This window comes from Cupressus sempervirens, chromosome 3 (assembly GCF_028749045.1).
Source record: "Cupressus sempervirens isolate cs-2001-9-10 chromosome 3, ASM2874904v1, whole genome shotgun sequence".
Taxonomy (NCBI): Eukaryota; Viridiplantae; Streptophyta; class Pinopsida; order Cupressales; family Cupressaceae; genus Cupressus; species Cupressus sempervirens.
This window is the reverse complement of record NC_143120.1, coordinates 343,216,478-343,360,656: the sequence shown is the minus strand read 5'-3', so window position 1 is coordinate 343,360,656 and position 144,179 is coordinate 343,216,478. Positions and strand designations below refer to the sequence as shown.

Below are 144,179 nucleotides of genomic sequence, written 5' to 3'. Positions count from 1 at the left end.
CATTCTTGAGAGAACTCAATAGATAATGGAGATGGATGCAATAAGAAAATCTAAGAATGCAATACTAACATGAGTATGGAAAACAATGCATGAAGTAAACAAACTACCAAAGGGTTAGTAGCAAATATACAAGTCACAAAATCACTAAAGACTCTAACAACACATCAACATGATAACAATGCAAATGAAAGAGATTAAAAATGCTTAAGACAAGGGATTTATTTATAGGCTTGAGAGAGGCCTTGGGGAGGTGGCATCTATGTGGCATCCACATAGGTGCTACAAGGGAGACATGGATACAAGTCATGCAAAGGTCAACATTCAAAGTTTGCTCACACATGTGTGAGAAAACTTGAAGGAAGGAGTGGGGGACAAAGGTGTAAGAAGTGCAGAAGGTGTGAGAGGTGTGAGAAGTGTGAAGGGTTCCTCATACATGTGTGAGCACACACTTAGGAACTAAAAAGGGTTTAGCAAGGTGTTTAGATAAATAAGTGGGATTAAGTAATGGGTAGGCTTAGAAGGATGAAAGTGATGGGTGTAGACTAGGTTTAAGACTAAATTAAAAAGGATTTAATTTAATCATAGGTTTAGATAATTTAATGGAATGAAAAGAATTAAATAAATAAGATTTATTTAAAAGGGGATTTATGGAGCATCATGCATTAAATACATTAGGGAGGGAAGTATTTAAATTAAATTTAAATATATTAGGAAAGTGAACCTATTTAATTAAATAAGTAAAAGAATATGATGAATATAATTAATTAGTAAATAATTAACTATAATCTGAAAGGAAATATTAAATGAATTAATATAGTGTTTAAGACAATTTTAAGTGTCTACATGTTGCAACACCTGTTAATGTAAGTAAGAGAGGACAACATTGTTGAGAGGATGCAGTTTGTAATGCTTGACTTACTACACCAATCAAATATCGCTTCCCTGTTCATGTTGTCCCTTGAATTATCATGCGGAAGGGTGATGCATCTTGACATGTATAATAGTGTAACATTATAATGTTAATTGTTTTACTTTATTTTTCAATGAGTTTTTCATATTCCACACATTGTGGCATCTCATCTAGTATAAGAAAACCTTCACTTCTCATCAAGCTAATGAAATTTATAGCTTCATTTGTGTATTTTTCACTTTGAAATTCTTGAGACCAATTTTTTTGTCAATCAATATCTCTTCTCCCCAACATATCTATCTCTAAAACTTGCATAATTTGAGCACAGTGAAGTCTAGATAAAATCTCTCATTCATTCTTTGAAGTAGTGCCTTAGGCATTGTCATTTTCTTTAGATTTTGAATTAGACTAATTTTCATTATTATCTGAATCTTTTCTTCTTTTGAGGTGCCATGGATTATATCTAAAGTTGTCCCATGTTGCAACTATAGAATCATCATTGTTACCAATATCTATGTAAATGTTATGAAAAGGTTTATAAAGCAATAGTTTTGAATAGCAAAAATCAATCCATTTTTCTAAGTGACATGTAGGAATTGAGTAAAATCTAGGAAAGACTATTACAATAGCTTTTTTCTTCCTTGGACTCCATTTATCATCACCTCTCTTTTTCTTGTTATATATCCATGATTTGGAAACATCAATAAGACACAAAGCTTCCATAAAGTGTGGCCTATTTTTGTAAGCATCGATGAAAGATATGGTGTATTCCTCATTTTCTTCATCAACATTTAGGTCTACACATTTGAATACTTCCTTTGAAACATTTTAAGTTCACAAATACTTGACTACTCTACACCAATGGAAGCTCTAGTAGCATATGACTTGTTTCTTGTGTCTCATACCCCTTTCTATCAATGTTTCAGTGAGAAGTCACTTATAAGCTTTTGATACTAAATCATTAGGGTTTTCTACATTTACCAGTCAAAATAACATTTGATATAATGTCTTTGAACTTCTTTCAGCTTTGGCTACATACTTTGCAATATACTTAATCACTGCATGTTTAGACATAATAGGTTGCCAATCAATATTTTCTCTCCAAAGTTGTTGTATGTAACATTTATATGAGTTAACTCTATCATCATTTTTGAATGGCTCAAATTATGTAATGGTTATATGAGTTAACTCTATCATAATTTTTGAATAGCTAAAATATTTTTTCACCAGTTTCTAAATCTTTCTTTAGTCTAGATCCTTCTAAATTCAATGGCCATGGTGCATTATACCTATATTTTATAAACATAGCATTTTGATAAATATGATGATATAGAAACAAAAAATACTATTAACAATTGAAATAAATTGAATCAATTAGGAAGCACACTTACTTGGGTAAGTGCACCAAGTTGTGGTGCCAAAAGGGGGTATAAGTGGACACCTTTTTTCAAAAATCAACAATTTCTGAACTTCAACAAGAATTTGAAGATAGTTACGCTCAAAATTTTAAGATATGACAAAAAAAAGTAGTAGTCCTTTGAATCTAGTTTCTAAACTACTATTTTTTTTCAAAATGGTTTAGTTTTAGGTTCTCAAAAAATGGGGCCACAGAAAGTGGTACTGTTTCTTCCAAAAAAACATAACATAGTACAAAGTGTGGCACCCCTAAAATTTTAACTTTTTTTTTGAAATTCTTTAATCACTCTAGTTAAAGTTACTTAACACTATGTAGTTTATTCCAATTTTTTTGTGTAATTTTATAATGTGTAATTTTTTTTAATGAATTTTTTAACTAGACACATCCCAAAAACATGAAATATCTGTGTGCTCCCCCTCGAAATGATTGAAAACTAATTTAAAATCAAAACTTCTTTTTTTCAAAGTGTGTAGAATGGAGTCTAGTTTCTAAAAAACTAAGTTGTTGCAAAAGTTGATGAACGAGCTAAAATCTACAGCCCAATTAGTACATGTTGGTTTTTGAAAAGAATGGACATACATTCAAAATAAATTATAGATGAAAGGCTTGAAATAGTTCAAATAAAAAATAAATTATATGGTTATATAGCTAACACAGAGACCTACAATGTCATTTAAGCTAATCTTATCAATGCTCAACCACAAGGAATCTTGAAGGAGAGCACACAAGAAAAATCAATCATAATTTTTATGTTTGCAGCAAAACATGTCTTAGACCAGTTTATAGACTCCAAACCTTTTGGTTGGATCCCCAAGGCAAAACTAAGCCTTAGGCTTGGTAGAATGAAAAGGTTTGAATAGTGCATATGCCTTATAGTGCATGCACACTATAGCGCACACACACTATTTAAAGCTTTTGAAATTTGGGTCTCAATAGTGTGTGTGCACTATAATGCACACACACTATTGAGACCTAAATAGTGCATAGAGAGGGAAGAAGAGAGGCAAAGAAAGAATGAGAGAGAGAGAGAGGGGGGGATGGGTGTGTGTGTGTGTGTGTGTGTGAGAGAGAGAGAGAGAGAGAGAGAGAGAGAGAGAGAGAGAGAGAGAGAGTAGGGGATGGGGGAGAGAGGAAGTGAGAGAGAGTAGGGGTGGCAAAGAGAGTATAGGATGGGAGAGAGAGGAAGTGTAAGAGAGAGTAGGGGTGACAAAGAAAGACTATAGGATGTGTGAGAGAGAGAGAGGTTGAGAGTAGGGGATGGGAGAGAGAGGAAGTGTGAGAGAGTGAGTAGGGGTGGAAAAGAGAGTACAAGATGGGAGAGAGAGATTGAGAGTAGGAGATGGCAGAAATAATAGGCAATGGGAGAGAGAGCGAGAGAGGGAGAGAGAGAGAGGAGGATGGGAGTGTGTGTGAGAGAGAGTATGGCATGGGAGAGTGTGAGAGAGAGTAGGGGTGGCAAAGATAGAAAGTATGGGATGGGAGAGGGGAGAGAGAGAGTAAGGGATGAATGAGAGAGAGTAAAGAGGGAGGTAGTGAGAGAGAGAGAGAGAGAGTAGGAAGTGGGAGAGGGAGTGAGAGAGGGAGAGAGGGGGGATGGGAATGTGTGTGAGAGATCTAGAGAGTAGGGGATGGGAGAGGAGAGAGAGGGTATATGGGAGTGTGTGGGCATGTGAAAGAGAGAGAGTAGGGGATGGGAGAGGGGAGAGAGAGAGAGTGGGGGATGGGAGACAAAGAATAGGTAGTGGGAGAGGGAGAGAGAGGGTGGAATGAGAATGTGTATAAGAGAGAGAGTAGGGGATGGGAGAGAGAGGAAGTGTGAGAGAGAGTAGGGGTGGAAGAGAGAGAGTATAGGATGGGAGAGAGAGATTGATAGTAGGGGATGGGGGAGAGAGACAAAGTAGGCAGTGGGAGACAGAGTGGGAAAGGGAGAGCAAGAGAGATAGAGAGAGGATGAGAGTGCATGTGTGTGAAAGAGAGAGAGTAGGGAATGGGAGAGGGGGGAGAGAGAGAGTAGGGGATGGGAGAGAGAGTAGGGGGTAGCAGAGAGAGAGTAGAGAGGGAGAGAGTGAGAGTGAGAGAGAGAGAGTGAAAATGAGAGTGAGACAAAGAGTATGCAATGGGAGAGGGAGTGGGAGAGGGAAAGTGAGTGAGAGATAGAGTAGGGGATGTGAGAGGAGAGAGAGAGAGAGAGATGGGGGATGGGTGTGTGTGTGTGAAAGAGAGAGAGTAGGGGATGGGAGAGGGGAGAGAGATAAAGAGAGAGTAGGGGATGGGAGAGAGAGAGAGAGTAGGTGGTGGGAGAGGGAGTGGGAGAGGGAAAGATGGGGATGGGAGTGTGTGTAAGAGAGAGAGTAGGGAATGGGAGAGAGTGTGAGAATGTGTGAGAGAGTAGGGGTGGCAGAGAGAGTAGGGGATGGGAGAGAGAGAGTGAGAGTAGGGAATGGGAAAGAGAGAGTAGAGAGGGAGAGAGTGAGAGAGAGATAGTAGGCAATGAGAGAGGGAGTGGGAGAGGGAAAGAGAGGGAGCAATGGGAGTGTGTGTGAGAGATCTAGAGAGTAGGGGATGGGAGAGGAGAGAGAGGGGGGATGGGAATGTGTGGGTGTGTGAAAGAGAGAGAGTAGGGGATGGGGGAGAGAGAGTAGGTGGTGGGAGAGGGAGTGAGAGGGGGGGGGGAATGGGAATGTGTGTAAGAGAGAGAGAGAGAGAGTAGGGGATGGGAGAGAGTGTGAGAGTGTGAGAGAGTAGGGGGTGGCACAGAGAGAGTACAGGATGGGAGAGAGAGAGAGTGAGCGTAGAGGATGGAAGAGAGTTGGGGATGGGAGAGAGAGAGTGAGAGAGAGATAGTAGGCGGTTGGAGAGGGAGTGGAAGAGGGAGAGAGAGAGGGGGGATGGGAGTGTGTGTGTGAGATCTAGAGAGTAGGGGATGGGAGAGGAGAGGGAGGGGAGATGGGAGTGTGTGCATATGAAAGAGAGAGCGTAGGGGATGGGGGAGAGAGAGTAGGTAGTGGGAGAGGGAGTGGGAGAGAGAGAGAATAGGGAATGGGAGAGAGTGTGAGAGTTTGAGAGAGAGTAGGGGTGGCAGAGAGGGAGTATGGGATGGGAGAGAGAGAGTGAGATTAGGGGATGGGAGAAAATGTGAGAGAGAGTAGGGTATGGGAGAGAGAGAGAGTGAGAGTAGGGGATGGGAGAGAGAAAGTAGAGAGGGAGAGAGAGTGAGAGAGAGATAGTAGGTGGTGGGGGAGGGAGAGAGAGAGGGGGGATGGGAGTGTGTGTGAGAGATCTAGAGAGTATGGGATGGGAGAGGAGAAAGAGGGGGGATGGGAGTGTGTGTTTGTGAAAGAGAGAGAGTAGGGGATGGGAGAGGGGAGAGAGAGTAGCAAGAGACAGAGAGAGAGAGTAGTGGATGGGAGAGAAAGAGTAGCTGGTGGGAGAGGAAGAGAGAGTATATGGTGGGAGAGCGAGTAGGAGAGGGAGAGAGGGGGATGGAAGTGTGTGTAAGAGAGAGAGTAGAAGATGGGAGAGTGTGAGAGAGTGAGAGAGAGAGTAGGGGGTGGTAGAGAGAGAACGGGATGCGAGAGAGAGCAGGGGATGGGAGAGAGTGTGAGAGAGAGTAGGGGATAGGAGAGAGAGAGTGATAGTAGGGGATGTGAGCGAGAGAGTAGAGAGGGAGAGAGAGAGAGAGTGGGAGAGGGAGAGGGAGAGAGAGGGGGGATGGGAGTGTGTGTGAGAGATCTAAAGAGTAGGGGATGGGAGAGTAGAGAGGGTGATAGAGAGTAGGGGATTGGAGACCTAAGAGAAAGTGAGAGAGATTAGGGGATGGGAGACCTAAGAGAGTGAGAGAGAGTACGGGATGTGAGAAAGAGTGAGAGAGAGAGAGTAGGTAGTGGGAGAGGGAGTAGGAGAGGGAGAGTGAGAGAGAGAGTAGGGGATGGGAGAGAGAGTAGGGGATGGGATAGAGAATAGGGTATGAGAGAGAGAATAGGTAGTGGGAGATGGAGAGAGGGGGGATGGGAGTGTGAGAGAGAGAGTAGGGGATGGGAGAGGAGAGAGGGTGACAGAGAGTAGGGGATGGGAGAGAGAGAGTAGGTAGTGGGAGAGGGAGAGCAAGAGAGAGTAGGGGATGGGAGAGGGGAGAGAGAGAGTAGCTTGAGAGAGAGGGGGGGGATGGGAGTGTGTGAGATAGATAGAGTAGGGGATGGGAGAGAAGAGAGGGTGAGAGAGAGTAGGTAGTGGGAGAGGGAGACGAGAGAGAGTAGCAGATGGGAGAGGAGAGAGAGAGTGAGAGAGAGTAGGGGATGGGAGAGGATAGAGAGCGAGAGAGTAGGGGATGGGAGAGAAAGAGTGAGAGAGAGTAGGTGATGGTAGAGGGAGAGTGAGAGAGTGAGTAGGGGATAGGAGAGGAGAGAGAGAGTAGGGGATGGGGGATGTGGGATAGGGAGAGATGTGTTTTTCCATAGTGCATACACATTATAGTGCATATGCACTTTATAGTGCGTACATGCTATAATGCATACACACTATGTGAAATCACAAAAAAATGGTGACAAAGCAAGTTTGAGTCCCTTTTGATCCATATTATGCTTTTTGTTTGTTGTGCATTCCGTTGTTCTGATAGAAAACATGAGTTTCAAGTTGTTGGAAGTTAGCAAACACTATTTGAAGACTTATGAAGCTAGCAAACACCAAATTCAATTATTGGATCAGCTTTTTGAATATTCTTTCTATAGAAAAGGTTAGTGTAGTCCTTTTTAAATATTGTTTGTTGATATATGGAGACAAATTTGATTATAATTTGACATGTTGTTTAATATATAGTGAATTCATTAAAATTTGTATGTTTGAATGAATTGTTATTTGGAAATGGTTAGAAATTTGGCAAGTTGTTTGATATATATTATGTATTCATTCAAATAATTGTAATTTTTATAAGTATTTGAATGATTTGTAATTTACAAATTATAAGTAATTTAGATGTTTGAATAATTTGACATGTATAAATTATCATCATGCCAAGGAAGAAACCAAAAACTCAAACAAATGAAGACAGCGAGAGAGATTTGGTAGTTAAAGGAGATAAAATGAAACTACTATGTGAACAAAGAAAATTGCAAAGCAATAATGAAGAATTGACTTTTGAAGAGGATCAAGAACCATCGATACAAAGAAACAAAAAGGAAGAATTGGAAAGACAAAGAGAATAAATGAGACTGTTACACTCAAGAAGACAATTGAATTGTGAAGCTACACCATCTTCCAATGTTGGAGTCATATCATCCTCTCATGTTGAATAGACACTAATTTGTAGATCCGATGATGTACACACTCCATCATGTCATGTTGAAGGCACAAAATCAACATATCAAGTAGGTGATATTCCATCTTTTGCATCTTATTGCCAAGGCACATCATCTTTGGTTCAAGGTATGCAAAACACTCAACTTTATGTTGATGTTCAAAATGTCGAGGGAATGGAAGAGATTATAACACTTTCTAGAATTCAATTTAGAAGACCAAAATATTTGATTGATATTGATGCTAACATTTTGAAATCAATGCCTGACAAGATTAGCAAGCATACTTGTCAAAGAAAAGTTAATTGTACGTGGAGATTATTCTTTGAAGAATTTAATATTATAGGTCATTGCAAATTATTTGTTGAAATGATGAGAAATTTGAAATTTAGGCCTATCACAAAGATTCTTGGGCTAAGAACGATGGACAATTCAAATGAAAAAAGCATTATAAAGAATCTAACGAGTGCTTATGAAAAAGTGAGTTCTAAATCATGCACCATAGATAGTAATATCACAAGACGAGTACTTACATCGATAATAGTAAGTACCCAAATGAAGAAATCTTGACTCATGAGAAAGATAATCAAAATATTAAAAATTGGTAGAGGTACTCTAAGGACAGCCATGCTTAGGAGTGAGAAATTGGAAGATCCAACAAAAAATGAGTTATGGACATTTAGTGGTAGACTACCACAAAAGGATAAAGAAATTAGTGAACCTTTGAAATCATTGATCGAATATTTTTGAAAAAATAACATGTGTTTCCCATAATCAAAGAGATGTTGTAAGAAGGAGGATTGGTAGCCAAAATTGTGACCCACATGCAAAACATTTTTTGGACTCAACTCGGACAGAATTTTTTGCAAAATATATTGGTATGTATCCTCAAATTTGAATAAGTCAAGGATTTTTTGAGATGGGTAAACTCTTTTATGGAAAGATAAATCACACATGCACAACTTGTTGTTGTAGGATACATATTGAATTTTCTAACCATTTTGATATTTTTAGGCATATATGTGTGTTTTTGCATTCTAAGTTTGTTTTGCAGGATTGTGACATGAATGAGCTACCAAGATCTTCAAGAGAATTCATATTCAACATTTTATGTGAAATAAGGGATGTCCAAAAATTTTACAAGACATCATGCTTGGATGGTACATGCTTATTTTGTGGTTCTTTACAACTTTTATCAACTTGTGAACATATGGATAGTACACATGCAATTGGAAATGAAATAGTAGATTACAAAAATTTAAGAAAGTGACATATGCTCTAAAAGATAGGAAATAGGGTAAAAGATGTGATTTAGTCATTGAAAAGATTCCAGTGTATGAGTTCATGAAGATTTTTTGTGAAAAGATTATTTACGAGTATGCAAGGCATATACATAGAGCTCGATAGTTAGATTTGCAATTTAAGTTGTGCAAGGATACGTTTCCACTAGATACCATTGTTTTACTTGTAGATTTCATAGAGAACTACACACTACAACCAAAAAATGAGGTGCAAGCAAAGTATTATACTTCTCAACAGGTTTCCATATTTGTTCACATAATATTCATGCATTCACCTACAAGTACAAAGGATGATAGGAAGATTTTGAGGGAGTACCATTTTTACATTAGCGATGATAGATCACATTCTACAGAGTTTGTAAATGGTTGTTTTCAACTATTTTATGGAGATTTGGCTAACAAGGGCATAACATATCATCAGCACATTATTTGTTTAGACAATTGCACATCTCAATTCAAGAATGCACAAGTTGTGTAGAATTCAATATATGTGGAATTTCATAGAGGTTAGTCATGGAAAAGGAGAGCACAATGGTGTAGGCCCATGCATCAAAAGAGCCTTAGCTCATGAAGAACTAAAGTACAAAGATGGAGCAATATTGATAGATGAAAAATCAATCATTCAATGGTGTAATGCTATAATGGCTCTAGGTAAGGAAGGTGAATCTACAGTTCATAGATTTATTTGGTTGATAGATAATATTAACATTGCACCATATGATGATTTTTGTACACCAAAAAGATCCAATGAGTTGCACTCTTTTAGAAGCTCTAATGTAGGTTCATGGAATATCCACTCATGAAAAATGACATGCTATTGTCCATCATGTGTAGAGGAAGATTGGGTTGACTATGAGTCAACTAAATGGGTGGACAAATGGGATATATGGGTTTTGGATCCAATTGACACCTATCGTCCCCCACAAGCACCAGAAATGGTAGAGATGGATTCATCTATTAAATTTGACCACTTGTCTAATCTAGTGCAACCTGGTAATATATATATATATATATATATATATATATATATATATATATATATATATATATATATATATATATATATATATATATATATATCTTTGTAATTTTAATATGTAAATTTATAACTTTTACTTAAGTATTTTCTGAATTAATGATTGCATTTTGTACATTTGTCATTGCTGACCATGTTTTTTTTGTTATTACACTTGAAGAAAATGAAGAAGGGACATATTATTATTTGTGTCCTTGTGTCCAAGCCAAATAAAAATGGATCACTCAATTACAGATGGTGAAGTTTTAGAGTACCATATCAGTGTGGTGGTTGTAACTGGCACATGGCTTAAATGATATTCTATGAAGAACCCTAACTTGTGGTTATTCGATGATTGGCAAAAAAAGAGGAAGATTCTTCATTATTCAAACCTTGTTGTCACATAAAATGTCCACTTGATAAAATATGTTGGAAAACCACATAATAAGATTCTTTGGAAAGTTCATAGGTTAGAGCACGAGGCAATACTTGAGACATTAAAATGTAGAGCAGATTTAGTTGGTTCATTAGATTGAATAGGGAGAGAGGGACAGAGAGAAATAGTGATCAATTGGATCCAAATACAATGTTGCAACCTCTCCCTCAAGACTTTTCACACAAAAAGGTGGGTATTTTTATTATGTGTAAGTGATTAGATAAGTTTAAATCACATATTCTATGTTTTGATTTGTTTAGAATCTAGATACATTATTTGAATTTATATTAGATTCTTTAATAGGACCCATTTTTAGATTAGTCATTTGAATAAGTGAAAATTTAGAATTTTTTGTCTAGATCAAAAAGTAATGAAAGAACATGAAAATTTTTAGAACGTGAATTCTTTGTGATGTAAAGTCATGATTGTGTGCACGTAACCAGAAACGTGAAATTGGCGAAAGAAAGGATATAATGGGAGAAGTTTTCAAGACTCATCAAGCCATTCAGTAAGCCACTTAATCATTGCTAGAAGCTCAAACAAATAATTCTTTGCATTCAAAACATTGTTACCAATAATGATATTATGACTAACATGTTTTTATCTTTTATTTGTTTTGTCATCTGTAATTATTTTATATAAACTCCAATTTTTAACAAATTTATTTTCAAATCATAAACATATAAAACCCATCTTATAAATTTTTTAGATGTCTATTTGGAAGTGTTAAGACCAACATGTATGATCTTTGGTTCACTCCCAGTCACAAGATTCAAGTTTTTAGCATATGTATGGGTTTGGGGATCAAATCCTTTAAGGATAACCATAGGTTGTTATGTTTGTTTGCTCTTAGTCTAAAGATTGTAAGGTTGTGATTGTGTGGAAGAATCCATACCCTTAAGGATAATCATAGGTGGTTCGTCAATGTTTGATTTGTAGCCTTCCTTTTTCCCTTTAGACCTAATCATGTTTATTTTCCCACAAATTGGCTCAATCATATGTAGTTGATCTTTGCATTGTATTTTCTTCCTAGAACTTTCTTCTTGTTCATGCTTGGGTACATGGGTTCATTGAAAACCTTATGATCAGTATTAGTCATGAGTCCATCCACCCCAACTTTCTTATCATCAATGAGATCTTGAATGAGGTATTTAAGTTTCATATAATTTGATGCATAGTGCAACAATGGAAGCACAACCTTAAGACCCAACCCCAAAACCAACACTGAAGATGTTCACAGGATTGAAAAATTGGTTTGTTTCACTTCAACAAGTGTATACCTCTGCAAGGAGCCACTATGAGAGTTTTAAGACTCACCATACACAAGTATGACACAAAGCACTTTGACCCAAATCAAGCCTTTAAGGAAAAGTTCCCTTAATTTGGGTAAAATAGGGATTTTATGGTTCTAGGCCTCACAACTTCCAAAAAAGGCTAGAAACTACTTAGTCACAACCCAACCAAGAAAAATCCACCACTGGTTGCACTCCTAATAACCCACAACATAAATTACAAGGAAGGACCTAGAATCCTATTAGGTCTCCAATCCCTGATTTTTACCACTAACTTCAAAACTTTCCAAAAGACTTAAGGAAAAAATCACACTTTCAGATACCCTTTTTCAAGTTCTCTCAAACCCCAAAGTTCAAGATATTGAATCCACTCTAGCATATCATAACCTTGACTAAGTCCATAGGCCTAATTAGCTAGGTTAGGCTTGGGTTTCAAAGCAAGAGGTTAGGAATGGGTGAATAGAACAAAAAATCCATTCCAAGGTGTTCTACTAACTCAAAAAAGAACAATTTTTTTGATCACCAAGTCTTCAAAGTCTCTCCACCTCTTTATCTAATCTAGTCTCCTTAAAACTGGTCAAATACATGGTGATATTTGACCTGGGGCTTGCTCCCAAAATTCAATGCCTTAAATTGCTATTCCAAAACTTTAAAAATCTTATAGTACACATCTCTAACTTTCTTCATACAAGTGGAGAGGAAATTCCACTAGTGGGTCAACAAGTTAGGGCCATTTGAATGCCAAAACCTTGAAATTGAGGGTTTCTCAGACCATCAAGCTTATAAATTCGTTTACTTTTGAAAGAAAAAGGATAAAAACTTCAAACTGCTACCAAAAGCCTTCAGAAACTTAGCATCAACTTTTAGATTAGAAAGGTCATTGTCCACTCCTTATTCTTCCGTACTATACTTGCAAAATATCAAGAAATTGCACTGAAATAGGTATATTTTATTGATTTGAAAGCAAGTTTACAATTGGATCTTCCCTCTTTATCCATTTTTGAATGTCTCAAGCCTAAATAGGTTGTTTCCAACCATTCCACTCAACCATCAAATGGTTTGAGCCATTGGGACTAATAAACTAAAAAGTTGCTTAGCAAATTGTAAAAGTTGCTAACAACTTTTAAGCAACTTTTGTCACTATAGAAAGAAATGTTGCATTTAAACTTGATTAAAGCATAGAAACCTTGTTAGGCTTCCAAAAACCTAAAAAACACCTAGAATAACATGAAATGACTAACATATCATCCATTAGGACCAAATTATGCCCAAGGTTTATAAACACACCAAGGGGTCTTGTGTCCTTAACAAAATGGATGGGTCATAGGGAGATCATGAGATATATCCCCTGACCTTATTACAAACATATTGATGAATGAAAGTTAGATGCTCTGAACCATAATTTTTAGTCTTATGACCTCTATTCCTATCATAGATGCAATAGTGATTGTCATTCCAAAATTTAGGCTTAACCTTGGGTTCATAAGGTTTATAGTTATATGGTAGTGTAATGATCTTATTCGATATCAAAGTATTCAACACCAATTCAAGTGAGTCCCCTAGAGGTGTACAGGTGTGCTTAGATTTGGAAACCCATGATGATTTACCTCTACTAGAGTTATTTGATTTGTTTGAGTTAATATTCTTGGAGAACTATATTGTTTTGTAGTTTGAATATCATTGGTCAAGATGATCATATTAGGCTCCTTAGGTTTGGGTGTGTCCACTATACCATCATTTACCACATTATTTTTCTTATTCCATGAGTATGATTTACCCTTTACATTATTGTTGTTTTGATCATTATTGTTCCATTTTTTTCCTTTATCAATTGAGTTCACCCTTTTTAACTGAAACATCCTCAATTTGTAAGGAATTGGAAAATAGTTGTTTCCTAAGTTCATGCTGCAATTAAGGCACAAGGTTGTTGATAAATATATCAATCTTTTCAGCTTCAGGGATTTGCCTCAAGGATATCATGAATAAAGCTTCCTCCATCATTAAAGAAAGGAAATAGAATATTTTTCTTGGTGTTGTTTGTTGTTTCATAAGTCTAGCATAGTGATTGCATATTGAATACTATAGGAATAATGTTAGAAATACATTTTTCCATTTTATCAAATGACATAAGTGGAGGACAGAATTTTGTGAACCATTCCATACCTTGCCCACTAATACTTCTATAAATAAAGGCTTATGAGATAAGTGAGTTCATGTAATAATTTCATACTAAGTGCACAAAAATCCCTAATGTGATCATGAGGATATCCACTACGATCATATTTTTCATACTTAAAAAATTCAACCTTTGGGGTGAAAGTGAACAATGTCTAAAAATTTAATTGGTAAATCCTTGAGAAAATTGTCATGCTTCTTCCATATAGGCTTTTTTTCCTCATTCTGTACATTGTGAACATTTGTCTACCATCCTAAATAAGAGTTTGTCAATCCTCTTTTCATGCTCCTCCCTAGATAATGTCAATGAGACACTATTTTCAAATCTAGGTAAAGAGAGTGTATACTCACTAAAGGTAGTAGAAAATGGATTAAAACTCAAATTTTTTATCTCTCTTCTAGGTGATATGTCAAAGATAGCCTTAAGTCACTTTCTTTGGCAAATCTTATATGTAGTTGTAACTGGCATGAAAGAAGATATAATAATACAATAGGATAACTAGAATAGACTTAATTTTCAAACTAGATTAGTAATATTTCCACTTTTCCAAAGTGATGATGTAAAAAGAGAAAAAATAACTTGTCCAAAGGTGTTTAAGTCATGGGTAAATGCCCTATGTACAAAACTCATGAAGCAAGCAAAAATAAGATTAAAAGAGTAATAAAAGCTATGCTAAGAAAGATGCACAAGTGAACACCCCACTAACTTACTAGTATAGACCAACAATTAGAAACACCAAGTATAGGTTTCCCTAACCAACCAAGAACAAGTTTAAAGTTTTAGAGGCTTGGAACAACTGTCATTTGATGATAGTTACACTATGGGCCACTTTTTAGGCATTAAATGTTGTCCTCTTGCATTTTTCTCCATATTTTTTCATAAAATCAAGAAAATAAATTGTAGATTAGGATACCCATTTGGCTTCTATAAAATATAGCAAAAGATGAGGTATGGTTGTTTTGGACCAAGTCTCTGTTGTTACACTATGGGCCACTTTTTAGGCATAAAAACTCCTCCATTTACAAAGGAACTATATGGAATAATTATCCTCCAATTGTACAACTTGGTAAACTATCTTAATATGATCCTAAAGTGAGGATTATTCAATTGGATTGAATCTGTCAACTCTCTAGATGTGGTTTTTATGAAATCCTCACCAAACAAGGCAAAAAATTAGGGCCTCTTCAAATCTAACTAAGAAATCTTTTTCAGGACCTATTAGTTGATCCTACACCATGTTTATGATGATTAATTTGATTTTTTTACATAAAACCATGTCTGCTTTAGGTAGATCTCTTGCTGCTATACCTTTGGCATCAAATTTAATGCATTTTCATGCACCCAAGCACTCCAAACAAGTCCAGTTGGATGATCATTGGTACAGGGCACTAAGGAAAATATATATATGTCATCCTAGTTGTGAATTAGGAACAAGGTTGCAAAATTATGTAATAAGACCCAAGATGTAAGGTCAATTGGACTCTAGGTGCCATTATAAGCTAGAGTGTCAAATTGAACCAAGGTGTCAAAAATGAGCAATGTAGGTGATTTTTCAAGGAAAAAAGAATTTTTATGTTTCTTATAAGGTTATAAAGGTCCTTAGGGTCATTGGGTTAAGTTTTAAGAGTATAGGAGTTAAGATGTCAAAAATTGCAAAAAATTGCAAAAGTTGTCAAAGCAAAATTGCAAAAATGCTGATAACTTTGCAATTGTGTTCACAAACCAAGTGTACGTTACAACCACCATTTTAAATGTGGTTATAAATATTGGAATAGAAGCATATATGTATGAGATGACTGTGTAGGCCTCAATGGGTGATGGTTGTACGGATTTGATGTCTTTTGAAGCAATTAAAACCTAATTTTCTACCATTTTCCCTATTTTTTATTGTTGTATAGATATGTACAGATTGAAACATGTGAAAATTTGATATGGTTGGATATTTATTTGAAGTATCTTTCATTTTCATTTGGTTTTAGGTTTTGATCTATTCATTTGTGTAAGATATTGCCATTTTACTGAGGGTTGCCTAAGTAAGCATGTAAATTGACTAGATTGCACTTATGGCTCTCTAACTTGCAATCCAATAGTGGGGCTTTGATGCCATTTTGTGGGAAGTGAATTAAGGGTGTATTCTTAGATATGGAAAATTTTTAGGGGCAAAAAAGTTTGTTTACTATTTTTTCTTACAGGCCCTAGGCTAAACATCATCATGTGTTCAGCCCAGTTTTGAAGAGAAATTGGCGCAAAACTCTCAAACTTGTTGTAATGAACTAGGTGAAGGGTGAAATTTATTTTTTGCATGGTGAAGAAGAGTCCCAAGTGGTTGTGCTGATTTTAGAGGGCATTAATACACAGATTAGAAGAAGTTTCAAAGAAAGAAATTCAATTTTTGAATCATTTTGACTGTTATTTTCATGTTGCATGAAATGTATGAAATTTTAGACTAGATGTGATAGCTTTTTGAGATATATCTTTGAATTAGATTTCTTTTTCTTCTAGTCTCATCATTCTACATATTTTCTAACTCAATTTATTGCATTTTTAGTGAAACTAGGTTTTTAGGACAACATTTTGGTGCACATAGCAAAAGTGGGCCTCTAATTGCAATTTACTTGGTTGAAATTTCATGCCCACTTGGGAAATGGTAGTTAGTAGGGTCCTTTTTAAGATTCCATGGTTTCAAGACTGGAGGATGTGTTTTGTGATTTTTCCAATCAAGCCCTAGATCAAATACCAGGAAGGATTTGACCTTTTGTAGTGTGTTGATTTGTGAATGGTAGGAGTTTAGGAATTGGTGAAGGGCTAAGCATTTTGAAATAAGTTATTTTAGTATTGCCTAACCTTTTCCAAGTTGTAGAAGTGGAATAAAGTGGAAAATATAAAAATTGCACTTTTTGTGCAAAGTTGCATTGTTGAAAGTTGTAATAGTTGCTCAAATTTGCAACTTAGTGGAAAAAGAGTCATGGGATTGAACTGTCTATTCCATTAGCTCTTGGTGGCCAAGTAAACCCTAGCCCCAAGCTCATCCTATCTTGTTGACTACTTGAATGTTCTCGATCACGCCAAACCAAAATGTCCATGAGGGTCACTAAATGCCATAGGGCAACGATATTTGGCAGGACATATCTCAGAGCTCGTATGAGATATGGATGTGATTCTAGGTCTTATAAGACCATGTTATAGAGACCTACAATAACCTCTCTCAATTTTTGGAGATCTTACTCTATTTTGATTTTGTGATGCCATCTCGAGTGATGTTGAAACTTGTAGTGTTGGCCAGTACAAAGTTGCCAACTACCAAATCTCCCTCACAGTTCATGGGATTGAACTGTTTGTTCTGTTAGCTCTGGGTGGCTGGGTAAACCCAAGCCTCAATCTCATCCTATCCCATTGAGCACTTGAATGTTCTTGGGCATGCCAAACTGAAATGTCCCTAAGGGTTACTAAATGCCATAGGGCAACAATATTTGATGAGGCATATCTTGGAGCTCGTGCAAGGTATGGATGTGATTTTAGGTCCTATAAGACCGTGTTACAGAGACCTACAATAACCTCTCTTACCTTTTGGAGATCTTACTCTATTTTTATTTTGTGACACCAACTTAGGTGATGCTAAAACTTGTAGTGTTGGCTAGTACGAAGTTGCCAATTGCCAAATCTCCCTCACCATTCGTCATGAGATTAAACTTTCCATTCCATTAGCTCTGAATGACCAAGTAAACCCTAGCCCCAAGCTTGTCTCATTCTTTTGAGTGGTTGAACATTCTCGGATATGCCAAACCGAAATGTCCCTAAGGGTCACCAAATTTCATAGGGCAATGATCTTTGACATGGCATATCTTGGAGCTTGTGTGAGGTATGGTTGCAATTCTAGGTCCTATAAGACTGTTGCAGAGACTTACAATAAATTCTCTCTCTTTTTGGAGATCTTACTCCATTTTGATTTTGCGATGCCATCTCAGGTGATGCTAAAACTTGTAGTGTTGGCTAGTACAAAGTTGCCAACTATCAAATCTCCCTCATCATTCATTGTGGGATCAAACTGTCTATTCTATTAGCTCTAGGTGGCTGGGTAAACCCTAGCCCCAAGCTTCTCCCATGCCATTGAGCACCTGAACATTCTCGAGCCTGTTGAATTGAAATGTCCCTAAGGGTCACTAAATGCCATAGGACAATGATCTTTGATGGGGCATATCTCGAAGCTTGTGCAAGGTATGGATGCAATTCTAGGTCTTATAGGACCATGTTGCAAAGACCTACAATAACCTCTCTCACTTTTTGGACATCTTACTCTTTTTTGATTTTGTGATGCCATCTCGAGTGATGTTGAAACTTGTAGTGTTGGCCAGTACAAAGTTGTCAACTGCCAAATGTCCCTTACCATTCATTGTGGGATAAAACTGTCTATTCTATTAGCTCTGAGTGGCTAGGTAAACCCTAGCCCCAAGTTCATCCTATCTCGTTGAGCGCTTGAACATTCTCAGGCACACCAAACTGAAACGTCCCTAGGGGTCACTAAATACCATAGGGCAGGGACATTTGACGAGACATATCTCAGAGCTTGTGTGAGATATGGATGCAATTCTAGGTGCTATAGGACCGTGTTGTGGAGACCTACAATAATCTCTCTCACTTCTTGGAGATCTTACTCTATTTTGATTTTACAATGTCATCTCGGGTGATATTGAAACTTGTAGTGTTGGCTAGTACAAAGTTACCAACTGCCAAATCTGTCTCACTGTTCATTTTGGGATCAAACTATCTATTCTGTTAACTTTGGGTGGCTGGGTAAACCTTAGCCCCAAGCTCATCCCATCTCGTTGAGTGCTCAAACATTCTCGGGCACGCCGAACCAAAATGTCCCTAAGGGTCACTAAATGCCATAGGGCAATGATCTTTGATAGGGCATATCTTAGAGCTTGTGTGAGGTATGGATGCAATTCTAGGTCCTATAGGACTTTGTTATGGGGACTTACAATAACCTCTCTAACTTTTTGGAGATCTTACTATGTTTTGATTTTGCGACGCTATCTCGGGTGATGCTGAAACTTATAGTGTTGGCCAGTACAATTTTTCCATCTGCCAAATCTCCCTCACCATTCATCATGGGATAAAACTATCTATTCTATTAGCTCTAGGTGGCCAGGTAAACCCTAGCTTAGGCGTGTCCCATTCTTTTGAGCGCTCAAAAATTCTCGGGCATGCCAAATTGAAACATCCCTAAGGGTCACTAAATGCCATAGGGTAGCAATCTTTGTCTGGGTATATCTTGGAGCTCATGTGAGGTATGGATGTGATTCTAGGTCCTATAGGACCATGTTGCAAATACCTACAATAACCTCTCTCTCTTTTTAGAGATCTTACTCCATTTTAATTTCGTGACACCATCTCAGGTGATGCTAAAACTTGTAGTGTTGGCCAGTACAAAGTTGCCAACTACCAAATCTCTCTCACCTTTTGTTGTGAGATTGAACTATCTATTCCATTAGCTCCACATGATGGGGTAAACCCTATCTCCAAGCTCATCCCATCCCATTGAGTGCTAAAGAATTCTAGGGCACATCGAACTAAAATGTCCATAAAGGTCACTAAATGCCATAGGGCAATGATCTTTGATGAGGCATATCTCAGAGCTCATGTAAGGTATGGATGTGATTCTAGGTCCTATAGGACTATGTTGTAGATACTTACAATAACCTCTCTCACTTTTTGGATATCTTACTCCATTTTGATTTTGTGACACCATCTTGGGTGATGCTGAAACTTGTAGTGTTGGCCAGTACAAAGTTGCCAACTGCCAAATCTCTCTTACCTTTCATCATGGCATCGAATTGTCTATTCCGTTAGCTTTGGGTGGTTGAGTAAAATCTATCCCCAAGCTTATTCCATCCTATTGGGCACTTGAATGTTCTCAAGCACGCTGAACTGAAATGTCCCTAAGGGTCACTAAATGCCATAGGGTAACGATCTTTGATAAAGTATATCTCAGAGCTCGTGTGAGGTATTTATGTGATTCTAGGTCCTATAGGACCATGTTGTGGAGACCTACAATAAACTCTCTTACTTTTTGGAGATCTTACTCCGTTTTGATTTTGCGATGCCATCTTGGGTGATGTTGAAACTTGTAGTATTGGCCAGTACAAAGTTGCCAACTGTCAAATCTCTCTCACCTTTCATCGTGGGATCAAACTGTCTATTATGTTAGCTTTAGGTGGCTAGTTAAACCCTATCCCCAGGCTTGTCCCATCCCATTGAGTGATCAAAAATTCTTGGGCATGCCAAACCGAAATGTCTCTAAGGGTTACTAAATGCCATAGGGCAGCAATCTTTGACGGGGCATATCTCGGAGCTTGTGCAAGGTATGAATGTGACTATAGGTCCTATAGAACCATGTTGTGGAGACCTAAAATAACCTCTCTCACTTTTTGGAGATCTTACTTCATTTTGATTTTTCAATGCCATTTCGGGTGATGTTGAAACTCATAGTGTTGACTAGTACAAAGTTAGAAAATGTTTTGTAAATCATTTTCCTCTTAGTTTCATTATTTGACTCAATTCACACCTCCTCTAAAGGTTATGGAAACTTTTAGAGATTTTTAATTTGTTTCTTGCCAATAGTGATTTTTTTAGTACCTTCTAACAAATGCATGAATTTACAGGTTCCAAAATTTGAAATGTGAGAAGAGCAAGCAAGGAAGTTGTTATTATCAAGGGCATGTGAATAGTGCATGGACAATTGTTTTTGTTTACATTTATCTTTGATTTTGAAATCTGATGGAGCCTCATTTTTCAAGGTCATGACAGGAAACTTCTCCTCTCAATTGGTGAGTAAAAATCTTGTATGAATGGCTTCCTTATTTACACTTGTAAATAAATAATTTTGTAAACATGATATAAAAAAATTTCTAGGTCTTCAAATCTTGAAGATACAGAAATCGCAAATTGAAAACATCTTGAATTTTGGTTGCTTTTGTGTTTGTAAGATTTAGTTTTCTTCATCTTTCCATTACTGTTGCTAGGATTCGAAAATGCTCTGATTTTCTTGTGCTTGAAATTTTTTTACTGTGTGTGCTCTATTTCTAGAGTTTACAATTTGATTGCATCTCATTATGATTATTTGCTTATTTTACAAAGAAATCTAAAAAAGGAAAATATTTGAGAAATTAATGATTTTTTTTTATTTCGCAAAGAAAAATTTCTTTTGAGTAGATCTAATACAACAATTAGAGTTGAGATAGTGACTTTAGGGGAAAGATTTTTCCCATGTAAAATTTAAGTTTTCCAAGTAGTAGGGTGGGTGTTGACTGGGTTTCCTTCAAAGGAGATTGTCTACTTTTTGCTTTTCTCCTAGACCCTATAAGGTTTGGTGAGAAGTTAAGGTCTTGTAATTATTGAAATATAGAAGCAGGGATACCTTCCCTTTTTTGAGATCTACTATATTTTCTAGAGAATACAAACTCCAATTTTTCCAACAACAACTCATAGACTAAGATATTTGGGATTCTTGTTTTCTAGAGGTTATTCAGTTTTGTCTTTGTCTTTGTTGTTGTAGTTGTCTAAGAACATCATCTATATCTTCTTCCTTCCTGAGAACTCTAATAGCTCTATGCTAATCTTCTCGAGTTCTCCTAGACTGCCAAGCAAGAATATTTAACTGACTAAGAATATCTTTTATCCTATCATGAAAACCAATATTGGGTTCCAACATAGGTATAATATTTTCATGTACTTTGTAAAGAAGCTTTAAAAAAGCCTTAAAACCTATATCTAACTCGATGAGAAACCTATTTATTCTTGGAGGAACCCTAATAAAGGGTTGGCAACTCATTTCTTGTATGAATCCATACTTTTGGAATGTATGCCATAGACTGTGACTATTTTAGCATAGATTTATTGGTTTTTAATCTTGTTTGGAGGAAAATCACGTGGCTATTATCATTTTGTTGCATGATGTAGTTTTCTTATTGTTTTTTTTCCATTTTCTATGCATTAGTTGTAGTTTGTGACCAAGTTTTGAAAGGTTTTATAAATTTCTTCAAAGATACTTGTCTACTACCACTTTTGGAGTTGTTTATCATGAAAGGGGTGTAAGTCTTGTCTCCAACATGGAAATTCCATGGTCTCCTAGATTTCAAGGCTACAAACCCTAATCTATTATATTATGCAAGCAAGGGCCCTTAAAGTGAGTTCAAATAATTCTTTGACCAAGCCCTAGGCGAGCTAGGCAATGCTTGGCTAGGGACTATTAGCAAAGAAAGAGCTCTCAAAAGAAAAGCTTGAAGAATGAAGACTTTCTCGTCTAAGGGATTGAAGAGGGGTATGAGTAGGTTATAACTTGTGGAGGAGGATTCTTTATGAAGTGTGGAAGGTGTATCAAAAGTGGGGATAGCAGGTAGCCAAGAAAACCCTACCAAACCCTCAATTTTGCTATTTTTGTTGTACATCCTATACACACCCTGAGACCCTAAAAATACTTGAGCATGGGTCCTATGTATCAATTTTTCTTAAGGCTAGACATGTTAAAACTACTAGACAAAGGAGCTATTGGCCCTAGAAATCCAAGTGGAAGCCTAATTAGGGGCTCTCCTTGTAGCCCTTTTGTGGAGAAATCTTGAAATCAGGTACAAACCCATTGTTGTTATCCATTCAAGCATAGTACAAGTGTTCCAATAAAACCTTAGAAAATCATGGAAACCTTGGTTGGACTAGGGAGTGCTATGGTATCCTAGTAGACGTATAAAACCTTTGGAGGGATATTGTTCCTAGAAGAGTAAGGGAGTGATGTTGTGAGTTTGGATCAGTTAACCTAGTGAGGAGGTCGAGCAATGTCAGGAGATGTTATAAGTAGTAAGAGATCTTATAGACCACATAGATGTGTAGAAAAAACCAAGATCCACATATAATATACAAGGTTGCATGGGGATGGGGGTACTTGGGGTACTTCAGGTACAAGTATGGGTATGGGTACAACTATTTTTTATAATAGGGGAGGGGGGTACTTGGGTATGTCAAACTTTATTTTTAATTATACTTTTATATTTATAGAAAACTTGAATTTATGAGTCATGACAATGATTTTTCAAATCAAGAATGGTGATAAAGATTGTAAATGTAATGTATTGTTTTCAGTTTCAAATTTGTTATATGTTTGTAATAATAATTTATGATAAATGTTTAGATGCATAACATAGAAGGTAGGTTTAAACATTAATGAGAAGATTATAAATCATATGACAATGACATATTGCAAATGATAAATTTCTAGCTTTAACACTGGTAATTTTTATTGTTGATCAATATTATATCAAAGTTTCAAACTGATTAGGTATTGAATTAAGCTTCATAAACAAATAACAGAGAAGGAAAACTTTAAACATGAACAAGATCATAAATCATATAACGATGATATATTGGAAATGATAAACTTATGCTTAAATAGTGATAAAGTTTATTGTTAATCAATATTCTATCAAAGTTTTGAACTGATTAGGTATTGAATTAAGCTTGATAAACAATGAGCTGATACACAAACAAAAAACAAAATCTGAAATCTCAATCAAGGTCCTTAGCTATGATGCTCTCCACCGAGTACCTGGTACTTGGGTACATGGGTACGAGTACCAGGGGTGTGGGTACAAGTACCCATACAACCTCATAACATATTATGATAACCAATAATGTCATACATGAACGAACATTTAATATATTGTGATAACCAATAATGTCATACATGAAGGAGAATATAATATATCATGTTAACCAATAATGTTATACATGAAGGAACATATAATATATTATGATAACAAATAATGTCATACATGAAAAAACATATAATTTATAAAATGATAACCAATAATGTCATACATTAACAAACACATAACATATTGTGATAACCAATATTGTCGTACATGAACAAACATATCATATATTAACCAATAATGTCAAAAGTATAATAATGTCATGTATCAAATAAATGTCATACATCAAATATAAAATGTCATATATACATCATGTATAATGAATATGTCTACTGACATAAAATTAAACATATATGTCCATTGATGCCTATACATGTATGTCTATCAACTATATCTTTGTTGGATACAATTTTTCAATCATGTGTTGTCTTTGATGTTACACAAATGTCACATTAGTTATCAGTCAAAGTCTACCAAACTCAGTTGGTTAGCAAGGCAAAAGATAGAGTCTATCAAGCTTAGAAGGTTAGCAAAGAGAATTATAAAGTCTACCAAGTGTTTTAGGAGGTTACACTATGAAGACAATTTCTATCGAGCTCACTCGGGCACTAAAAGCTTCTGTGGTAGAAATTAGTTTCTATCAAGCTCACAAGGTCAACAAAGGAAAGTTAGTTCTTACCAAGTTCACTCAGTCTCCAAAGGATTTTGTAGAATTCACAGTGTTTATCAAATTTCACTTGGTTAACATTGGAAATCATTTTCTAGAGCAATGTTTACCGAGCTAGGTTGGCCAATGAAGGATTTCATTATTTTGGGAAATAAAGTTTATTTATTTAATGTAATGTTTGTAGCCAACTAATGTATGGTTTATTGGTAAATGTAACTTGTAAATGATCTGACTTGACAATTTGTAATGTATAAATAAAATTTCAAGTTGTGGATTCTAATTGTAATGAACGAGCATGCAAATGAGTTGATTGTGTGAAGAGGAAGTGTAGGATAATTTTGAAGAAGGATTAGATATCCTTGAGGAGAAGAAGAATTGTATTCGACCAGTGAGGACCTATTGAAGCAGAGGAAAGATTTGTACCAAAAAAGTTCAGTTGCATCTCATTCAGGTCACTTATTGTTACTTTCTCACCATTGTAGCAGTAATTCCTAAATCTTTTAACAGAGTTGGTTTAACATCTATTTTGTAAATCCTCTAACAAGGTGGATAGTTCTACTAAATTGTTCTAAAGTCCTCTAGCAAGGCCACTCCTAACAGAGTGATTAAATCCTTTAACCAGGTCACACCTAATAGTTTGTTTTGTAACCTTTAACAGGGTTGGCTCATAACAGAGCTCACTTCAGAAGAGTGAAAATCGGTAGCTAGTTACTTGGTGGTTTTTCCCATATTGAGTTTCCATGTTAAATCTGGTGTCTCTTGTGTTCATGTTTTTTTTTTTTTTGCATGCATGTTAATAATTGTGAATGCTTAAAGATCAGTAACAAGTTAATCTACCGAGTTACAACATTTTTCTATGTGGCTATTGAGTGACAGTGGTAATTAATTTTTAAGACATCTAAGGGATCTATGGATTTTTTTGTGGTAACTAATTCATCCCCCCTCTTAGTTACTCAATCTATAATTCCAACAATTGGTATTATAGCTTTTGGTGCTTGCAAGAAGGATTTTAAGGATCTAAGCTAAAGATAAGAATGTCTTACAAGAGGAAAAATTCAAGGCTTAACAGGGATAACTGTTTGGCATGGGAAGGTCTCATGAGACTCCATCTAACTTCCATTGGAGATACAGGATTGAAATATCTGGATGAAGCATATGTAACTCATACTGGCACATTATCTATAAATGACATTGATGAGAAGAAGACTCATAACACCATGATGATAGACATTGCATCTGCCCTAAGCTATGAAGAATTTGATGATGTCAAGGACTACAAGACTGCCTTTGAAATGTAGAACAAGCTAAAAGATATCTATGGAGGAGATGATAATGTAAGAAGAGCCAAAGTAGAAAGTCTAAGAGAACAATTTGATCAAATGAGGATGTGAGAGGATGAAAACATTACAAAATATGTTGAAAGAGTCAAATCAACTATTTGTACAATCAAACCCTCTTGAGGAGATATCAAGGAGGAAATAGTCATAAGTAAAGTTCTTAGAACATTAGTTCCAATTTATGCAAGTAGAGTTTCTGCAATTCAAGAAAGAAGATGTGAAGGAAATCATAAGATAAATTTAGAGGCCATAGTTGGAAGATTTACTGCATTTGAGCTAGACAACTATGATAACAATTTTCCAGCTACCAAGAAAATTGAATCAACATTTGAAGCCAAGCTTTCACTCAAAGAGAAAAGCAAGAAGATAAAGGATTCTCAGTCAGAAAGTGAAGAAGAATTAGAATAGAGTTCTGACAGTGATCTTGAGGTAGTTGAAGCTCTACTATCAAGGAAATATTCAAGAGGCAAAGAAAAATACAAAGGTAAGGTTTCTCTAATCTTTTTTTCTTGTGAAGAAATTGGACATATTGCTACTAGGTGCCCAAATAAGAAAAACAAGGATGAGAAGAAAGGTGACAAGTGCAATGGAAAAAAAGACTTCAAATCATTCAAGGACAAAGGTAAGAAAACATGTTTCATGGCTAAGGATTCTAATGATTCTAATGAAGAAGAAGATGAAACTATTTACATTATTGTGAAAGATGAGTCTGATAATGATGAGGAAATGGCACTTATTTCTCATGTGAGCAAAAATGATACATGGATCATAGATAGTGGTTGTTCTCATCATATGACTAGTGTTAAAACTAAGTTTGAACATTTTGAAAACTATGATAGTGGTAGTGTGAGGTTTGGTAATAATGAACCTTGTTACATAAAAGGAAGAGGAAGAATCTCACTAACCAAAGAGCTTGTATGTGATAATGCATATTGGGTAGAAGGAATAAAAAACAATTTGTTGAGTGTGGCACAACTACTCAATAATGGATTCAAAGTGGAATTCATGCATAGAAAAGAAATACTACTGGATGACAAAGGAAAGCTAATTAGATCAGGAACTCAAACAAAAGGTAACTTGTTTTATCTTGAACTTGGTGAATGTTCATACTTTATTGCTCAAATTGAGAAAAGTTGATTATGGCATAGGAGGTTGTGTCATGTGAACTTTGATAACTTGGTGAAAATAAGTAAATTTAGGAAAGTAAGAGGCATTCCTAATATAAAGAAAATTTAGGTTGGTCTATGTAAGAATTGTCAAATTGGTAAGATGGGAAAGACTAGCTTTAAAAGTAAGAACTATTAGTCTAAAGAAGTCTTAGAAATTGTGCATATTGATTTGTGTGGACCCATTGGAATTGACAGCTATACTAGTGATTACTCAAGAATGATGACTATCTTTTTGTTGATGATTCATTCTTTTTGTTGATGATTACTCAAGAATGATGACTATCTTGTACCTGAGAGAGAAATCAGAAGCATTTGAGAAGTTCAAATGGTATTTGGCTAGAGTAGAAAAGGAAATAGGCAAAAGACTAAAATGTTTAAGGTCAGACAGAGGTGGTGAATTCATTTTCCATGAGTTCAATAACTTTTGCATTGAAAGAGGGATCAAAAGATAGGTATCAACACCTAGAACTCCTGAGAAAAATGGAATAGCTGAAAGGAGGAACATATCTATCATGGACTATGCAAGAACCTTAATGATTGAAAAGAGCATTGCTATCAAATCTTGGAAGGAAGCTATTAGCACTGCAATTCATACCTTGAATCAAGTATAGTTGAAGAAAGACTCATTCAAAACCCCCTATGAGCTATGGTATGGCTATAAATCCAATGTAAGTTACCTAAAAGTATTCAGAAGAAAATGTTACATTTTGAAAGAATCTAGAAAAGGTAAATTTGATGTGAAGGTTGATAAAGTAATATTTTTGGATTATTCTTGCAAAAGTAAAGCATATAGATTTTAAAACTTGTCTATGTACAAGTCATAGAAAGTGCACTTGTGAAAGGTGATGAGTTTACAGAAAGAACTAAAGAAGAAAGCAAAAGGGAACCAAAAGAGTACATGAAATTTTTTTTAATTGAACTTGATACAATGCTAGATACACTTGTCAATCAAGAATCTTATACTCTCGATTCTTTAGTAACTAAGTTGCAAGAAGTACAAACCAAGCTATAGGAACTCGAGTCATATTTTGATGCTACCAAGCCAATGCCTACCGAGTTTGAAGGACCTGAGCAGCAGACAAAATAGTGAGAACCTAAAGTTGAAGTACAAAAGGATGAGAATGCAAAGCATTCAAAAGGCAAGGAACTTGTATTAGCTAGGCATGTCAAGAGACATCATACACTAGATTAGATCATTGGAGACAAATCTGAAGGTACTATAACAAGAATTAAGTTGAAAGATACTTGCTTACTTGCTGATTTCAAACCTAAAAGTGTCAAAGATGCATTAGAAAATGAAAGTTGGATTGAAGCTATGAATGAAGAGATAGAACAGATAGAGAAAAAAAAACATGGACTCTTGTACATAGGCCTAAAGACAAAAATGTGATTGGAACTAAGTGGGTATTCAAAAATAAGTTGAATGAACATGGTAAGGTGTCAAGGAAAAAAGCTAGACTGGTATGCAAAGGATACTCTCAAGAAGAAGGAATAGATAATGGAGAGACTCTTGCCCCTATTGTAAGATTGGAAGGTGTCAAGACCTTACTTGCATATGTTGCATATAGAGGATTTAAGGTTTATCAGATGGATGTCAAGTCAACATTTGTCAATGGTATACTAGATGAGGAGGTGTACATTGAGCATCCTAAAGGTTTTGTTGATCCAGACAAGAAGGGCATGGTCTGCAAATTACACAAAGCATTGTATGGTCTGAAACAAGCCCCTAGAGCATGGTATGAAAGATTGCATAACTATCTTATTCAGATTGGTCTTCAAAGAACTAATGATAACAGTAGCTTGTATATTAAGGAAGGACTAGATAATAAGATTGTTTTGGCAAAAATATTTGTGGGTGATACTTTGTTCACAGGAAATGATGATCTTTGCAAAGAATTTTCAAAGCAAATGAATAAGTAATTTGAAATGTCAATGTTTGGTGAGATCAAATTCTTTGTTGGTCTTCAAATTCAGCAGAATAAGAATGGCATCTACATCACTCAATCTAAATACATCGAGGAGATATTGAAAATTTTTGGTATGGAAGACTGCAAACCAGTTGGGACTCCTATGTGTACTCGATTGAAACTTACCAAGGATGATGAATCAAAGGAAGTAGATCAGACATTGTATAGATCCATGATTGGAAAGTTGTAGTATGTAGTGCATACAAGGCCAAATATTTCCCTTGCAATTGGTATTGTAGCAAGATTTTCAACAAAACCAAGAGAAAATCAGGTTATGGCAATCAAAAGAATCATGAGATATTTGAAAGGCACTAAAGATTATAGATTATGGTACAAATTTGGAAGTAATCTAGATTTAAAAGTATTTACTGATGTAGATTGGGTAGGAAACGTTGATTACATAAAAAGTACAAGTGGAGGAGCTTTCTTTCTTGGAAAAAGGTTGGTTTTTTGGACAAGTAAAAAGTAAAATTGTACATTCCAATCCACAACAGAAGTAGAGTATGTTGCAAAAATAATAAACTGTTCAAATATTGTTTGGTTCAAACAGTTATTGGAAGGTATGAAGGAAGAAATCAAAGAACTTTTTGTTATGTTTTCTGACAATACAAGTGCAATTAACATATCTAAAAATATAGTGATGCATTCAAAAACTAAAGACATTGCAATAAATTATCACTTTTTCAGAGAATTGGTACAAGGAGATTAGATTGGAATATGTCCATACAAAGGAAAAAATTGTTGACATATTCACAAAGTCTTTACCTAAGGATGCATTTTTGTATCTAAGAGGTAAGTTAGGGGTCATTCCCCTATTTGAAGCTCACTAAAATGAAGTTTTAGTGATGGATCAACAGGTATCAAGTTGAAGATCTTTTAGTTGATGCTGAATAATCATGAAAATATTGCATATGAATCAATACATAAGGTACATTTCTATTCATCTAGTTTGTGTTGTCTTTGGCATGTTTTGTCAAAGAGGGAGAGTATACTATCATATCTTTCTAAAATTTGAATCTATTTATGAAGAGTTTAGTGTTCAAATAGAAGCTATGTAATTCCTTTACAGAGGGAGATTACTATATTTAAGAAGTTTGTGAAATGAAATGTAAGAGGAAGAAACATTCTATCAGAAAAAGACTTATTTTGAAATTTCATTCTGCTATGACATGTCGTGTTTCCATCAATTCCAAAGAGGGAGATTGTTGGATACAATTGTTCAATCGTGTGTTGTCTTTGATGTTACACAAATTTCATATCAGTTATCAGTTAGAGTCTACCGAGCTCAGTTGGTCAACAAGGCAAAAGACAAAGTCTACCAAGCTCAGAAGGTTAACAAAGAGAATTATAGAGTCTACTGAGCATTTCAAGAGATTACAATGTGAAGACAATTTTTGCTGAGGTCACTTAGGCGATGAAAGCTTCCGTGGGCAGAAATCAATTTCTACCAAGCTCACAAGGTCATCAAAGAAAAGTTAATTCTTATCGAGTTCACTTGGTCTCCAAAGGATTTTGTAGAATTCATAGTGTTTACTAAGTTTCACTTAGTTAACACTAGAAATTATTTTTTGGAGTAGTGTTTACTGAGTTGGGTCAGCCAATGAAGGATTTCATTATTTTGGGAAATAAAGTTTATTTGTTTAATGTAATGTTTGTAGCCAACTGATGTATGGTTTATTGGTAAATGTAACTTGTAAATGATCCGACTTGACAATTTGTAATGTATAAATAAAAGGTTAAGTTGTGGATTCTAATTGTAATGAACGAGTATGCAAATGAGTTGATTGTCTAAAGAGGAATTGTAAGCAAATTTTGAAGAAGGAACAGACATCCTTGAGGAGAAGTAGAATTGTATTCGCTTAGTGAGGATCTATTAAAGTAGAGTAGAGATTTGTACTAGCAAAGTTTAGTTGCATCTCATTTAGGTCACTTATTGTTACTTTCTCACCATTGTAGTAGTAATTTCTAAATCTCTTAATAGAGTTGGTTTAACAACCATTTTGTAAATCCTCTAATAAGGTGGACAGTTCTATTGAATTGTTCTAAAGTCCTCTAGCAACACCACTTCTAATAGAGTGATTAAATCCTCTAACCAGGTGACACCTAATAGTGTGTTTTGTAACTTTTAACAAGGTTGGCTCCTAACCGAGCTCATTTCAGAAGAGTAAAAATTGGTAGCTAGTTACTTGGTGGTTTTTCCCATATTGGGTTTCCAAGTTAAATATGGTGTCTCTTGTGTTCATGTTATTTTCTTTTGCATGCATGTTAATAATTGTGAATTCTTAAAGATCATTAACAAGTTAATCTACCAAGTTACAACATTTTTTTGTGTGGCTACCGAGTGACTGCAGTAATTAAGTTTTAAGACATCTAAGGGATTTGTGGATTTTTTTTGGGGTAACTGATTCACCCCTCCATCTATAATTCCAACAATCTTCTCCTTCTCATGAGGGGAAGGAAACAAATCTCTAGAGGTCTTCAATTGTTGTGTGGAGGGAGATGATGGCGATGATGGGGTCTTCCTCACATGCTCACTTTTCCTCTTGTTGAGGCTCTTCTCTAACTCAAGTTGATACAAACAAAGTAGATATGAATCAATAATTAGTATACATTGAAATCAAATATATGTACACACAAAATTAATTATTTTCTTACTGCCATCATATAGTCGCTTTGCAAGTCCACCTTGAAGGCTCGTGGATGATTAGGTGTAACAAGACCCTAAAACAATTCAATCAATATAATCACTTATAAATAAAATTAGAAATTTTGATACTAACTATTATAAACAACAACTAAAACCAAAAAATATATTTCATACCTCAATCAATGGTTGTGAACTCGCCATAGCTGCAACCACTCCATGATTGATGGACTGTAGAAGATAAGGAGGAGTCTCAGATGTCAAGAGCTATATGTCATACAATACAAGTTACATGTAATATGAAACATGAAACAAATATAATCAAATGAATTAAATTAACATGAAACAAATGTACCTCTACAAAGCTCGTATCACATCTAGGCTCAGAGTCTATAGTGAATGTCAATGGTCCTGTAGAGAACTGATGCACATGCATAATATTTTTTGTCAATCCTTCATATGATTAGTTAATAAATATATGTATTAATTTAAATGATTAAATTGATACATACCTCTGGACTCATCGGATGGATGAAAAATGGGGTCAGGGGATCACTATTAGGGTCACCAACACTTTGACCTTAAATTTTGAACAATGTCAATACATGCTAATTAATTAGTCATTCACTATACATATGAAATGTGATCAAATTAGTTTATTATAATTGTAATTTACCTGTGTGTCAATGCCAAATGTTTCATTCAACAACTGATCAATGACTAGCCTATCATCCACACCATCTTCAGCATGACTTCCAAATGTGAATAAGGATCCGCATGATGTGCACATGTGACCGTGAGGTGCAGAAGGCTCCTCCTCAACTAATGGAATCGTACAATGAATGAGGGTCTGTGTCAAAACATTAATAGTCCCTAGAGTGTTGGCCTCTACATGTTCCTTCACAACTAATGAATAGTCACATGCTCACCTTGTGACTTGACCACAGGTGCCCTAACTACATTAGGGTCACGACATGCCCTAAACCTCTCAAATGATGATCCCCCACCTCTACCCTGAGATTCTAATATATCAAAATAATTGGGGATCTCCCCAAGGAAAAACTCACAATACAATTTCTTAAAGAAATACAATGATTATTGTAAGAAGAGGCATCAAAAACCATCCACCATCTATCTCAAAAATTATTTCTAATACCATCGTGTATGCACCAATGGATGGGGAACTGTTTAGTTGTCTCTCTAATAGTATTTTGTTCACCAGGCTTTCTAAATAATGCACAAATTCTACCTTTTGGTATATCTTTTTTTTTTTAACATCTTAATATGATTATTTGTTTGCATAATATCTTTTTTGTTCGTCCCTCTTAACCCACCAAATATCTAATTGACCACTAACATAAGCTATGTGGGTCATAATGGACTTGAGGGAGGATGCCAATTGAGCTCTCATTAGATTGGTTTTTCCACAAGATTTCAACCTACCAATGAGTGTTTCTAATTCATTTTTGCCTCTTTCTATTTCATCTATAATATTTTCTTGTGTGCCAGGAGGAGGTCTTCCAATTGGTGCAGGTTCCAGAATTTCTTGTTCTTGTTGTGGAGGGTTTTGATTCTCATCTTGTTGAGGGTTTTGATTTGGATCTTGTTGGGGATTTTCCAGTTCATTATTCACATTTCCTGATAAGAAATCAATTGCAATCTAAATAAATAAACAAATTTAAAGAAAATTTGAAAAAACCCTACAAAACAATAATAAAAACATATAAAATAATGCAAAAAGAATGTTAGACAACATACAACATGATTGTGATCTTGAACTTCGATGACGAGGAGGCATATTGATGAGGTAGGTGGCAAAAATCTTCAATTTTTTGAATTCGTGTACATGCTATGAGGAGAGGAAGTTGGAAAATGAGGAAAAAATGAATGGGTTGTAGGTTTGTAGCCCATTTATAATAATTTGGGGTTTAACAAAGTATGTATGCGCTATAGCGTGTACGTGTTATTAAAAGTTAGAAAAATAAAATGGGTGTCATCTTTTTGGCACCACAACTTGGTGCACTTACCCACCTGCAAACCAATTCCCCTCTCTTTTTGTGTAGACATGCACCTTCTTTACACATTGTGCGCCTTTGTATAGTATTTAAAATCTCATCATAGTCATTGTTGAAATCACTTTCAACCAATTGTCTAGTGTTTTTTAAACATGGGTGTAGACTAAAATTCTAATATACCTAAAATACAAATTTAGATCAAGTTTAACATCATAGTTGTATTTATTTTAAAGTGAACAAAGTAAAGATAAGGTTGAATTTTCAACTTTTTATTATCATACCTGTATATTTTGAAGGTGTGTATCTTGCCTAGGGTTGTATGTGTGAACCAAGTCATGGAGATATGATGCAACATAGTACAATCGATCTTGAGTGTTCTAATCAATATTTTCCATTTTTGGCACTCCTTTTAACCAAATAAGACCATGGACATGTGCAGATCCCATATGTTGCCATTCGTATCTAAACCAGTAGTCTTCAATGTTCATTCCATTATCAAGTATTTATTTTCTAAAAAGACTATTTTGTAAATGCATATATTGTGCAACAATGTATGGGTAGTCAATGATATTTTGTTTCCTCCACATTTGTGCTTTTCTTGGATTACTTGGTGGTGTTCCAGGCATCATTGCATGCAATTCTAGCCAATACAAGTCTATTGCACTTAATGTAAAAATATTGTTGGTGTTCCGAGTTGGTGAAGCATGTTTGTCAATTCTGCTAGACATTTTTTCCTATATGACCAGGTTCCTCTTAAACTAGTCCTAAATCTCATCAATCTATCTATAAATGAGAGTGTGGTGTTTTTTCCATATGTTCACACAACTCTTGTATTCTAATTGGCATTTCTTGAAAACTACTTTTCCAAACACTTGTAAAGCTATGTGCTCAATGTCTCATAATCATATTCATCATATGGTAAAAAAATATTGGATGTTTTCCTAATCTATTATCTCTATATTGTATCAAGTGTTTGACATATTCATGTAGATATACTCTCTTCAATCGTGGTTCTAACCAATCACATTTATCATTAGGGAATAATGAGGGAAATGTCATATCAAGTAAACCTAACGTGGTATATTCATTTATGGGAGATGCACCAATGTTAGGAAAATCCATTATTGTTGTTGGGTCTATGTTAGGATTTTTGACCCATACATGAATTAACTCCAATTCTCTTTGCACATTAGGTGGTTTGGATGCCATTGATGTTGTGTGCTCTATTATATTTATCTCATCTGTCTCAACTAAATAGCCTATAAAAATAACATCATTTTTGTCAGAATCAAACTCCATACACATTGTTTTTAACTCCCTGAAAATGCTATGATCTACATTTGGTGATATATTATCCAAAGTATTTTCATCAATAATCACATCAGAGTAGAACTTATCATGCATAATCTTGTATTGTAAAGTGGCATACACACCATCTCTATTTTCTGTGAAATTATATTGTGTTCCCCGTTGACCCTTTCTGTGCACTACAATCAATGGAAGATATTTAACTAAATGAGGTAATTTCTTTGTCACACTCTCAATATTTTGTGGGAAACTTATTGTGTGCCCTCTATATTTTAATTGACCACTAGTTGCATGTGTCACTTGTAATATTGGGCCGACACGTGCAATGAGTATTTTTTCCACTTGAGTTAAATTTGCTAAATCTATTGGTTGTGCCTTTGGATCCATATTATTTTCAATTGAGAATCTATGGATGCCGTTTTCTTTTTTGCATCGAGTACAAACAGGGACTTGAGGAGTACGTGAGATTGTAATTCCTATATGATCTTCTTGAGAAATGTAGCACATGGCTGGAGATGCCAACCTATCCAATTTATTTCGAAATGTCAATTGTAATTTCATGAAATTAGTTTCTATAAATCCATTTGCATCAAGAAAACCATGTTGAGATGATTCAAGAGTTCACCGTACTCCATTTTGATTTATATTTTCTGGTGTATCTACAAAACTTTCAACTAATGTAAAAGCTTCCTCTTCAAGATTCCTTGCACAATCCTAATTATGTATATTCATTTCAATATTTTATTGATGTCTATTTTCTTGTGTTACCTGTAGTTGGGGTTTATTATGTACTTCTCCTACACTGTGTTGACATTTAGTGTGTATAGGATGTATCCCAACATTATTTTGTTCTCTTATCAGTTGTTTTTCATGTGCCTCCTCGAATGTGCCTTGATATGTATTCCTTTCATAATCCTAATTGTGTACATTCATGGAAATATTTCCTCGATGTGTAATTTCTTGTGTTTCTTATAGGTGGGCATTGTTTTGTATGTTTCCTACATTATTTAGACCTTCATTATGTATAGGATGTATCACAACATTATTTTTTCCTCTTATCTCTTGTTGTGCATGTGCCTCCTGAATTGTGCACAGACCTGTACACCTATTTGTGTTGTTGTGTAGGTTGTCCATGTTATCCTCTTGTATTCTTTCACTTTGTAATTGTTCAATAGTAACATTTGGTCTATGTTTACCATGTTGTTCTAGTTCAGTGCCATTCCACTGACTTTTGAATTGATCATTTTGAACATATGCCTTTTGTTGCATACAAAATTTACAATATTCCTGTTGATACTGTCTTTTATAATGTTTTTTTGCTCCTCCATCTCAAAGAACAATTTCTTTGGTCGAACCATAACTAATCTAGAAAATACACAGAGAAATCAAATTAATAAAAATTAGTTATTTATAGTATTGTGATAAGAATAATATTCTGTAAACATAAACATTCAAAATAGAAAGGAATCTTTGGATACAAGTACATTACAAAAAAAATACTAATATTATAAATATTGTAGAGTAAATAATTTTATTGAATTGTTCATATTTACTAAAATTTTCTATTTTGACCTACATTTTGATATCATCTAAATGTCCCAAAATTCCACATTTATGTATTTACTAAAATTTAACATATATTTTATAAATGTTAAAAACAGAGGAATATTTAGGTACATTTTTATATTTAGTAAAATTTTGTGTTGTTATTAATTGTTTTATTGCTTTCTTTATCATGCAAGAATTACTATATATTCTCTTACCTTTTTAATAATTTATTACTTTTGGGAATATATTAAAATTACATTGTATTTGTTTTGAAATATGAGATTAATAATGCAATACATGCAATTTTTTTTAATTTTTTTTTTGTAAAAACATAATTTAATAGATAGAAAAACGTGTGTTGGACACTACAAAATTATTTGGTGCATGGAGAACCATGACTTTTCCTCACGTTACACTTCATTTAAATATCTCATAAATCCATCCTTGATTAACTTGGAATCCCCTAGTTCATATTGCTCATCATAGAATAACTCTATATAGAAGCCTCCAAAAGAAGCAAATATGTCAACTGTTCCATATAATGATTCATTTGTTTCTTGAATGTAAGTCTACATGTTTTAATACTTCGTTTGAAACATTTAAGTTGACAAATACTCGACTACTCTGCACCAATGGAAGCTCTAGTAGCATATGACTTGTTTCTTCTGCCTCAATATCCCTTTCTATCAATATTTCAGTGAGAAGTCACTTATAAGCTTTTGATGCTAAATCATCAAGGTTTTCTACATTTTCTTGTTGAAATAACATATGATAGTATGTCTCTCAACTTCTTTTAGCTTTGGCTACATACTTTTCAATACAATTAATCATAGCATGTTTAGACATAATAGGTTGCCAATCAATATTTTCTCTCCAAAGTTGTTGTATGTAACAGTTGTATGAGTTAACTCTATCATCATTTGTGAATGGCTCAAATATTTTTTCACTAGTTTCTAAATCTTTCTTTAGTCTAGATCCCTCTAAATTCAATGGCCATGCTGCATTATACCTATATTTCATTAAAATAGCATTTTGATGAATATAATGATATAGAAACAAAGAATACTATTAACAATTGAAATAAATTGAATCAATTAGGAAGCACGCTTACCTACAAACCAATTTCCCTCTCTTTTTGCGTAGACATGCACTTTCTTTACACATTGTGTGCCTTTGTACATTATTTAAAATCTCATCATAGTCATTGTTGAAATCACTTTCAATCAATTGTCTAGTGTTTTTTAAACATGGGTGTAGACTGAAATTCTGATATACCTGAAATACAAATTTAGATCAAGTTAAACATCATAATTGTATATATTTTGAAGTAAATAAAGTAAAGATAAAGTTGAATTTTCAACTTTTTATTATCATACCTGTATATTTTGAAGGTGTATATCTTGCCTAGGGTTGCATGTGTGAACCAAGTCATGGAGATATGATGCAACATAGTAAACCTAATCTTGATTATTCCAATCAATGTGTGGACTATTAAAAACTCAGTGAACAACAAAGTAAAGCAGTTAACATTATAATGTCACACTATTATACATGTCAAGATGCATCACCCTTATGCATGATAATTCAAGGGACAATAGGAACAAGGAAGTCATATTTTATTGGTGCAATAAGTCAAGCATTAAAAAATGAATCATTTCCACAATGCTTTCCTCTTCTTCTACTTGCACTAACAGGTGTTGCAACATTCAACATTGGTGAATCAATGATTCATTCCAAGTCAAAAATACCTATTAAAGAATTCACTAAGCTACAAGGAACAAGACTTGCACATTTCCAAGAGGAATTATCTAATGTAAAATACATATTGATAGATGAAATGAGTTTCCTTGGAGAGAGGTTAATCCAAAACATAGACTCTCATCTTTGACAAGCATTCCCAGAAAATAGCCATAAATTTTTTGGAGGTATGTTTAGTATTTCAATTTCTTAGAGTAAGAGATTCACGTAGTAATTTACTTTTTTTTCCCTTACTATAAGAATACTAAAGCCAAAGTTATATTATTTCATATAACATGTTTTCAATATTTTTCTAGGGATATTTATGATATTGGTTGGAGATTTGGCATAATTGCCTCTAGTTGGTGATAGACCGGTATATGAAATTAGAGGGCATGCAAAGCTACTATGGAAAGAATTCCATATTGTACTTACTTTAAATCATATATTTAGATAGGATGGACAAAGCAATGAGCAAGAAAGATTTTGTGTTCTTCTGTCAAATATAAAGGATGCAAACCCCACTAGAGGATTAGATGATATTTATGTCAAGATTCAATTCAAACATGAGTATTATAGAAAATGAGGAGTTTCAAAGTGGTGTTCATTTATTTTCAAAAATGAAAATGTGAACAATCATAATAAGAAAATTCTACTATCATTAACAAACACTATTGCATGAAGCATTGTTGTTAAAACAACACATAGGTCTATGGATGGAGATGGAAGTGATGAGTTGGAGATGGAACTACTACTTAGAAAAGATGCAAGGGTGATGCTAACTTCAAACCTATGGATTGAAGTTGGTCTTGTCAATGGAGCATTAGTATATATTCAAAGTATTGTATATAGACCTGAAAGCGTACCACCTCTACTACCATCGTATGTACTTGTGGATTTTGATAGTTACTCAAGAATTCCTTTCAATGATCATCATCCTCAAAGAGTTTTGATTCCTGCATTTGATAGGGGTAACACAAACCAGATTCCATTGAGAGTAGCTTGGGCTTTAACTATACACAAGTCACAAGAGCTAAGACTGCAAAGAGCTACTATTGATATAGGTCCTACTGAAAGAACTAGTCTCACATTCATGGTAATATCACGTGTCAAATCTTTGCAAGGAATAAGAATTATGCCACCCTTCAGATATGACAGATATGAAAAAATGAAGGTAGGAAAGGAAGTTGCTAGAAGCAAAGAAGAACAAAGAAGATTGGGAACACTAATAGATTTGGGAGTGTTTTGCGATGTCAATTTGCGATGTCAATTTGCATTTGGATTTTTTTTTTTCCTTATAGCCCGACGACATCGCAATTGTGATGTCGTCGGGCTATAAGGCAAAAAAAAAGAGGTGCATTGCTCATTATCTGCTGCCACCGAATCGAGCTCCGCTGTCGCCGAGAATTATCACTAGGGACACTACAGAGATATTATCATAATGACCCGGATTCGCTTTTCGTAAAGCCAAAATTCTTTCTTTAACATACTCGCTTACCTTGTCGCGGAGCTCCATGCCTATCATCAGGGTCGATGGGAAAATGGGTGAAAGCTACACCAGAAGCCCACCAAAGCTGCAGCCAATATCTACAAACCAAATTTTCTTTTCTTGACCAGTTGAGGTAGAACATGCGTTCGTTGGTTTCAAATCCTTAGAGTTTGAGACTTTGTGTTCTTCTTGAGCTTCACCATTAGGGTTAGGCGCTGGAGATTTTTTGTCTTGGAGATGTTTTCCGAAGAAAAATGAAGGGAAATGGTCGGCATAATCGAATTGAGCCAGACAAAGAGGTATAGGAAAGTGCGAATCACTGAGAGGATTGATGTGAGCTTGCGCTCTGTAAAAATGCTTCCTTGGATGCTTCACGGACGTGCAATGCTCTCTAGCATGTGAAATTTCTCAAATTCAAGGGTTTTTCTTCACATTTCTTGACGAGATTGGAGAGAAGCTCTGTGGTGAAGAATGGTTGTTGCAGAACCTCCTAGATGAATGGCTGTCATAACATGCCTCCCGTTGTCTTGTCATATTTCTTCAAGATCTTTGCAACCCCTGTGTAGTCATGGTCTCGCTCAACAGACAAATTTGACAAAATGGGGGTTTTGAATTTGAGAAAGGGGGAAAATTAGGGACATAGTCCATTATTAACCTTACATACCTCTGATAAACACATTCGAAAACCTTTTGTCTTTTCAGGAACCCCATATACATCTGATAAACACATTCGAAAGCATTTCATCTCTTTTGGAACTATTGGAATACTTTCAACAACATTAGTGATACTAGATGATGCTCCAATAGGTCCAAGGCAGATGTTGCAATGACTAATACAAAATGAAGGTGTTGCAATATTTAATGTAGAGAGTCCGTTTGAACTTGATACTGGTATTGTGTTTTCTATGGAACAAATGAGAAGCAATTATTAGAAAATAAATAAAATATAAACTGTTCAAATGTAGGAAAAAATTAAATGAAAATTTATTGCTTGTTAAATATACTTTCAGATGTAAAATGGAGGTTTTTTAGTGTGTTGATATTTAAAAAATCACATTAAGTATTATTGCCGGCATGTTATCATTGTCTGTTTATTATGATTAGTATTATTTTTCTATCTTCTTTGTGTCATCAATCAACAATATTTTTCTTTCATGTCATTTTAAGTTAGTATTTAATGCTGAAACAATACAATTATGTACAAGGTCTTGAAGGATTGGAGAACAATGGAGTCTATTCGAACAATGTGTGAGAAGGTATATTTGAATTATTATATATTAATGTATTTGATTTAGAGCTCTACTAGAATTGATGTTTTGTTTTTAGATTATAGGCTTGTAATTGAGCTATTAACAGTTTACAATACAGTTACAATTGGATTGAAAAAATGAATTACAAAACTGTCACATAAAATTAGATTTAAAATGTGATACATGCCCAAAAATCTTGAGGAAGATGTACTTTTAATTATCAAAGCCAAAGGTTCTAGAGATCTTGATGAAATTTGACAATCATCATTTGATTTTAAATGAGTTGAAGATTTTCCTTCAAAAAATGACTGGAACTGCTCCACATGCTCTAATATCTTACGAGCTGCCACTCCAGATTGTTGCGACACTAGAAGTTCATATGCCAACAAAACCCCCTGCTTCTCTGTTTCCATTGGTTTCTTGATAACTGCAATCAAAAGAAAGAAAGAAAACAATTCTGTTATAATCTATGATATCAAGTAATGTGTACATGGATTTATAGAAACTTACAGCAATATAAGCATATTTGGTACTTCTCAAAAGAACTATTTAACTGTGTTACAAAGAAGACGTGCATACATGTTTCCTATAAGATTTCAATTGATGACCTCTCACCCATGTATTTAGCCTAAATGTATTAAATATAATAAATAAATAATTTATTTGATTGAATTGTTAAGTAGCTGATTGAAATGCACCAAAATTACCCAATGGGAAATCAGAGCTTGTCCTTTGTCGATTCATCCTCAACAGCATATAAGAGCGTCTCCCACTTTTTAACAGCTGAGATGCAAATTGTATCATGTCAACAACCAATATTTTATCTCAAATAGCCAGAATCAAAGGCAATCATGGAGGGGAAAATGTTGTGTTGCCCACCTGTCGTCCACCTGTAATTGGAAACTATATGGGCGACCACTTAGATTCTGTAGTGCTTACAAGCACAATAAAAATATTCATGGAATAAAGGACACTATAACTTTTTAGCAATTTTAGAAGTAAAATAGGTATTCATATGGAGGAGATATTTCTTACATATTTAGTATTCATTCTTTTATAAATATGAACAGTACATTTAGTGGTGATTGCATTTAGAAGATGTTTACAGAAAAGAACATTAGATCTTGCTAACCTCTTTAAAGTGAGAGCTACCATCATCTATATCCCTTCTTGCCCTCTTCCTCATGTGATCTTGCTCTGCATTTTGCATGTTATTTGCTTCCTCTTCAACCTCTTTAAAAGTGTGCTTCCTAGAGATATATGAGTTGAACCATTTCAGTGCATACTCTCTAAGAAGACAACTCTTTTCATTATCTCCTTTGCAACTACCATTACCCTCTTTGAAATTCTTAATAGAGTTATTTCCTAATTTTGTTCTTTGTGCAATGTGATGCTACAGTAAATGTTTCTTCTTTGTTTGAAATCTAAATTTTATGTAGAATGAATGTATGTTTCCAAGTTTCCTCTTCTATTTCACAAAGATCGCACCTTTTCCACTGTGGGTCTGAACTTTTTAGTTGCAAATTGCTCGTCTAGATAAGCTTCGTCAGGAAAAAATAATCAAACAATAGATATCCGCTGTTAAATTTTGTGGTTTCTAATTTGAACTGCCTTTTCTAATCCAGGTGATATGGCCTTTAGGAATACAGTTTTGCAGCATCTATCCAGCCAAAATTAAGCATTTTTACAGAAACAATTATTGGCGAATAATTGTATTATGATTTATTCGTGGTTTTCATAGTCTATTCAGTTTTCGTCCTGTAAAATAATCACTCGTCAGCGATTGGAAAAATTGGGTTTCAAAAAAGTCATTAAATAGAATGCCAACCAAATCTTAGTCTTGAAATAATGTAGCTCAGAAATAACGGCCGACATTTGAAGACTTAAAACTTTTATTACTCTTAAATACAAAACCTTCATTTAAAATCTAAGTTTCCCTCTTTGTTTTCATCTCTCTTTTATTAATTTCACCAATCAATTTTTTCAATCCTGAAGTTCATATATTTTCACTTTTATTTTTATTTTTATTTTTAGAGTTATTATTATTTTTAGTAATTTTATTATTCTAACTATTTATCAATAATAATAATATATATATATTCTATTAAGACAGTTTAATAAATATCTACATCACAAGTTCAGAGTTTCGAAAAGAAAAAGAAAAAAAAAAGGACTTTTCACACCCCCTTGAATATATACAATTACAAAATTAGGGGGTGACGGTATCAGTTCTTTTTAACTAGCTATACTTAGACTACAATCCATTTTCATTACAAATATTAGCAAATTTATAATCTGAAAATTCACTATTGAAATTGACCCCATCCATCCTTGACGTTGGACACCTCTGCGTGAGCCACTTGATCAGCTTCACTTTGTCTATTATCTTGATTGGGCATTGTATTCCAACCATCATGCTACACTAGTCCCTGCTCTTCATGATTATGGACTAAACCTCCACCAGATTGCTGATCAGCTCCCCAACCAGATTGAACAACATCAACTTGATCCTCCTCTTGATTATACATATTTTCCCAACCTGTTTGAGGAATCTCAGTTTGAGGGACATCTTGCAACTGACATTCACTAATATATTTGTTCAATTTGTCCATTTCTGTTGGAGCCAAGAAAGATTGGAATCCTGAAACATAGTTTGCATCTTGAACTTGATCTTTCTTTATCATTAAGCACCCTTCACAGATTAGCCTCATAAAGTCTGATCTTTTGATTTGAAGAACCAATGATACTTGTGACATAATATTAAAATGGGTGAGTTTAAAATTAAACTCAGTAAGCTTACTCCTCTCGGCTTGAAAGATTTCTTTATTCCTGTCTTTCCATAGAATCCATAACACCTCAATAGTCAGAACAAACCAAAAACTATTGAATTTAGAATCAAATCTATCCACATATCCAGCAAGGATCTCTGACTAGGAAAAACTATTAATACAGTTCTACTTACATGGAGACCCCAAAAAAATAGACCATATCTTACGTGCATATAAACATTCAAAAAATAGGTACTCAAAAGACTCATGAACATTACAAATATTACAACAAACAGCAGCAAGACCAATTGATGAAAGGACTTTCCCAAGAGCTAACTTCTTAAATAAGAGCAACCACTTGAAACAAAGTTTTTTTTTGGCTTTGCTTTACTTTTCGACATGTATTCAAAGAAAAATGACCAAATAGAAAAAGGCTTAATTTTCCCCCAACACTGAGACACCCTGGCTATGAGAGAGGAGTCATTTTTCATACAGAGATAAACATTTTTGGTAGTACTTTCTGACAATAGATTACCATTAATCCATTTAATCTTCTTTAAGGATCCATTAGCATCTAACAATTCTTTTGGCTTACAACTAAGCATTCCTTTCTTAATAAGGGTATATGTCTTTTTTTGCGAGTCGGGAATGTTAAATCTATATTTGATATCCTCCCACTCCCTTAGCTGCCCACCATCCATAATGTCCTGTATCAACGAGATCCCCTTTAAGTTCCAAGCCTTGGCTAAACAACTCTGTGTTAAAGCCAAAGGTTTACCATTATAGGAAAGCCCCCACCAAATAGATCTATCTTTAACCAGATAGTGTGGAGGACCTCCTACTGCTCCAATTTGCAATATCCTCCTCTTCACATGCATAAAACAGAAATGAAAATGTTATAATCTATCATAACAATGGTCTTTATGTAATTCGTATACTACCATAGTCCATACACAATTTTGAAAGACTACAATCAAAATCTAGACTCATATAATTGTGATCTCTCTAGCACTATGATGTCGTTTAATATGTCTTGCTAACACTTTTAAATTTTGTTCCTTTTGCCATGTCATATAATATGTCTTGCCTTGTAGCTTATATGTTTTGAAATTGTTGTTAGGCCTTGTAGCTTGTATGATTTGATTGCTGGAGAGCTTCTACAGCTAAGCAAGAAGGCCGTTGCACGAGTTATATAGTCGCACACTCATGTATGAAAATTGCATATTTTTTAATCTAATGTATATTTTAACTACACTTTTAGCTTATATGTTTTGAAATTGTTGTTAGGCCTTGTAGCTTGTATGATTTGATTGTTGGAGAGTTTCTACAACTAAGCAAGAAGGTCGTTGCACGAGTTATATAGCCGCGCGCTTGGGTATGAAAATTGCATATTTTTTAGTGGCTTAATGTTGTAAGGTCTCTTGAAATAAGACCTTCAGGCAGTTGGTCAAAGTTTTACAAATAATCTTATCCAGAAATTTCCCTAGAGCAATTGATTGAATGTTATAAAAGGTGATTGGATTAAATGTCTTAGGAATAAAGTCAAAGAAAGTATTTTTTAAAATATTAATTTATTTAGCTAGGTCTAAGAAGATTTGTGTACTTTTGAAAGTTTTGCTTAGTTTGTGAAAGTTGTAGACCGAAGTTTTCATAGCCCAATTTTTGCTTCTGCAAAGAACAATCATGTTAGATAATATAAGTGAAGAACAAAACAAGGAGACAATCGCTAGATTGTGGTCTAACTTGAAAAGAAAAGGTGATGGAAAATGTTATTGTCCTTGCAAAATTTGTAAGGGCTTAAATCATAGAAGATTGCTAATCAAAACAGCTAAGAGACATTGCAGGGAGAATGGTCACATTGAAGGGGGGCATGACTATCATCCACTGGTAATTCGTTCATTATATCATTTTAACAATTTATATACATATGAAATCACTTGATGATGAGTTGATGATCATGGTTTATTTATGTTAATCAATTTTATATAGGTTGATCTCCCTAGGGAAGTACATGATATGAACCACAACAATTCGAAGAATATAGTTTTTGAAGTGGACGAACATGGAGGTGCAAATATCCAAGGTGAAGACAATGATCACATGGAAGATGACGATCATGCGCTAGAAAACACAATTGAAGATGATGGTATAAATACATTGATCCATGACACATTTAGTCCAAGCGTATCTGATGATGATGATGATGATAGCCTCAATGTACCTCTACTTGAGAAGGCATACGAGCCCCTATATAAAGACTCCCAAACAACTCTTCTCTCTGTTGTATTGTCATTGTTGAACTTGAAGGTTATGAGTGGTTTATCCAACATAACTATGTCACGTATGTTAAGGTATGTCATATATGTCTTTATAGTTAACAAAGGGTGAATAATGTACCACTAATATTGTTTATATTAACAACTTATATTTTTTCCTGTAGATTGATAGGCGAGTTTCTGTTACCATCATCAAATATTCTACCTCACTCATATCGAGAATTATCTACTATTATGAAAGATATTGGAATGGAGTATTAAGCAATACATGCTTGTCCCAATGATCATATTATATATTATAAAGAACATGAATTTGCAACACAATGCCCTGTATGTCATACGATAGATATCGAACAAATCGACTAACAAAAAAGGTGCCTCAAAAGGTTCTTCGTTACATCCCCATTATTCCACGGATACGACAATTATTCAGGTGTAGTAGCTTGGCTCAATTTATGGATTATCATGCACGCAATAGAAGTCGAGATGACATTATTCGAATCCCTGCGGATGGTTCGGCATTTATGCACATAGAGGAAAAGTGGCAACACTTCAAAGAAGAACCTCGTAATCTCAAGCTTTCATTGGCAGCGGATGGTGTCAATCCATTTGGAGAGATGAGATCTGTTTACTCGGTGTGGCCTATTTTTGTTATCAACAATAACATTCCTCTGTGGATGTCAATAAAGAGGGAGCACATTATGTTGGCAATGATTGTTCCAGGTATCTTATCATTTGATAGTTATTAATTTACATGTACTTACAAATCTTGCAGTAAAACGGTCACAATAATTATGTAATGTTACTGTTCATTCAAGTAGGTAAATATCAAGTTAAAGATATGAATGTATATATTGAGCCTCTTATCGATGAGTTGGTGGAGTTATGGAATGGTGTCACTATGTATGACGTGTCTAGACCAATAGGACAAAGAGAATTTCAATTCCATGCAATACTTGCATGGACAATACATGATGCCCCAGAGCTAACACATTTTTGTGGTATGTTATAGTGAATTCAAGTTGCGCACGATAATTCATTAATGTATAAAAATCAACATATTTAATAATCCAATTATATCATTATCTTGTAGGTCTTCAAACAAAGAGAAAATTTGCATGTCCAGTTTGTGGTCCAAAAATGAAATGTCGTCATTCAAAAAGTTTAAGAAAGAAGGTGTTTGATGAGTGTAGACACTTCCTCCACAGGAATCATAAGTATCGAAGTACAGAAAAACATCTTTTCAATGGGAAAGAAGAGACTACATCAAAGCCACGAAGAATGACACCTCGCCTATGGAAGTTGGAATATAATAGAATTAATCGTTGAGGTAATGTCATTCCACCTAATGGTTTATGTTTGTAATTTATATATTTCTATTGTGATTTTTGTTTACTAATTGTGTAATTGATGATCGTGAAGGTCATCAAGGCAGTACTGACAACCTTCCAAAGGGACTAAAAAGCTATCCTAGAAAATTTAGCAGGTTGCCCTACTATGAGCACTTACAAATTGTGCATTTGTTTGATTCTATGCATATTGGAAAGAATATAATAGAGACATTGTGGAAAATATTGGATGGAAGGCGTGACAAAGAAAAAATTGTCAAAATTTGTAATGAAATTCATGAATCCAATCATGCATTGAAGAATTTCATTCACTCAAATAGAAACAGAGATCATATTAATATAAGTGCCCTTCCTTGGTTATTAACGGAGCAACAAAGTGATGCCATAAAAGAAGTCATACGAAAAACTCAATTTCCCACAGGATTTGCTATGAACATAAACAATCTCATATCAAAAAAAAGTGAATTTGGGCTAGGGCTCAAAATGCATGATTGGTATACTTTCATCAAGGTAAGTTATGTTCTTCTGTATTTACAATATATTCATAAACTATGTGTATTGTTCGTTATGTTATGTTAGAAAACAATGAAATGATTGGTTTATAATTACTGCAGTACGTGCTTCCTCTATCTCTCCCAGAGCCCTTCAACAATAACATCAAACAAGTGATATACGATCTTGGAAAATACATGAGGTAAGCAGTAATATCTGTTCAATTTGTTGTATATATTTATTATATTCGTGATTTGTTTTTCTTGCTATGTAATCTATTGTATATTATTTTGTAAAGTCTCGTATCTATATATTTTTTGTGACTTGAATCTCTTAATGTAGGTGGTTGTCATCTAAAGAAATCCATAAAGAAGATATAAACTATTGGAAGAGAAGAATTCCTCATTTACTGTGTGAAATGCAAAAGTGTCTACCTCCAACTTTTTTCAATGCACAGGAACACTACCTCATACACCTAGTTGAGGAGATTGAATTGTGTGGACCTGTACACAGTAGGTCAATGTGGATGGTTGAGAGGCACTTGAAATCTTTGAAGGCTTTGGTTCAACAAAGAGCACATCCTGAGGGTTCTATGGTAGAGGGATATATGGTATACCAGACTATGGTGTACATTACTGAATATCTTCCTAAGTTTGCATCAAATATTCATGTAGATCGGATTTGGGATCTCGAGCCTTTTAAAAAATTAGAAGGGGAGTACTTGATTGGGAAAGGTACATTGAGGAAATTGAAAGGTGCTCGAGAGTGGGATGCACTACATTTGTATATTGCAAACAATCTTGATTGGATGATGGTATGGATTGAACGATGTCAACATTCTGGTCGGACATTAACATGGGAAGGTGTATCTTCATTGGTTAAAGAAGCTCATCGTAATGGAGATTCCAATGTTATGCAAAGGGAAATAGATTTAGCATGTGGTTTAAGAGATTTCCAGGTACGTACAAATTTATTAATCACCTGTATGTTTATCAACTCATGATACAATAATTTTGACATGTTTCACATATTATTGCAGGTTAAACACCACAAGGCTATGTTCTGTAATGGTCAAAAATTTCGCGTCAAAGTGTTGGATGACACGAAGAAAACTTGTGATTTAGGAATAACTATAGTCTTTCAAGTGACTAATATTTCATCTAGAAATGACTTACATCCTCGAGAGTCTGAAAATCAATACTATGGCATTTTGGATGATATACTAGACTGTGATTTTAGTTCCTTCAAATTAGTACTCTTCGTTGTCAAATGGTATAGGCTATGACTTAATCCAAATGATCCTGATAGAACTGTTATTGAACATGATAATGGATTTACAATGGTTAATACAAGGTCATTTGAGCCAGTTGGGGATGAGCCCTATGTTCTTCGAAGCCAATGTGAGTAGGTATTTTACTCAGAGGTTCCACATGAACTGGGTTGGTCATTTGTTGTTAGACATGAACCAAGAGGAAAGCCAATAAAGTATAATGCGATGGAAGAAGAAGATATCGAAGAATTAGAAGATGATGTAGATGTTGCTACTGATGATGATGATGATGATGATGAAGATGAAGATGATGTTAATGTTGATGATGATGACGAAAACGATGACGATGATAATGGTGAGGATGATGATGATGACGAGGATGATGATGATGATGACGACGAGGATGACGATGATGATGATGACAGCGACGAGGATGATGATGATGAAATTTAGAGGTATGCTAATAGAAATAGAATAGAATACTGCTAATCTAAATTAATTAAATAAAACTATTTAAAACACATATTGATGTGTGAATGTATTGAGCCTTATTTCCTTTCAAGTCAAAAGCATTTGTAAGTGTTTAGTTTAGAAAAGGGAATTCATTAAATATCTATAAAAGGGAGTTGTAACTAGAATAATATCTATAATGTGAGCCTGATTTAAGTGTTATATTGTGTACCTTTTAATGTTTTTAATTTTTATGTGATGCTTATGATGGATTTGATTATGATTATGATGTGATTATACTCATGATAATTGAATTACATTTGCAGGAAACTGAACCCCTTTCAGGAGCATCCCGCATAGTCTCATGGATCGACAGGTATAAGTCAATACTCCTTATAGAGAGTCTATTTAATACACTTATCAATAGTAAGATTGATGTCTTCTAAGATCTCTCCCATTTGCAGGTAGCAGCGAATAGGTATTTGTCAGAAGTGTCTTCCTCGAGTGAGGGAAATATAGGAATAAAAGAGGAAAGCGAGACATGCAATTTATCTAGAACAGGGAGATTAACTAGAGGTCAAAGGACTAGAAAGAAATTCAATAAACACATGAAATTTTTCCTTGCTCAAGGGGGGTCATGTTCTTATGATGATGAGACAGAAGGTGACATCGACGTGCCCTTGAGGTACCAACATCTACAGAAACATTGGGTACCCAAGGAACTTCCCCCAATAAACACTGATTTTTGTGTTAACGAGAGGATATATCGCATAGCACAATCATCATTACATGGTTTGGGCCTATTTTCTATGGACGGCATAAAGGTGTCTTACAACAAAGTTTCTGAATTGATGGAGTATGTTGGACCATGTTATGATTACAAAAGTTGGATGCATATTGTTCAATATAAAAAAAGTATGCGTAGGTATGCCCTCTCGAAAAATTATATACAGCAGCAAGACAATAATCAAAGTAAAAGTGTGGCTATATACATTGATGGAAGGCCAAAAGAAACAGGGAATATTGCGGGTTTTATAAATAGTACACGACCCGGGTCAACTATAAAGGAACCCAATTGCATATTTGAGGCACGCGAGGGAAATCGTGTATTCATCTGTGCGATAAAATCAATACATGCAAGGGAAGAGCTTCTTATTGATTAAAATTTGAACCGCATAGATACAAATGAGGCTACTATCATGGGGGTGGTACATACTATTAAACCAACTTCTAATCAATGATTCCAACATACCATTTAGTCAATAAATTTTTGGCTAACATTTTTATACTTGATCTTTGACACAGGGGCACAATATGGAGCAACCACCTGGAGGGGATGCTAGCGATGTTCCCGGCTCATCTACACATGAGCAGGTAAAACTCATTGTAATTGTGCAAACTAGATAGAAGCAAAATGTTATTTTTTTAATGTTGTTTTCTTCATTGTTTTGGAGTAATTTTGATAATACTAATACTATTGTTGTCACAGAGGGCCAGTGGTCGGAGGGAGGGAAAGGAACCTGCACTCCCTTAGCATTCCACCCCTGAGGAGGACCCATTTTATATTGATTTAGCAGAGACCAATGACCCGATCGGTTCGATTAAAAAGTTGCTAAAGAAAATTGGAAGAGAAATTATACGTTTGGCAACCATTAAGCCTGCTACTCAGGAAATAAAAAATAGGGCATCTGAATTATTGCACACCTCTGAAACTTTAAAAGTAAGTATTAATGAAATTTTTAATTATAACAAGAGTTCAATAATAGTTTTTATGTTATGCTCTTTTATGCCATTAATTAAAATATGGATGTGTTGTCTTTACAGAGTTTTTTGTGTGATTTCGAGCCCCGTTCCCATGATGAGGGTGCTGTAGGTGGTTCAGGTAGATCGCATGTTCCATTCCCCACTTGTGTTTTCCATTGAATATAGATAGAAATTATCATAATCATTGACAATACATGCAATTAAGACTGAATTTATGCACGCGTTCTATATTTATGCATGCTCTAACAATTTTATTCTTTAGCTTCAGATCCTATGATGACACTGCCTCCATCCAGGACAACCACAAATCTCTTTTCGACTGCTGAGTCGAGAACACGCAGTTTACAGGCATCGACTATTGCACCATCTACTGGTACACAAATCCCTCTTTTTCTCTCTTTTTTAATGCACATGGTGTCAATGTATAATAAAGGAACAATTGATTTACAATATCTTTCATTTTTACATTTAAAATATTCAAAATGTAGCAAATGAAATGATTTATCCCAAACAAAAACAAAATGAAATGACTTATCCCAAACAGAAACACAAATGAAATGACATTCCCTAACAAAAACACAAATGAGAAGTTGTGCCTAGTTTGCAAATAGCAGAATGTAATCATAAAGGAGAAACTGATATGTTTGAAAGCTTAAAATAAAAAAAAGCTTTAGAACTTAAAAACAAAATAGTCAACAAAATGTACTGTTGATATTAGGCATTAAATGCCAAGGTGAAAGGCAGGATGTATTACAAAATCTGCAGAACAGATTAGAGTTGAATCTGGGACCCAGAATTTATTTTCTCTTTGAAGATTTAGCCTCTTTAATAGGTTAGCTAAAAAAATTTCCATGTGCGCAATCTCACAAGTATGCTGCAAAATAGCACAATCTCTAGCAGAAGGGTACAAAGATGAGGTAAAGTTAAACAATGGCAAGAGACAACACCTTTGCCGCAAAATATATGAAATGAAGTCCCTTTCAAAGTCACTAATGTTGTCCAACACTTGCTGTTAAAATATATTTTTAAAAAAATGGCGAGTTTGATTACTTACAGCTAGAAATACAGGATTGAGCAGTGCCACAAATGTGGGCACCAATCAACAGAGACAGAAACAAACAGTGAAATACCTTTACAAATTTGATTCTATTCTTTTCATTTGAGATTAGGGTAAGCATAATTGTTATTTTTTTAATACTTTTCTTTAATTTATTTGTAATTTATAACATGTTTAGATGTAATTTGAAATAATAGATTTAGTCATTTAATGATGAAGGACCAAAGGGATCAGAGCTTTAAACTATCTTTGTATCGCTATCCACTTTATTGGTATGTACAAGGATACTTTCAGCATTTTAGGATATGGGCAACCCTTAATGCCCAACGAGCAAGGAGATGGTTGAATTGATGTCTCTTTTGAATTGACTTGATTAGTTCATTGATGTTGATTGTTAGAACAACTAATAATAAAAGAGGGTGATCCTTGTAGATGTAGATAAAGTAAAAAACTCATTTCTCTTTGCAATAAATATCTCCAAATTTCTCTTTGCAATAATTTATCTAAAATAGATTAATTTATCTGAACTTATGAAACTTATGAAACTTTTTGCAATAGGAGCTGCAGCATCATTCCCTGGATGTTCCTATGTTCCTAGCACGGGAACGGTGAAGGATGTCATATTGATCGTCAGCGACGATGAAGGCATTCCATTAAAAGTAGCCAAAGTTCCAGGTACTTTAAAGTTATTATTCTATAGTGATATAATAGTAATTTAGTTTTTGATCACTCTTCATTGACTAATGATCCCATGATTATTTTGTAGGGAATGATGTTTTTTGGAAAAAACTTGGTGATGAGTGTTTGCGAATATTCGGGCCCACCGTGCGTACCTGGTAGAACATCATATCCTAGCTAAAACCCCAAACCACTGTTTTGATTTCATATCATTGCTAGAATAGTTTTCTTTTTCATCCATTTCTTGAACTATATTAAAGGTAGCTTCACTTCAGTTATGAGTCTAACATGTTTTTTTTTACTTAAAAGGTGGAATCAACAAGACAAAAAATTGAAGGATGATCTTCTAGAGAGCATGACCCAACTCTTTGGACCTCGTGCATTCGAGAGAAACAAGCTCCTTGAAAAAGTTGGTTTATGTTTGAAGTATATTAGGGACCAGTATAGAAAAAATTTATGGGATAACCCTAGGTACGAGCGTCCGCCCTATGTTCCTGAGGCTGAGTGACAGGCTCTGATTTTGGATGGAAAGTATAAAGCTGACAAGAAAAATACAATTACACCAGTAGAGAGTACACTGCCAAGGTATGTGATACTGTTGAGAATGTAATTATGTACTAATTAACCTCTATATTTATATTATCTAACATATTTCAAACTTTTCATAGATTTCCTAACACATCAAAGGCAACAAAGGCAAGACTAGAAAAGCACGGGACACACAAGCTCAGCTCTGGTGGTTTTTCGAAACTTCAAGCACGAGTTGTAAGTATTCTTGATCCTCAACTTTTGCAACTTTTGTATTTCCTTTTGATATTTTAACTACCCTCCATTGGTTGATGAAAAAATGCAAGTTAAATTCACCATACCACACAAAAATGCAGGGCTCAGAGTTCAAGAGATGCCTCACAGAAGAGGATAAGAGAATTGGCTTCCAACAAGGCTATAGAGCCGTGGCTGAACGGCTATGATCTGAAATTAGTGTGGAAGGTTTTAATAATGATGCATTTGAGCCACAGGTAAATAAGCTAAATGAAATTTATTTCAAATTGAATACTTTACCAATTAGTCTATTTGATGTTAAGCAAGCAATGATAACAATGCGTAGGATGTTGGAATGCAGCCTGACAATCCTTCTACACAATCTGTGAATGCTAAAGGTTCGCATGATGTGCATCCCAGTGGTGGAGGTATACATTTTCTATTAAATTTTTTATATGTAATTGCAATTGGTGTTTGGATTAATGTAACATTTTGTATAGCAGCTGTAGAGGATCGAGGTGTCGATGTTCATAAGCGTGTTGACGTTGAGTCCAGACAAAATGATGTGGTCAGATCAGGTAAAGAGCGCCACAGTTATGTTATTTAAAATAATTAAATACTTGTAACAATTATAATAAATTATTTTTAATTTAACTCTTTTATTTGTTATTGCAGAGGACCCCTCTTTGCAATAGCATATGAATTTGAGATCATCAAGAACAGAGAAAAGAACTGATGAGGGGGGAATTGATGATGACACTGATGCTCCTCTTAGAGCTTACATAGAAAAAAGAAATAGAAACAAAAAAAAGAAATGATTGTCATCTACATACCTTAATTGATAATGATTGAATTTCATGTCTCAATGAATTTAATTATGTGCTAATGAATGTTCATGAATTATGTGTTAATGCAAAATATTGATGAATGTTGTGTGTTTATGAATCTAATGTGTTAATGAATGTTATCATGTGATATTTATTGAATGTTTCTTAGGTGATAAAGTGGTGACTCTGTGCTCCCTTATTGCCTCTGTTTGAGTAGTCTCTTTGTTTTTAAAATAATAGCATTGACATCTTCCTATGAGACCAAAGCCTCAACATCTTAAAAATATTGAAGAGAGTTTTTGCTGGAGCAAAAGAGGCTTCATCTCCTCTTGAACTTGCAAGAGTCAATTGTGGTGATGCGTTTGGACTAGGTGGACTAGGTCCATACTATCTAGGACTTTTGGACCTTGTCTAGGATGTAGGCTCACTTTATCTATGTTTTTGAATCATGGAATAAGTGGCATTGGATGACAAGGCAAAGGAAACTAGGTGGGTTGACAACCTTAGTCACAGATCATGGTCCCAACAGACATCACAAAACCCAAAAGTCCAAGAACTACTAAAATGCCAAGCTTCTAGAATTAATCTGGGTGATTAGTAAGCTACATTTCATCTTACTCTCCCCTATTTCGTCAATTGGTTTCCTATATTTTCTCTAACAGTTTACTTGTAGACATGTATGTAAAACTTAGAAGCCTGCATATATGATTAAATTTGTGGGGAGCTATTTTTAATTCTTTCCTAAATCTCAAAATGAATTATTGTAAAATTTTGTTTTGAAAATAATTTGTATATCTCTCAACTCCTTTTATCAAAAATGTTAATTTTTTGTTTCTATATTCTCTTGTACTCTACAAGAGAATAGTAGAGAGCTTCCTTAGAAGCCTTGGGTAAAACAGTTGATGATGCTATCTTGGTGCCTATTGTTTTACAGGCACTACCATTCAGATACAAGGCATTTGTGACAACATTGAATGTCACGAAACATATTCCCAGTTTTGAGGAACTAGTAAATCTCCTCCAAAAGGAGATGTCTATAAGCCAAGATTGTGGTGAGGATGAAGAAGCCTATGAAGCAATTCGGTGGACTTCCCAACATCATTTGCAGAATCAGCTACATATCTTGATGAAGATTGGAGAATAGTTAGAATCCTTTTTCAAAAAGATTGCTGAGTTGAGAGCTTCACAAGCTTTGTTTAAAACAATTAACGATGCTATCTTAAGACCTACTGTTTCACGGGCACTGCCATCCAGATACAAGGTGTTTGTATGTCCCCTTTTTGGTATTTATGAGACACTACTGAAAATATACAATTCCTACTTAAATAATTGTTTTATTGATCCAATTTTAATTAACAAGTAGTAAATAATGCAAATGATTCAAATATACAAAGGCATACACAATTATGATCAGAATGAAATGTCTTCCTGGTAAGTCCAAATGCAAATGCTGAATTTCTGTACAGTATAGAATGTAGCATACAAATAAGCGAAGGTTGTGCCAAATATAACAATGTAAAAATATGCTCAATAACCTGAAGGGCTGTCTTTGATCTCTCTATTTAATCCATGCTGCAAATACACATTGGTATGGTGTTCATGGACAGAGATAGGCTATCTCCGGTATATCTTTGAATGGCTTATGCACTGATTCTCTGGATTGTGAAGCTGTCTCTGATATGGAAAATATGGTTTATGCTTCTCTAATGGATGTTGTCTCTGATATACAGTTAAATAACTTGTACCAGTGTTTGTGGTAGTAACCTTCTATGCTCCTAAGTCGAGCACTTTCCGCAAGGGAATATATAAGTTATCAAATGTCAATTCTTCACTGCCTCTTGGAGAGCTGATTGACCTGTATATATATGTGCATCAAACTATGAAATTGTGCGGGTGGAAAGATGCCACCCTTCATAACAACTGCTAATTATATTGTTACCCAATAATCATTCATGATTATTCAGTGAACTAATCATGAGTGATTATTGCTAACAATTGCCAGCTGATTATGCTATTAATCATGAATCACTAATTGCCAGGTGGATAATACTATCAACGTATGTTATTGTACTATGGTAAACTTATAAGGCCGATATATGAATCGAAAGTGATGGCCGATCATATTTTTCTTTAGTCTAATGATGTATGGTGATTCATTAGTCTTATGATCTATGGTTATTGTTGTAAGAATTAGGTGAAAAACTAATCTCCCAAGAACACCTGCATGCATAACCCTGTCACATGGATGAAGCAAAGAACAGAGGCAAGGAAAAATCAAGGAGGCCAAAAAGCCAGATCCATCTTATGGATATGCAAAGAGCAATATCTCATATAATCCAATAAGTGAATGTTTAAAGTACAAAGAGGTGAATCCTTATAAAGGAATCACGAAACTCGAAAAGGGAAACTAAAGCCTAAAAAAGCTAGGGTTGCACAATATAATTAATAAAATATTAATTATATGCACCTACAAGATAGCTTAAGAAAACTAGAGTAATAGGAAACTTAATTAATTAAATCAAAGTGATTTAATTAATAAGTTAGAACAAATAATTACTCTAACACCCCTCCTTAAGTGAAGCTTGGGAGGAAGCTAACCTAGCACAGCTATGAAAGAGAATTGGGTCCCGGCAATAAGGCCATATCAGGTACCCAATCACAAAAAAATCTCTATAAAGAGGAGAAATAGAGAAAAACTCATGGGAAAAACCCTACTCCAAAAAGAGATAGAAAAGAATGTTCCAGAAGAAGGAACAAAGAGATCAGAAGAGAATCATTGAAGCATGAAGAACCGCAAGACTCTGTCAAAATGTTGATCTGCAGAACCTCCATGGAAATAGAAGGCACGAACCATCAACCAAAGGAACCTCCATGGAAATAGAAGGCATGAACCATCAACCAAAGAAGCATAGAACAACAAGATAACCTCCCCTTAAGGCAGGTGAGGTGACAGGCAGCTGAAAAGATGGGCCAAGAATCTCCTACAACACAGGAGCCAAACACATTGAGAGTGAGGTACAAAACACCAATAAAGGCACGTGTCATCGACACTGCATGAGGAATTAGAGAAAGAGGTCCTATAAGCAGCAAACAACTATCCCCCCCATGGAACTTTATAAAATAGTACGAGTACAATGAATCACAATGATGAAAAGGATCCTGAAACGCAAGAGTGGCACTTTATCTCAGTGCGTTGCATAAAGATGCTTACAATGAATATCAACAATGATCAGAAAAAAAACATAAGGCTAAAACAATAGAAGGTAGAGCCCAAAATGAAGCAACTGAAGCAACAAAATCGATCTTCGGACCTGAAACAATCAGGATATCCACCAGAGTGCTAAAATGCAAAAGACTGAATAGGATGTGCCCGGAACAGAATCTGGAACAACAACCAGCATTACTAGAAAGATCACAGAAAGATCTTTCCAGCAATATAAAGAAGTCCAAAATCGGAGATCAGAAGCTCAAGATACGCCTCCCGGAGTGCAAAATAGAACATCCAGCTTTGACTTCATAAAAAATGCCACCACGATGAGCAGAGGCAGAGCGGAGGTAGGTAGCCGAGCCACTGGTGGCGGTGGTGGGCAGGAGGCGCCGCTGCGGCAGAGCCGCCACTGAGCCGCTGCAGAGCCACTAGCGGACCGCTGAGCGATAACCGCCAGCGGTAACCGCAACGGTTCCGCTGCGATTAACTAACCGTCGATGGATATCAAAGCCGCAATGTAATATTTTTTTAAAATTTTGATGCCTCGAAACACGTGCAGGGGGCCGTACGGCCCTGTATGACAAATTTTTTTTGCCTCCCAGACCAACGGTGTCCAAAATGGACAAATTTTATATGGATTCTGACTGCAAACGGCCTTCCTGAGCCAATGGAAGTGTCCGTTTGAGCCCAAAGTGCCCCAAAAAAAATTTAGTTGTCCGTACAGCCTCCCACTGCTCTGAAAAATGCAGCTTCTGAAATGCTTCAACAAACCATGAACAGCGAGCAGCAAGCTATCTCTGATACCATGTAAGAATTAGGTGAAAAACTAATCTCCCAAGAACACCTGCATGCATAAACCTGTCACATGGATGAAGCAAAGAACAGAGGCAAGGAAAAATCAAGGAGGCCAAAAAGCCAGATCCATCTTATGGACATGCAAAGAGCAATATCTCATATAATCCAATAAGTGAATGTTTAAAATACAAAGAGGTGAATCCTTATAAAGGAATCACGAAACCCGAAAAGGGAAACTAAAGCCTAAAAAAGCTAGGGTTGCACAATATACTTAATAAAATATTAATTATATGCACCTACAAGATAGCTTAAGAAAACTAGAGTAATAGGCAACTTAATTAATTAAATCAAAGTGATTTAATTAATAAGTTAGAACAAATAATTACTCTAACAATTGTTGTATTAGATCTGATGATTTTCCTTTTTTCAGAGATATTTGCATACTTATATGATGCTTAATGAAATGTGGATTGGAATGCAATAATGTGACAATGATAACATGATGTGTATGATGCATGATAATGATGCATTTACATCTAGATGGATGTGTCTATATATGGTGTGGGTGTCATGAATATATGTATGCATGTGATGGAACATCATAAATGGATGCATTTATGTGGATGACAATGTATGTATCATGAGTGGATGCATATTTGTGGATGGCAATGCATATGAAGTTCGATGCATATCATGATGATTATCACATAATGGTTGCTACCAATAATCAAGTCATTAATCCATCATGCAGCTCACTAGCGTCGACGATATAGACAAGTGATTATCCGAAGTTCACTTGTACATAGCATCAAGGTTAAGTGTCTCCATGGTGGATGGGTGCCTTTTTGATCAATTCTAACTATTATGGGAAGATGCAGATAATGTACGAGACAAGGTATGCTTCTGATCAAAGAATACATTCTTACAATATAAAAAATACATTGTACGAGACAAGATAATGTATGAGACAAGGTATATGATCACAGAATACATTCTTACAATATAAAAAATTACTTGTTTATATTGTAAGAATGTATTCTTTGATCATATCATTTATCAACATTCAATTTTTTGGATTTTTGGTTAGATGAGTTCAATTTTTTAAAGGCTTTGGTAGGCAGAAAGAGAACTTTTGGTTTAGATTTTTGTTTAAACATCTTAGTGTAATATGCTTGTTTAAAAATTTCTTATTTTTCATAAACAAAATGTCACAGTTTAGAAAGTGTATTTAATTATTTTATTTATGTTGCAATAAATTATGGATAGTAATTTAAAGGTCAAGTAATTTTTTAAAAATTATTAGTTTCGAGCCAATATTTTTTTTTTGGTTTAACTTCCACATCCGTCGCAATTGTGACGGGGTTGCCATCGCATGTACAGCAACCCCATCGCAATTGCTGGGGATTCCGTCGCTATTGCGATGGCAACCCCAGACATTGCGACGGGGTCGCTATACATGCAACGGCAACCCCGTCGCAATTGCGACGACTGTGGAAGTTAAACCAAAAATATATGGCTGCATAGCGACGAATGGGCGTCGCAAATGCGACAGAAACCTCGTCGCAATGTCGACGGAAAGAAGAGGAATTGTGACAGGGTTGGTGTGACAATAAGGTGGTTGCAGAGCGACGGATGGGCGTCGCAAATGCGACGGTAAGGGTAGACGTCATAAATTGTGACTAAATAACTACGACGTCTATGTCTGTCATAGTCGCGACACATTTCTGTCGTAATTGCGACACATAGCCGTCGCAAATCGGTGCCGAATCTATTAGTGGAACCTTATAAGTTATGTGATAGATTGTGCATTTTGTCAACACATTTTTGTTATTTTTTGATACATAATAGACATTTTCAATAAATTTTGGTGGTTTGTACTTCTCAAAATAATGAACAATATTATTATATTTTGTCTCTTGATCCAAATACTTGGTGATAAAATCTAATGTTCATTTATTTATATTATATAAGTTTGGTAATTCAAATACATTATTTTGTGAGTTAGTTATTTGAATGGTAAAAATTGCATTTTCATATTTTTACGTGGTAAAAAAATTAATCTCTTATTCTAAGTATTTTTAATATTTCTTCCACAAGATGTAGTACTAAAAATTATTTACTTTAACTCTTACTTTATTATAAATTATGGATAATTTTACACTCATAATTTTGAAATACTGATATTTTCTATTTTTTAGTTTTTTTGCAATAAAGAACTGAAACAATGGATGCTTCATAAAACAAACCAAAAATCATTGTTGGAAGCCCAAATAGCTTTATAAACTCTAATACTTTTTTGAATCTGATATTGACAAATGTGTAAGATTGATTACAGAGTACTGCAAAGGTATCATGAAAACTCTTGAACACACGACATTAACGATTGATGATCCCAATGAACTAGGAATGTGGAAAATGGTGGATGTTACAAAAGGAGTAGATGAGGCATCTCATTATGCAGATGCATTTCCATCAATGATGAAAGAAATTCATCGTGATCATTGCACAAATAAAGGTCGTAATACCAATCTAATCACTAAAGAATATGTCATGTACTGAAATTATTATGGCGAAGTGTGTTACATATAGTTATTACTTCTTTGACCTTTGGTACTTATTGGTTGTTATATATGATTATATTGGAACATCTCTTTTGTCTTTGATTTGTGTAAGTTTGACAATCAACAACTTATTTTTTTATATATGTGGTTTTTATGTGATTTTTTAAATATCTTCCATATTCTTTTTTAACTTATATTAGAATACAAGGAAATTCAATTTTTTTAATTCTTCACATGATGTGTATAGTTAGTTTCATAACTCTATATTCAAAATATGTGTAGGCTATACTTTCATAAGTCTATATGCATGACTTTCTAATATGTTTGGTATCAAAATATTACTTTATATGGAAGCGACAAATATGTGGTAACACAAATAAATCAAACATTAAATTTATTTGTAATAAATCTTAATTCTATGCATAGTCCTAACCATCATGTATAAATCCTAAACCTAACCATTGTTTTTTGTATAGATTTATATAATATGTATCATTAATAAAATTCTAAAATAGATAGTATTAAATGCATTTGCACTTACTTGCAAACCAATTTCCCTCTCTTTTTGCGTAGACATGCACCTTCTTTACACATTGTGTGCCTTTGTATAGTATTTAAAATCTCATCATGGTCATTGTTGAAATCACTTTCAACCAATTGTCTAGTGATTTTTAAACATGAGTGTAGACTGAAATTCTGATATACCTTAAATACAAATTTAGATCAAGTTTAACATCATAATTGTATTTATTTTAAAGGGAATAAAGTAAAGATAAGGTTGAATTTTCAACTTTTTATTATCATACTTGTATATTTCGAAGGTGTGTATCTTGCTTAGGGTTGCATGTGTGAACCAAGTCATGGAGATATGATGCAACATAGTACAACTGATCTTGATTATTCCAATCAATATTTTCCATTTTTTTCGCTCCTTTTATCCAAATAAAACCATGGACATGTGCAGATCCCCTATGTTACCATTCATATCTGAACCAATAGTCTTCAACATTTATTCCATTCTTGAGTATTTCTTTTCTAAAAGTGCTATTTCGTAGACCTAAATGTTAAAAGTTATTTCAATTGAGAGGAGCAAAAAAAGTAACTTTTCATGTAATTTATTAGATTTTGGAAAACACACAAGTTTAAATTTCACTATAGGTTTCCAAGTTCTCATTTTTCATTTTCAAAACACAAAGATTCAATAACAACTAGGGTTTCAGTTTTCTTTTCCAAGTATTATTGTTTATATAGTTTTCAATTCCAATCTAGGTTTTAGTTTTCATTTTCATAGTATCAAGATAACTAAATTTTTTGAATTAAAGAAATCATTACCCTCACTTAAAAAGAATTATTGATTTAAACTCCATTTATCTAACTAATGTAAAAATGTTTCTTTTGAAATAAAACAAGTAAATAATACTTTATAAAACTATAACATGTATTTAAATATGATTATTATATTTTGATAATAATAAAATTTATTACTTTAACATTTATTAAATAAAAGAAATCAAAATACTTAATAAACTATTTAATTAATATTAATAATATTAATTATTTAAAACTAATTTAAAAATATTTTTTTAAATTAAAAACAAAACAATGCATGCGATATAATACATTGCAAACCCTAATTAAGGGGAGGCCAAAGTATGGTTGGTTGCTTTGGCAGCCCACCTTGGTGCGTCCACTGCTATGGTAGCAATTTGCCATCACAGCAGGGGGGGAGTTCACAGCTCCTCAATTTTTATATTATATATATATATATATATATATATATATATATATATATAGAATATGTTTCTTAAAAAAATATAAAACACGAGCCCCCATCCAAACAAAATCACAACAAATAAACATATTCTCCAAAGTCATTTATTTTTTAATATTAAATAATGTGATTACACAGTAATTTATTAAAGAGATAAAGACAATTATTTAATAAAGATATTTTAATTTCATGTACAACTTTTTTTCCATTAATTAAAATATCTTTATTAAATAATTTTCTCTCTCTTTAATTACTTACAAGACATTTTAATAATATATTTATTAATTTAACTAATAATATTATTTAGAGTTTATTATTAAAATGAAACTCATAAATAATAATTATTAAATTAAATAAATATAATTACGCCAAAATCAAAACTTTAATAAAATCTTTAAATTTAATTCCTTTATTTAATTAATTTCTCAATTAATTAAATATAATTAAATGTTGATTTTTCTTAATAAAATTTCCATTTAATCAAATCATTAAATTATCTTTTAATATGATTTAATTACAACTAAAAAAACATACCAAACCCACAAAACTAAATCCAAAAGCTCAATTGAAAGATAAAGCACATAATCAAACTCCAAGGTCAAAATCATGAATTCATGTCACTTGACAAATTCAGATAGGTAAACAACTTAGATACTTGTCCTACTTTCTAGAACAATTTATTTAGGGTTAGGATTCAAACTTTAAGAATTATCTCCCCACTTATATGATTGAGATATTGCAATAGGGTACACTCATCCTAGAAATTCAAGGAAGTCGATACCTGGTACCTACAATCTGCATAAAGTCCATGCATGCACATAATCATATATTCTAAACTAAATAGGAAATGACAGGAAGTGGTACATTGTGTAGATCTCGACTAGTACGTGACTACAACAACCACATCAAGAATTTCAATCATAAAGTAAAACATACACATACACCATACACATGCAAGTATGGGTTAAGTATCCATAAAATTGCATATAAAGCACTCATCTGAATAACATCGTGAAATAACTAAAATCGATGTATGAACATACATATATCATCATATAAATAATCTTAAACACATAAAATAACTAACTAACTGATCACATAGATCAACTAAGTATGAAATACATTTAATCTAATCCGATAACCAAGTACCGCTAATCATAAACCAATCATAGAATAGGCTCACAAGAATTTGACAATATAACAAGAAAAGTCAACTAGGGGTAGGCATACAATCTTGCTTAGAAGGATATGATATGGGAGATGGAGGGTTATGTGACTCTTGAGATGGAGGGATATCTTCTTGAAATAATGTAAAGGGTATGATTGGTTTATCATGTAGTTATTAGGATACAAACCTTGATTCAACCATTGGATAAGGAAGGATATCTTGAGCTTGATCTTGATCTTGATCTTTATTAAGACTTGTTTCTTTACCTTTTGGATCTTGATCTATAATAATAAATATAGTTCTTATATGAGGAACATTAGATCTTGCATACTATTCTATAGTCCATGGGGATAATACCATGGAGATTCAAGGATCCATATAATGGGGTATGAGAGGCATTAAGGTCTCCATGTGACTACCATGACTAGGATTAATAAATAATCTCATGTGCTAGAATATTTTGATGAAGTCAACATATGAATATGTGATTGGCCTTGGATAGAGGATGTCCCATCCAAGAAGAACCTTAATGGGAGCACTCCATTAGAAAAAATTCTAATAGCTAAGAGTTAGGAAGCCCGATTTGGAGACAATCATTAAGATTGGGGTTAAATTAGAGGGTAGAATGGTATAGTTTGATTTATTATTGCTTAGATTCTAACATTTATTTTGCAAGTATTATTTGTCCCAAGCTAACACTAATAGTGGGGATATTACAGTGGCATCAGAGCTATGACCTTGCCATCTTATAGGGTGAATATAATTATAATTTCATAAATACAAGTGATTGATATTGATCTAGGAAAGATGGGGTAAATCCTCTCGAGATAGGTAGATCCCAAGATGGGTACGAATGCGATTTCTAATGCCTTGACGAAAGATTTCAAGATGGGTATGAACATACAATCCTAATGCCTTGAGGGAACATACTCTGGGATGAGTATCTAACACCCAACAATATTAATTTTTTTATCCTCTTAAGGAGGTCATGTAAAAAGCAAAGAGAATTGAACTTATGTTGACCATTAAAATTAATTTCATTTATACATATTAATGAACCTCAAAGAGACACTTATTTATTGATCATCAAACTACAACAAAATATGTTGAAACTTGGAAGATTAATTAATCCATATACTTTGATTATGAAGATATCAATCAAATTATGTTTGGAACTATTTAAGGCAACTCAACACTATGTTATTATGAAATCTATAATTTGTCATCATATAAAATTTGATTGTCAAACACAAATCAATTCATCATGCTCAATTAATCACCTAAATGAGAATCAAATTTTGGGAGGGAAGGACTATAAAATTCCCTCTTATAATGAAATCTAATAACAAACCATCATTAAAATCCCTAATTATTAATCAAAAGGATATACAAATGGAATGACTGACTGATCAATATATAGACATAAATAAATAGTTAAATAAAAGAAGTATTAGAATGGAAATAAAAATGAATAGATTAAATATCAAAACAATAATATAATAAAATTAATCAATATCTAAATGATAAACTAATCCCCATAAATATTAATCCCTTACATGTAGTCTAATTCATTAAATTATAAATTAATCCACAAAGTGGGTTTGGCGACTAGTCGACCCAATGAAAAAGAGACCTAGCTGACCACGATTGGACGTGCCCCATTAAGAGGCTAGTACAATTTCTATAAATGCCACATAGAACACATGAGAAAAAATATAAATCATTATCTCAAAAAATAGACAAGAAAAAGAAACAAGTGCCACATAGTAGCATGCACTTATCCTTTTAATGAATTGTAATACAAATAGCACTAAAAGAACATATTAATAGAAACAAATTCTTACATAGTTTAAGCATAGATGTCATTGCATTCATAATTGAAAGAATAATAAATTATTATACATGTGATCACACATAGTTGTAATATAAATAAAAGCATTAGATTTAAATGTGAACATATAAATATATATTTCTTTGTCTTACACCAATATTTTTACTAATGTAATACAAAAGTGAGGAAGGAGAACTACTTTAGAAACTTAGAACTCATATATTCAATTTAAACACTAAATTTGTCTACGTACACATGATTAATATTGTAGCACAACAAACATAATAAGGAAATGGTCATTTTGCATGGAATAAATGAGTAAATAAGGTCAAGACAAGTAAATAGGTTGGTTCGATTAATGAGGTATGTGTAAGAAATTTCTAAGATTTGGTACATCAATTTTCATGTCTCGATTTCCATTAATCCTATTGACTTTAAAATATTTTCAGTGTCAGCGTACTCAATCAATATATATGCTTTATACATCTCACTACACATGGAAGAAGCCTTGGAAAATTCTAGGGCATATTCCCTCTACAAACATAATGTTGTATGAGCTTCCCTTTCTCCCAAGCATAATTTGCATAGTGAATTTAATAAATGTTTTTACCTGTGTGTTGTTTTCCAAGGTTGGTTGGCCAAAAGATGTGGAATAGATATTTGATATTCCACTGCACGGTGTCTTTGATTATAAGTTATTTCATATCTAATGACGTTCATGTATAAATTTTGAGAAATAATCTAATATAGTATTTTTTTTTTCAAATTTGAAATATTTTTCTTTTTTCAAATTTAATTCAATTAGTTAAAATGATTTAGATAATTTTTACTTAATATAACTTCAAAAGATCTTTATAATTATTTTATTTAGTTAATGGAAGTAATGAAATTGGTATTGAGTTTTTCTAGATTTACTATCTCTTTTGTTTTTTATGTAATCTTATTATGTTATGATCTTTTTATTTCTTATTTCTATTTGTATTATTTCAAGATTCAAAACTAAAGATTTGGTTTTAGTTGGGAATGACGGTTCATCCAAATGAAGTGGTGGGCCCGTCATTTCAATTTGCATCCATATATTATTTTGTTTCAATAATTATTTATGATTCATCCCTACATTTTAATGCAATGTTTAAGTGATAGGTTATTTTTTTTAATTATATATATATATATATAACTAGGATTAACTCATTTTAAATTTATTTGCAACAATAGTCTTGTTCAATGATTTCTTAAGTAAGATATGATTAAAATTCTATTAATCATAAAATAATGTGAAATGAGTAAGATATAATTTCTTTATAATATTTTATGTAATTTTTAATAGATTGTGTTATTATGTTTTGACTATGACAATTTAGGTACATTTTAGAAAGAACAATTGCACTAAAATCTAGGCAAAAATAATGTAATATGGAGATTTTTCTGATAAAAGTGTCCCTATACCACAAATTGGTTTGAACCAATCACATTTTAAATAAATAATGTTATTATTAGAAAAATATCAAAAATATCAGCGAAAACTTTATAAAAACAATGATAACTTTTGTAACACCTTGCTAAGGGATCCAAAAGAACTAACCTAAAGTTTTACTAAGTTTTCCAAACATTTTTTTTAAAAAGATAATAACTTAACAACAACAGAATAATATAGTGGAAGCAATTAACATACACTCATACATTGTAATGCCCTGCTCAGAGATCCTTGGAACAAGGATGAAATACCAGCCAAGATATTTTTTTTAACAAGTATGAATGCACATGACAACATCATATAGGGATTACAAAGATTGCAGCGGAAGACCTTACCACAATCCCGCCAACCAACAAACTTGTGAATGCCACTACCAAACTAAAACACACAAACAAAGCCAACAAAAACCACGCACATAATGAGGGCTCGAAGGAACGACGACTCATCAACAAAACACCAAGCTGGGGTAAAATGTAGAATCTTGAAATTTGGCTAAGTCTAAAATCTCGAAGCCTTGAAAATTGGCTAAGTCTGGATTTTTGAAACTCTAAAATTTCCTAAAAACTTTATCTTATCTCAGAGAGGTCTGAAACCTATCTCAAAAGATTCGTCGCATATATTAAAATATATCTTAAGTATAAGTTGACGTATATTTAATTTCTTATACTTAAGATATATTTTAATTCCTTATACTTAAGATATATTTAATTCCTTATGCTTCAGATATATTTTAATTCCTTATACTTAAGATATATTTAATTCCTTATACTTAAGATATATTTAATTCCTTATCCTTAAGATATATTTTAATGTATAAGGAATTAAATATATCTTAAGTATAAGAAATTAAATATATCTTAAGTATAAGGAATTATACTATATCTTAAGTATAAGAAATTAAATAGACATCAACTTATACTTAAATGATATATTTTAAACCCCCTACAAAGACTGTTTTGAATTGGAAAGATGCAAAATCCAAAAGGGTGTTTAAAACCAACTTTCAAAACTTCTTTGGCCGAGCCTAAAAGCCCCCTATTTCTCGTGTGAGAAAGTGCATTGGTCTTGAGTTTCATGCGAGACCTTGCAACACTTTGTGTGAGAAAGTGCATGGCTTTGTGCGAAGATTTGTAGCACACTGCATGAGGACTTGCATACTCGCGCGAGGACTTGCATTCTAGCATGAGGAACTGCCTTTCCACGCGAGAAAACACATTAGCGCAACAATAGAACAAGACTAAAAAGCATAAAAGAATGAAAACCTCCACACCAAGGAGTACTGGATCCATGTAAATTGAAGAATGAACACTCGAGAGCATAAACAACAAGAAAGAGGAATATCCAACCATATAAACCAAAGTAGTAAAGAACATACTGAATGCAACATCATAGTGAACAGAAGTAACATCTCAATGACTGAACAACCAAACTAAGTACACGGTTCCTCCCAACTATTAATAGCATCATAAGACCATCATGGATCCTAGCCATCCCCTACTCGTAACATCCCAAGCCATCGATCAGATCATCGATACTGTCATAGTAGGGATGTCACTACTAAACATGCTACCAACATAAGCATAAGGAAATCTAACCTACTAGTAGTAAAGCATCAGATAATCCTACAAGCAGATAACATCACCTATTACATGTTGAACATTGTAATAAGGAAATCTAACATGCTAAACCAATAAGCAATAGATAAACTAATATAGCAATTCACATCATCTAGGCATATGCTAAACATCATAATATGGGAATTCATCAAATAAAATAACATCATCTAAACATGATATCCAAGCATTCCAATGAAAGCATAAATCACAAGAAAGCATACTCCGGAACTTAAAGCATCAAGTGAAAACATCCAGCAACGATTGCACTAGGACAAGACCATCTCTAAACACCGGTCCCTAGTAGTGGTGAAGGTAGCTATGCCTTCCAACCATGTGGCACCTATAGGTCCACACCCACCGTGCTGATGGAGATAAAGATCCAACCAAAAACACACAAAACAACATCCATAGCTAACACTCATGCTAGACAGTATGATGGCTGTAACCAAGAACCTAAGACAATGTAAGGAGTACAGGTCCTGGTTAGACACTCAATAGGCTACTAAGTAGGGGTTAGTTAGAGTTATTATTTGTTTGCACTTATTAATTAAATCACTTTGATTTAATTAATTAATTTTCCTATTACTCTAGTTTGGTTAAGCTATCTTGTAGGTGCATATAATTAATATTTTATTAATTATATTGTGCAACCTAGCTTTTTTAGGCTTTAGGTTACCCTTTTTGGGTTTTGATCTCCTTTTATAAAGATTGATCTCTTTGTATTTTTTATTATGAAGATCTTTTGAATAATATTTTCTTTGTCTAAGTTTTTCAGATCAAACCCTTGCCTCTTCTTGTCTTTTTCTTCTCTGTGACAAGTTTTCTGCATGCAGGTTTTCTTGAGCTTCATGGATTTGTTGTGTGCTTTTACTCAAATCCTACATGGTATCAGAGCTAGATCTAATGTAGCTTGTTCGATGTTTTAAGAAAAAGGGAGAACAAGGGTTTGGTGGATTAGATTTGGTGTTTTTTCGAGCTTTTTCTAAAAAAATAGGGGGTCACTAATTTTTGGAGCAGTTTGAGGCCAAACAGACCTCACAAATGGATTCAGAATGCATCAAAACCCCCATTTTGATATAAAATTTGTCCAATTTGGACAACATTGGTCTGGGAGGAAAAAAAATTTTGCTCGTAGGGCCGTATGGCCTCTACACGCGTTATGAGGCGATATTTTTTACAATTTTTTTTTTTGGCCCACTTGACTTTTCTGGTGCTGAAAAACTATTTTTTGGCACTATTTTTTGGCTCGACCTAGCTCTGGCATCGCCTTTTTGAAATTTTGCATCGCATACCAGTCGTTGCTCACCTATGGCCACCGTGCCACCTACTCTTCGCTCTGTCAGTTGCGCCCCACCCCGCTCTGCCTTGGTGCCTCCTTGGCCGAGCTTAACTCCTCCACTGCTCACCCATTGTCTGGCCACCACTCCGCCGGTGGTGCAGGGGTGGTGTGGTGTTTTTAATTTAAATTCTTTTTTTAAATTATTTTTTATTTAAAAATGATTTTTTTTCATGCATTTCAAAGTGCCTAGAGGTTTTTTTTCCGTAACTTGAGCATACGAATGTATTTTTTCAATCTAAAAAATGCATTGAAAAGTTGGTTATGAGATGGAGATGATGGTATAGGTGTTTTTGGGTTTTGATGTAGTTTGGTTGCCTGTTTTGGTAGTCAAAGTTGAATGTTATGTTTTGCACTCCGAGAGGTGTATCTTGAGCATCTAATCTTCATTTTTGGACTTCTTTATATCGCTAGAAAGATCTTTCTGTGCTCTTTCCAGTGATGTTGGTTTTTGTTCCAAATTTTTTTCTAGGCACATCCTATTTAGTGTTTTTCATTTTAGCATTTTGGTGGATATCCTATTTGTTTCAGGTCCAGGGATCGATTTTGTTGCTTCAAATATTTAGTTTTTGGCTCTTCCTTCTGTTGTATTAGCCTTATACTTTTTTTTATCATTGTTGATATTCATTGTAAGCATCTTTATGCAAACACACTGAGATAAAGTGCCACTCTTGCATTTCAGGATCCTTTTCATCATTGTGATTTGTTGTACTCACACTATTTTATAAAGTGCCATGGGGGGATAGTTGTTTGCTGCTTATAGGCCCTCTTTCTCTTTTATCTCATGCAATGTCAATAACACGTGCCTTTATTGGTGTATGTACCTCACTCTTGATGTGTCTGGTTCCTGTGTTGTAGGAGATTCTTTGGCCCACCTTTTCAACTGCTTGTCACCTCACCTGCATTAAGGGGTGGTTATATTATTGTTCTATGCTTCTTTCGTTGATGGTTCATTGGTGTGAGCTATGTATTTAGTACCTGATCCTACATACTAGGCGATTGCAATGGCTGGCTACCTATGCATTTCAGTGAGATGGATCATCTACCATATATACAAGCTTGGTTCATGCCTTCTATTTTTATGGAGGTTCTACAGATCAACACCTTTTGACAAAGTTTTGCGGTTCTTCATGCTTTAGTGGTCCTCTTCATGATCTCTCTTTGTTCCTTCTTCTGGAACATTCTTTGCTATCTCTTTTTGGAGTAGGGTTTTTCCCATGTGGTTTTCTCTATTTCTCCTCTTTATAGAGATTTTGTTGTGATTGGGTACTTGTTCAGGCCTTGTTGCCAGGACCCAATTTTCTACTTTCATAGCTGTACTAGGTTAGCTTACCTCCTGAGCTTTGCTTAAGGGGGGGTGTTAGAGTAATTATTTGTTTGCACTTATTAATTAAATCACTTTGATTTAATTACTTAAGTTGCCTATTACTCTAGTTTACTTAAGCTATCTTGTAGGTGCATATAATTAATATTTTATTAATTATATTGTGCAACCTAAATTTTTTAGGCTTTAGGTTACCCTTTTTGGGTTTCGATCTCCTTTTATAAGGATTGATCTCTTTTTACTTTTCATTATGAAGATCCGTTGAATAATATTTTTTTCGTTTGAGTTTTTCAGATCAAACCCTTGCCTCTTCTTGTCTTTTTCTTCTTTGTGACACATTTTCTGTATGCAGGTTGTCTTGGGCTTCATGGATTTGTTGTGCATTTTTTGCTCAAATCCTACTCTAACATCATGGAGAGTCACTTGGTATTGACAAGCCCAAGCTCAGATCGTGCGGATACAACATCCCTCAATGGACAATGGCTCGGTACAACATTTTATTTTCTTAAGTTTTATTAACATTCACACATTTTCTTTAGTTATCACTTAATCAAAGCTCCTCTCTGCCATACCCATGGTGTCATGATCACTAGGCTATGAGATAGAAGCCCCCTCCACTTGCTACCCTACCCTACCCATGCTCATCCTATGATAAGTGCCCATGGGCATGCTTACTCCCATCCCAACCCCAATGATCATAACTTCCAACAAATCCATAGAAGATCTGGCCTCGCAAGTCACCCAACAAATGTACGCGCACGTACTTGTGTGTGGTACACCACCATCATGAAGATCAAGACAGAAGGACAGGATGAGAACATAATGGAAAACAAACACCCAACTGAAAGCAACTCGGGAGGATGAATTTTACATGAATCCCAAAGCCAAATAAAACCATACATCATGAAATCACTCTACTGGCCTTAATCTGGGAGAATGGATTCTACACAAATCCTAATGATGCAACAAGACCAAACATCATGAACTCACTCAATCGGCCTCAATCCGAGAGTATGGATTCTACACGAATCCTAGTGTTCATGAAACAAAAGCAAAGGTCTAAAAGAAACAATAACACCAGGTATAAAAATCACTCAACCAAATACAAAGTCGAAAGTAAAGGTGTGACATGCATCCCAATGCAACATAAAAGTGCAATAGTGGGCCGACTGATATCCAAATGGATCATCCAAGTCCACAACCCACCTTGTGCCAAGAAAACTTGAGAAAATAGGGTGGCACACAAAACAAGGTAAAAACTCCAAATTTTGGAAAAACTTTGAAATTAAAACCCATTTGGCCTTTGGGTACAAAAATCCCAAAAATCTAAAAATAATCAAGTTCAGACACCATATGCAAAAACAACCAGCATCACGGCGTAAAACCCCAAACCCTCATCTTGAAAAATAAGGAAATGTTTATACCAGCCCAACCGGGTAGAACTAGCATACAAAAATGGAGGGGAACACTAGTTCTCAGCCTCCAAACAAACGGCTACCAAAAAAAGAAGCAGAAATAGAGCCAAACCAATAAAACAGGAGAGCCCTACCTCGCAGCCAAAAGGGAAAAATAGGAAACTAAACCAGAAAATAAAAAGCCTGCAGAAGTGGCTGAAAATCACAGAAATCCAAGGTCTCCCCAAGCTAGATCCAAGAGGTTGACTTCGCAACGATCCCAAACCCGTAGCTCCCACAATGAACAAACCAATAAATCCTCATGAAGAGGATTTTCAGGTTTTACTCTCCAACTTTCTAATTTGAAAGTGAGAAGTGAGGAATTAAATTCCTCTTTGGATACTTATTCACTTTTCAAGTGAATAATCGATTAGGGCATTTAACTAGCCAACCTAGTTAAACTCTAAATTGACCCAAACGAAAATAGGCTATTCTTAGGAATATGAATTCATCTATGGCAAAGCTGCTAAAAATTAAAATAAATCAAATAAAAACCTTAAAAAACCCAAAAACACAGAAATCTCCTTAACAACTTTCGCGACAATGCAAAACTCTAAATGCATAGAGATGCTCAGTAGTCTAATCACATAATGCAAATGAGTTTGGATTTAATAATCACTGGAAGGTTTAATTTAAACAATTAAAAATAAGGATACGTCGACCATACAATGATGACATTGATAAAATATGAATGGATGAATCATTAACTCCATGTGCCACTGCCAGGGATATAAATCCTACACACTAACCAACACGATCAAGTGCAATTGCATATAATAACATAGCCAAAGCAATAAATGCATTAAATCACCTAATTTAACCATTTATTTAATTATATTAAAATAATCTATTTACATCACTCACATTCGCATAAAGCATAACAACACAAGAATGAAGTAAATAACCATAGTATTAAATCTATCACATAACATAATCAGTGATATGTCTAAATACTAGATAACTAGATATCATCATAAAACACACTATCATCTCAAAATGGCGTCGTTATGCAAAATGATCAAATGAATAGCATAGCAGTCTAAAATCTATGATACTGAAATCCAAATATAACATGTAACCCTTAGTACCTCTCAAATGTAAAACATAACATAAGTAACAAATATTTCTCAGATCAAAATATAACAAGGCAAATGTCCGCAGCACATAACCCAATAATCCAACATGGACAATCCATTTCTAATCATATAAGCATTTAATAAATGTTGATTAAACAACATAAAGAGGTACTTAAAACACATAAGCGAACACAGTCACAAACATGACTAACCACTGCTATAGGGGCCTAGTCCAAGGTAGCATGGTAATAGTACATAGTGCAATCTCTGCACACATCTCAAGGTAATCACAAAACAACTTCATGATACCACATCGATCCTAGCAACCACTGGCACAAACCTCAGTGAACCATAAATCAAATCTTGATATCATAAATTAGTCAAAACATAATCAAAGCAACTGATACAGAAATATACATCAAATCACCTCTACGGTGTAGACCACTCACGGTCACAATCATGATCCATCACAACAAAAGATCAACAAGGTTGCATCCGTCAAGATGACTTATAGAAGTCAAATGGGAGAGGTACTACATACATCAACAACACATAAACAATTTACAACTCTTATGGGTCCCATGACGTTGAATCACATTTGAGTTTGATTAATAATAAATCTAATATATAATAAATTCACATCAAATAATAATATACTAGTATGAAACCATTTAAATAATATACAATTATATATGATGCCACTTGGCAATAAACAAAATGCACAATCATCCACTATAAAGGTCACAGGGTATGAAAGGCCAAAATAATATACATCATGAAATAAATTACATCATCTTGTAAGATCTATGAAATCAAATACAATACACTAAGTATAACCATCCATCATAGAAATACAAGAATAGATAGAAAGGAACATCTGCACAAACACATCCAGTAGCGGCATCTAATGGTTGGATCTCAATGGTATAAGAACAAGCACTACCACCCAACCTTGTGGAACCTAAATAGCCCACTCCCACCGTGCTAAGGAGATAGTCTCAGGTCCCAAACAAGATAACAAACTCAAAAGTCAAAAACCAACATCTAGGTTCAAAGAATCACCTGAAAGAAAACTATCTCAAAGGGTACCAAGATACAAGTATCAACTAATCCTAGAGACAACACAGACACGTAGGAAATCTACTATGTAAGTGGGCAAGTGTCATCACACAAACCAACTCTAGGGTTACTTGGCTAGTCTTTTAATACTTTGGCCCCCTAGTGACTCTATACGGCACTAGTATCCTTTCGTATTGACAACGCATACTAATGAGTCAACTCTAAGGTTACCCAACTAGTTTTTTAATCCTCCAGCCCCTTAATGAATTTCTATGGTACCAATATCTTATTAATTCATTTTAAACCCATTTAATGAAATGTTATCACTTATTAAATAACCTACAATAGGTTACCTTGGCAGCCACTTTGGGCCCCTACCTCCATTGCAAGCCACTTCCCAACATGACATATAGATAACCTACCCTAAGCTCAGTAAAATCAAAAGATCACAAAAGACCACATACCATACATCAATTCTTAAACAAGAAATTGACATGTATTGAAAAACATTGATCATAATCACTGATTCCACCAATACGATAATCCTAACAAGACTAATCTCAAAATTAATTATACATAAACCAATCCATGTCATAACATGAGATCACCAAGAACAAATCATACAAACACCTCAGTCCTATACAAGCAACTAGAAAGAAATCCAAAAATAATTGATGGAAGACTCAAAGGTTATATCAGATGGGTCACACCATTCACCTTAGTTTCACACAAGAACACTAAAAATAAATAACAATCAATTGATCAAAACACCTCATAGAGAATACAAGACATATTATCATGGTTGAGTATAAAAGATCATATACAAACATCATCATGACATCACAAAACAAACCCCCAAACCTCTGGTAAACATCTTGACTAGCCAAAGCTAAGACAAACCTAAAAACCCCAACACCAGTAAAAGACACATCACATAAAGCACATACAAAAGTGAATTTCATAATTCATTAGGTTTTGAAAACCCTAAAGTTCAATATTTACTAAAAGTTTTCAGATTAAATCACAGACAATTCTATAATGGAAATCAATTTTGTCAAACAAGAGTTTCAACCCAGAGAACTTTAGAAAACATAAACACAACAGACAGGCATTTGAAAAATGACCAACTACTGCACAAACCCACAAGATCCTACCTGGATCTGATGTGAAAACAATGAATGCACAAACACACAAGAATCTTCCTTTTCCTTTGAAAACCCTATTTTCAAAAATTGGCTCCTCCAAACCTGTGTGTCTAGAAATGAGCTTTGATTTCTTTATTAAAGAGTTTTCCCCCAAATCAAGGCTTTGATCATGCAATCATGTGAAAACTCTTTGTCTTTAATTATTATATTTTAATTTTCATGCACACACTTTATGAAATTTAATTAAAATAAACTTTATTAAATTAAAGCTTTCTCTACCTTATTAAATCATGGGATGTTTTTAATATAATATTTATTAATTTAACTAATAATATTATTTAGAATTTATTAAAAATAAAACTCCTAAATAAATTAAATAAGTATAAATATGCCTAAATTAGAACTTTAATCAAATCTTTTAAATTTAATTCTTTCATGCACATTTAAAGAACTTTTTAATTAAAATATTCCTTTATATTTTCTTTTCCTCCACTTTATTAATTATGTAAGCACTATTTAGAGCATAGTTTATTATTTTAATTAATAAGAATAATGAAAGCTCTTTATTTAAATGCAACTCTAATTTAATAATTATTAATTAAATAATCATAATAAAACAATATTAAATCTTTAATCTTTTAATATTTTAATTCTAGTTTTATCCAACTTCTTAAATTAGACTTTTAAAATAAATATTTTAAATTGAAGTACATATTTAATAATGTAATTAAATTACATCATATTCAAATCTTTCTTTAACCAATTTTCTAAATTTAGACCTCTAAATTTAGTCCTTTAAATTTAGACTTTTTATTTAAAGCAAAAATTTAATTAGTTTTTAATCAATCAAATATTCACATATCTTAATTAAGCCGAGAGGCTTTCTACAGTGGCAACAATCTTCAATGTAAACATTTTCCATTTTGAAAAAAATTTGACGTCCATTTACATATTAGAAAAATAAAATAAAAATAGACTAAATATAATTATAATTAAAATCATGAAAATTACAAAGAAAAAATGGAAGTAAAAATGAGGCAGATCAAGAGTCTTGAATAATTTTTTTGTGCCTCTTAGAATCATTTAAATATGCGATGATGAAAATTATGAGATTATGAAAATAGGCGCCTCGATAAGGATATCTCTCGGCTTATTTTATATATATATATATATATATAAAATAATAATAATATTTTTAATCAAATAGATTTATTACTCAACTAATAATATTATTTAGAGTTTATTATTAAAATAAAACTCTTAAATAATAATTATTAAATAAAATAAATATAAATATGCTAAAATTAGAACTTTAATTTAATCTTTTAAATTTAATTATTTTTCAATTAATTAAATATCAAATTTCTTTATAAAATTTCTATTGAATTTAAATCATTAAATTATCTTTTAATTTGATTTAATTATAACAAAAATCACAACAGACCCACAAAACCAAATATGACAACTTAACTGAAGACACGGGGCAAAAACCAAATTCCAAGGTTAAAATCATGAATTCACATCACTTGACGAATTGAGATGGGTAAACTAACTTAGATACTTGTCCTACTTTCTAGGACAATTGGCTTAGGGTTTTCCCCACTTATACCATTGAAATATTGCGATAGGGTATACTCATCTTGGAAATTCAGGAAAGTCGATACCCAATACCTGTAATCTGCATAAATTCCATGCATGTACAAACACAATATTCTAAACTAAATAGGCAATGGTAGGAAGTGGTTCATTCTCTAGATCCCGACTAGCAGGTGACTATGACTCCCTTCCTCAACCAAATTAGAAACATCAAACATAAAGAAAACATACACTCACACCATACACATGTAAGTATGGGGTAAGTATCCATAGAAACCACATAAAAATCACTCATCTAACTAACATTATTAAATAATTAAAAGTCACTACATGAATATATATATCATCATCAAACAATCATGCATACATGAAATAACTAGGTAACTTAATATGTAATCAACTAAGTATGAAATGACATATAATCAAATACGGTGACTAAGTACTAACAATCATAAAACACAATAAAAAAAACTATCCTAAAAGAATTTGACAATACAATTAGAAAAATCAAGTAGGGGTAGGCATTACATCTTTCAAAAAAAAAAAAAAAAAAAATTCATTGGTTCAAATTAATTCACTAGTTTCCACAAGTGAATGCACTAGTACTAACCTACGACAAGTACAATAAGGAAAAACTAGTAAAAAAGGTCAGCAAACAATGAGAAGAAAAAGTAAACAACTCAGCTTGATTATCATCTCATCACTAAATAAAAAGGAAATATATTCACATGGTAGAATGAGCCATATTATGTGTAAAGGTAGCATCCACTAAAATTTAAATATCATAACACCATACATCAACAATGGTTATGTGGAGAACTAATATAAGAAAGAAAAACGAATATACCATGTGATGGAAAAATAAGAAAGGAGTCGATAGTTATTAGAATCAAATCAAATATTACATATTTTCAAGGAAGGCCCAAAATTATAGCAGCCAATCACCATGTAATTCATAAATGGTAAGTTTTAATATTTAAAATTACTTATAGCTTTAAATGTACATTAGTATTATAAAGGTTATCATTGGTTTATTTGAATAAATATATTTTATTTATGATAACTAATGTAGTTAATGTAATATATTATGTTTATGTATTTATTAAGGTTATCATGAATATTAAACTTCAAATTGTATTTTATTATTGTTTAAAATATAGATAGAAATTATTTTTATTTTCATTTGAATGATAAGCATACATTTTATTTGTAATAATCCATATAGTTCTTATATGAGGAACATTTGATCTTGAATAATATTGTGTTACTCCATGGAGCTAACATCGTGGAGATTAAGGGATCCATATCATGGGGTATGAAAGGTGTTAAGGTTTCCATCTGACTACCATGACACGGATTAATAAATAATCTCCATGTGCCATAATATTCAGATGAAGTCAGCATATGCGTATGTGATTGACCTTAGATAAAGGATGTCTCATCCAAGAAGAATCTTAATGGGAGAACTCCATGAAAAGATAGTGGAATAGCTAGGGGTTAGGAAGCTTGATCTAGAGGCATCATTAAGATTGGGGTTAAATTAGAGGGTAGAATAGTATAGTTAGATTTATTATTGTTTAAGTTCCAACATTTATTTTGCAGGTACTATTTATCCCAAGTAACCCTAATAGTGGAGACATTACATTTGTGTTTCCAAGGCTTTCACTATTATAATTTATCTTTAGACCAATAGGTTTATGAATATCTTTGAGATTATCAACTTTTATTTGAGCATTTGAAGCTTGATATGATTTATTTCTATGTAACAGATTTGGAAGAATAGGAGATTTTTGAGGTTCATAACAAGGAAGTGAGGTGATACTCTGATCTTGACAAAGACTTTTGGATAGCACAATAAAAGTATTTTTCTCTTTGATTTGCAATAATCTCACTAGGGATGATGAAAAGAATATCTTGATCTTTCTTAGAAGGATAGGATATGGGTAATGGAGGGCTATGTGGCTCTTGAGATCAAGGGATATCTTCTTGAAATGATGTAAAGGGTGTGATTTATTTATCATGTAGTTTGTAGGATATAAAATTTTCCTATCATTCATTCGATATGGAAGGATATCTTGATCTTGATCTTTAGTAAGACTTATTTCTTTACATTTTGGATTATACTCTTGACATGGAGCCACTTCTAAGACAATGTAGGGTTTTTGAGTTTAAGTGAGAGATGTTTGAAGGGTTGATGAAGGATCATTTATAATTGATTTTTAAGGTGTTGAAGCATTATGCAAAAGACTTTGAGCAAGAGGTAAGTTAGCTTGGATCTCTTTTAGAGGAAACTCTTAAGGGTAGACATAGTCAACATAAAAATAATTAGGTTCTTTATTCAATGGATGATATTTGGATGGCTTATATTTTCTAAGAGGTGACTACATGCTATAAGAAGTAGAAGTTTCATGATGTTGATCAAGGTTGAGAGTAGTATCTCCATTGGATGATTTGTTAGAATTTTCAATTTCAATTATGTCATCATCAATTAGATCTTAGATTCTTTTCTTCAATTCCATGTAACGTGAAGTTTTATGCTTGTTATTTCTATGATAGGCACGATAGTTACTCAAAAATGAGATTTCAAATGAAGTGGCTTGAGGTAGCATAATGAGGTTATTTTCAAGAAGATTTTCCAAAGATGATTCATAAGATTGTCCCAAAAGGGTGAAATCACACTTTGGTCTAACTACCCAAGGTTTGTCTTTAAAGATTCTTCCAAATTTTTTGGGTGTTTGTGTAGTTTTCTTAGTAGCCTTTGGTTCAAGATCATGGGATTTTTTTTTTTGGTCATGGGATTGATATAAAACACTCTCAACTAAATTTTAATTAAATTTCCTCTACATGCTCTTGATTATAGATTGGATTATCATAAACTGATAGAAAAATATCCTTGAACAAAAATTGGATTCTTTTGAGATTGTCAAGTAGGCTCTTGATCAAATATGAGATTGATGTGAGATTGTGAAGTAGGATTTTTATATGAGGAAGATGAAAATATTGATTATTCATGATCATAGAAGGAAGGAAAAATTGGTCTCAGTGATAATTTATTTGATAATATATCATTTTCTTCCTTTAGGTATTGAAGTTAAGAGCTCAACGATGGGATTTGTTTTATCATGTCTATAGTAATAATCTCTTCTTCCTTTCTAGAGTGTATGATTTAGCCCATTTATTTTTTAAAGTTGAGGAAAGCTCAATCCCACAACTACCAAGAATCACTACATGCAAACACTTATTACATAAATAGAGGAGCGAAGCTATGGAGACTTAAATTCAGAGATCTACAAAAGATGAGACATTCTTGATGTGTAAAAAGGATTTGAAAATTGTATTGAATGAATAAGACTACAAAGAGAGATCATCCTTATAAAAGAGATAAAAACCCTAAAGATAAGACCTATGTTGCATGATAATAATTAGTAAAAGAATTAATTATTATATACCTAAAGTTTAGCTTAAGTAAAATATAGATAATAATAAAAAACCTTATTAATCTAACACCCCCCTTAAGATAAACTTAGGGAGTAGCTAATGACTTGAAACTACCACTAAGAGTCAATATGGGTCTCGAAAACATGACCTAATGAGGTACCCAAGCACAACCAAATATCTATAAAGAGGAGAAATAGCAAAAACCACATTGGAAAAAACCTACTCCAAGAAGAGATGGAAAGAATCTTGAAAGCACTAGTGAAGGACTATAGAAGCCTTCAAACTAGAGAATGTTCCAGAAGATAGGAACAAAAGGATGATAATGTAGAACATCATTGAAGTATGTAGAAGCTACAGAGCTCTATCAAAAGTAACTACTAATCTAAATAACCTCTACTAAAATAAAACTTGACTAGATAGAGAAGACTATAATCTATATGAGTGGTTTCAGAAGACACTACTCGAATTAGGACAAAAAAAGGAAAACAATTGAACTCAAAGATACAGATGGCATAAAACACCAAATCTTGAAGAGTTGATCAATCAAACATGGAAGGTTGCATCCAAAGTAGGAACCAAAAGAAGAGTGTCTATATGGTAAGCTATCCATCTCACTAAATGAATAGATACCAAGCCACTACACCTACCTAGTATATATGAACAAATATTGAATACATAGCTCACTCCATCAAACCAATGAAGCATAAGAACTAAAAGAATAACCCCCTTAATGCAAACAAGGATTAGGTGACATGCAATTGGAAAAGTGAGTCAATAGGATTGCATGTCAAGGAACCACGATCAAGATGTACAAATAAATACATATGTTTGTATTGATATGATCAATCTCAAACATGTCAGGAGATTAATGTCACATAAGGGACACTCACTAGACAAAAGTAGATGGCAAACACAAGCAAAATTTCAATCCCCCATAACAGTTTAATCAGAGTAGTGCATGTATACTAAGGCATGAGATATGGTGAATCCTAAGAATATAATATTTTCCATTAGTGTCATGAGATGACACTGTTCGAATCAAAAGGAAAAATAAGGAAAAATAATCAAAACAAAAATACAGATGTAATAGGACACTTTTGTTAGAATATTTATAATAACTGGGAGAGGGGGGTGAATTAATTATCCTTAGGTCTATATGTACCAATTCAACTTTTACTAACTTCAAACAACTTACACAAACTCATAAAATCACTTGGTCCATATAGTATATCATCAACAATTTGACACATTCATTCATCGCTTAGTTCTTTATTTAGTATATGCTAACTAGTAGTAAATAGCATGCATCACACATATAACATTAAAACATGTTTGACACCATGATTTAACATGAATACCCAATTTGGAAAAAGCCACCAAGTAACATGTTGTCACTTTTCACTCTTTTGAAGTGAGCTTGGTTAAGAGCCAACCCTATTAAAGGTTACAAAACACGCTGTTAGCTGTGACTTGTTAAAGGATTTAATCACCCTATTAGGAGTGGCTTGGTTAGAGGGATTTTGATCAGTCCATTAGAATTTCACCTTGATTAAAGGATTTACAAAATGATTGTTACTTGTCAACCTTGATTAAAGGATTTTGACTGCCACAATGGTTAGAAAGTAACAGTAGGTTTGATCTATTAAGATACAACTCACTTTGAAAATTTATTTCTCCATTCAGCTCATTTTCTTGTTCATTGATTGTACCTCATTATAATTTTTAACTCTGATATGCTTGGCAAACCTTCAAGAAATCACACTTCACCAATCTTCTCACCTTTCCTCTGCTACTCTATTCTTCACATGTTCTCCACAAAATCACCAATAAAAAATGAACCAACCTTAGAAAATATCTCTTATACCTCCTTAAATAGGTAGCTTTGATATTTTTCCACTTAAAATATTATCATAGAACTTAGGGTTTGATCAGATTCAACGAATCTATCCATCATTTTGTTCTTCTACTCCTTTCTCAATAATTCTAGAAACTTCTCTTTAAATCCTTTTCTTTGATCTCATAGCAAACTCAATTCATACATTAAATACACCAACTCATCAATCCCTATCATCCACACATTTTGACTAATCCAAAATTTCAACTATGTCATCCTCAAACTTGATTCTTTCACAATCTTTAATTATATTGACACTCAGTCATCATTGTGTAGCTTGGTCTCTACTATTCTATCTCACTCAAATTTCACTAGCTTGCTTTGTCTTCACTACACTCAACCATGACTACATTTTCCTTCTTCAACTTGCTCAGCCATACACTAGTGCATTTGATGTCATTTTGCGACCAAAAATTGCGACCAAGTTTTTTAAATGGGTTGCTTGGTCGCGTTATAAAGAAAATTTTTGTTTTTTTTAATAACTAGCCCGTGTTGGTCGCAATTGCGACCAATTATTTTGGTCAGAATTGCAACACACAGGGAAGCATAAAACAAAAAAAAAGGGCAAAACATTTCATTTGGCTTTTGCGCGAGGTTCATTTTGCTTTGGCGCGAGCGAGGGTCTCCATTAGCACTGGCTCTACTACAGATCCTTTTCATCTGGCTTTGGCGCGAGGGTCTCCATCAACATTGGCACGAGGGCACGTCTGATCTGGTGCGTTTGATTGTAGAAATTTTGAGGGCACGTCTAAAATTTTGAGGAGTTCCATGTGATTCCATTAGACTAATTTATGAAAACCATTGCAATGTGCCTTTAAAATAATGTATTGGGTGCATTTCATTTCTATTTCCATTTGAAATTGCTTTCAAACAGTCTACTACATTATACTTTGACATCAGTTGATGGGTTTATGATAGCTTGCATTCATATTAATTGGTTATTTTATAAAATTAAAGTTGGCTCAATGTTTTGATTTGTATAGGCATAACATTCCACTTATTCTCATTTGTGAAGGAACTCCAACTGATCACAGTACCATTTTTATCACTAACCATTTATATCAAATAGTGATAAAAATGGTCAGTGGGTCATTCAGAATAGCGGCTTTTCAAAGAAACAACTTTTATCTCTAAATTTTTGATATTTTACTTGAATTAGATGGTTTCATAGGTATTTATAGGAATCCAAACAACATTACATAAATCTTTGAAGAGATTGCTTCTCATAGTATTGGGGAACAAATGAGTTGGGTGGTAGGCCACAACACTCATAGTTGAATGCCATTTACACTGCACATCTTTTTCCAAATCTTTTATTCAACAAGACCACATCACACACCATAATAAAAATGGACCTTCCTGAAACTTATTCAATATCTCAATTATATAGCCCATGCAAGACATCGTTTAACATCACAGTCAAAATGGTCATCATGTGGTCAATCTTTCAACTTATTACCGTATACTACGGGTATGTCTATTGAGGGAATGATTGGAAAATTACACAGAAAAATGTAAAAAATTGTATAAAACATGGGTGAATACATAAATCTTAAAATGGTGAAACTAAGGGTAGAGATTTTAGGGAGTCAAAGAGATGTTTAGTGACATGATTAGCTTCCGGCATAGATCAGATTACATAATTAGGGATAAGGATTGTAGTCTATAACTCTTTTTTGGGGCATCCTTTTTATGATATGCAGTGTATCATCTCATTAGATTCTTCACTCATACTATGCGACTTTCCACAAACTGCCTGTTTGGATTATGTTCATGATCTCAACTATTAGGGGAAACTCTGCACACTCTGTCTTCTCTCGACTGTGTAGGGTTCTAGAATTTTGAACACTTTTGATCTCCTTAAATCTTGAAGATCCTTATCTTTATCAGGTCTTCTTCCTTTGAAATGGATGTCATTTGAATTGACACTGAGTTTCTTATCAAATGCAATTGGCTACTTTGCATAATTCACACTAATAGAAACAGCAACACCAACTACTTGTTACTCTGCAAGGAAAAAGTGAGCATCTTCTACACCCCTTTCACAACTTTCATGCAATCTTTTGTGTCTGTTACAAAGTGCACTCCACATTTAATGATTTGTCTTGATAGAAGTCCTCTCCTTGGAAAATAACAAGCTTTTTCATTCTTGAATAGGGCTTGACTACTATTCTATTTATCCCAGGAATGCCATGTAAAACTCTCTGCCATATACTGACATATTCAGGCTGTATTGTGTTTTTTAATGGATTTCTACCAAGTCACTACTTTAAGAATATGCTCTCTTTCGTCAAGATTACTTTCTAGGATAGTTACTAAACTTTTTATGTCAATACTTCAGTTAGAAATATGCTTTCTTGTTCAGCAACACAAAATCTGCCTTGTCTTCATAATTTTTATTATAGTAATATTTACTTTAATATATTTTTATTAATATTTACCACAATGTCAATTAATATTTACTTTAATATATTTTTACTATAGTAATATATTATAAGAAAAAATTAAATCTTTACAAAAAAAAATTAATACCAAAATATTTCTTATGAAAAAGATATAGGCTAGTGTAAATGTAAAAAAAATTAACTAAATTTTTCAGATGTTAAAACTAGCACATATGTGAATTTAAAAGATTTATTTATATAATCTATTAATATTCTCTTTAAAATTTATCTCGACTCCAAGGAAAAAGCTAAGGAGTGAGCAAACATAAATTTGAGTGGTAAATGGATCCACCTTGGATTCTATTGGAAGCCAAAGTGGATGCCTGTATTGCTGTTCTTTTTACTAAAATAGATTCAAAATTCATAAGCTTGTATTAGATAAAAGGGAAAACTTTATACAAATTGTCAAAAACCTGTGACTGTCAAATACATGGCCTTTGATCATTTCTGCCATAAACATTCAATAGAAAAATCTCTTGTCCATAAGTTTTGGCTTCCTCACACTTATAGACACCTCAATTCTAATTTATATATCTGAATTAAGAATCATCAAAATTAATTATAGTTCATAAATTTTTTCTACTTTCTGAGATCTATATAATTCTGATGATGGGTGTGATTTCAAAAATTGATAAAAGCAATTTGAGACAATCAAATTAAATTGTAAATTTTTCATCTTGGAAATCTTAGATTTGAATCTATTGAAACTCAATACATAATAACAAAAACATTTATAACAAAATCTACCTGAGCTTTGAAGACAAGTGGTTCATAGTAAACTGACAAATCCTCAAAATTGAGTATAGAAAGACTTTCAGGCCACTCTCTAGACAGAATCGCTTCCACAATCTCAATCCTCTCCTCTCTTTCCACTTCCACACTTTTACTTGAACTCACATTGAATGCATACCTCACCTGAACTCTTGATTGCCTTCTCTTCCTTTCACACTGAGATACTTGTGTTGGTAATAATGGCAGTGCAGCAAATGCTACACACTTCAATTTCACTGCATTTACCAAAGACATTGGTTGTTCCTCTCTACTTTATTATACTCAATTCAATATCTCTTGCATTTTGACATTTATATAGCAAATTAAATGGGCCATACTGAAATAAATGAAACCTAAATGGTTTTAGAATTCAGCTTCATTTCGTGCAGATATACATTGAATCTTATCTTATATGTGGGTCCATTTTAAGACACATGTCTATACATTGGCAAAGATTTGGAATGCCTTGGCACATTCCTCTGAATTATTGTGCAGTGGATAAGATGGACTAAGCTATTGAAAGAGTGATGGTAAATTCTATGGACTCTGATTTGCATGAAACAACTGCGTATTACAAGTGGCTTCTACAATGGAGGACAAACTGTTTTTGACTCTTGTAAAATAATTGGCTTCTATCATGGAAAGTGGGGAAGCTAAATTTTAAGGGCTTCAAATGAATCCAAATCTTTGAATGAAGGTCCCAAGGGGCTTCACTTGAAGCCTCCATGCCGATATTGGTGTGGGGGCTTTGAATGAATATTAGGGCTTCATTCGAATGTGATATGCAGACCTTGTTCATACTCCTAATAACCGATCGAAAAAGCTTTTAAATCCAACATTTTTTCTTTTTTGTCCCATGGCTTCATGTATGAGTTGGTGGACTAGGGCACTAAGAGGGAAGTCAGTAACATCATACCTTGCATCTGTTAGAATATGAAAAGATTAACAACCCAGAAAACTAGTACAAAGAGTAAATATCTAAACTATGAATGCAAATGATACAAAATCAAAATAGCATCATAGAGTTAGTCTCCAAGAGAGTAATGCAAATGCTGGAAGCAAAATAGCATTAAGAGGACTCAAAAACAAGAGATGCAAATACAAGCCAGGTAGCATGCTTATATAGGCTAGGAAGAGGGAGGAGGTGGCAACACCAACCAATGAGGAGCAACCATCTATTGGACTAAAGATAGCAAAGTATCTTCCCAAGATAGCTAATGGATGCTCACATGTAGGAAGGTGACACCTCACAACCATTCACCTAATAAGACATGGTTTATTAACCTAAGTGAGATTATTAAAAGTGTAAGAAAAACCTATCAAAATAGGAAAAATAAAAAACTACACTAACACCCCCCCATAAGAGAAGCTTAGGTGGATGTAGAAATGGGTCCCGGCAAGTCAAGCCCGATGAGGTACCCATGTACATAAAATTCCCCCAAAAGAGAGAGAAAAGAGACTCCCCAAAGAAAATTAGGACTCCAAGTGAGAGGAAGAGGCCCCCCCAAAAGATGAAGCATCCCGCACCTCCAGCAAAGCTTGCAAATTTTGTCTGGTTGATCCACTTACATCGAACAAGTTTTCTTCCCTTAGGAAAAGGGACAAGATCCCAAGTGTGGTTCCTCATCAAGGAACTATATTCTTCCTGCATAGTTGTATCCCACTCAAAAATACCAGAAGCCTCATGAAAGGACTATGGATTTGAGGGAGTAGCAATGAAGATATGTAGAGCATCTTGGAATTGTAAACGAGTCTGCTTGGTGTCTGATGGATCCCCAACCCAATCACCTGCAAACTACAAGGTCTGTCTAGCCCAAAGTGGACCAGAAGATGGAGAATCTAGAGAAGAATCATCAACCTATGAATGATGATTAGGAGAGGAAGGAGGTGAGTCCTCTGAATCACTCTCTGCATCAAAAGTGGAGGTAGAAGACTGCTCAAGTGAATCTGACCCATCAGAAGATCTATCATGTATTCCAAGTGACTCCAATGTCAAAGTAGAAGGAAACCTTGTGACCATGCTCTGCTAGTTAAGCTGATGTAAGTAGTGAAAGTTAAGATGGCCAAACCGCTCATGCCATAATCTGCTCACATCATTAAAGTGAGTGAGAAAAATAATCAAAGGAGGATCAGGAACAAAGTGAGAAAACATATAGAGTCGTGACTGATGATCTACTCTCCCAACTGCAACTGTAGAATCATTATGCAACTCACGTATCTCCACTAAATCAGGAGTGAACTCAACCCACTTGCCTAAACCTGTGTGAGTGATCTGGTGTACTGATAGGAGATTAGTTGACAATGAGGGTACATAAGGAACATCATGGAATGTGCCATCCCCCACATCAACAGACCCTCTCCCACAAACCTCAATAAGAGTGTTATCACCCATCAAAATATAAGGCATAGTACACGGCTCCAAGGATGCAAGTTCTTCCTTAGATGAAGCCATGTGTTGTGAAGCATCCGAATCAAGAACCCAAGTGGATGGTGAGGAAGCAACTGCAAAAAGGGCCTTGCCCTTTCCTTTCCCCTTGCTATTTTCTTTTTCTTTGTTAGACCCTTCATTAGAACATTGTTTGATAGACTCAGGAACACTGATATTATTCTTCTCAAGAATGTATGTTAAGTGATCAAGTTGTTTCTGCAAACATTTATGTTCATCATGACCAGGTCTTTTACAATAGGCACATTTGACCTTTTCTTTCTTAGGCTTATCACCCTTGGAAGATGGTGTATCAATAGTTTCTTTTGAAGAAACCAACATTTGATCCTTCTTCTCCTCGCTATTCTTTTATTTCTTGTCCTTACTATTGTTGTTACTACTTTGTCCTTGTTGTTCTTTTGTGCCTTGGTTGGCAGCCAAGGCATGTGACTTAGAGAACTTAAGAATGCCCATCTCGATTAGCTTGTCCTGTTCTCGAGTGATATTAACAGCAAAATCATCTAAAGATGGCATGGTGAATTGAGTACCAAGTGCACCCTTAGTAGCATAGAAGGTAGAGACAAATATATAATATTCTGAACTTAGCTTAGAGAGAATACTAAGAATTAGTTGTTCATCTTTCTTTTCAATTCCACATTGTTTTAATAACTGTAGCCTTAGTGATTTAAATTTGGTGAAGAAATTGTGGATTGTGTTGAAATTGCTTGGACTCAAACTAATTAATTCATTTTCCAACATATGACCCCTCATTGAATCTTGTGTTCCAAATAGTGTTTCTAGCTTTGTCCATACTTCATTTTGTGTATCCAAAGACTCAATGTGAAATAGCAAGTCAGGAGAAACAGACAAACACAATGTTCCAAATGCCTCATCACATTTGTTAAACCACTTAGGCTTATCTTCATCTTTAGCAGGTTCAGTTTCAAGTCCCATAGTTAACCTATTTAATCCAGCTTTCCTTAAGTGAATTGTCATGCGTGATTTCCACTCAAAGTAATTGTATGGAGTTAGGATGGGCATTTTTTTTGGTCCATGATGAAGAAATGTAGAGAAGAAATGCTAGAAAGAAGAGAACCCAGCCACGACAATGCCCCCCCCCTTTTTACTCAATCAAAGAACCCCCCCCAAAGAAATATGATTTGACACTTTATTTTAGTGTGTTTACAACTACCACTAGAAAGAAATACTTAGTGGTCTTGATTTCAATGCATTACAAACCCTCATGAAGAGCATATGCTAAAAGTGAAACGTGGGCATTATAATCAAGGAAACAAATAGCACCACTGCAATCTACTCAAAAAATCATGCACTTTCAAAAAAAGAATCACCTTGATATGAGGTCGTATGAGAAAGTTATGATCCTCCGAAGTTTCCAAAACGAGAACTGTGCACAGTCACGGCTGAGAATCTACAATTTCTAAAGAATTCATGCATGAAAATCAAAAAACAACTCCACTAGTGGATAGAGCACAAAAAAATAGCCAAGTTCATAACAAGAATCATCAAAATCGGAGTCAGTATGAGCAAGAACGAGACATTTGAAAACTGCATTCAAATCTGCGACTGCCAATGGAGAGGGGTATGGCTGTAGCTTTGCATGCTCGATTCTGCAAAATATACAGCTTGCATGCAAAATCTAAAAGATATCCAGTTGGTTTTTTGGGGCTGTGAACAAGACCCAGAAAATGTTTCTCTTTTTGATGTACAGAAGATGTTGCTATAGTGTAAATCAAATGCCTTTAACAGTAAAAAATGGCTCCAAAAATCAAAAAATGACCCTAGCAACCAGAATATGACATGCAAATGTTGGATCAGCTTCCTAGGCCCATCAATGGCATGCTGGAACCTGCAAAACTGATTGAAAACTCCAAATATGCAAGTTGGTTATCAGATTTGAGATTGAAACCCTAGAGAAAAACGCTTTTTGTCAAAACTTTTCTGATTCTCAGGATCATCCAAAGATGCAAGAGAAGAGCATACTTCATTTTTAAAAAAACTACAATAAAGTTTATTAGCCCCCCCCCCCGAATCTTTCAAATAAGGAAACTAAAATCTACTCTTGCACATAGAAAAGCTCTGATACCATGTTAGAATCTGAAAAGATTAATAACCCAGAAAACTAGTGCAAAGAGTAAATATCTAAACTATGAATGCAAATGATACAAAATCAAAATAGCATCATAGAGTTAGTCTCCAAGAGAGTAATGCCAATGCTGGAAGCAATATAGCATTAAGAGGACCCAAAAACAAGAGATGCAAATACAAGCCAGGTAGCATGCTTATATAGGCTAGGAAGAGGGAGGAGGTGGCAACACCAACCAATGAGGAGCAACCATCTATTAGACTAAAGATAGCAAAGTATCTTCCCAAGATAGCTAATGGATGCTCACATGTAGGAAGGTGACACCTCACAACCATTCACCTAATAAGACATGGTTTATTAACCTAAGCGAGATTATTAAAAGTGTAGGAAAAACCTATCAAAATAGAAAAAATAAAAAACTACACTAACGGAATCAGCATCTCCGTCTATGGTGCAAGAGCACCTAACTCTTATGAAGTACAACTCAGCAACTGTTTGACAAGCTTTAATAGTTGACATGTAATGGGTAATTGGTGTTAGGCTACTGCGTATGCATTAATCCCGGTCTTGAATGCAAAAGAAACTGTGAATTCACTAAATAGGGTCAAACTTATTTTTGTTGATTTAATAGATTTGATTTGAGAATGATGGTCTAATGATTTGAGAGAAAGAGTTGAGAGACAGATGGAGAGAGAGAGAGATAATACAAGTGATATAAAGACTCCTAGATAATATTCTTGAGGACAATGTTTATTATAGTCCTTACCATGTTTTCCTTTGATCTACCAAAAGGATGGTGGCGTCTTGCAAATGGCATGGCTCTTTCTACCACTTGTATTATCTCTCTCTCTATCTGTCTATCCATTCTTTCTCTCAGATCATCTGACCAACATTCCCAAATCAAATCTTGACCCTATTTAGTGGATTCACAACATAAACTTCAAATGCTTCTCCTATCAAATTTGTAGATTTCACAATAGCTAAGAAACATAATTGTAGGCATCATGGTCACATTTTTTTGGAAACGTAATTGGGTTGTGTACCCAAGCAATGCAAAGCAACTTCCACACCTTCAATTCCAAGTCGAATTCATCTATAAGAATGATTGCTTGCCAACAGTTGCTGAATACATCTATAGCTCATGAATACAAGGTCCTCCAACAAATGTATTCAACAACTGTTGGCAAGTGATCATTCCTAGCTCATGAATACAAGGTCCTCCAACAAATCTATTTAATAGATATTGGCAAGCGATCATTCCTAGCTGCTTTTGTTTTATAAGGTTTGTCTCAATCCCAATAGGTTGTAGTTTCATTTTCTAGATGCACTTCGTCGCTTGGGTATACAACTCAATTACATTGATTCCAAAAAAATGTGACCATGATGCTTACAATTATATTTCTTAGTTGTTGTGTCCTAAGATCCCTTATGACCCTTTATGAGCTTCCACCTTCACGTGGTTGGCCCTGTTAAGTAGAGAATGCTATAGTTTTCACAAAAAAAAGAGAAGCTCAATAATTTAAGGTCTTAGTCCATAGACAAATTAAATTAGACTTATTATCCAAAACACATAAAAAACATGCACATAAACATGGTAGGCACTAAATAGAGATAGTTGGAAGAGAATTAAAAAAAAGATTAAGGATTATGTTATTTTAAGAAATATTTAAATAACAATTATAAATTGAGTTAAATCAATAAGTATTTGTTTCTACCTTTTCCAATATAAATTTAAATATTGAATGGTCTCTCCTTTATATCTTAATCCTTCAATACTCATAACTCTTTATTGCATTCATTTTGATCATTCATTAAACTTAATTAAATTATAATTATATTACATGTTATTTTAATTTTTTATATTTTTACTTTTTATTTTTATTATTGAATGTCATGTCAAAAAGGGGACATTATAGTGAGATGCATTACAATATAGAAAAATAAAAAGAATATTATTGAAACAAACTGATACAACATTCAAATTATAAAATCAGACTGCTGCAACAACACAAATTAACCTAACAGAAAGCATAGAATACCATTCCCACAATGACCAAACATTTACCCATTGAACTACACCTCTTCTAAATAATGTAAGATGCTGATAACAAGCTGATACTGCCATCACACATGTCAAATTAGACTGATACACACTAAAAGCCACCCTAATCAATTGTAGCTAACATCTAGATGCACACTTATAATTGATGTCAATCAGAATACTAAAGATCTGGAATAGGGCATAGTGGTTGTTGATACAGTAGGTACAAACTCGTAGAAAGCTCACCAGATTCGTCAAAGTCTACATAACTAAGACTTAGCATCAAAGGTTCTCCCTAGGCATCTCGAAACCACCAAATATTGGTCTCAAAATAGGAGCCCTTCATCTTCAAGCTCTCACATACTTGCTTCACTTGGTACAGCACCCCATAAAGGTCATCTATTCACTTTCAACTTGGACAACCTACAATATGGTCTTTGTATACAATTCATTTTTCATCGTTTCATTATATGGTTTGAACAAGTGTGGAAAAAAATCAAATTTTTATTATGAATTTTCTGTTCACCAATCTATGTTAAACTAATCAACAAGGTCACTTTCCTAATACTTTATGAACTGGATGCTATTCGCAAGGTCAGTTTCCTAACACTCACTATAGTACTTGCTATTCAATTGAGATAGACATAGCTCATTAGTTTGTTTGTATTCTCTTTGGATTTTGTTAAAGAAGACAGCTGAATGCTATATGATGAACTAAAAGTTCTGTGGTGTCAACAGGCTTGTGCATTTCTTGAGCCAAATTACCAGCCCCAGTGACATTTGTTGTTGTTCAAAAGCAGCACCATACTAGACTATTTGCAAACAACCATGCAGATAGGCATTCTATAGATAGACTTGGGAACATCTTGCCAAGTCTTCAGTACATAATAAAGCAACTGAATTTCATAAATTGTTTTTTTGATAGTCGATTTGTTTAAATATTGCCCATCAAAAATTACTTAGTACATCTCATCTTTTTTCTGCACAAGAGCTTGCAGTTCTGAAGAATCTGATAGCGAAGAATTTGAAGAAGATATTGTAGCAAAGGTATATTTGGTGTTCTTTTTTAAGTGAAAATGTGATTGGAAATTTTGTATATTGTCATATTTCACTTGTAGAAAGGTCAAATTGTAAATAGAGGTGAACTTGTATGGATTTAAGTTTCTTCTTCATTATTTATAGCTGTAAAAATACTTGTTTATTTTCACCTTTCCAGATACCCTTTACCAGGTTCTTCAAGATTCCAAAATATCTTGGGCTGACCCCACTCCAGCATGTCCTAACTCCTACTTGGTTCAGAGACCATACTCCTTTTTATATGTGTCTTCCTCTTACTACTCCATCTGCAGGTTGCAAACAAATCATCCTTCTTCCACCAACAAGTCATTCCATTCAAGAAAGACCATGTCTGACAATATCAACGCACAAAAAAATAGGGAGGCAATTGCTAGCCTGCGGTCTAACTTAAAAAGAAAAGGTGATGGAAAATGTTATTGTCCTTGCAAAATGTGTAAGGGCTTAAAGACTCGAAGATATCTAATCACAACAGTTGAGCAACATTGTAGGCAACATGGTCACATTAAAGGGGGAAACGAGTATCGCCCATTGGTATGTATTTTAATAGTTTATAAATTACATGAGACATGATTTGATGATGACATCATGGTCATGGTTAATATAAGGTAATCATTTTCATATAGGTCAACATCCCTGAGTTTCATGTTATGGACCATGACAATTCGGAGAATGTGGATTTCCAAACGAGGGAACATGGAGGTGTGAATATTGAAGTAGAAGGTAATGATACCATGGAAGAAGATAAGGATGATGAAGATCATGATGATCAAAATGATCACGATGATCAAGATGATAATGATGATGATGATGATGCTGATGATGATGCAGAGTTTGATGTACCTTTACTTGAGAAGGCAGAGCAGCCCCTATATGAAGGCTCCAAAACAACTCTTCTTGCCGTTGTATTGCTATTGGTGAACTTGAAGGTAATGAATGGTTTATCCAATGTAGCAATCACACGTATGTTAAGGTATGCCATCTTCTTTCATTATTTTACTTGTAGTTCCCTTACAATTAACATTGGGTTCGTGTAGCAATATTCTTTAAATTAAGAAATTATATTTTTGGTCGTAGGTTGATAGATGAGTGTTTGTTACCACCATCAAACATTCTACCTCGCTCGTACCGAGAATTATCTGCCATCATGAAAGATATTGGAATGGGGTATCAAACAATAGATGCATGTCCAAACGATCATATTATATATTATAAACAACATGAATTCGCAACACAATGCCCTACTTGTCATATCAGTAGATATCAATCAGATTGATTAACAAAAAAGGTGCCTCGCAAGGTTCTTCGGCATATTCCCATTATTCCACGTCTGCAATGATTATTCAAGTGTCATAGCTTGGCACAATTTATGGATTACCATGCATGCAATAGAAGTCAAGATGACATTATGTGAATGCCTGCAGATGGTTCAGCATTTAACAAAATACAGGAAAAATGGTCGCACTTTAAAGAAGAACCTCATAATCTAAAGCTTTCATTAGCAGCAGACGGTCTCAATCCTTATGGAGAGATGAGATCTACTTACTCAGTGTGGTCTGTTTTTGTTATCAACAATAACATACCTCCTTGGTTGTCCATAAAGAGAGAGCACATAATGTTGACACTGATTGTTCCAGTTATTTTTTGATTTAGTGGTCATTTAAATTAATTTATTATTACTAATCCATCAAATGGTCAAAATAATTATGTAATGTTTTTTCTCATTCAACTAGGTAAGTACCAAGTCAAAGATATCATCGTATATATTGAACCCCTTATCGACGAGTTGGTGGTGTTATGGAATGGGGTTACTATGTATGACATTTGTAGACCAATAGGACAAAGACAATTTCAATTTCATGCAATGCTTGTATGGACAATACACGATGCCCCTGGGCTAACACATTTTTGTGGTATATTCTCTTCTTGACACCTCTTTTTTGGTATGTCAAAGTTAACACATTTAATCCAATTATACATGATCTTGTAGGTCTTCAGACAAAGGGTAAATTTGCATGTCCATTTTGTGGTCCAAAGATGAAATCCCGTCATTCAAAAAGTTTAAGAAAGCAGGTGTTTGATGAGAATAGACACTTTCTGCATAGAAACCATAAGTACCAAATTATCGAAAAACATCTTTTCAATGGTCTAGAAGAGACTACATCAAAGCCACAGAGAATGACACCTCGCCTATGGAAGTTGGCATACAATAAAATAAATCGTCGAGGTAATGTCATTCCATTTGATGCTTTTTGTTTCAAATTTATATTTCGATATTGTGTTTTGTTTACTGATGATGTGATTGATGGTTGTGAAGGTCGTCAAGACATCAATGTACAACTTCCAAAAGGACTAAAAATTTATCCTACACAATTTACTAGGTTGCCGTACTACGAGAAACTCCCAATTGTGCATTTGTTTGATCCTATGCATATTGGAAAGAATGTAGCAGAGACATTATGGAAAATCTTGGATGGAAGGCGTGACAAAGATCAAATTGTCAAAACTTGTAGTGACATTGAAGAATCCAACCATGCAATGAAAAATGGTATTCGACCAAATAACAATGGAGACCGGATTGATACAAGTGCCCTTAGTTGGTTATTGTCAGAGCAGCAGAGCAATGCTATAAAAGAAGTCATAAAAAAAATACGATTTCCCACAGGATTTGTTGCGAACATAAACAATGTCATATAAAATAAAAGTGAATTTGGGCCAGGGTTGAAAACACACGATTGGCATACATTTATTAAGGTAATTCATGTTATTTTGTATTCACTATATATTTATATACTGCATGTAGTTTCAATTGCATTCTTTTATAAAATATTGACAAGATCATTTTACAAATATTGCAGTATGTTCTACCTCTATCTCTCCCACACCACTTTGCCAACAATGTCAAATAGGTTATATATGATCTTGGAAAATACATGAGGTGGTTGTCTTTTAAAGAAATCAATAAAGAAGATATAAAATATTGGAAGAGAAAAATTCCTCTTCTGATGTGTGAAATGCAAAAGTGTCTACCTCCAAGTTTTTTCAATGCACAAGAACACTACCTCATACATCAAGTTGAGGAGATTGAATTGTGTGGACCTGTACCAACCAGGTCAATGTGGATGGTTGAGAGGCACTTGAAATTTTTGAAAGGTTTGGTTCGCTAGAGAGCACATCCCGAGGGTTCCATGGTGGAGGGATATATGGTATACCAGACCATGGTGTACATTACTGAATATCCTCCTAAGTTTGTAGCAAACATCCATGTAGATCGTATTTGGGATCCCAACTCAATTAACAAATTTGAAGGGGAGTACTTGATGGGCAAAGGTAGATCAAGGAAAGTGAGAGGTAAATCTAAGATTTTATTGTAGTTAATTAATTCATATAAATCTTCAATATAAGTTATTTTTAATTGGTGTATTTATTTGAAACAGGTGGTTGAGAGTGGGATGTAATACATTTGTATATTGTGAACAATCTTGATTGGATGACAGAATGGATTGAACGATGTCAACAAAATGGTTGCTCATTAACATGGGAAGGTGTTGGTTCATTGGTTATAGAAGCTCATCGTAATGGAAATTCCAATGTTATGCCAATGGTAGTTGATCTAGTAAATGGTTTAAGAGGTGGAGAGGTACGTAGAAATTTATTAATGATCATAACTCGACGTATGTTTCATATCAACTCACAATGCAAATAATTTACACAGACTTCAAAAATTGCAGGTCAAGCACCACAAAGCTATGTAATATCATGGCCACAAATTCTGCATAAAAAGGTTGGATGACACAAAGAAAACTTGTGATTCTGGGATAACTGCAGTTTTCGAGGTCACCAATATATCATCTAGAAGCGACATACATCCTCAAAAATCTCAAAATCAATACTATGGCATCTTGGATGATATAATTGAGTGTGAATTTAACACCTTCAAACTAGTTCTATTTGTTGTCAAATGGTACAGGTTACGACTAAATAAAAATGATCCAGATAGAACAGTTATTCAACATGATAATGGATTTACAATGATCAATACAAAGTCATTTGAGCCAGTTGGAGATGAGCCCTATGTTCTTCCAAGACAATGTGAGCAAGTGTTTTACTCAGAGGTTCCAAATAAATAGGGTTGGTCATTTGTTGTTAGACATGATCCAAGAGGAAGGCCGATAAAGTATAATGTTATGGAAGAAGAAGATATTGAAGATGATGAAGAAGCAGATGATGAAGATCAAGATGATGGTGATGACGATGATGGTGATGGTGATGGTGATGATGATGATGATGATGGCGATGATGATGATGATGGCAATGGTGATGATGGCGATGATGATGGTGATGATGGCGATGATGATGGTGATGATGATGGCGATGATGGCGATGATGATGATGATGATGATGAAGAAGAAGAAGAAGAAGAAGATAATCAATGACTACAAACGTCGTCACCCCTTCTATTGACGATCTTGCATTCCATATATAAGGTAAATTTTTTCATGTTTACGATGTTGCTTATTGTTCATGTTGTCTTCTAAGTTATTTGTAGCATACACGTATCATGTAATTTTTAGCGAACTTAAGATAAATTATTAACATATGCAGGAAATTTGATTATATATTTATTGTGTTCATTTCTAATGATTACAACATATGTTATTTATAGTTACCAATGTTTATGTTGTGTCTAATTATGACCCTTTTTGCAAACAATCAATTGACTACAGGTACATCATCACCCCTTTTGTTGACATGTTTGCGATGTTGCCTATTGTTCATGTTGTCTTCTAAGATATTTGTAGCAAACGTGTATCATGTAATTTTTAGCTAACTTAAGGTAAATGATTAACATATTCAGGAAATTTGATTACATATTTATTGTGTTCATTTCTAATGATTACAACATAGGTTATTTATAATTACCAATGTTTATATTGTGTCTGATTGTCACCCTTTTTGCAAACAGTCAATTGACTATAGGAGATTTGACCCGTTTGGCGTGGATTGTGCACAGTGACATGGATCAGCAGGTATAAGTCAATAAATAGACATAATTTTCTTATATTCTTCTTTTTTATCATTGACCACGTATGTTATAAATAGACATTATATAATCATATAATGTATATATAGACAAAGAAGGTCCGTATAGAAATATAATTGTATAATCACTTTCAACTTACTACATTTTATATATGTCACTTTCACTTTCCATTTGATGGATTGCAGGACCCACCAAATAGGTACTTGTTAGATTTATCTACATCGAATGAGGGAAATGAGGAAATGGTAGATGAAAGCTCTACATGTAGTACGGCTAAAAGAGGGAGATCAACTAGAGGTCAAAAGAATAGAAAAAAATTTGATAAACGCATGCAATTTTTCCTTGCTAATGGGGGGTCATGTTCTTATGATGATGAGACCAAAGGCAACATCAAGGTGCCCTTTCGGTACTCACACATTGAGAAAGACTGGATACCCAATGAGCTACCTCCAATTAACACAGTTTTTTGTGTTAATGAGAGGATATATCGCATTGCTCCATCCTCATTACATGGTTTGGGCCTATTTTCCATGGATGGGATAAAGGTATGTTACAACAAAGTTGTCGAATTGTTCAAGTATGTTGGTCCATGTTACAATTACAATGATTGGATGCGGATTGTTCGATATAAAAAAAGTATGCGTAGGTATGGGGTATCAGCTAATTATATACAACGAAAAGAAAATGATCAAAGTAAAAGATTTGCTATGTACATTGATGGGAGACCAAAAGCAATAGGTAATATTGCAGGTTTTATAAATAGTACGCGACCTACTTCAACTAGTAAGCAACCCAATTGCATATTTGAGGCGTGTGAGGGGAATGAAGTTTTTGTTTGTGCAATAAAATCAATAAGTGCAGGGGAAGAACTGCTAATTGATTACCATTTAAATCGCATAGATACAAACAATGTTACTATCATGAGGGTTGTAAGTACTATTTACCATTTTGTTAATAAGTTTTTTTTTGTTGTCTATTGCTTTCAGTTAGCTGAATTTTTTATGTTTAATCTTTGTGACAGGATGATATGGATCTGACAAATGATAGAGGTCAGCAGGATGCTACTCCCACCCCTTCTTCAGCGAGGGTAAACCTTTTTGAAATTGTACAAATTAGATAGTTTAAAAATGTTATATTATTACGTTATTTTATTTACAATTTTTGAGTTTTTATGATAGTTTTACTAATATTCCTCTCACAATTTGATGTTCAGGATAAGGGTAAAGCAGTAGCAGTGACCACTGAGCCACTAGCTATGCATTCTGATGAGGCCGATATTGCTGATACTCCCAATTTTATAAAAATGTTGGAAAAAAAAATTAGGCAAATTAATTTAGAAGCAATGAAAATTTTGGATGAGGCAAATATGGAACCCGAGGAGATGAGGAAGAGGCTATCAGAATTGAAAGCGCAAGCTCAGCGTTATGAAGTAAGCTCCAATGAATATTTAGTTATAACAAAAGTTCAATAAAGATTTATATTTTATAATCTTTTATGTTGTGAAGTAAAATATGTAATATGTGCAAAAATACTTTATTGATGCAATTTTTTTAAAGATTTGTAAGAAACTTTAACTACTAAATTCTTGTTATACAGGAATTTTTGGGAATTGATCCAGAATGTGGTCAAGGACAACACGGTGAGGGCGGTAGTAGCAGATTTCCGGCTGCCACTAGTAAAATAATCTTTTAGTTGACAAGTTAGAAGGAATTTTTTATTTCGAACATTCAAAACTTCTTAACTCTTACTTTTATTATTTCATAATGTCTTTGCTAACAATGTATTGTTCAACTCATCTAGTGCAGGAGACTCCTATGAGGTTGATGGATGCCCGTACGAGATTTTTGACTGCAATGTCGGCAACAAGGGGACATCCAACTAGTAAATCCTTGTTTTGCTATATTTGGTTTTGTGTTAATTATGAGTTGATAATATGTACTTTAATCTTGGGATGCATCACATAGTGTATTGTTTTTTTTGTGGTAGGAGATGCACCATCTGGTACGCCGCCAAATGCAGATCATAGTACATCTATTGGTGATAATTCACCATCATTTCCTAGAGCTACCCGTGTTTCTAGCACGGGATCTATGGAGACATCGTTGTTGATTGACGATAATGAATTAATGCCTTTGAAATGTCCTAAGCTTCCAGGTACTTTAAATAATTATTTTTTATATTGTAATAAGGATTTTCTTACAAGATGTAAACATGATAGGAAGTGGTGAATGCAAGGGCTTTTGATGTGGAGTGATGCCTCATGACCTTTAGTGTGTCGTATTGTGCAAGTTGTTTAATTATTCTAGAATTCCTTTTTATTAGGGGTTTGGTAGGATCATCTGAATTATCAATGACCTTTTGTCTATACTAGTAATTCTCTAGTTTAGGAATTTGGTACATTGCAATTTCATGCTTTGAGTAGAAGATACTAACTAATTTTTCTATAGAGAACCAAAAGTGGGAGTCTTCTTTCATATGATTCATTTTAATGGTTTTTACTATTAATTATCCCATGATATTTTTTGCAAGAAACGATACATTTTATAGGAGGCTTTATGACCTCACGCTGCGAAGATTCGAGCCCACCATACGTACTAGGTTGTTGTACATCATAACTGAACTAATTTTATCCCACTATTTTTTTTCATATCATTAATTGGTGCAACATTTTTCCTTTCATTCAAGTCTTTTCTTATACTAGCTATATCTAACAATTTTGTGTTTTTTCTTAAAAGGTGGAACTACCAATCTCAAAAATTAAAAGATGGGCTCATCAAAGATATAGAGCATGAGTTTGGTAGTAATATTTTTTATCATAAGAAATTGTTACAAAAAGCTGCCAGACATCTCAAGGTTGTGAGGGACACATATAGAAAGAGCCTCGTCCACAACCCGAAGTACAAGCGTCCTCCCTTTGTTTCAGCAAGGGACTGGAATGAGTTCATTTTGGATGCAAAGGAGAAAGGGCAACGTCCGCCAGAAGAAAGTGCACCAACAAATCCAAAAAGGTATGCAATAGTATCAACTACTAGTACATTAATGAGAAAATTTAGGGTTCAACTTCAGTATCAACAATTTCAACTAGCTCAATTTAATCTATCTATTGATGAAAGGTATGTAAGTCATATGCTGACACAGTTGCTTATAAATCTCAATCTCAATCTGGGCATAAATCCTACATAAGATATATTGACAAAATGAAGCCCTTTATTCATATTTAGTGACAAATTTTAGAGCCTATGTCTCCTATGGGTTCTTTTCTCAAATTTTATCTTCGCTGAACTCAAACTCTAATTCAACTAAGAAATTCCTACTCAAAGTTGTGACAATCGAATCTTGTGATATGATGTACCATGTTAGATTTTGAGTCATAAAAATAGGCAATGCCTTGACCACTATACTTGTTGACTTTCCCTTTCTTTTACAATAATTGCTCGCTATCTTGAGTTTCCTATCCCCTATTTTCTTTTGGGTCATGTATGCATCAAATCTGCACTTAATCTGCATGTAAATCTTGATGAAATCCATCATTTAAGATATCAAATCCCATATTCTATAGTATTCTGTTAACTATGATAACAATATATAATGTTGTCATTAGTGATTGTTATTTTATACTATCATCAATTCCATTTTGTATTTTGTTGCATATCAAAAAAGAAGTGCATATACACTATACATCAGATTTAAGTGTGAAGCATGACAAAATCTAATCTCTATCTTCAGATAACAATGTAGTCTGAGAATCCTAAAGAATTTAAAGCTGAGCATTTCCACCACATCTAAAATCCATTCTTCTTTTTTTTTATTTTCCATTGCTGCTGAAGCTTTGATCACATGGATTATGTGTCTATACCCAACCAATAGATTATCCTTTTTAGGGAATCCCTGCTTTTTCTCCTATGGAAACTGTAAAGATGGAAACTCATTAAGAGATTTTTCCTGATATCACCTTGCTTCCAATCTTTCTCTCCCATTCCTTAGCTCTTTGCAAGCTCACAAAAGGCGTATCAGCTTTGGTAACATGTTAATTATTTGTGTGTAGACTAATTCAAACACATATATCAGTGAAGTAAAGAGACAAAGTACCAAGCCTAACACATCTACCTTGGGGGAGCACTCTTAAAATACAACATAATGTACAACAAAATTCACAGTGTGTACAAATGACTTTTCATGTGATTTGAACCTTCACCTACACCTCTTGTTCCTTCACATTCTCATCCTTTTGAATTCAATATTTCTCGCTATGTTGTTTTGTCAAAATCCCTAAAATAGGAGTTATTTCTCCAATATACTACCACGCATAATCCTCAATTTTGGTATTTAAATTTTTTTATTGTAAATATGAAAGGTATGTAATTCATATGCTGACACAATTGCTTATAAATCTCAATCTCAATCTGGGCATAAATCCTACATAAGATATATTGACAAATGAAGATATACTAACAAATGAAGCTTCTAATATGTTCTCTCTGTGACCAAAGGCACTCACCCTTATAAAAACTTCAGCTGCAGGTCCAAACCCACTTCCTGGAGTTGTAACTATATGTGCTTTCTCAAGGATCTCAGTAAAAATATCCCATGAATTTTGACCAGGAAATTGAACCCATACATATGGCGCATTTTTTCCTCCAAAGACATCAAACCCAAGTGAAGTAAATGTTTCCACAATGATTCTAGTATTCTCTTTATATCATCTAACATATTTCAAACTTTTCATAGGTTGCAGGACACATCAAAGGCAACAAAGGCGAGGCTAGAAAAGGTTGGGCAGCACAAACTTGGCTCTGGGGGATATTCGAAAATCAAAGCACGCGTTGTAAGTAGCAATAAATGAATTGCAAAGAAAAATTATTTATAAAATGCAAATAATTTTGTTAATTAATAAAAAAATGCAGGGCCTTGATTTTAATCTGGAGGCTGCAGAAGAACACAAAAAAATTGCCTTCAAGCAAGGCTATGCAGTGGTGGCTGAATGCCTACGGAAAGCTTCCATTGCCCCAACCGAACAGTCTCCTGCATCATGTGCACAGGTAAATATGCCAAAAAATATATTAGAAATTGAATACTTGAGCAACAATTTATTTGATAATAATGTGCATGACATTGCAATGCAGGCTGTTAATCTTGACATAGATCATACGTAGCATCATGAAGCCCCTGATGTGCATTTTACTGTCGATGGAGGTGCTCATTTGTTATTTAAAACTAATTATGTAATTATTAATACAATTTAACATCTTTAATTGAACTTGGTATAACCTTTTTGTGTTGAGGATATAGAATCATGTCGTGCTGAATGAGTGCCAGAGGATGTTCAGACTGATCAACAGGTAGATCATGTGGCACATTCAGGTAAAGAAAATCTATGTTTTGTTCTTTTAAATTAATTTTTTGATTTATATTTCTTTTACTTAAATAAAAAATCGTAATTCACTAATATAAAATGGTGGGAATTTAACCTCATGAAGTACTTTTTATTGCAGCGGACCCCCCTTTGGTGCAGCGGCCTCATGGTGTTCCTGAACAGATGAGGAGGAGACATGTGTTAGAACTAGTAGAGGAGGGGGATCCTAACGAGGACATTGATATTCCTCTTAGAAATTTTATGAAAAAAAGAAACGGCAAGAAAGAAAAAAAGAGATGATTATTCATGAATGACTTACTCTTGAATATTGTTAATGAATATTGTGTTAATGAATTATTCATGAATGACTTACTCTTGAATGTTGCGTGTTAATGAATTATTCGTGAATGTTGTGTGTTTATGAATTTTATGTGTTAATGAATGTTATCATGTGATTATAATGATTGAATGTTCTAGTTCAAAAATGGATGAATTGAATGTTATTAAATGTTAATGGGGAATTTAGAGTGATGTTGGGGGGGGGTGGGGGGGGAGGGGCCAAATGAGCTTCCACCTTCACGTGGTTGGCCTTGTTAAGTAGAGAATATTTAACTATTCTCAAAACCAAGTGAAGCTCAAACTTTAAGGATAAGCTTATAATTAATAGTGACAACCAATTAGCAAGTCGAAATGAAGTTCTTCATTACAGGTACCTTTTTAGTTTTTAAAGCACGATATCATGTTTTAATATTGTATAGTTTTTTTCTTTTAAGTTAAAGTATTCTTTTACTATAACAACATAATTTATGACCATTTTAGTAACTATTCTAACATCGCTTTATGACAAATCCTGTTTCTCAGATGTTGAGCATGGCTGCAGTTGTGCAATTGGCATTTCAGAGTATTGGTGTAGTTTATGGGGACATAGGAACATCACCACTTTATGTGTATGCGAGTACTTTTCTTGATGGAATCAAACATCCTGATGACGTTCTTGGGGCTTTGTCTTTGATCATATATTCTCTCACTCTTTTGCCCCTCATCAAATACATCTTCATTGTATTGTGGGCCAATGATAATGGAGATGGTAAGATTATAATAGCTCTAGTTTCACTTTGTTTTTAGGTCAAAGTTTGATCTTTTTGATGTGAAAACATGTGTTCTAAGTTTAAAGGGACGGTTTCTTTTGCAAGTGGAATGTTTTCTCTTTATTCTTTGATTTGCCGCCATGCAAATGTCAGCATGATGCCCAATCACCAGGAAGAAGACAGGAAACTCTCCTCATATACACTTGAAGTTGCAGGTAGACAGCCCAATAGAGCCATTCGGATAAAGGAAGCTCTTGAACAAAGTAACTTTGCCAAGAGATGTTTGTTAATACTAGCCCTTGTGAGGACTTGTATGGTTATAGGAGATAGCGTCCTTACCCCTTGCATCTCTGGTACATATTATTGTTTTTACAATATGTAATGTTTTTTTTTTGTTATTTTTCAATATATTGTATGCTTGTTATATCAATGTTTCAATAGTGTGATCTATTATCATATGTTAGAAATCAAACGATCTCGAAGTCTACTTAATTCACAATAAATCCCTTAGATTGTACAAAATTTGTTAACTTTTCCCTTTCATGTGTTCAAGTAGTTTCACTAACACTTAATTTGTTGATATATTTTAGTTCTTTCAACAGTGGCGGGAATCAAAAGGGTGGACAAGTCGCTCAACCAAGGTGAGTTTTTGGCATTTGCTCACATTATAATATTTGAGATGGGTAGGAAGGTTATGGTGAGCAGAAAACATGAACACGAAATTAGATTGATAAACTAATCACATTTCATTCTTTGTCCTATTCCTCAATTTCATGCTTGGGTTTTATAACCCCAATTGATCTTCCTTAAAACATTATTCCATTTATTTTATGAATTTTTGAAGTCAGGAATCTCTGAAATTGTAATGACTTTGCAAGGTATCCTAGAAAATCTCAAATTCACATTCTTTTTTTTCTATCTTAAAGTCTTGCCTGTAGGAAATTGTGATCTTGTGTTGAATACACATGTTAACCTGCGAATTTATCTGACTTTCTCTTTGGACCTACTTTTGGTGTAATCTTAGAACCCATATTAGTGTACTCAAATTTGGAAGGCGCGCTGGAGATGGCATAGCTGTGAAATGCCTGTGTTTGGAAAGTTGTTTGGTTTTTATCTTGATTGATGAATAGTTTGTTGTCATTATGTGGATAATGGCTTTAGTTACGGGCATCTTATCTTTCCAAAAGCTTTCATACCAAATGACCTAAGAACATCCTAAAATTTTGACGTGTTATATTTGATTTGGAGGAGGAAGAAGTACAAACAATTCAAAAGGTTGTCTAGAATGAGAGAGTAGTGTGCTTCCATAGTTTTCATCTGTCTTATTTTTGTATATTGGAATGACTTGAATATTTTTAAATGCAGGAAGAACTGCACCAAAAAGAACGTAAAAATTGGGATGAATTTCGAAGATTACTGGAGGATCATAAAGCAACTGGCCTGCTTACAGCAAAGACACACTTCATTTGAAGCAGGCTCTTTGCTTTATGATCCTCCAATTCTTGGATAAAGCAAAGAACTGGAGGATCATAAAGCAAAGAGCCTGCTTCAAATACATCTGGTTCACCACCCAAAGATTTGTTTGAAGATGTTGCAAAAGGGATGAAAAAGCAGGTAAGAAAGTTGCATATATTTTAATGATTTGATTGCAGGATTTAATTGCACTTTCACAATTAGGCTTGCAATCATTATTACTCAAGGCAATGTATGTTTCATTCCTTTGATGTAACCATTTTTTGAATATGTATCTTTGACAGTACCAGGAGGACAAATCAAACATAAAAGATGCTATGGAGTTAGTAAAGGTGTGCCTTTTGTGCTTTAAGATTTTCCATTGGATGTAAAATATATTGTAATATTTTTGATGTAATGATTGTAGCTCGCAGTAACATCAGCATGGACTCTTGACAAGTTCAAAGCCTCCATTGGGGAACTATATGATTTGGTTGTTGCATCTGAAACAAATCTTAAGGTTTGTTCTGTTACATTTCTAGATTTTTTGTCTCAACTACAGAAGACTTCACAATAAAAGTATTTGGTATTTGCCTTTGAACAATGTTGTCACATATTGTTATGTTCCTAGTAACTACTATTTATACAAACAAGGATCGTATCCTTATGTTCCATATGACTTTGGTTCCTAATTGATTCGATCATTGCATCAGCTATATTATGTTTTGACTCATTTGCACCGGCAAGTAGTTGCTAGAAGTGAATCGCTATCACAAATGCATTAGTCTGTTCTCATTAGTGGATAATGGATTTTTATTAGGTTAAACTGAAACAATTGCAAATTTTGAAAGTAATGCAAGTTGTTTTGGGATATATGATTTTGTTAGGTCTTACTGACATCCTGTGTATTGCTTGCAGCTTGTGTTTGAAGAAGTGATTGAACAAGTAAAGGAAAAGGAAGAGAAAGAAGCAAAAAGGAGGGAAAGGCTAGCAGATGATTTCACGGCTTTGCTTTATTCTATGAAGGTTTACATTATTTATTTTGGAAAAAATCCTTCTAATGCAGTCTCTTTTTCCTCTACTACTTTTACACCTGGAGTAAACTTTCACAGAGTTTTGTACATTAAAAATCCTGAATATGAATGAATTTCTATTCTTATCATAAATGAATTTCTATCTATGTAACGATAAATTAGTTATATATTATTTTTCCATTTCAGGAAATTGTTGCTTCCTCAGAATGGGAGGATTGCATACCTTTTCTCAAAGATGCGGAAGCATACAGGTAAAAGAGCCACTATCAAGAATTAATCTTATTGTGAGTAATTAAAGGTAGTTATCATGTACCTTACACTAGTAGTAGCTATAAATATATTGGATATGAATATTCAGGGAAATTAGTGATGAAAGCTTCTCTCGAGAGATATCTGATAAGTACATTGCAAATCTTCACGAAAAGGTTAAGGAAAACAAGCACAAACGAGATGAAGAAGAGGTACATGACCTGATTATCATTTCCACTTTCATATCTAATTTTTTCAAGATCTAATTATTGTTTAAATACCTTTTGAAAGCATATTTGGGTGAGTGTTGTACTGAGAATGCAAATTAGACCTCCTTATGAAGATAATTGTATTACTAACAAGTTATTTTAACTACTTTTACAAACTAGCTATTAGAAGTTAAATTGTTGCAAACTAGCCTTTATCAAGATTTTATATGACCTAGATGAGATGAGTTAGGGTTAGTAGACTAACCAACATGAAAAAGCCAAAAGAAATACAAAAGTTGTCAACAACACTCTTGACATTCTCTATGTATATCCTAAACAAATGTGCTATCATCAAATGCACTTAACGATGATGTCAGCCATTCCAATATGCATGTAGCTTTAATGTTAAATGAAGATAATTTTAATGTAACAATCAATCATTCTAGCGATTCTTTTGGCCACAACTTCTTCCAGGCTAAAATCTCTTCCTCTGTAATTAACTTCCGAATGCCTCCATAAAATCCTTCAAGCTCACCTCCTGCTTCATGATGACGTTTCCTATTGATTGGAGCACGTCTCCATCGAGAACCAGAGGTATATTGATGAAGAGATATTGAATCTTATTAATATAACAACTAACTTGATAGCATTAATATACATTATGGATGAAGAGATATTGAATCTTATTATGGACCTTATTCTTGGTGGCTATGAAACGACATCTAACTTGATAGCATTAATTTTGAAGTTTCTAACTGAATGCCCTAAGGCATTGGAGCATTATTAAAGAAAACATCAAGGGATAATATTTGAATTGTGGATATTTGTAAATTATGTTGGTTTTGGACAGTTATAGTTATAGTTATATATGCGCTCTTATGATGATGTGATTGGGACTGTAATTTTTTTGTCACATTTATCTGTTTGAAAAATAGATGAAATTATTAGCTTTCATTCCTGATAAATAATTATTTCCTAATTTTATTCTTCCTTGCAGGAACCAAAATTTAGACGCGCTATGCCAATTATTGCAAAGCCTTTGCTCTCATAGGAGCCTTCTAAACTCCACAAAATTTGAGTTGTAAAGCATAATTGCTCAGTGGAAATAGGATATCGTGCACATTTCTTCCTCCTTCCCATTGTTTTGTATAAAATAAATCATTTGACAAATGAAACAATGGTGTGGAGGAAGAAATGTGCATGATACCTTGACTCTCATGCATCAAGCAATTACGCTTTATAATCAAGTTTTGTGTAGTTTTGAACACTCCTATGAGAACAAAGCTTTCAAAAAAAATGGGACATTGTGTCTCAATTGCGACACATTTTGGTGCGAATTGCGACACATTTTGGTGCGAATTGCGACCAATATTCGTCGCAATTGAGACACCAAACTGGCAACCTTTTAGGTCGTGAGTATAGCACCGGCGTCAAAAGCTAAGTGTCTTTGGTTGGAATTTTGACGAAAAATTGGGCAAGTTTACGTCGAAATTGAGAAAATAATAGTTTACGTTGACTAGAGTACTCGACGAAATTTGTCTCGGTAAATCCACGTTTATGTAGTGGAAATTCTGACGCAAAATGAATGTGGCAAAAAATCGACCAAATTTGTGCGACGAAAACTTTGGTCACTTTAGCGATGTACTCTTGTCAAAATTGAGACCTTTTTGCGTCGCAAATTAAGCCTAAATTTACTAGTGATAACTATCTCTTAGCTAACTCTTTAGTTTCTTAATCTTCTACTTCATTAGCCTAGTAAAATTGTCACTTGATCAAGTTTAGTGTTTTGCTCAATTGCTTGTCTCCTCTTCTAAACAATAATTCAATTATCTTCTTCACTTCATATAATGATTAAAAAATACATTATCTTGTCAAAGACTAACTAATCAAGTGCCCATTGTAATTCTAATATACTTACTCCTCTTTACTCAACAACTTCACTAGCTCATCTAGTTATCTCTCTTTTCAAATCATCTTCATCAATCAAAAGATACGACACTCTATACTATTAGTAAATGTCTCTCTAGTAGGTTTTGCATCAATGACAACATAAAAATTATTCCAATTGTAGTTTCCAACAATGTTATCTAAGTGTGTTTGCAAAAATGCATATAATAGATGTCTACAAAGACCAAAAGAGACATAAGGCCAATACAAAATACAATACAACTCATGCGACAAATCATCTAAAGGAATTAAATTGATCCTCAAACTTGAAACAAAAAAAGATATCCACAAGAATGAAAATATGCAAAAAATTAAATAGAATGTGTTTGGAATAGAATCTAGAAAAATAACTAGCATTACTAGAAAGAGCTCTGAAAGACCTTTCCAATGATATAAATAATTTTCAAATTGGAGATTGGATTCTCAAAATATGTCTCTTAGAGTGAAAAATAGAACTTCTAACTTTGACAATAAAAATACATCAAAAAAGCATTAGAACTAAAAAATACTTGCGTCAATATGATGGGCTCAAAACCAACTTTATGACGATATCTTGTTTTCCAAAAATAGAGTCCAGATGAGAAAGATATGGCAAAAGAACTATAGATAGATTCAAGATTCCAAATTGAGCTAGAAGGGCAAACAAGTATGTTGATGCAATGTAGATGTTAGCAAGTGATGAGCCCAAATTTTATGGTCAAATGGTTGTTGAGGCAAAAGATGCCAAAAAAAATCCCCTTATGCCAGAAAAAATAATATAGTTTTCAGGAAAAGACCATAATGCCTAGAAACAGCCACTAAAAGAAGAGGGTCAGTACCAAAAAATAGGTCATATGTTAAAAAATTGTGTGGGAATTTTTTTTTCCATGAAGATGTAAAAAATATATTCAAATAGGTTGAAACTACCCACTAAATTTGTCAAAGCACCAATCAAAAAAGGGGGCAAAAAAAGAACCTGCTTGGCCAACCCAAAAACTGCCATGTGCTTGGTTTGACCAAAAAAATTGACAATTCCCACTATTACGTGCCAATAAAATATCTCCAATGAGGACATGAAAGTGCCTATTCAAAAGTGCCAATCCACTAATTGCCAGTGAAAAACTCCAAATATGTTGAAAAGGTAAAAAGGGTTGGAAAGGCTAACACATGACCATAGCCACCCAAAAGGAAAGGTTAGTTGGTCAAATGGCCTAATTGGTGCATGACCAAAGAGGGGAACTAGTTGACGGTCATTGCAAGTGGGCTTGGAGAGAATTCGATATCACATTTCTCAATTCCTCAAAATCCACATATTGTTGAAAATGGCCAATCATGGAAAAATATTGATAAACAATTCTAAAAATTTTCATAAACCATGATGATGTGGTAGAAGAAGGGCCCATGAGAATGTACCACTATGAAATCCTCTAGGATAGTCTTTTCCAAGTGCACTAGCTCTAATGCAAGTGTATTTTCTAAGGTTGGATAACCCTTGGCATACCAATAGTTGACGTTGTCTACCATGACAAAGAAAGGTACCACCTACGAAGAGAGGAAAGCATGAGAATGGGCCCAACAAACATGCACCCATGTTTTTTATAAATAACTTCCCAAGAAATTATTGCCTCCTTAAAGCATGGGTGTTAGCCTTGACTTGGCCTACAGATGCCCGAAAATAAATTGTCAGCAGGTTATCAGAGCGTATAGAGGGAAACCCAAGGTAGGAACAATAGTGCATAACCCAATGTGGTGTGTTCATGTTCCTTGGGTGTCGTACCCAAAAAATCTTCTAGGGGCTATTAATATTAAAAAATAGCATAACTGACCAGGCTTACATGCATAAAAAAGACCTATGTAGAAAATACCTAGTGAATATAGTGTTTTAAAAAAAAAAAAAAACATTGCATGTGGTCCTCAATAAAATCACATGCACTCTTCTATGGTTGTTTAATGGATTTTTGTGATAAATTTTTAATAAATAAACATCAAAAAATATCAATGCCTTAATTTGCATGCACAAGCTACACGACCTAGCCTTTTACCTCAGACTGTTTCTTTGTCCAAATGGGACAAATTTTATATGGAGAGTTGAGTTTTTGGCATTCTAAGATCAATGGTGATGTCCATTTGGGCTCAAAGTGACCCAAAATGAAGATCCCCCCATATTTAATATAAAATACCTCTGAAACCCTCTGAAATAAAAAAACATAGATTTGAAAACCAAGCCAAACCTGTTACAACAAAAACATGGGCACAAAAGTCTTAATCTCTAATACCATGTTGAAGTTGAGGAAAGCTCAACCCCATAGCTCCCAAGAAACATTGCATGCAAATACCTATCACAAAAAGAGAGGAGAAAATCTATGGAGGCTCAAATTTAGACTAGATCTACAGAAGATGAGACATCCTTGATGTGAAAAAAAGAATTACAAATTATATTGAATGAATAAGATTACAAAGAGAGATCGTCCTTATAAAGGAGATCAAAACCCTAAAAGATAAAACCTAGGTTGCATGATAATAATTAATAAAAGACTTAATTATTATACGGCTAAAGTTTAACTTAAGTAAAATAGAAATAATAAGAAAATACCTTATTACTTTAACAATTTTTAACTATTTTGATATTGTTGTTATTCTATATCTCTCTAGAATGTCTATCAAAACTTATAATCTAAATGGGCATTAATGATTGATATTTGAAAGTGAAAAATTATGAAAATAAAGTCATGTATATGTAACTAATTTCATCTCAAAAGATGACTAGATTGAGGATTTATTGTAGATAAAGTTGGTTTGATGTTAAACTAGGTAGGAGGTATCAAAGAGATGGCTAAATACCCTAAGATGGTGACACTTGTGAATCAAGTTTAGACAACAATATTGAAAAAAACATTGTTTGATGTCAATTAGATAGCAGACAATTCTATTCATTGATTAAGACAATGATCATCAAAATTAAGGATATGTGTTATCAAGTTGCAAATGTAAGCTCACTGATAGAGGTATATTGATCATGTGACTAATCATGGAGCATTTAGAGAGGTCTACAAATAGAAAACCATGTCAAACTAAGTTCTCTCATCTCATAATTTCACAGGCTTGTGTGATAATGTTTTCAAGATAGAATAGAAGTTTTCAGAATTGCACAATTTTGCACAATCTTCAAGAATATTTGAAATAATCAAGTTGTTAGTTTAGTTTTCATGACACCAGAATATAGTTTTCAATAACATTATTGTGACACGAGTAGTGATCTCAAAATATTCCACAAAAGAAAAAGCAATCTTGTGGAATACAAGCATGGTGATTTCTAACTTTTTAACAATAAAATAAAGTCATGTATATGTTGAAGATATTGTTGGAAGTCTTAATTGGGAAACTAAGATACTAAGAGGGTTGGGAGGGGAGGTGTGAATCAGGATGTGTAACAATTAAACATTTGTAACAATTCTTGGGTGCATTTACCATATTATGTCTTGTGCATGCATAACATAACTTATAAAATTAATCTGTAATAACATGTAGATCTAATCTATCTATCACATGCATGAAATGTAAGCACATAACACAAATATTTGGTTACCCAGAAACCATCCAAGGTGAAGGTAAAACTAAGGTGGGGATGACACCCATAAATCCTCACTACTACAATAATAAAGTTAACCTATTAGGGTTACAATGTTTGACCATATCTTATGATCTACTTTGTTAGGGGTCTCCCTTATTAAAATATGTTAAGATGGTTAGGTCTTACCATGTAAGGGCATTTTACACTTACAACAGAGTAAGGACTATGTTAAGATATTTACAAAGATCCGTTAAGACCACTTTATCAAGAGATTATCGCTAACTCAATCTGTTAAAATGGATCTAGTGTTTAATCTTCAGTTTGCTGTGATAAGATGCTTCTAGATCTCCTCTCTTCAATATGATCTAATCTTTGATCTAATATAACTTTACTGTCCTTCATTCCATAGACAAGGTCACTTCCTCTACAATAACCAAACTCGTTTACCTCTATTGAAATGTTCACACTATCACACTTGTTCTTCTCTGTGATTGAACAAATAGCTTGTTTTCTCCTTCTCATCACATCACCATTACTACAAATTAGGTTTAGGTTTGGTCTATTTAAATATTTCAAAAAGAGTTTTCTAGATGCTTCCTTATTTTGCCTCTTCATCTAATTGGTTGATCACAAGACATAGAGATCTGTGATCCACATCATAAAACATGTAATAACTTCTGTAACAACCTCTACAAGTATTAAATATCTTGTGAATGTTGGCATGAAATAGTTTAGCTCAAAGTTTATATCATTCCTGACTTGAATGTAAATTCTACCTTGCTTGACACTTATTGTCTATGTTACTTGACTTTCATTATATATGTTGTTGATGCTCGATCTTTTCTATGCTCGACACCTTTTGTGTAACTCAACATCAATATTCTTGAACCACTTAATAATCATTAGGCTCAACTTATATTGAAAATAATCAGTGACCAAAGACTTGCTCAGCTCCTATAGAGCTCAGTATATATGTTTATTTACAAGTCTATATCATGACTCAATCTATATAGAGTAGCTCAGTCACAGTGATGACCTTCTAACCCTGCCTAGTATATGACTAAATGTTTGACACTAATAGACAACAATAATTAGAGATACCAATAGATATTTTTATTGGTATAACATATCTATAAAGAAAATTAAAGCACATATCTACCTAAGGTCAATTTTGATTATACATGGCTGAAATTTTGGCTTTTAATTAAATGGGATCTCGTGAGGATTTTGTTCAAAGAGATTTCTTATACCTCTCTTTCAAGAGCTTCCTATCAATGCCAAGGAGGTTTTGTGCAATTTGTGAGGACTATTAGATGAAGACTATTATGTAATCATTTTCCTTCACCCTATTAATGATGAAGGTGCTTCATTTTATAGCGAGTTATAATACTATAGATAAAGAAATTACATCCCACTTTTGGTTTTCACTCCCACCAACCTTGCTAAGGAAAATCTCATAAGGTATGGTTATATGGATCAAATTAATCTACCTATTTGAAAGAAAGAAAATGAAACCATCTAGAAGTTTGATCACCCTAAGAAGGATGAGAGCATATCCCTAATAATTTTAATTTCCAAACACAATAAACATGATTTATTCATTTTAAATCCTTTTATCTAATTGAAAAATAGGATGCTTCTAATTAAGCTACATGTTTTTTCATTCCTTGTCTTATTTTCACAACCAACTTGGTGTCTTTGACATCAGGCTTCACTGTAAAGTGAAGGTTAGGCTAGATTTGAAATTGAAGTGCCATAATGTAAGCAAAATGTAGAGGGATTAGGCATAGCTCTTTTTGAAGCTAGCAAAGGCTAGGCACATTTTTTAGTTTTTTTTTGCATGTACCTGAGTGATCATTCTAACTCCCAAGCATCCACAACAACTTCAACAAATATTAGTGCGATGCAAATGACCCAAGGTGAAATGAAATTGGTATGGTTAGTAAAATCAATTGAAATTGGAACAAGTGCACCTTGATTATTTTTCTACTTTTGACCTTGTCATCAAGATGCAAGCTTTAGATATATTGTTAGTTTAAAATAAAAGATGTGGAAAGAAGTAACCCTTGTTGAAAATTAAGAAAATTTTAAAACATTTAAGAATTTTCAAAAAACTCTTTCATTTGTGCCTCAAGGACCCAATTTATCAAAATAAACCTCAATTCTAAGATCTAAGTATTTGGGTTATTGTTTTTCATCCAAGTTAAAATCACAAAAAATAGATCCTCATTAGAATTTCAAGAGATTTCCAAAAATGTAAAGTTTATAGAAAAATTCAATGTTTTGCATCCAAATTTTATTTTTTTTTAATGAAAAATCATAAAATAATTATAAATTAGTGGAAATATATCAGGAAAAAAATTTTAAAAAATTTGTTGTAGCTTCTAAAATTTTCATCATACAAGTCTTTGATTTATGCTCAAAATGATGTTTTTATATAAAATTATAAATCACTAAAAAGTGATTTAAAAAAAATATGGATTTTTAATTGTAGAATCCATACATCAACTTCAATGGGTAGTAAAAATTTCATTAGTAAATTATTTGATTTGTACTCAAAATGATTTTTTAATATAAAAAATCATAAATTACAAAAAATTGATCCAAAAAATCTATTTTTTTATTGTACAATCCTGATGTCAACCTTAACTTGCAATTAAAGTTTCATTGAAAAAATTCATGTAATTTGGGAAATATGAAGAAATATTTTTAAACCTACATGCAAAAAAGCGATCAAGAAATAAATCTCAATGATCTAAAGATCGAGCATTTAAGACCACAAATCATGTCGACTCCACAATGGGTGCCATAAATGTGTGTAAATATTCTATAGGTGTGACAGAAAACTTCAATAATTCATTTTGTTCATGGTTAGATAATCGAATAATTAGATAAAAAGATGTACAAAACAATGATAAATCGATCTATTGCCTCCTATCTAATGCAAGTATGAACCACTCTCAAAGTTTTCAACATTTCAGTGACTAGACTATACTAGAATGAAGAATTTGACATGGATGCAAATTAATCTATCCTTTTGTATTTTCTATGCAATAAGATGAAATTAATCTACATGAGATAACAATGAAAACCTGATGAATAATCTATATGATATGCAAAATTTAAGCTAAATGAACTCAATAAGCCATTCTAAAAGTTGATGCACAATATCTCTTTTGACAGACCAACATAATAAATTCACTCTTCAATCACACATTAGAAATGAAGGAAGGAGTCCTATTTTTATAAAAAACCTAGGAAGGATCCCTATTTTTATGAGAAAAAATAATGATTTATTTTCTCCTTTTTAATTTTTTGAAATTATGCAAACTCAACTTTTAACTCAAACTTTGTTTTTATCTTGTTTTTGTCAATTTGAAGGATAATTGAATTATTTATCTCATTTAATTATATTCTTTCAATTGTTGAATATTTATTTCAATTATTGATATTTTTAGAGATTTAATTAAATTTATTCAAATAAATTTCTTTTTCACGTATAAATGACAAATAGGTTCAATTTGGTTAATGAGTTGCAACATTTAATTAAACTAGTAGTTGCACACTTTTGTGCTTGCAAGGATAAGTTGATAGGTGCTTGATAATAAAATTATTTTTGAAAATATAATCTTACATGAATAAATTAAATTATAATAACTCCCCATTCAATAAAGTAACATTTAAAAAATCAGTTAAACATAATAAGAAATATTATTTATCTATATTCAATTTATCATATATGAATAAACTAACGGTTTCAAAAAATCTACCCCAAAACAATATATTATAAAAATTAATTGGAGAAATACAAAAAACTAATATTAAAATATAACAACTCCCCCACAAATATCCAATCGCTAAATAAGTTATAAAAACTAAAAATTAATATTTCAAGTGAAAATGAAACTAACTTAAAAAATAATTTATAATAATTTAAAAACTAAAACTTAGAATCAATTCTAAAAATCAAAACTAAAAATAAAAATTAAATCATAGATGATTTTTGATTTTTTTTGGATTTAAATAAGTCGACAAATAAAGAGATTAATTTTTAAAATAAATATACTAAGAAATATTATTTATTTATTTATATACAATTTATCATATATGAAAAAACTAAAAATTTAGAAAATCTATTATAGAAAGATAATAAAAATACAAAAAATGTAATATTAAAAAAAACTAACTCCCCCAGAAATATCCCATCGCTAAATAAGTTTTAAAAAATAAAAAATAAACATTTAAGGTGAAAAATTAAAATAATTTAAAAAATGAAATTAAAATATTTAAAAAATTAAGAATTCAATCAATTTTTAAAATTGAACTAAAAAATAAAAAACAAAATTTAAATAAGTCAAAAAATAAATTGATTAACTTGTTATTTTTAATTTCAAAATTATTTGTTATTTATTTTTTGACTAAAAATTTGTCAGCCCTTCTCGTTAGTTATTTCTGGTCAGTTTTCATCTCATTACACTTTTAACACTTATTTTTTTTCTTTGTATTAAAAGAATTACAACTTTCATTCTTTGAAACAATGAAAGCTTAAGACGAGTTCAAATAATATTAAACAATATATAAACTCCTCATTTTTGAATCTATGTATGAGTAAACTTGATCTAACTTGGTCTAATAGTAATTTGTTTCTCTGCCAATGCATACTAGTGAATAAAATTGTCACAGAGACTATAGATATTAAAATAAAGAACTCCTTATGAACTATACGAGAACTAATGCATGTAAACCATGCTTTATTCAATTACAATCAATTTCAATAATGGAAATGGAAGTCTCCTAAAAGTGAAGATGAAATATGGTAAACTGGATGTATGCATTTCATAACTTCATTTTGCAACATCAATTTTCTTCTACACAAACCTTGTCAAAATTCAACCCACAAAGAGAATACACCCACTCATTTGTATTGTTCATTGATTTCATAAATAATTTTCTAAGCATGGCATACTATGAGTAGCATGAGAGCCCTAGATAACCAAATGACTTTGAAGGTGAGTATGAGTAGCAACAATACCCTTCTCTATACATAAATATTGATATTGTTGGGAGTTTATTGGGAAACTAAGATACTAAGAGGGGGGAGGGGGTGAATCAGTATCACTAAAACTTTTTACCTTAAAAATAACCCAACTGCATTCACAACATTTTCCATCTCATATCATAATTTCAAATTTCAAATGTTGAATTAGATCTAACTATGTACCGCATCCATCAATCATGAAAATGTAAACACATAACACATGTGATTTTGGTTACCCAGAAACCCTCTAAGGTGAAGGTAAAACTAGGGTGGGGATGACTCCCACAAATCTTCACTATCTCAATAACAAAGTTAGCCTGTTAGGACTACAAGTTTAATCACTTCTGATGATCTAGCATGTGAGGGGTCTGCCTTGTTAGGATCTTTACAAAGACTGATAGGTCTACTTTGATTAAAGGATTTAACACTTACAATGAAGTAAGGACTCTGTTAAGAGATTTACATAGGCCTATTAAGACCACTTTGTTAAGAGATTTACCCTTATTCACTTTGCTAAAAATGAATCAGTACCCGATCCTCTAGTCAACACATCAATGTTGATTAATGATCTTCTCCTTGCAATCTTTGATATGAACTTCTATCTTATATATCTTTACTTCTTCTCTTCACTACTTCACTAGGTCGTTATGTTGAAGTTGGTGAAAGATCAACCCTACAACTCCCAAGAATCACCTGCATGCAAACACCTATAATAGCACGTGTGATTGACACATCATGAGGCTAATGTCATGGAAGGAACACTCACTTGACAAAGGAAGATGGAAAATATGACCAACATGAAACCCCCTAGGGCTCTTTATAATGTAGTGTGAGTACAATAAAACAAAAAGATGTCCAAGATCCCTAAATGCAATAGAGTGACACTTTATCGTAGTGTGTTTGCACAAATACTACAAAAGGATGTCAAAAAAGATCAAAAGAGACATAAGGATGATACAAGAGATAGTAAAACCCATGGAAAAACATCTAAAACAAAAAAGTCAATCTTTGGACCTAAAACAACCAAGATATCCGCTAGAGTGCAAAAAAGAAAAAAATTGAATGGGACGTGGGTGGACAAAAATCAAGAAAATATAATGTCTCAAAAATGTCTCCCAAAGTGCAAAATAGAAACTCTAACTTTGACAACATAAACTAGCAACCAAACAGAAACAAAAAACCAAATAAACTATGCATCAATGGGCTTGAAACTAGATTTATAGTGATATTTCATTTGCAAAAAATAGAGTGTAGATGAGAAAGTTATGACCAAAAAACCATAGGTAGGTCAAAAAAGTGTTGGAAAAGAAAAAGAATACTACCTCGAGATGTGTGCCAGAATACACCAAGAAGTGTGCCCACCTATACCAAAAATTACCTCAAGATTCATGTTAGTTTCAGACAAATCTGTCTTGATTTGCATGTCCAAAAAATCTTGATGTACATGCCAAATATCTCAATATTTGAGCCAAAAATATTGATTTGCATACTAAAAATTAGAAATTTACCACCTCAGGAAACATGCCAAATCTGGAAGCAATATTGTTTTGCCTCAGATTTCAACTGTGTCCAAATTGGACAAATTTTATATGAAAATAGGGCTTTTGGGTGCTTTGAACTCAATGATGAGGTCCATTCAGGTTCAATGTGCACTGAAAATCAATGACCCCCCCCTACGATTGAATACAAAAATCCTTTAAAAAATGAAACACTCTAAAAGAAAAAACAAAGATATGAAAGCCAAGCCAAATCTCTCATAAACAGAACAGGGGCATGAAGATCTAGAGCTCTGATACCATGTTGAAGTTGATGCAAGATCAACCCCACAGCTCCCAAGAATCACCTGCATGCAAACACATGTCATAAAAAGAAAGAATCAAAAGCTATGGAGGTTGGAATTCCCAGATACATAGATGAGACATTCATGATGAGCAAAAAAGAGATTGCTATTATCAAAAGTTAATCAATTCATTACAAAGAGATCAATCCTTATAAAAGGAGATCAAAACCCTAACATGTAACTAACCTAGGTTGCATGATAATAATTAATAAAATAATTAATTATTATATGCCCAAAGTTTAGCTTAAGTAAACTAGAGATAATAAGTGACTTAATAATTAAATCAAAATGATTTAATTAATAAGAAAATACTTTATTACTCTAATATGTTACATTTTTTAACTACATAACTTTTGCTTGTAGCCTCCAAAACCTAACTCCTTTGCATAAATTACTTCACTTCTCTTCATGCATACTTCAATTTCTATTTTGAATAGGGTTTGGATCTGCTCTTTTAAAGATGTCTATAGAGTCTTCTAGAATATGATCAACAATCTAGATGTTTCCCTTTTTGCCTCTTCATCTGATTGGTTGTCCTTCCTTCATAGGGATTGATGGTCCACGTGAAAGTGCATAAAAACCTTTGTAAAAAAATCTATGATCATTAAATGTTATTTACATGTTGGCTCTAAACAATGTACCTCAAAGTTTGTGTCATTTCAAACATTCTTGTTCACACTGTGTTACTTGGCACATACTATCTCTAATGCTTAGTCATAACTATTCTTCTAGATAATACATAGTTGTAACTAACTCGACTCCTTTTGTATGACTCGACATCCATATACTTTGTTTACTTAACATTTACTATACTCGGCTTGCATAGGAATACTTTGAGAATAAAGACTTGCTTGGATCTTGTAGAGCTTGGCATATACAAGATTATTTACAAGTCTTTACAAATACATGACTCGACCTATATAGAGTAACTCGGTCGTAATGATAACCAACTAACTTTTCCTTATATATGACTAAGTGTTTGACACAAATAGACAACAAAACTAGAGAGATCAACAATTGGAGGAGTCTATTTACCCACTACCTTGATCCCTCTTTGTTATTATATACGTAGTGGGTGGTATCACACTCATAAAATAATTGATTTCTAATATAAACTAGCATTTTTTGCTAGCTTCTCTCATTCCTCGCGCGACCATGGAATTTCTCTATCTTTTTCCACCTACAAGATTATGATTTATTATTTCAAGCTATTGATCTCACCAATAACCAATCTCATACTACTGGCTTGTTTGGACCATGCTCATCTCTCATGATTGATCGACTGGGCGACCCCCTCTTTATTAGTTGTTGATCAATGGTCTCACTATCTATCCATCAATTAGGATTTCAAGCAAATAAGGACAAATCACCATAAGAAACTATTTTTAAAATGGTTATAATTAGTTTGAGCAAAGTTACACTGGATAATAGGTCTACCACAATCTTCCATAGAGGTAGATGGTGAGGGTCTTCTCTAAGGCCAACACTGATTATGCTCTGGGTGTCAAAGATGACAGGGAAACTCTTGTTTATCACAATCCTAGTGATTGAACTCAAGTATATATTTCCTACTGTATACAAGTTTTGTACCAAAAGATATTCTATAAGTTGATATGCATTGGGCTCTTATTATCTTATTGATTGTTTTTTTCTCTTAGGTCACTCTTGTTATACATATGTATTGTGTTTGTATCTACAACAATGAGGGAAATATGAGTCATGAAGTGATCATGTGAGGGTTCCAGTGGGTCACCCCACCTTTTGCCTTGTGAAAAGAGCCATAGGTCAAGCCCTTCATCATGGGTCTATTGCATTTCAGGAGGTATATACACATTTTATTTTTGAGTGATTCTCTTCTACTAGGGTATACCCATTTCAATGGAGATATTATTTATTTTTAAGGTATTTTTGAAGTTGTCTTGGTTATCGTACATCTCAATTTTGATACAAACCATTCAGTTGTTTAGTGGCAGGTGTTGTTGACCAAGTACAAGGCCATCGAAAGATGCCATGTCACCCATGCTCATGTCATAGAATCCATAGTACATTACCACTACATATCTAATTGTACCTCTGCACACAATAACCTATACTAACCTACATCCTATCGAGGAAGGACATCATTTTTTTTAATCTCACCAAGTGTCCCAATGTAAGATTTACACTTCAATTTAGGTTTTAGCCAATACATATATAATATATTTATAAATTTTAAATTTTAAAAATAAGATAAACTTATTTTTTATGTTTATAATTATTTTAATCAAATAAATACTTGTAAACAATAAGTTTAAAATAAAATTATATTCAATATTTTATTAAAAGAAATCTAGTGGTGAAATATAGTTAAGATTGTGTTATATAAATATATTTAAAATAATAACATTTAAAAATTAAACTTTAATGAAGGATTATAGTATAATATAATATACCCATCCACTAATGTGAGTACCATTGTGGGTATAGTCAAATCTCACTTGCAAGGAGAAAGGGTATTGTGTTTTATATGGCATGGAAATTGGCAATATGGCATCCAACCATGTCGTATTAACTGACTGGTTCCTATGATGAGAGTGTATTGTGGAGTGAGAGTGGGGACATGGGATATGGGTACATGACCATGAGGATGACAAATGGTATTAGCCTCAACTTGGATGCATCCTAAGGTGATAGGAAGCATGAATGCATTGAATATGGCACTAGAGTCGTGTTGCAAGAGTGGAGCAAACAATACAACCAATTATGGAAGATTTCTCCATGCTATTAGAATGTAATCATGATATATATATATATATATAGTGATGCATGTATAGTGCAAAGATATATATTTGAGTAGGATATGTATGTTCTTAGTCTATAACTTTTTAAAGTGTGGAGATCAAGAGTGTATGTGGCTTGCATGCATCTAGTCGATCATATAAATAAAATTGTTCTATGGATTATATTACATGGTTTCCATTAAAATGTTATAATTTGTAACTATCACAGTATATTAGATATTGACTGATGTATTGATTTTCTTTGATCATCTTAAAGTAGGTGTGCTTTCTTATCAAACAAGTTTCAAATTTGAGAGATTCGCTTTAGATTTTGATTTTTTTAAAAAGTTTTAAAAATTTACATGCATGAAATAATGTGCTATTAATATAATGAAAATGCATATTTTGATAAATTTATAACATTTGTGAAATAACATTTATGAATTGATACTTTCAATATAAAAGTAATAATCTTTAGAGTGAAATTTTAGTAGAATTGTATATTGGAGATTTGACAAAAATATATAGTGTGACATATTTTGATATGTTAATAAAGTACATTTATAATTAGTAATTTTCTATTTTATTATTAAATACCTGTCGAGTCATTGTTGCAAGCACAAAAGCATACAACTACTAGTTAGTTCTAATTTTGAAATGAGAGAACAAAGTCCCAACATAAAGCCTATCGACTTAATTAATTGATTTAGGATGATTTAATTCTCAATTAATGTTAATATCTAGGAATTAATTGATGTTTGATGATTATTGCAAATGTTGATGATTTATGCAATTGGATATTTAAATTAGATAATTGATATGCCTTTTGGGTTAGGACTTTGCTGATTTTAATCAATATTTCATATTAGGAACACTTGGTTTAGAGTACCATTTTTAAGTGATTACATTATATTTATTTATCTTTGGTTTATTACAGTTTAGTTAAAAGGAAAATTTTGATTTACATAGATACTACCTTATAATAATGTAATTCTTTATAAAAGATACAAATTATTTAACTATATATATTTGTGATGAGCGTTGTATTTGTTTTAAATTTAATAATAAAGATGGGACTAATTGATAAAATAAACTTTATAGATGTAGAGTGTTATTTAGATTTTTCTATTACAATCATTGTTCTTAATCATTCATATTTATGCAACAACTTTCAATATTATTATTTACATCCATGCCTGTAAATGTGTCACTTACTTGACCATAAATATATTTTGATATAATTGTTTGAAAAAGCTTCCTTATTATATATGATGACCATCCTAGCTTTACATCTATGGTAAAATTCTAGACAAGAGTCTTACCAGGTTGGCTAACATTTTTGTAAAAGTCATAGTCTTTTTTCAACTACCTTATGTTTGCTTCAACATGAAAAGGAGAATTAGGAGGAGGATGTTGGTAGAGGTGCCACCAAGTAGCTATTTGGTTCATGACTAATAAGTGGACATGATTGCTACTTTCTAAGCCAAAGGATGGGGAAAAAAAGAATGTTTAATGATTGTGACTATCGTTCATTTTTTTGGTTTTATTTAATTCTATTTGGATTCTCGAGGATCAAATGCTCTAGACTAGTTGTAGACACTTAGATGGTATTAAGTTCATGGTGTGTGTGTACGCACACTCACACGCATGTTTGTGTGTGCACGTGCATGTGTGTGTGTGTGTGTGTGTGTGTGTGTGTGTGTGTGCACGTGCATGTGTGTGTGCATGCATGTGTTTGGTGTGTGTGCACGCATGCACGCATGTGCATGTGTGTGTGTGTAGCTATAGATACTTAGATAGTATTGAGTTCATGGGGTGTGTGTGTGTGTGTGTGTGTGTGTGTGTGCATGCGCGCGCCCGTGCGCACGTATGTGCATGTGTGCATGTGTGTGTGTGTGTGTGTGTGTGTGTGTGTGTGTGTGTGTGTGTGTGTGTGTGTGCATGTGTGGTGTGTGTGCGTGTGTGTAGTTGTAGACACTTAGATGATATTAAGTTCATGGGTTGTGTGTGTGTGTGTGCGCGCGCGCGCATGTGTGTGTGTGTGTGTGCATGTGCATGTATGTGTGTCTGTGTGTGCGTGTGTGCGTGCATGTGTGTATACACGCACACATGTGTGTTGTGTTTGTTTTGTTGTGTGTATGTGCATGTGTGTGTGTGTGTGCACGCGCGTGCATGCATAGTTCATGGTGTAGACACTTTATCTATTTTTCAGGTTTTGATGAAGTTCACAGTGTAGATACTTAGATGGTATTAAGCTCAAAGCATGCATGTGCGTGTGTGTACTTCATGGTGTAGACACCTTATCTATTTTTCAAGTTTTGATGAAGTTCATGGTGTAGACACTTAGATGGTATTAAGTTCAAATTTTCCATAGTTGTTGTAGGTTCTTTTCTTATTAAATTCTTAATTTTATAATAAATATTTTATCTATTTTATTAATTTTATGCAAATACATAGAATTTTTTTCCATTAAAAAATAATTCTTTTTTATTTGTAACATTTAGGGGAAATATAACTTTTGATTTAGATAGACATTATCTTATGATATTGTGATCTACTACATAAGAAATAGAAAGTACTATCTAAATTCTATTTGTTTTTTTTTATAATTAGGTAAGTGTTGTATACATTTCATTTTTTAACAATCAACACTGGACTAATTGCTAGAATATGAACCTTTAAAGTATATATATAAAGAGACTAAGAGGCAGTTGTTTATCCATCTCTCCTAATTATCGTATATTTTTTATGTTCAATAGTTTGGGTAGAAGTAATTGGTACACCCTACATTTTTAGCATATATCAAATATTATCTTAAGTTTTCCTCCTCTTCTATTGAATATCATAATTTTTCTATTATGAGCAAATTTTAAATATATATTACTAATACTTAAGTAAAGAAGTCTAATATGAACAATTAAAACCACCATTTAATAAAAATCTTTCATCTCTGAGACAAGGTTATCAAACCAATCACTACAATTTCTCTATTATGAATAAAAATTTGTGTCGTTGAGACGAAAGCAGTTTATACAAGTTCAAAAAAAAGTTCCAAAAAATAAAAATAGGCATCTAAAATCATCTAAATGGTGTTAAGTTCAAATTTCCTACAATACCCATAAAAAATGATATAACCAATCTCTTAGTATGTAAGATAGATATTATTTTAAGCTTTTTTTTATTATTATAGAAAAGTCCACCAAATATATAACCAAAAAATATCAGAAGCTAGAATGTAGAAAAATGGGAGGAAAATAATAAATTAAACTTATATTTTTATACAAAATACGTATTATTATTTTACCAATTTGATGAAAATAAATTAGTAATAGCTTAGCTAAAGGCTACTCTTTTTTAGATGTACATTATCTTATGATATCGTGATCTACTATATGAGAAAGAGAGAGACTATTGTGGGAACTTTATTTAATTATTTCTTGTTAGGTGAGTGTTGTATATATTTCATTTTTTACAATTAAGATTGGACTAATTGGTAGAAGATGGTTTTTTAGGATGTATATATATACAAGAAAGAGTGGTTGTTTATCCATGTTTGATAAGTATTGTATTTTTTAATGTTTAATAGTCTTGGTAGAACTAAGTGGTAGACCTTACATTTTAGTATATATTCAAATTATCTTAATTGTTTCCCTTCTTCAATTAAATATCACATTTTTTCTCTGAAACTCTTAATACTATATTATTCTATTAAGTTTATGTTTTTCTAAAGAATACTTTATTTGTTTATTTATTTTAACAATAGTTTAATACAACTTTTGATTTAGATAGTCATTATTGTATGATATTAGAATCTACATTAAGTAGTCGAAGAGAGAGTGGTTGTTTATCTATGTTTGAAAATGTTAGTATATTTTTCATGTTTAATAGTATTAATAGAAGTAATTGATAGAGCTTACATTTTAACATATATCCAACCTTATTTTAAAATTTTCCTTCTTTCATAACGTATCATAATTTTTGCTACTATGATCAATTTGTAAGGAATTTAGCCTTATATGAACATTTAAAACGACCATATAATTCTTCTAACACCTCTCTTAACCAAGCTTTCTGTACAATATATCTATTACGATAATAAAAACACAAGCCATAAAGTTGAGAGCAGTTTCGGCCGCTGAAGAAAACGTCTGAAATCTAAAAATAGGCAGCCGAAATCGAAAACAGCAATTCTCCCGCAGTTTCAAATTTAGACGTTTGTTGCGCCACTTGTATTCAATCCCTCGCGGCCGCCTGAAGAAACGCAGCCATGATCGATTCCAACACCCTGCAACAAATCGTGAAAACCCAAAACCCAAATCTTTAAAACACCTCCTAAGAAAAAGAGGCCTCCAAAGCACAAATCTTCAATAAAACCCCAACAAAAATTCTCCAAAGCCATTAATCCAAGCAATAATGTACCCAAATTCCGGGCCAAATAATTGAATCTCCTTTCTTCATTCACATTCTCCGTACGTCGTAACGCTTCAGAGTCCCTGTTGCAGAAAAAAAAAACGCCCGCAGCCCCCTTCTCATAAGAAGAATCATTCCCCCATCGAACAACCCAAATCCTGCATAAATTCACCGAGATTTCTATCAAGTCTGTCAAGTTTCGGGCTTTAATGCACCTGTCAGAAGCATTCGATCTTCTGTATCGGTAGCCATGGAGGAAAAATCTGAGGTCGGAATCGACAGCAAATTCATGAATCGTCTGTTGAGCAAGGAATCGAAATTAGACTGTTCTTCCAGAGCCCTGTATTACGCGGCTCCCGGTGCCGTTCCGTTCGGATGGGAATCCGAGCCGGGGACGCCGAAACACCGATTGAATTTGGGGGAGGATAAATTTTTCGCGCCCCCGCTCAGCCCGCCTCCAAATCTGCGCAAAGCTTCCTCTCGATCGAAGCCCTGTTTGCCCGAGTCGCCTCCGCATTGGCCTCTGAAGATCTCGGCTTCGAATTTGTCTCTGAAATTGTCAGGCGCATTTCAGATTGTGAAGGGGAAAATGAGAGTTTTGAGGTCGCCGAATAGGGTTTTTGCGCAGGAAGAAGAGCGCCGTCATGTTTGGAAGCGGCGGTCCAAATCCAGCGAGAAGAAGAGTAATAGCGGTGGTGAAAGTAGGGATTCCTCTGTTTGCCGCCGTTGGATTCCTTCTACTCTGAAGAAAATGGCGTTTCTTTCTGTATATAATAAATGAAGCTTAGGGTTTAGAGGGCCCGTTCAATGGTTTCTGCAAAACTGGTTTATTAAATTGTTCTGATCAATTTCCGTAATCGAAAATGGATGGAATAGGTTGAAGATGTACACAAAAAAGAAAAAGTTCTGGTGTTTTCAGGTATCCTGCTTAGAAATCTTCCGGAGATGCATTGTTTAGCTTACAGTTGCAGAAATTATTGCATGCTGTTTGTTAAACTGGGCCACTGTTTCTGTGGAAACTCATCCATCCATAATTACAGGTTGTTTTTAGGACACTTTCATGAATACCGATTTCATACTTGCTTTTTGTTGAAGCAGCAGTTTCTAGGATCCATATTAAGTGTGAAATGCATTTCAGGATCCAAGACATCAACTTAATTACAGTTAATTAATCAAATTAATAGAATTCATATTTATAAATTTATAGAATTCATATTGGTATTCAGAGTTTTTTGAAATTTTATTGTGTTAAATCAATTTTCATTAAGATGTTGATCACTTTGTCCCCTCAATCATTAGGAATAGACAAAGTCTAGCAATCATTCTCCCTTCTTTATCACCATAATAACTGAAAGCTACAAGGAAAATGTGAGTTGTTGCAAAAGGAGGCGACTGAAACCTTGATTAATCTTTCATAAGGTTTAATATACAATAATATTATGCCATTAGGTCATTATTGTGTTATATGTAATATAGTTTTCACTTTTTTTTTAAAGAGAATTTATTTTTAGATTAATTATGTAAAATCTTTTTTATAACAATATTTGGGATTACAAGCAAGAGCCTCTTAACACAATGCAAAATTGTGGATTACAAGCAAGAGCCTCTTATACACAATGGAAAATTGTGTCTCTCCTTCAATCAATGAGGCTACTTTGTGCAAAATTTGTGGATTCTTTGGTGAAAAAGTGTCATTTTAAAATGTTCGTAACTCACCCAAAAATATTACTTTTTGCACAAATGGATCAATCAGCAACCAAAAAAAACTAAAAAATGATCAACTATTAGTACATGTGCGATCGGCCTTTTTTTTCAGCCTTTTTTTTTTTTATCGGTAAGAGACTCGAAGCCAAGATTAATTATTATTAATTATTTTTTATTTAGCACAAGTAGATTCAAACCCAAGACCTCTTTGATAAGGGGCTCAAAATTTACCATTGTGTTGTAGCTCTTGCCTTATAAATGAACAAAATGTTGTTGATAAATTATTATTTTTATTTTTATTTTTTTATTATGTCCTTTATAAGTACAACGATATTAAGCATATCAATATGAGTTTGTATATTTATGTCAAATCAATATAATTCTAATTATTTAATATAATTATTTATTGATAAATGAATATTCTTGTTTTTGCTTACAATTGAATTTATTCACCAATTTATAAAATATTATAACCCCTAATCATTTCACTCAAATTTATACATTGAATCCTTGTTTTTAGAGTAAACCCTAATATTCATTTTACACAACAAGGTTAATATTTCCTTATCTTGGTATACCTTGGAATTTTAAATATTTATAAGGATGCATGGTGATAAAGAATACTCAAATGAAGAGGACATACTTTTTGATGAAAGAATATAATGAGAAGTTTTAGGATCAAGCACTCACCCTCTAACTTGGAATCTAACTATGTAATAAAAATTTCTTTGGCTTAGATGATGATGAAGAATATAGGGGAAAGGACCCAATACTTGAATGTGTTCTTGTGATTAGAATTGTTGATTTGATACCCACACTTGGTGATTTAGTATCCATACTTATTGACTTAACATCTATTTTTTGGGCAACATTGCACCAATGCTTGTGACTATAAAGTTGTTGGTACAATGACTAACCATAAATTAATGAGATGTACCCTTAGTTGCAAAAAGAAACCAATACCATGATGCCACATAAGTTGTGTAAGTATGGGTACCCTTTTTGCGCGACCATTGGTCTCACTTTTTATTTGAATTGTTTTGAACATCTTGGCAAAAATCATACTGATATAGCATCATAACGATGAAGTAGACTTGCAATTGTAGTTATAAGTAGACGACTTACTATTAAAAAATGGGAGTGATTTGAATTTCCCATGTAGGATTTTGAAAAGCACAAAGTAAGGGTGCTCAAGTACCACGTCTCCCTTATATCCCTTGACATTGTTAGAGGTAAATTAATTTGCTTTATAGAAAGATGCTTCAACTCATCAAGTTATTCTAAATAACATTAATGTTCATCATGCCATATTTTCATGTAATATGCTCACTTAGGCTTATCCTTCTTAGATTATTTCTCTTGAGAGGGAGAGGATTTTTTTTTTTTTTTGTAGCTTCTATATTCTTCTTCTGCTTTTTAAGATTATTTTGATTAATATTGTAATTTAGTTTCACTAGATGCAATTTCCTGAGGTATTTAGATATGATTATCTTGACCCAATCTTTAACACACTCAATGATTTCCCACCAACCTTAGCAAGAAGTATTAAATACCCATATTTTATTGATCCCTAGGCCCCATTACTTCTTTGATTTGCAAACCTTATCCCAACTAATAAGATAAATTCTTGATTTATCTTCAATACTCATCCATAGAAGATTACTACATAAAAAAATTATGATTTTCAACAATACTAGTTGGGATTTCAAAGAGAGAAAGATAATACACAAGGATTTTGTGGATACAATCTTTTAGAAATATTTTTTTAAGCTTGACTTATCTATTTTCTTTTCCAACTAGAAACTTGTTTTTGAAAATATTCTATAAGATCACTCTAGAAGTTGTTTGTAGGAAACTTAGCAGTTAGGTGATGCCCTATATAGGATTCAAGGAGAACAACATAATAGCACCCAATAATATTATTAACTTTTTCTTGTAAAAGAGAACGAACATTGGAGAAGTAGAGTTTTCTTTTGTGATAGTTCATATGTCATCCTAAAATATAAGCATACATAAAATATATGAGAGGGGGATGGTATTTAAGGTGTGTGCAAGATAATTGTCCACCCACTTTTTTAATGCACTCTTGAAGTAAGATGACCCAATAGGGTAAAGTAGGACTTAAGTGCTAATTTAGTTTAATGGTCATTCACTATATGATTAAGAATGAAATGGATTTGACAAATTAATCTAGTGATGCAAGAAAAATGAATAAAGTAAGCTATATTAAACAATTTTGAGAAAATATAGACCAACAAGAATGGACAAAACTTGTAATTATCATAAACGAAAAGCTAAAAATTGTACCAACCTAATATATGAGTCTAAGACTATTTTGGGTGGGAAAAAAAAAAACTTTGGGCATTGTGTTTCAAGGAACAAAAAGACTGGAGCATTTTGCCCCCTAGGAATCTACCTAAAGTTTTGGCTAACAGTTTTGTAGGTCTCAATCTTTCCAAATCTACTTCAATATCTACACTACTTGTAACCACACATAGGTAAGTATGGAAAATATTTTGCAAAGCATTTTTGTTTGTTAAAATTCCTATTTTGGAAACAACCTTGAAATTTTCATAAGATTTCATAAAGAAAAGTAAATTTGAATTTAAATATTAGATCTACCTTTCCAATACCTTCATGAATGGATATTGAGACCAAACATATTCATGAAGATTCTTGAATGTCACTTGTTTTTTATTTTTTGAGCTTCTCATGTAGAATGGAATCAAGGATTCCTTCACCATCTATGAATCTATGAGTATCATTCCTAGATCTTCAATGTTGCTATGCTTTACTAAGCACTTTCTATGAAGGAAGTATGGATGAGAATAGAAAAATGATCTTCTTGTTTTCTTGAGAACTCCTATACTTAGCCACCAGGAGAGAGAATATTTCTTCAATGGAGAAGATTTCTTTACAATTTCCTTGGATGCTTTGAGAGAAACTAGATATTGGATACTTTCCTTCAAATCTTGAGCTCAAGTGAGTGCTTGAATACAAAATATTGAGTGTGATTGATTATCATTAATCTTGGTTACCAAAATGAGATGAGATAGGATGTTTATATAAGTCATCACACATTCGGGAAAAAAATTAGTGGCAAATATTTTTCAATTGGTGAGTATTTCACATCCACAACCTAAGTTTTGGAGAGCAAAAACTACATATTGGGGTGGCCATTTTGTGTGGACTTTGCAAATATTGGTTCCAATGCACAAGGAAATCACTGATCATTATATGTAATTATTTCTATATCTATCATGATTTTTCCAATAGAATGGAATTTTTTGACATATTAAATTCAAAATTTTTGCAAATAATTTCCAAAGCTATAATCTTAATTGAAGACCATAATCTGTCAGTAGTCTTATAAATCTATTTAGGATATGTTAAATCATCTTATAACGCTTCCTTATATCTCATACTATTATCGAATTCCTTATTTTCAACAACAATAGTAGTAACTAGATTGGGAGGCTTGTAATCCTTCTTTTTGACTTACTAACATTCCATTCTCATGCATATAAAATGTGTAATCATCCTTACTTTCCATAGCACATAGTTGGTTTCATCAAATTTTGGACTATCTTTCTTAAAGGATGCCAACATCGATCTCCTTAAGTGGTCAAGATTTGAAGGAGGACCAAGCTATTATACTAATTGCTAGGAATAAGAAGGTAGCAACCACAACTAGGAGGGCAGGGGGGTGTAAATTAATCATGTGATTAAACTTGACACTTTAAATAATTCATGACCATAATAAATTAGCATTGAAAGATTTAAATTAATGCATAGAATATAGTAACACTTTGACACATAACACAATATTATTTTACATAGAAACCTTGTTAGAGGGAATACCATAATGAAGATCAAACCCACTATATAATATACTAGCATAAATATCTTGTTAAAAGAAAAAGAGAAATGCACATGCATTGAGGCACATTGTCTAGAGCTTGCTACTCAAAGATACAATAGGGTAACAACCCTAAGAGAAACAACACTAAGATTACAACAAGGAAAAATAATAATGAGATGGACTACAATTCATTGTGGACAATTATCCACTGAAGCATGAAATGATTGATATTAGCTTTGATATGCCAATACAATTCTAATTAAGTGCATCAACTCTCTATCTCAAAAAGTTCCACTTATACTTCTTCTCTTGATACTTGATATAACATTTTCCTACACCTTTACTTCATTTGCATCGATTACTCTCATCATGCCCTCTATCACATGCATCACTCATTTACATGAATAATTTCATGTTTATATATATTACATCAACATAAACAAGGTTAGCCTCAATCATGAGCTCAATTTAAAAATAAAAATAATAATCACTGATGTCCAAGATATGTCAATTAATTCATAGATAGGACCCAAATAAATAACCTCTAGCATGCCACAATCCATTAATCACACTCAAGATCCAATACAACATGCTACATCACCAAGTTGGCCAAGAACACTTCAACAAGCTTCAAAAAACATTCAAATCAAATCACACAAATCAATACTATCCAAAAAAATGACTATGACATCATTAAGAAACAAAAACAAGCATATTGAAGTATCACATCAACATCAACAAAATCTCTTACTTAGGATCCACAAACAACTCTACATTGTTCATCATGAACATTAAATAACAATCTCTGACATTAAAGAAAAGTAGAATGACATTCTCTAAATAATGAAGCACTCTAGATAAGTACACATATCCAAGTCCTAAATACATTATTAGGTTATAAATATAAAATATTACATAACCAATTCAATCGATCCAAAATATGCCACTATCATTTCCACAATAACTAGAAAGGGCCATCAACTAGTAATGACAACACATTGTACAAATCACTCAAATAATAAAATCAACCTATGTGATCCAACAATGATTAAATACAAACATCCATACAATCATATGTAACTACGCATGATCTGATGTGTAATACATAAAGCAATATTGATTGAATCTCTCCATTGAACAAACCAAGAATATTGTTAAAAAAAGAAATATAAGTTGACATCAATAACAAAACATTAAAGCCAACACATGTAATGCAATCTCCTACAAAAATTCAAATAATATACCAAATATCATGTAATATGAAACATAGGGAAATCTTTAAATCTAAAATGAAAGAACACACATGAATCTACCACAAAACAAACATTGATAGATGGCATGATGAAGGATTATCCTAGGTTGAGAAGATAAGAAGCAAATTAAATAGTTTTGTATGAAAAAAAACCTAATATTAGGATATCCAAAAACCTAAATATATTAGATATTGGTGATATATCTAAGCAATATCAATTTGAGAAAGCCTAATGTTGATGAGAAACCTAAAAGAAAGTTAGGTTACAATGTAAGACTAATTGATTCACATAAATATAAAGGATTTTTTTTAAAATCTAAACTTAAGTAGTTTTATAAATTAATCAATTGTTATAAGCAATAGAAATTTAGACCTATCTAACTAAAAGTGTAACAAGCAATGAATATCATAAATTTAGAAGATTAAATATCAAGTAGGAAAATAAATACAAAATACCAAACGTCTAATTAGTTCTAGATATGAAAATGATGCTCAAAATCTTTGATGTTCCATTCAAGGTCTCATGGATTAGAACTAATAGATCTCTCTTAGTTTTTTTTTTTGAATCAAGAATAGTTAGTATGGACAATATGAGGTCAAGTCAATAGACCAAGGTTAGAGTTGCACTCACAAAAACAATAATTCTACACTCATGGAAAAGATCAAGTAATTATATGATTTTTCTACCTTACTTTGTTCATCTATGCTTCCTCTATCATCTAAAGTAGTGATGGAAAAGATCAAGTAATTAAATTAATTTTTCTTTCTTATTTACTCTGTTCACTTATGATTCATCTATCATTTAAACTAGTGATATTAAAAAAATACATGTGGAGGATTATTGTTATATTGTAAAAGAACATGTTCTCCTCGGTCAATCTTAAAAATGTGTGCATAAATAGTGACACGCATTAAAATAATGCATTGGAATGAATATGCATATCTATTTTAGTGCACCAAATTGTTTGGACATTGGTTGCTCCCATTCTTTAAAATAGGAGGAGATGGAGATGATTATGTATAGATGTATGATAGGTTAACATCTTTAAATACAAACATGTGATATTCATTTGATCATATGTATAATTTATTTAGAAATAACTTAGAATTGATTGGGAGCTGGTTAAGCTTGAATATAAATTTTAAAATTTTAAGGACCAAACTAGTAATCAATGTTTATGAAAATGATCTAGACATGGAATGTAACTTTTACATTTAAGAGCCAATCTAGTGACTAGTGGCTATGAAAGCGATCTAATATATGGAATATAAATTTTAGAAATTAATGGCCAAATCAGTGGGCCTAGTGTTTATGAAAATGACCCAAAACATGAAAAATGAATCATACAAATTTATGAGTCAAATTGATGTAAAGTGTCCATGAAAATGACCCAAGACATCAAAATGACCATATATTAGAATAGTTTTGCATGTGGACATAGTAATTATGAGGATTGTCTAAATAAAGTACAAATAAATATATAAAACTATATTGTAAAAAAACAAATAAAAAAATGAAAATGAAATTGAAATCAACATCATACAAAATCACATCATATAGCTAAAAACCATTCTACATACAAAGCTAAATAAAATCTCAATCATTGATTTTTTGTCTATTGTAATTCCTTAGTCATTGATCTCCATACCATCAAAGAAAACATTGAAATTAATACAAAATAAAGATTTCAATCATTACAACTTTCTTTATCATATCTCCATAACTAACATCAAATAAAGCTTCCGATAAATATAAAACACTTTTAATACAAAAATAAGATTCAAATCATACATTTTTATCCATCATATCTCATTAACCATTAATTTTTGGAAAAAACTTTGAATAAATATTCGTAACATGAAATAAAATATTGAATGATTATAAACATCATAAATACAAAACTAAGAATTTTAATAAAAATAAATATAAATATCAAATAACAATCTTTGACATAAAAAAAAATTAGTTTTCTAGTCTTTAAATAATAAAATAGACATATGAGGATTCATATCCAATTCCTAAGCATGTATTTCTAAGTTGACAACATAAAATGTTGCATAATAAAGCTTCCAATAAATATAAAAAAATTTTAATACAAAAATAAGATTCGAATCATACATTTTTATCCATCATATCTCCTTAACCATTAATTTTTGGAAAAAACTTTGAATAAATATTCGTAACATCAAATAAAATATTGAATAATTAAAAACATCCTAAATACAAAACTAAGAATTTTAATAAAAGTAGTTATAAATATCAAATAACAATCTTTGACATTAAAGAAAATTAGCTTTCTAGTCTTTAAATAATAAAATAGACATCTAAGGATTCATATCCAATTCCTAAGCATGTATTGCTAGGTTGACAACATAAAATGTTGCATAATTAGTCCATACTGATCCTAAATCCAATACATTTCAACTTCTAGAATAGCTAAACAAGACCAATGACAAGTTTCTGATAAACACACTACAACATACTCAAATCATAAATCAACCCCTATAATCCAACAATGATCATATATAAACATCCATCCAATCATTTGTAACTATGCACAATCTGATACATAATACACAAAGAAATATTGACTTAATCTCTCCATTGAACAAACTAAGAACAATGCTAGGAAAAAGAAAGATGTTGACATCAATGATAAGATATTAATTTATATATTTTTATTATGTCCTTTATAGTTACAATGATATTAAGCATATTAATATGAGTTTGTGTGTGTGTGTGTGTGTGCATATATATATATATATATATATATATATATATATATATATATATATATATATAGAGAGAGAGAGAGAGAGAGAGGAGATGCAAGGGAGGAGTGAGAGATAAAGAGGGACAAGGAGGAGAGAGAGAAATATATATATATATATATATATATATATATATAGAGAGAGAGAGAGAGAGAGGAGATGCAAGGGAGGAGTGAGAGATAAAGAGGGACAAGGAGGATATATATATATATATATATATATAGAAAGAGAGAGAGAGAGAGAGAGAGAGAGATTGAGTGAGAGAGGAGGGGGGAATGATAGAGTTCACATTGCACTATGGATAATTCCACAACACTTGTCACTTCTCTATCTGAAAATTTTGTTTCTAAGTACATGTGCAATGAAGCCCTACTATGAGTACTTGAGCTACTAGTAGATGGTGAGTATTCATTATAATCATCTAACATAGGCTCACATGCATATCTAACTTCTTTCTTTGCCGCTTTCGCCTTACTAAATCTTTAGGTCCTCATATGTAACTTTTTTTAAGGGTCCAAGAAGTTCTTCCCACTCTTTCTCATTAACCAATTGAGATTTGTCTCTTAATCCCAAGTAATTCATTAATAGTTTGTTTCTTAATAAAATTAATAACCAAATTCTCCATAGCCAATTTTCTTCTCGGTCGCTACAATATTTTGTCCTCAATTGAATATTTTGTATTTAGTTGATATACAATCATAGTTTTCTCTTGGTCAATCACTTGGGCTCATGATTGAGCTTGTGGATCCAAAAAAGGGTTAAAATCTAGATTCGGTGGAAGAAGAATATTAAATCCATCAAATGTGCCTCAAGGCGTTGTAAGACCCCTTAGGGCACACTTGACAGTTATAATGTGTCACAAGGGGTCGTATGAGGTCATAAGGGGTTCTAATGTCCCTTTCAACAAGTTCTACAACTCCTTATGGCCCCTTTCTATTGGAATACTTTAAAATAATTGAAGGGGGGGGGGGGGGGGGGGGGTGGGGGAGCTGGGGTGGGGAGGGTGAATTAGTTATCCAAGATCCAAATATATAGATAAAAAATGTCAGCACTGCAACTTATTCTTATGCATGCATTGACTATTCAATACTTAACATGTGCATATTGTTGTCCTATGTCAAAATAACTTTACAGAAATGTAAACATGCAAAACCACAAAATCAATCACACGTTTTGACACAAGGATTTTATGTGGAAACCCAGTTTGGGAAAAACCACAACATGCTACCAATTTTCACTCTTTTGAAGTGAGCTCTATGAGGAGTCAACATCGTTAAATGTTACAATGCACAAGTTGTTAAATGTGACCCATTTAAAGGATTTCAATCACCCTATTAGGAGTGAGCCTTATTAGAGGACTTTTAAACATTCCATTAGAATGTCACCCTATTAAAGGATTTACTGATGACTATTAGGTCAACCTTAATCCAAAGGATTATTTTAGACTGATACAATTGTTAAAAAGTAACAGTACGACTTGATCTGAAACAATTACAACTCGCTTGCAGATTGAAAATCTCATATTTAGTCTTGTATTCTATTTGGCTTAATCCTCTTCATCTTTGATAGCTTGTTCACCCTTTAAGCATTCATCCTCTTAAGCCTTCTTTCTTTGTATGCCAATTGCAAACTCTTCTATTCAACCACCATATGAAGCAACACCCTAGACTTCTTGTCTTCCTTAGGTTCTTGGACATGACAATAGTTGCTTCTGGCCCACTATCTCTATAAATAGAGAATTTAGATATTTTGTTTCTTAATCACAATCATCCATTCTAGGGTTAAGTAAGATTTAATGAATCTAACCACTTTTCCATTTTATCCCTTCTACAAACTTCCTTTAGAATCCTCTTTGAAATTCACCTTAAAATAGTTTATCTTGAATTCTATGCCACTAGCTCATTATAAAAATATTCTAAAAAATTCAAGAAATAAACTTAGTTGGTTTAGATTCATTAAATGTTTGATCTAACACCTTTTTATAGCACTTGACAAAAACACTATGTTTTCTCGGCAAACATTGTGTTCTAATTCTTCGCCAACACTGGGTTGCTCAGCATCCTCTAGGTCTTTATTGGTGCTCGACACATACTAACTGTCTCCACTCAACACCAACTAGATTTCACTTTCTCAGCTCATACCAACTTTCTTCACTTGACACTTACTGAACTTTTTTTCTCAACTTCCACTATTTTTTGCTTGGCTGGCACTAACTTTGCTGGGCTTGCATTGTTTGCTCGATCAAGCTTGGTTAGCCTTCTTCTAATCTTTTCTCAAGTATACTTTCATTATGGACTTAAGTGGATAAACAATACACTATATCATCAATGTCTTACTTGGTCTAGTGCTCCTTTTATACACCAAATAACTCAACCTTTCTCTAGGTTCTCTTGTTATCTTATCATTTCAAATCCTCTTCATCAATAAAAAAATGATAGCATTTTGACTGAAGTAAGAAATTGTCTAACCAAAAATTTTTAGGTTTGACATTAGTGAAAAACTAATGATTGTTCCATTAGGTTACATCAATCTTCTTCATTTCAACAATCTCCTTCTTTGACATTGATTACAAACCAATACCAATAATCAATACCAAGAAGAAACTTAATACATACTCTATATTGAAATATCTCCCTCCATTAATATATGTGCCTTCATTTGATCTTGTCCCTCTTGACAATATTTCTCCTTCCTTCTCTAATATGATCTCTCTGATATCTCCCTCGTACAGTTTTCTCCTTCTTTGATAATAATCTTATATTTTTCTCAATACATTCTTCCTCAAATACATTCTCCCTCTTTGACAAAAATGCCAAAGACTTGTCACCTATACATGTAGATATGATTAATTATAGATTCTCCCTCTATCCCCTTAGTTCCTAAAGTAAGATCCACTGCATCAATTTGTAAAATATGTCATTCAACTTGGTTGATGTAGGGCACTACTCTTTCTTCTTAAGTGGCTTTGGATAGGGGTATCACAACCTCTAAGATATTCATGTGTATCCTCAGGTAAAGCATTTGTGAATATATTAACTATCTATTCTTTTGTATCCACATATTTCATTCTCACTTCTTTGTCTTGAACCAACTCTCTCAACTAATGATACTTGATTGCAATGTTCTTTGTCTTTGTGTGCATCATAAGTTTCTTTGATATATTTATAACACTTGCATTGTCATAATAGAGTACCATAGGTTTAGTAATTTCCTCCTTCATTTCCTTAAGTAATTGTTTGATCCATACCACATTTGTGCAATTCATTGCAACAACCACATATTTAGCTTCAATAGTAGATTGTGATATACAATTTTATTTTTTGTTGGTCTAGGTGACCAATCTATTTCCTAATGAAAATTCTCCACCACTTGTACTCTTTCTATCATCAATGTTTCCAACACAATCAACATTTGTATAGGCTCTCAATTCAAACTTGTCATTTTTTTTGCAGTATAGACCATAGTCTTATGTTCCTTTCAAGTATCTCATGATCCTTTTAATAGCCATTATATGATTCTCCTTAGGATTTGTAGAAAACCTTGCAATAATCCCAATAACCAATGCAATTTTAGGTATGCTATGAACTACATATTTCAATTTTCCAATCATAGACCTATACAATGTTTGATTTACTTCACTAGAATCAAAATTTTTGGATAGTTTATGTTTTGTCACCATAGGAGTACTAACAGGTTTTGAATCCTCCATACCAAAAGTTTTAAATATTTTCTTCACATACTTGGACTGAGTGATGCAAATACCATATTTCATTTGATATACTTGCAATCCAACAATGAATTTTTATCTCACCAAACATAGACATGTCAAAGTCTTTATTCATTTCATTTTCAAATGTCTTACGTAATACATTTTGTCCTCCAAATATGATATCATCAACAAATATTTCAGCTAGTAAAATCCCTTTACCTCATTTTGTCTTTAAGTATAGATTGTTGTTGTCATCACTCTTCTCAAAGCCAATCTTCACAAGATAAGTGTGAAGCCTTTCATACCATGCTTTGGGAGCTTTCTTTAAACCATACAACCCTTTGTGTAATCTACATACCATGTTCTTGTTGTTTGGATCAAGAAATCCTTTTGGTTGTTCTATGTAAACCTCCTCTTCAAGTATACCATTCATAAATGTTAACTTCACATCCATTTGATAAACTTTAAAATCTTTGTATGTAGAGTAAGAAAGCAAAGTTCTTACTCCTTCCAATCTTGCAACTAAGGAAAGTGTCTCTCCATAGTCAATTCCCTCTTCTTGTGCATACCTTTTGCAAACTAATATTTCCTTATTCCTTGTGACTTCATCATTCTCATTTAGTTCATTTCTACACACCAACTTGGTTCCAATCACATTCTTGTTCTCTGGTCTATGTGCTAGAGTCCATGTTTTGTTCTTCTCAGTTTGATCAATTTCTTCTTTCATGGCTTTACTCCAATCTTTGTTCTCTAATGCATCCTTCATTGACTAAGACTGATGAATGATTAAAAAACAAGTGTCATTTCTCAACCTATTCCTTGTCATTGGTCTATCTTCTTTATCTCCAATAATTTGTCCATCAAGGTGATGTCTTGTGACATACTTTGACAATCTTGGTTCTTCTCTTCTTTCTACAATGGGTTTATGAATTTCAAATTTACTGTGCATTTCTCTATCAGGTAACTCGGTATTCCTTTCATGTAAATTGATCTCAGTATTAGAATGTACCTTGGCTTATGACTATAACTCAGCTCTAGAATGCAACTCGGCTCCTAAATGCAACTCGACATCCATTGTATGTGACTCAATAGTCACTGATTCTTGTTGATTGACAACTTGGTTTGCAGGATTAACATCATCAGTAGACATGTCTTCATAGTACTACATAAAGGTTCTATAGTTTCCAAGTTCCTTCTTTGGTTCATCTTCATGCACTTTTGTATATTCATCAAGCTTTACATTTGCACTTTCCACAACTTTGTCAGTGTTAGTATTTAAACACTTACAATCTTTACTTCTTGTGGAGTAGCCTAGGAATATACCTTCTTCACTTTTAGTATCAAGTTTACCATTTATGTTGTCCTTAATAATGTAACACTTGCTTCCAAATACGTTAAAATATTTGAAATTGGGTGAGTATCCATGCCATAATTAAAAAGGTGTGGAGTTTGTACCTTTCTTGACTTGTACTCAGTTCAAGGTATGCACATCTTTATTAATAGCTTCTTCCAGTATTTGAAAGCAACATTCTTCTCCATAATCAATGTTCTAGCATAATCTATTACAAATATGTTCCTCCTTTTAGAAATCCCATCTTGTAGATGGGTCCTACGTGCAAAATTTTGTATCTTGATTCCTCTATCATTATAGAAGTTTTCAAACTCATTTGATGTAAACTCTCCACCTCTATCAGATCTTAGACATGTCAAGCTCTTGCTAGTTTCCTTTTCAACTCTTGCCAAATACCACTTAAACATTTGAAATGCATCAAAATTTTTTTTTAAGAACATTACTGTCATCATTCTTGAGTAATCATCAACAAATAGGATAATGTACTTGTTTCCTTTGTAGCTTTGCACTTCAATTGGACCACATAAATTAGTATGAACTAATTCAATAATTTCTTTTGAAGTATGAGTCTTACATTTAAAACTAGACTTTGTCATCTTGCTTAACTAATATTGTTTGCAAATCACATTATCATGTTTCTTCAATTTTGGAAAACTGCTGACTCTTTTCATCTTATTGATATTGACCAAATTGTCAAAATTTACATGATATAGCCTCTTGTGCCATAGCCACACATCATCAAATCATACAACAAGACAAGTAGCATAATTCATATCAAGATAAAATAGATTATCTCTAGTTTGATCTCTACTTCCAATTAGTTTTCCATTAGTATCATAGATCTTAGCTTTTATTCAATTATGACACACTTAATAGATTATAGTTAAGTCCTTCCATATAGTAAGAATTGTCACACATGATCTTTTCTATCAATCTTATTGATCCATTTCCTTTAATCAGATAGGGTGCATCATTACCAAATCTAACACTATTTCCATTGTAATACTCAAGGGTAATGAACTTACTTTTGTCTCCAGTCATGTGATGTGAACATCCACTATCAATGATCCATCTATCACTTTTGTTCATATAAGATATCAATGCAGTTGCCTCATCTTTATCAAAATCATCCTTCATAGTAATATAGAAAACTTCATCATCATGATCTATAGATTCATCATTAGATTCTTCTTCAACAATGTAACAAACCTTCTTTCCCTTGTCCTTGTAGCCTTCGTTACTATCATCTTTTCTACCTCTGAATTTGTCTCCATTCTTGTTGTTTGACTTATCAGGACATCTTGTTGTAATATGACCAACCTCATGACAATTAAAGAAAATGATGGGTAACTTACCTTTGTATTTTCCTTTGCCTCTAAAATTTCCTAGCCAACAATGCTTCCAGTTCTTCTAGCTCTTCATCATCTGTATCACTGTAACTAGCAATAGGTTTGACCTTTTTCTTTTTCTTATCCTTAGGCTCTTTTAGTGTCAGGATAGCTTTGAAAATGGATTCAACATTCTTAGATTTGAAATTATCAAAATTTGAAAGTTCAAAGTAGTGAGTCTACCAACTAGTCCTTCAAGG

General features: G+C 33.3%; 1 protein-coding gene and 1 pseudogene across 1 annotated transcript; both read left to right on the top strand.

Annotated features, from left to right (window-relative positions):
* The first annotated feature begins 59,909 nt into the window (after positions 1 to 59,909).
* Positions 59,910 to 123,539, top strand: LOC149566392 (ricin B-like lectin EULS3; annotated as a pseudogene).
* Positions 123,540 to 127,581: 4,042 nt separating this feature from the next.
* Positions 127,582 to 129,035, top strand: LOC149566391 (uncharacterized). Its single transcript, XM_089817395.1, has one exon. The coding sequence runs from the start codon at positions 128,192 to 128,194 to the stop codon at positions 128,720 to 128,722; it is 531 nt and encodes a 176-aa protein (XP_089673521.1). The 5' UTR covers positions 127,582 to 128,191; the 3' UTR covers positions 128,723 to 129,035.
* Positions 129,036 to 144,179: the final 15,144 nt, after the last annotated feature.

Bases quoted from the DNA above. Each gene is read 5' to 3' on its own strand.
- LOC149566391 (XM_089817395.1), top strand. From the start codon at position 128,192: ATGGAGGAAAAATCTGAGGTCGGAATCGACAGCAAATTCATGAATCGT.